At 39.3% G+C, this 137,225-nt stretch overlaps 1 protein-coding gene across 10 annotated transcripts; it reads right to left on the bottom strand.

Annotated features, from left to right (window-relative positions):
- Positions 1 to 18,245: 18,245 nt before the first annotated feature.
- Ppp1r12a (protein phosphatase 1 regulatory subunit 12A) lies at positions 18,246 to 129,353 on the bottom strand. Of its 10 annotated transcripts, none has more exons than XM_085843139.1 (27): positions 128,806 to 129,352; positions 92,960 to 93,090; positions 77,838 to 77,956; positions 68,260 to 68,419; positions 65,107 to 65,251; positions 59,091 to 59,165; positions 58,405 to 58,493; positions 57,840 to 57,997; positions 55,934 to 56,058; positions 49,671 to 49,784; positions 49,091 to 49,306; positions 47,553 to 47,647; positions 46,623 to 46,727; positions 45,641 to 45,808; positions 45,070 to 45,240; positions 38,558 to 38,648; positions 37,315 to 37,515; positions 36,953 to 37,124; positions 35,940 to 36,061; positions 33,837 to 33,902; positions 31,067 to 31,083; positions 29,717 to 29,852; positions 29,057 to 29,161; positions 26,244 to 26,291; positions 24,637 to 24,667; positions 23,871 to 23,921; positions 18,246 to 21,023 (listed from the first exon to the last, which is right to left on the bottom strand). In XM_085843139.1, exons 1-26 carry the CDS (start codon positions 129,040 to 129,042, stop codon positions 23,890 to 23,892), a joined length of 3,129 nt encoding a protein of 1,042 aa, XP_085699265.1. In that variant the 5' UTR covers positions 129,043 to 129,352; the 3' UTR covers positions 18,246 to 21,023; positions 23,871 to 23,889. The 10 variants fall into 10 exon arrangements, with proteins under 10 accessions (XP_085699265.1, XP_029338572.1, XP_085699268.1 ...); XM_029482710.2 differs by lacking the exon at positions 24,637 to 24,667 and adding an exon at positions 22,208 to 22,380 and having other exon boundaries at positions 20,971 to 21,023; positions 128,806 to 129,353; XM_085843141.1 differs by lacking the exon at positions 18,246 to 21,023 and adding an exon at positions 22,302 to 22,380.
- Positions 129,354 to 137,225: the final 7,872 nt, after the last annotated feature.

Below are 137,225 nucleotides of genomic sequence, written 5' to 3'. Positions count from 1 at the left end.
AACAAAATACAGTCACAGAGAGGCATGCAGCAAATGACAGGAGGACAGAGAAAGGGGTCAGGAAAACAAGACACCATTATGGCAAAACAGAAGGTCTGGGGTGATGCTTGAACAGGCTGGACGAGTGTGGCTAAGCAAGAACTGGAAAATTAGTTCAAGGGCCTATATAAACATTTGAACCCAGAGCTGATGACTTGAGTTTGATCTCTGAACCCACACAGGGGATCGAACCAAGAATCTTGAAAGGTGTCCTCGGAATACCACGCCCATGCCGAGCAAGCCTTGCCCCACCCCCATGTGTAAGTAAATCAATGGATAGCTGTGCTTCCAGTTGCTCCTCCCTTATTTTGTTGTTGTTTTGTTTGTTTGTTTTTAAGACAGTCTCTCTCTCTCTCTCTCTCTCTCTCTCTCTCTCTCTCTCTCTCTCTCTCTCTCTCTCTCTCTTTTCCACTATGTCTCACGATGTCATCCTGACAGTTCTGAAGCTCTCTATGTATCCCACGCTGGCTTTCATCTGACAGCAGCCACCTGCTTTTGCCTTCCCAGTGTGGGAGTCAAAGTCAGGCACACAACAACATGCCCGGCTCATGCCTGAACTTTTAAACAATCAGCTAGAGGTGTATTTTTCAGATTGGTGGGTCAAGAGTTACTATAAACACTTAAGGATACAGTTCATGTCCAGTGGGGTGGGATCAGAGACGAGCTCGATGTGTATCATCTGTCACTCACATCAGTAATACTAAACTCTTCATTCAAATCTTCACCAACGGCTTGAAGACCTGCCGGATAGGACAATTGAAACAACCCTCAGGATGCTTTTGTTTTCGTTTTGCTTTTGTGAGACAGTCTCTCTAAATAGCCCTGACTGTTCTGGAACTCACTTTGTAGACCAGGCTGTCCTCGAACTCTGAAATCTGACTGTCTCTGCCTCCTCAGTGCTGAGATTAACGGTGTGCACCAACAAGCCAGGCTAGCCTCAGAATGCTTTTGTTCAACGTTCAAGAGACTAAGAGGGCAGAAAGTGGGTTTGGGAGGAAATACACATGATTTTCTCTTGATTTCTTGAAGCTTCAGTAAGGTGGACACTGTTCATACCCGGCAGTTTTGGGTTTGTTTCACTTAGGAGCTGGGGAGCCAGTCCAGGCCCGGTGCATGCTGGGCAAGCACCGTTCGCTGTAGCTAGCCCGCTTCGTGGAGGATGTCTTGATGCCTTCAGCTTACAAGTTCCATGTCTTCCGCTGTAAAGTGGTGATGATCTCTGGTCATTGAGAGAATTAAACTATATGCTGTGCATAGGGCGTTTACCAATGCCTGCCTGCCTGCCAGAAGGTTCCAAGTCCCTTTTTTCTTGATGATTCAACCTACCAGACATGCTTAGCGAAGCAACCAGCCCGGGCCTCAGACTTCGGTTTCCTAAGTTGCATAGACTTGCTTTAGCAAAAAAAGCCACAAGTGGTTTTTTTTTTTTTTTTTTTTTCTTTCCAAACAGCTTTCATACATAAAATTCCTAATACCCAGAGAATCTATTATTATGCCTAATTATAACAAGTCGATTTTGTGCCAGTCGTACATATTTTTAAAATCTAATAATTACAGGACAGTGAAGCTCATTGTTCCATTTCAACTGGAACTTGCGAATTTTCTTAGTTTGGGGCCAACATCAGAGAATTTTTCCTAAAGAGTAAGGGGCTATTAAATATGTAGTTACAAAAATAACCCTACTATTTTGGGGCTCAACATCAAATGTGAAATGGGGGTTCTAAAGATATTTGTATATCAAGAATACATTCCTGCTACTATTAAAATTGGCAAAGATGGGAGAATACCAGTGGTAGTTACTAATGAGTTTACTCAAGACTCAGTAACCTGGTGTTATGACTGTGCCACATCAGGAAACATAAAATGCATTCATTAGCAAAAACGGGATTCATCAACCGTAGATCACTGGTTCTCAACCTGTGGGTCCTGACCCCATTGGGGTCAACTGACCTTTTCACAGGGGTCACTTATCAGATACCCTGCATACTAAATATTTGCAGTATGAGTCATAACAATAGCAAAAATTACAGCTATAAAGTAGCAATAAAATAAATTTGTGGTTGGGGGTCATCATCCATGAGGAACTGTATTAAAGGGCTACAGAGAACCACTGGTGTAGACTTACATGTCATATGCTTATATATAAGTCATAATATAATATTATACTATTATACTCTTATGTAATAGTATATAATATTATACTCAGTATATAATATTATACTCTTATGTCGACATTTCTTGCTGAAGGATGACCATTTCAACACGTGCTGATGAACTCAATAAAAATAAAAAGCGGCCGGGTGGTGGTGGCGCATGCCTTTAATCCCAGCACTTGGGAGGCAGAGGCAGGCGGATTTCTGAGTTCGAGGCCAGCCTGGTCTACAGAGTGAGTTCCAGGACAACCAGGACTACACAGAGAAACCCTGTCTCGAAAAACCAAAAAAAAAAAAAAAATAAAATAAATAATAATAATAATAAAAAGCTGGTTTAGTGGTAAGCGGTAAGTGCAGGCGTTTTTAAAAACATCGCAATATACAAAGTATAACCTAATTTCTTTAAAAAACATTTAAAATGTGAAGTACTAGCTTTAGACAAAACTAATACCTATGTATGCCTATTAAATGCATAGTGCTGCCATTTAAAATTTATTTCCCTCATTAAACTAAGTCATTAGCAGATTTTTGTGGTTCCCCTCCCCACTTCCCACCCCGAAATTCTTTTTAAAAAATTAAGCCCATCATTTTGGGCACTTTTTGTGTGCTTTCTGTGGGATTATATGACTGTTGATACATATCTAGCATTTCTCTTACGTATTCAATCAGTATTGGGTGTTGTGGTGGCTGGAATAGGAATGCCCTGCTTCCCCAACCCCCAGAAGCTCATGTATTTGAATGCTTAGGGCATGGCACTAGGAGGTGTGGTCTTGTGGGAGTGGGCATGGGCGTCCTGGAGGAAGTGCGTCACTAGGGGTGGGCTTAATGGTTTCAAAAGCTCAAGTTAGTTCAAGTGCTCTCTTCCTGCTGCCTGCCTATTCCGATGTAGAGCTCTCAGCTACCTCTCCAGCACTAGGTCTGTGTGGTGTCTCTTCACAACAACAGAACACTGACTAAGGAAATTTGGGGTTGCCTGTTTCTGATACGTTCACGGCAGCTGATGGATGAGTCAGGAGAAACACTTGGAAGGGTGCCGTGTTCCTCATGTGCAGCATGGTGACTGTGTTCTTCCACCATTCTCTGTCCCCGGCTCAGGGGACAAACCGTACGAGCCCAGGAACTTCCAAAGATCTGGATGTGCACGGGAGAGGATGAGTCTGGAGCTAAACCTCAGTTACAACCACTGGAGTGTGCAAGGGATTTCTGAGGCTGCAAAAATGTAGAGAGTTTTTTTTTTTTAATGTATTTTTATTTTCAACACCATGATACTTGCATACAACAGGCTGTGACCACGTTCACCTCCCTCACGACTCATCTCTCTCGTGCTTGCCCACCTATTCTGCCCTGTTAGCTCTCCATTTACAACAGTGTCCTTCCCTCAGGCTCCCTTCCTCCCACTCCCTTCCCTCCAAGCCCTGTGCACACTGTCATAGTTGTGTGTTCATGTTTGCTGTAACAAACTGTTACATTCAGAATGAAATACCCCAACATGCTCACTTCCATCATTTGGTTCCATAGTCTATTCTACCATGTTCTCCGGACCTCGGAAGGGGGGACACAGATGTCTTGTTTGGGACGATGACTAATCTCAGCACTTGGCCCTCTTAAGTTTTCCTCTTTGACCAATTTGCTCACTGCTCAAAAAAGCTTCTGCTGCAAGACTTTCTTTCTTTCGCCGGGCGGTGGTGGCGCACTCCTTTAATCCCAGCACTTGGGAGTCAGTGGCAGGCGGATTTCTGAGTTCGAGGCCAGCCTGGTCTAGAAAGTGAGTTCCAGGGCTACAGAGGAAACCCTGTCTTGTGTTTCTTTCACACTGTCTCATTAGCAGACAACCTCTCTGGCCTTAAAGGGGACAGCGCACTAAAAGACTCTTGCCTCTGTCTCCCAAATGCTAGGATTACAGGCTTTATCACTGCGCCCAGTTTTACGAAGTGCTTGGGATGGATCCCAAGGTCTTGACTATGTTAGGCAAGCATGCCACGAAGTGAGCTACACCTCTAGTCTCTTGATTTTCTTTTCATATCACCACGGCCAATATGGCATCCACATCTTTGTTGGCATTAGATCCCTTTGTGAGTGAAAGCCTGTGAGTTTAGCTACCAAAAGTAGTGGCTTCCTCACATCAGGAGTGGTGTCTACACATAGAAAGTATCTCAGTTTGGGTTTCTATTGCTGTGAAGAGACACCATGGCCAAGGCACCTCTTATAAAGGAAAAAATTGGGGCTGGCTTACAGTTAAGAGCTTTTATCTATTATCATCATGGTGGGGAACACGGCAGCATGCAGGCAGACATGGTGCTCTAGAGGAGCTGAGCGGTCTCCACTTGGATTTGCAAGCAGCAGAAAGAGAAAGTAAGCCACTGAGCTTCCGAGACCTCAAACCCCATCCCCTGAGATGTACCCCTTCTCCAACAAAGCCACACCTACTCTGACCAGGCCGCACCCATTCCAGCCAGGCCACACCTCCTAATAGTGCCAATCCCTATGAACCTAGGGGGCCATTTTCATTCAAACCACCACAGAAGGTTTCAATTAAGTATGAGGAAAAGAAAGAAAGAGGCAAGGGGCCAGGGGAGGACCGTGAACACGGAGGCCAAGTCTGCGTGACCTGCCCTCATTGCTCAGTGCCTTTCCTTCACTAACAGGGATGTATTAAATCACTTAACCTGAGAGAAAGACCCAGGAAACCAAAAGATACTCATTAAATCAACAAATATCCAGCAACGACCTGTTTTGCCAGCTTCTGGAAAATGCACCCATGACCACCAGGACTGGTGTGTGATCACAGAACTCAGAGCTGAGCAGGGAGAGAAGCACAGGTGAGTTAAGAGAGAAGAGACGGGCTTTATTAGAGGTTGTAATGCTCAGACAGATACCCGAGAGGTGAGTCAGGTATGTACAAGGGGAAAGGGAACAAGGAAACAAAGGGCGAAGGCAAGTAAAGAGAGCAAGGCGGCTTCCGGGGCTGGATCTCTAGATTCTGTCTTCTAGGTGCTTATAAATGAGGTGGCAAGAAGCAATATGGGCATTTGAGGTCCTTTAAAAAAATTATGTAGCTCTGGGGAAAAGATCACCAGTTACCCACGGAGACTGTCAATCTCTTAACAAGGAGAGGAGTGATCAGGAATGTGGCCTGACAGGGCCTGCGTGTCCTCAGGGAGCAGACAGGATGCAGTGAAGCACAGGGGAAAAGGCCAGTTGGGACTTGCAAACTGGTAGCTGCCGCCTTCTAATGAGGTAGACTCTTAAAACAAGGGGAGAGCAAGCGAGAAGGTTTGGTAACCAGTTTACAAAGAGGTCCTTGATAACAAACCTGAAGAATTCAGGCTTTATCTTGAAGATGATTTGGGGACAGTAAAAAAGAAAGTGCCAGGAAAAGAACCTATTTCAAGAGACATGTACAAAGTATTGCACTCCCCCGTGATCATGAAGGTCAAGTAGGAAGAAAACATTTTGGGTGATAAAAAGAAAGCCTGGACGCACCTGGGCAGGGATGTTAGGGCTCACCAAGAAAGATGCCCAGCAAATGCGTTTGGAAGGAACAGAGGCAGAATGTCTTGCATAGGAAGTGAAGACAGTAAACTGCTCAAGAGCAGAGCTTGGGATTTCTTTTTTCTTTCTTTTGGTTTTTCAATACACGATTTCTCTGTGTAGTCCTTGTTGTCCTGGAACTCACTCTGTAGACCAGGCTGGCCTCGAACTCAGAAATCCGCCTGCCTCTGTCTCCCGAGTGTTGGATTAAAGGCGTGCGCCACCACCGCTCAGCGAGCTTGGGATTTCTTGTTTGACTTTACTTCTCTCCAGGCTACGCTCAAAAGATGCTCCAGAGACTTCAAGAGCTTCTGAGCTTCCTGCAGGCTGAGCTTTTCTAAGTCATTAGACGGAAGTATCTGGATGTGGTATATGTATGCATGTGGAGTGTTTCTGTGGGTGTCCAGGGAGACGAAAGGGGAACTCTGGGTATTCTCCTCCTTTGCCTTCCATCCCACGGGTTTTATTGTTGGAGACAGGGCCATTCCACTGAACTAGGAGCTCATGGATTGTCTAGGCTGGTCAGCCACATGGATCCATCCATCCATCTCCATCCCTTTGCTCCTGGGGAGCAGTTGGCTCCCGTCCATGACCAGCCTAGAGGTGGGTGCCGGGGGATCCTAACTCATGTCCTAATTCCTGTTGAGCAAGCGCGTTACCCTCTCCCCCACCCCCCAAACCTTCTCCTTGGTGAGCCTCTCAACTCATTAAACATCTAATTTGTTCATACACAAAGATTGTAGCATTTAGAATTACTCAGAACACAGTACTTCTGAGTGTCCCCTTTGCTTTTCATAAGTAGCTTAGATAAACCAGTCACAATCTGTGTGATGATGATGATGATAATAAATACTGTATCAATAGTAAACTGAATAGAGTGCTTTGCACAGAGGAAACGGTCAGTAAATATTTGTTACACAAAGGACTACAGTTTGCTGGTTCTTTACTGTAATGAAGTAAGCAGACTCTGGGTTTTCTGATTATAACATTCTTCCTATTGTTTCTAATTCTAATGTGCTTTCCTGACCAGTTATGGGAAAAAAGGGAGTGGGAAGACTCTCACCACAGGCATTAAGGAATGTCTCAGGATCTCCAGTGCATCCCATCCAGGCCCCGGGCTACCACACTGGAAAACACTGGAATGTGAAAGTTGCCCATCTTGTGTGTTCCAGGGGTGGGGTGGGGTGGGGTTGAGGATGGGGGGTGGGGAGATATTTTAGAGCTACTGCCTTAAAAAGAAAAAAACCCACTCCCAAATTTCCACCCTACAACTTAACTTTCTCTCTTTTTTTATGCCCCTTTCTGAGTTTCCTCTAAATGTACACAGTAGTGGTATTTGTACACTATAGTACTTTAATGTAATGCCAATTTGGAAATTTAAAGCAAAAGTACAAACAAGACACACTCAGCCCTCTTGGGTAGGTGAGTTTACGACAGAAAGAATTCAGCAATCATCTGAGGCTAATTGCCTTTGTATAGGGCAGGGCTTGTTTCGTTCTAACGCCCCAACACCTCTCCACCCTTCTAATCATCCTGTGCTGAACCAACAGCTGACCGGAAGATGACTCACTCCATCACACAAATGCCTGTACCCTCTACTCTAGGCTAATCCTATCCACCAAAATACAGGGTTACGTTAAAAACCGACAACAAAAACCACAGAGGAAAAATGAAATAAAAAAATTAGTACCGACAAAGCGACTCCTATTCTCCCATGCTTTTTGTCGTTTTCAAGTTAATGGAGAAAACTGTAATTTTGTTTTTAATGGCATATCATGTGATAGTTGATAGATGTGTACATTGTGTAATGTGTCAGGAGACATATCTTCTTCCCAAACATTGACCATTTTCTTGTGGCTGAAGTGTTCCTTACAGTCGTGTAAAGTCTACAGGACCCGCTTGCTTGCCCTTCTGTAACCAAGCACCAGCGTGGATCTTCCTTCCCAAAGAACTCTACTCTTGCTACCTAGGGACCACGATCTTTTTCCTCACTGTTTTCTCTTCTACTTTCCATTTTTCCTTTTAAAAAGATAGGTTTTTTTTTTTTGTTTGTTTTTTCAAGACAGGGTTTCTCTGTATAGCCATGGCTGTCCTGGAACTCACTTTGTAGACCAGGCTGGCCTCAAACTCAGAAATCTGCCTGTCTCTGCCTCCCAAATGCTGGGATTAAAGGCATGCGCCACCACCGCCCAGCTAAAAAGATAGGTTTACACTATAAAAATAATACCAAGGTCTGGGTTACAGTGACAGCAGCTCTGCATTTTATGTGACACTAAACGCCCCCAGCTATAGATTCTGGACAATATAGGAAAGAATAACTGAGCTGGGTGTGCTGGCACACATCTTTAGTTCCAGTATTTATGAGATGGGCAGGAGGATCTCTGAGTTTGAGGCCAGCCTTGTCAACAGAGTGAGTTCCAGGAAAACCAGGACTACACAGAGAATCACTGTCTCAAAAAACTACATGAGAGGTGTGTGTGTGTGTGTGTGTGTGTGGTCTCTTTATATGTCCTGCTGCTTCAAACTTCTGGACCCCATCATTCCTTCTGTCTCAACCCCTCAAATAGCTATGATTATAGGCACAAATATGCCAGTGCAGGTAGCCATGTTAATATGTTTGATGTGTCTTAAACGGGAGAGAAATGGGTGCTGGAGCCCTGCAGATGATCGTGTGGAGCTATGACCAATCTCACCCATTTATTTACACAAGGCAAGACAGTCATCCCCACTTCCTAAGTAGACCAGAGCGGAAGAGACAAGCACACACAGGGGACACACTTAGAGGAAAACGATCTCCAGACCGTGGGCCACAGTTTGTGAGTCTATGAGAAAAACTTTCAGCCTCCTCTATAGTCACATGCCCAGTCTGAGTACGTGAAAGTTCCAGTTGCCGCTAAGTCTCCCTCCGAGTTATCCCACGTTTTCCTTCTTCTGCATCTGCAATACCTCACTGTGGTTTTAGATTATATTTCATTACAATGAGATTGGGCAGGAGTTATATGAGCCTTTGTAATATTTACCAGCCACTGAATTTTGTTTGGTAAGATGTTCCAGCAAATCTTATTTATTTATTTATTTATTTAATGAGTACACTGTAGCTGTCTTCAGACACACCAGCAGAGGGCATCGGATCCCATTACTGATGGTTGTGAGCCACCATGTGGCTGTTGGGAATTGAACTTAGGAACTCTGGAAGAGCAGCCATCTCTCCAGCCCCCAGCAAATTCTTAATATGTCATGACTACACTAATCAGTTATAGCTTTGCCAAGATCTCATCCTAATGATCTCAGTGGGTCATTGTTTTTTTTTTCTCCGTCGAAGAGACGAGCCAATTCAAGCCAAATTAAAGCATAAAGGCAGCTCTTTGGGTGGGTTCACTGGTACAAAGGAACAAAGCCAATAAGGTTGCCATGCAGAGAGAGAGAGAGAGAGAGAGAGAGAGAGAGAGAGAGAGAGAGAGAGAGAGAGAGAGAGAAGGCAGGGAGGGAGGGAAGGAAGGAAGCAAGCATGTGTGTGGGGTGAAGCAGGGTGGGGGTGGGGAGGGGTACAGGGAGAGGGAGGATCAAAATATCCAGATTATAGTGAAGAGCCTCTGGTTGAGAGAAAGCCCAGCCTTTGGCCTAAACTGGAAAGTTCAGCATAGAGGGCAGGGTACGACCTGTAACAGGTAGGGACCGAGGGATCATGGGAGAACCTGGAGGCCAGGTCTGTGTTAGTATGTTAAACAGGCCCCTTAACCTCTTGCCTGGGTCTGAATCCCAGCAAAACCTTCACGTAATGAAGGATCCTCACCTCTCGCGCGCCTCTCTTGTATTTTGACTTTAGAGCAACAAAAGCTGTCTGCTGTATTTTATTTGAAATACTGAGGTTTTACTCTCCTATTTAACCACATAGTTTGTCAGAATTTATTTCTGCTTGTAAAATAATACCGATAAGGGTCAGTAATGTTATTATTTCCCTTAGGTAATCCAGAGCCCCCAATCCTTTTTTTTTTTTTTTCCTCTATCGACTTCTGATGTTATATCCTTGCTTAGGTTCCTGGAAAAGTCTGGGTCCACCTTGGAGTCCTCTATCATTTACATAGTTTTCTAAATGGGGGTGAATTCATAATTTCTTTAAATAATCTTATTTTTAGATGTCTTGGCTGTATGTTTGTATGTGCAGCACATGCATGCAGTGCCTATGGAGACCAGAAGAGGACACTGATCCCCTGGGACTAGAGATGGTGTTGAGCGTCCATGTTGGTGCTGGGAATTGAACCTGCATCCTCTGGAAGAGCAGCCAGTACTCTTAAGCACTGAGCCATCACTCCTGCCTCATAATTGCTCCAAACACTATGATTTTGCAATTGTTAGCGTGAAGTTCTTAGGAGAAGACTTCACAGTATTATTAGATCTTCAAAACTGTTTTGAATAACTAAAACAGTTAAGAATAGTCTTGGCACTCTGCTCATGCATATACATTTTTATCATAGAACTGAAATTCTTTACTATGAGCTATAATATAGTCCCTGAATCTCATATCTATATCTATATCTATCTATCTATCTATCTATCTATCTATCTATCTATCTATCTATCTATCTATCTATATGTGTGTATGTGTGTATATGTACATATACATGTATATACATATATATTTTAAACTTTATTATTATTCTCTATGGGTTCCTCCTCTTCCTGCTACCTAACATTTGAATCTCCTCTTTCCAAGATCTCAATCAGTCTTGGTCTCAAAATCTTTTACACACACACACACACACACAGACACACAAAATCAAACTCCTAATTTAAATTTCCAGTTTGGGACTGGAGAGATGGCTCAGCAGTTAAGAGCACTGACTGCTCTTCCAGAGGTCCAGAATTATTCAATTCCCAGCAACCACATGATGGCTCACAACCATCTGTAGTGGGATCAGATGCCCTCTTCTGGTGTGTCTGAAGACAGTGACAGGGTAGTGTACTCAGATATATGAAATAAATAAATTAAAAAATTAAAAAAAGATCTCCAGTTTGTGTTTGTTTGGAACTCAGCATAAGGGTTTTGGTGTTTAATAAATTCAGCATTAACATGTTCAAAACTTCTTGATTAAACTTGTTAAGTATGTCTTAACAAATATGATGAGCACACTTGAAGGGTTAAATCAGAGAGATTGGGTTTCTTTTTCAACTATTTTCATATTAGCCATTCTTTGCCTGTTCCCTTTCCTGACTATAGCCTCCTCCTTTCGGGAGTTCATCGTTTTATTTGGATTTTCTGCTACTACCAAGCACAGAACTTCAATTCACTCTTGCTCAGAGTAGTGTGTTGACCAAGCTGTACACAGTTCCATGAGATAACAAAACAAAACAAAAACAAGACTCTGGCCTTGGGACTTATTGTGTTAGATACCGTGATAATACAAACTATTTCTTCATACTGGAGACTTTTGTCACTCAGTCAAATGATTTTTTTTTTTTTTTTTTTTTTTTTTTTTTTTTTTTTTTGAGACAGGGTTTCTCTGTATAGCCCTGGCTGTCCTGGAACTCACTTTGTAGACCAGGCTGGCCTCGAACTCAAAAATCTGCCCGCCTCTGCCTCCCGAGTGCTGGGATTAAAGGCGTGCGCCACCACACCCGGCTGATTTTTTTTCATTAACTATATGAAGTGAGGAAGACCACCTGCAATGAGAGAATGAGGTCACTGAACAGAGAAGGGGGTGAAAGGCAGAGGTGACAGTCAGCAGATGGAATTTTGACCAAGGACAGAATGAATCTGAGTGTCCCATCCACCCCTATCCCTGCAGCTTCACCTATAACTAACATGCTCACTTTACCATGTAATCTATATTATCTTTTACTCCACAAGGTTGGTTCCTTCTATAGGAACTCACTGGAGTTAAGGCGTTCTCTTGAGGGGATTAGCTGCACTGTGAGTTAATGAAGAATGCCAGTGAACTTCTCCTACCACATCCCAGAGGCCAAGGTCTAGATCACTATTGTTTTGCAGATGAGGGAACTGAACCACCCTCCGCAGCTGGAGATGCCCTTTGCTCCTTCCTAATCACAGCCATTGACAATTTTTTTTCCCTCCCTAATTCTTAGTTCCATTTCAAAGGATATAGATTTGAACCCTAAGGCCTGCAGGCCTTACATTTTAGCTTGCCATATGATCCTCTGGGAGTCTGGTTGAAGACTGTTAAGCTGTTTTAGTCTCTGGACCTGACAATGTGGATTCCTGACAAATTCCTACATAAAGCCGCTACTGTAGGTCTCTCTGGGGCATTTAGAGAACTAGCAGGTTCATATGCTAATAGGACCTATTTAAATATTTTGCATAAAGATCTACAGTTATGGAAAGTGACAAGAAAGGAAGATAGATCTCTCGGGTAGGGCAGTGACCGAAGGCAGCAGTTCTGAGAATGTCCTCGCTGGAGGCCAGGTATGCAACAATAGAGTTCCTTGTTATCACTTCCCTTTGTCTGGAAGACGTGACCGAAACTGAGAGGCTCCTGGTTCAGCTAACAGGAATGATCAACTTACCTTCCTCCCCAGTTTCTGCCATAAGACAGACCCCCTTAGCCTAGCGCCCAATCAATGGCACCCAATCCCTGGGGACCAGCTCCTGCCATACTGGAGGAATATAGTCATCTCTCTCTTAAGGTCCCAGGTATGAATCTATAAATTAAAAACTGCCTTTCTGTTGTTGTTGGATCTCATTCTTTAAATTTTTGAGGAGACAAAACCCTCAAAGCCACCGATCAGAGTCCTTTTCCTGGCAGTTGAGTTTTCCCAGAAATGTAACCCCATCTTCAACCATGGGCTAAGCTCAGCAATCCTAGTGAATCCCGTCACAAACCATGGCCGAGAAGAGGAATATTCTAGATGCTGATGAGTATCTACAGTGTGCTGTTCCTCAGTGTGATGTTCTTTATACAATTCAGGAAGCTTAATGATGCTTAAACTATTGCCAATGACTGTCAACATTTAATATCTATATTACAAATCTCTTCTGGCGATTAACACTGAGCATCTACACCTTGTAACTGACTTTACTTTGGGACTCTCCATTCCCTTGCGGAAGAGACAAGTGACTTTAAACTATGATCCCCGAAATAGCAGCATCAGCACCACCCAAGAATTTGATGGAAATGCAAAGTCCACATCTGGGTTCCAATTGTCTGGGCAAATTCTGTAGGAGCTCAAGAGAAAGTGCTTCTGCTAGGAGAAGGGCTAAGCTCTTGGGTGAAGATGGTGAGCACACACAAGCACGCGCGCACACACACACACACACACACACCCGACAGTGCTATCATCTTGGTTGGAACTGTGTCATACACACTTGGAAGCACACTGTAATCGTCCAGCTTTTCAGAGCAGGAATAAGACAGGATCTGAACATAGCTGATACAAAAATGCCCACAAGCTGCTAAGAAAATGGGTCAGTGGGTAAGAGCACGTATCACACAAGCAAAACCTGAGTTTGGATCTCCAGTCTCCTTGTAAAAAGCTGAACGTGCCTGTAACCCCAGCACTGTGGGCTAAACAGTGAGTGACGACTGTCTCAAAGCAGTTTAGGGGAGTCACAGAGGAAGACACTCACTTGATGTCCTAGCCCGGCCTCTGTATGTGCACATGCATGCACATATCCACATTCATATGCATGCACTGCACATATAAGTCCACACAAAAAATAAAGCCCATGTAAAGTAGATTAATAAATCAATGAGAAGAACTGCAAGAACTGGATAGCTTCTTTCCTCCCTCTAACAATCAAGTTCTTCAGTCTTTGTAGTAGTGCTGTGTCCAGGGCCTCACACATACCTACTAAGAGGCTTCCATTAGGTTTTCCTAGAAAATTACTCCTGCCAATTGACAACTCGTAACTCAACAATCTTTTTTTTTTTTTTTTTTTTGGTTTTTCGAGACAGGGTTTCTCTGTATAGCCCTGGCTGTCCTGGCACTCACTTTGTAGACCAGGCTGGCCTCGAACTCAGAAATCCGCCTGCCTCTGCCTCCCGAGTGCTGGGATTAAAGGCGTGCGCCACCACGCCCGGCAATGTAACTCAACAATCTTATTAAAAACATCTTTACATTTATATATTAAGAACCTCACTGGGCAGCGGTGGCCCACACTTTTAATCCCAGCACTCGGAAGGAGGAGGCAGGTGGATCTGAGTTCAAGGCCAGCCTGGTCTAGAGTGAACTCAGGTACAGCCAGAGCTACACAGAGAAACCTTGTCTCAAAAAAAGCCAAACCAAACCAAACCAAACCAAGCAAGCAAGCAAGCCAGCAAGCAAGCAAGCAAGCTAGCAAGCAAAGCAAGCAAAGCAAGCAAGCAAGCAAGCAAGCAAGCAAGCAAGCAAGCAAGCAAGCAAGCCAAGCAAGCAAGCAAGCAAGCAAGCAAGCAAGCAAGCAAGCAAGCAAGCAAGCAAGCAAGCAAGCAAGCTCTCCCATCAGCAAATTCACAAATGTATATAGTGAAGGCTTTCTGAGGAAACAGACATGACTGCAGGGCAAGCACAGCCTATTATGTAGTCCATGTCTGGGTGGGAAGCTGCTATCCACTCTTACTGCCTCTCTGAGTCCAATGATCACTCCTCTGAGATCACTCCTCTTAGACTGCAACCCCAACCATCAGCTCATCTTAACGCCTTAGTTTGTGATTTCTCTGCTGGAAATGGCTTTTCTCCCTGAAACCAGAACAGTTTAATTTGAATTAAATCCCTTGCAGTTTTAATTCTAGTCATATTCTCGGCAAGGCTCTTCTCTACTTTCCCCATCAATTACAAAACCTCTTATTGGGCCGTTTACTTCCGAAGTTAACCATACTTCTAAAAACCCATGTGCTTCCCAATCTTCCTGTTTCCCATTTAGTCTTGGATGTATCCTCATCACTCAGGCGAGTGCTTGGCTTGTAAGTAGTAACAAGAAATTATTGAATGGCTGAAACAAAGTCTGCAGGACGCACTTATTTTTATTTATGCTTTGCAGTTTGGGTGACAGAATCTGGGGTGTTGTACGTGCTAGGCCGGCATTCTACTATTGAGTTATACTCCCAGCCGGCAGTTTTAATTGAACAGCTTGTTACATATACATTTAACATCATTTTTTCAAACTCTAGATGCCACTGCAGAGGGTGTAGCTCAGGGACAAAGCATTTAGTGCATGGGAAGTCCTTGATTGGCTCACGAATACACAGACATCCACACAGGCCAGCCAAGATTTTTTTCTCCCACAAAACATACATAACTGAATTATTTACCTTCACTATTTCCTTAGAACATTTTGTCACCACCCTGTGTGTTTGTGCTTCTGGATTTTCTTCCACCATGGGATCAGGGGTCAAACTAAGCCACTTCCTTTTTAAAAAATCTAATCAAGGCACTGTGCTAAATATTGAGATTCAAGTCCTAGAAAAAATAATGAAACCACCTTAAAAAGAGTCAAGGGTATGGAACATAGAAAACTACTACTGGGGCTCATACAAAACCTCACTGGTCAGGTTGGTGTCCTTGGAATCCTTTGGGTCAGATGTGGTAACATGGTTACAGGGACTCTCTCCACTTCTCTGCAATGGTGCTCAAGGAAGTTCTCTGAAACCCGCCTCTTGCCATCTTTCTCTTACCAGTCTCAGAACAAAACAGATATTCATGGTGTATTATCTCAAAATTCCCTCCCAATGTATTCCAGTCAGAAAGAGTTGTATCAAACCTCCTAATACTACAAGATATCTAACACTGACGTTTCTCAAGGGAAGCTAGGATCTGCATGTAGAGATGACTCAATTCTAAAATCCATTATGTCAAAGGTTTGCAAGCCAGCTCCTTTAAGTCTTGTGTTTTATAGCTTTTAAAGTTTAGTTCAAATTTGACCTGCTTAAACTGCTTTAATTTTAGAAATTATAAACACAGGGCTAAAGTTGTAAAAACTTTTAAGTACATGTGTATTCATGTGTGTGCAATGCCTGTGTGTGGTCAGATGACCACCTTAAGTGTCACCCCCCAAAATGTCAAGTGCCTTCTTTGAGGCCTGAAGCTAACCGATTAGGCTAGATGGGCGGGCCAGTAAGCCCCAGGGCTCTCCCTTTTCCCTGTCTTCCCCTCTCAAGCTCTGAGCTACCAAGTGGCACCATATTTGGCCTTTTACGTGGGTTCTTAAGATAGAACTCAGGTGTTCCTGCCTGTGAGGCACTTTACCCTCTGAACATCTCGCTGGTCCACATTCTAACCACTGAGGGACATTAAAGCACTAACCTGGACTATAGAGTTATCACAGTAGTTCTTTTCATTGCTGGACAGGGTAGTAATACACTTAAAATTAGGTTAATACACATCCTTCCAGGCGCACTATAACTAAGCTAGAGCCCAAGTACAACACATTTATTAAAAACTATGGGCTAGGTACAATCTGATCAGGAAAGATCTGATCATAGTCCAAGAACCATGACAAAGTAGGCCAAAGGTCCTGATGTTGTCTAACACAGCCTCAGGGAGGCTGGTTTTGAGTCCTACTATGTGTATGTGTGTCTCCCATGAGCTTATAGAAATGCCATTTTTCTTTTTATATATTTGGCATTCTACACACATGGTCACTGACAAGAAAACATACCTCGACTATCAAAATTGCCCCTCTTCCCATGGAATAACGTCAGCTTCAACTGACAGCTGGAAAAAAATTCTCTTGGAAGACTATGAAAACAAAAAGAATCTTGCCGGGCATGGTGGCACATGCCTTTAATCCCAGCACTCGGGAGGCAGTGGCAGGCGGATTTTGAGTTTGAGGTCAGCCTGGTCTACAGAGTGAGTTCCAGGACAGCCAGGGCTACACAGAGAAACCCTGTCTCGAAAAACAAAACAAAACAAAACAAAAAAACCCAAAACAAAAACAAAAAACCCCCCAAAAAATCAAGAATCCTTTTTTTTTTCCCCCGACACAGGAATATGAAATCTTTTACAAGCATTATTTACTTTTGGCCACAGTCAGAATCCGCATCAAGGAATCAACTAGCTGTTTGAGTACTGCACACATAAATCCACCACTCAAATGCTATAGGTTATCACATTACAGAAATAAAATTTAGCCCTTCTGGACTTTGGGTTCACACACACACACACACACACACACATACACACACACACAGTTTTAGTACTCTGTAATCTGGTTATCTTGCAGGCACAAAATAGCAATGTAACATGTATTATTTACTCGAGAAAAGACACTGTCATTTACATGGAAATTAGGCAGAGATGCTTTCCAAAACCAAACAATAGATTTAGTATGGTGATACTGGAAGAAAATAAGTAATATGTCATTCTAATCCTAGTATTTCTGCACAGTATTACTTATATGTATGTTATCCCTGCTGCACATCTGTATTCAGGAAACATATAGCAGAAGACAGAGTCACAGAAAACTATCAGCCATCTTTCACCTTTGTAATAAGTTTTCTATGGGAAGACAGGACTGGTGGACAGTTAATACCTGCTCCAAGCATTTGCTTTGTGTGCTACATATACGGTCAAAGAAAGTCCACAGAGCTATGTGGCCTTTAGGAAAGATGGACCTTCACAACCAAACACAAGGAGGAGCCAGGGAGACTCCACAGAGGGGAGGGAGGGCTGTGGGAACCAGATTGGTCATGGACACCATGATAACGCAGCCCACAGAATCAACTAAGCAGGGCTCCTAAGGACTCAGAGAGACCAAAATGAAAAACACAAGATCCTGTATGGGTCTGAGCTAGGTCCTCTGCATATATGTGACGGTTGTGTGGCTTGGTATTCTGTGATATTTCCAATGTGGAAATCTTTCCTCTTACTGGGCTGCTTCACCAAGCCTTGATGAGGATATGTACCTAGTCTTACTGTCAGGCCTGCGCAGTGGATATCCCTGGGAGGTCTACTCCTTTTTTCTTTTTGGAAGGGAAACAGAAGAGGAGCTGACCTTGGGGAGAAGGGAAGAGGGAGAGACTGGGAGAAATGGAGAGAGGGGAAACTGACTGTCAGTTTATGTCAGTTTCAATTTATGAGAAAAGAATAAAAGTTAAAATGAAAGCAAAGCAAAGCAAAGCAAAGCGAAGAATCTGGCTTTCTGCACATTTTCTCTTGTAGCAGCTTCAGTGCATGCAGGCATCAGAAGCCTGGCTGTTTCAGGTTAAGCCAAGAAGACTAAATGGCAATTCAATGTATTTTCTCTCTTGCTTATTTGAGACAGGGCCTCCTGTCGTCTAGCCTGGCTTCAGGCCTGCTGTGTAGCTAAGAAAAACCTTGAACACTCAATGGACCTTCCAGCCTCTACTGTTCAGCTGTTTAGCTTGTGCTTCCAGGCCCGGCAGTGGAAATAGTTTTAGGTAAAGGAAGCCTAGTGATGAGCAACCCCCACATCCCTCTTCACGGGCATCTTCTCTGAGATGCATCTGCAGATTCTCTCTTCCCTTTCCTTGGCTTTCAAGACAGTCGTATCTGAAATGTTTTTCTTCATTTTAAAAACAAGAGCAACCCAGACAATGCTGTGAACAAAAATACACAAAGTACTGGAAATCCAGAGAAAAGAACATGGTTTACTTTAGGTACCTGCCCAAAGGCCCACATAAGAAGTTAAAAGTGCAACTCAGCCACCTAGAGCTGTGCTGGTGGACTGAACCCTCGGCAAACCTAAGATGGAAAATAATGGTACTGGAAAGGATTTAAAATTTCAGTGGAATGGTATCTTTGTGTATGTTCTTATGCCTGAGTCTACAGCTAAGGAAAAAACCAGAAGTTTAGTTTTTAAACACTGCAAATGTTTATGGAAATGGAATCTCATGCTACAAAGCAACTATCTTGAATCTTAATTACCATTATTTTTATCCACTTGGCATAAAAAAACTAGCTCTCAGATTCTGCATACAGACAGCTTTATGTAAAATACATAAACATTTGTCCAAATTGGTACACAGATTGCATAAATATGGCAGTTAAGTTCGCATTTACAGATGAGCATGTACATTGCTGTGCAAATTATCACAATATTACAATTTCAAAAATTATTCAAACTGTTATCCATGTAAAGCATTTAGTGAAAAAATACCCATGCAGAATTTAAATATCTCAGAACAAGATTTAAACTGTTTTCATTAAAAGTTCACACATTTAAAATAGTTTTATTCATTTTATTTGTATATGTCAAAATACATTTTTATTTCCAAAATAGTGGGTTTTGCAACTAGTTTCATGCAGAAACAAGGTCTGCTCAGTACTACCGATAAAGTCAATATAGCACAGTAGCTGTTCAATTTTAGATACAAAGAATAAATAACCTAAATACAAAACACTAAAATATTAGAAACATGTATTTACTCATTCTTCACAGGCATCCAACTTCACAAATACAAACCACAGCATGCCTAACTGTTGTGCACCCAGAACACGTTGCAGTCACTCAAACTGATCAATTAGCCGCATATTTTACCTCCTCATTAGACCGTGAAATACTCTGTTTTCAGACCCACCATTCATACAGTTCAAATATAACCAAAAATAAATCCTCACACCTATCCTTGTACCTTTAAAAGAATCCTGAGCTTGGTAGTAAGAGTATAACCTTATATCTTCACAAAACCAATCAAGAGAGAGGACTTAAATTCTACTTACCAAAACACCCTTTCCCATCCCCAGAGTAATCTAAAATAGGCAGTAGAACACAATGACCTTTTAAAATGGAGGGGTACAAATTCACATTTAATATAGTACACAATACACTCAATAATACAGTCAGCTACTATACGCTTTAAATGTACAATTTATTCAAATGGCTGAACTGTTCAATGGTTAAGGAGACAGTTATGTGCCAGGAAGATGTAATATATATATTTTTTTTGCATGGTTTGATGAAAATATAAAAGTTATTTGTCCAAATAAAAGCCACTTTCATTATGGACTTCATTTTGCTTAGTTTTTTCCTTAAAAAAAGGCCACTGAAATGTATAAAAACGGTCTGAACATGGTGGTGGGATCAGAGTTGATGTCCCCTCACATGGCAATAACAGTGCACTTAACACCACTCACAGATTTAAGTCTGCAAAGGATCTCCTAGCACTACTGTGGCTAGCACAACAGTTTCAGACGGCACTCAGATAAATATAGGCGTGTGAAATGTGAAGCGATTCTCTTATGCAACTTTGTAATCAGGTCTGACTACTACCGAATGGAAAAAAAAAAAAAAAGCAAAGCAGTTTACAGTAGAAAAGCTTGGAAGGGGAGGTCCCATAAAACGCAGGATCTTTCAGGTCCTCCTGCCCCACTGTGAGCGAGCTCTGCTCTAAAGACCTTTATGGAGTAGCCCACTGTGCACTGCAGACATCTGAATTAAGAAAATAGTCAAGCATGCCATGTGGTGGTCTAAAAATCAAAACAATACACTTATTTATATATACAGCGTCACTCAGTACCTGCTAAAATGAATGTGAAGAGTACAGCATCTAGCATCTTATACTACAATAAAAAACAAAAAGTGACAGATGAGGGCAGAAGATAGGACTGGAAAGATCAAATTTCAATGGACGTTAAAGCACTCATGTAAGAAATAAATGCGTATTGCACAAACAGTGACAGCAAGTGCCCCACCGCAATTCAATTCCAGGTGGGAGACAACACGTCAGCCTAACACGTGACAAGACGCTCAGAAGAGCCAAGTTTTCTGTAAATGAGAAGGCTGTGAACATAAAGAGACTCTGACACATGAAGAGTTAGAAGGAAAAAAAAAAATACAAACCCAAACTCAGATGGAAAGCAAACAATTTAAATATCGAGAAACTAGAAACTGTGGCACATCAAAAAGAAAAAAGAAAAAAAACCAAACAACAAAAAACCTGTTGACTAACTGTCTTCTGTGAGAGCTGGAAGTTTTTGTTGACACAAAAGTATTTATGTACAACTAAGGCTTACGGGTTAAATATCTGAGGCATATCTGGCCTTGAACACTTTCTTTATTTGCTGGAGCTGTAAACAAGTTTTCTCAGTCATTGAAAAAAAATCTTCTCAGCAGCTGCTTTAACATGAAACAATGGTCTTGACAACCAACGGGGTGGGCAGAAAAATTAAACGAAACAAAACTCCTAGATAAAAGGGCGTTTGGCAGGATGTCGGAAAATGACAGTCTCCGAGAGTTCTTTCCTCCGGCGTCCAGTGACTGCCACTGTGGTCCACTGGGGAGCGTGCAAGTCCTGCTGCTTTGCTTCTCTGCCTCCTGTCCTACTTGGAAAGTTTGCTTATAACTCTGATCAAGGCCCCATTTTCATCCTTTAGCCTCTGGTTGTCTGCCTTTAAGTCTGGTAACATCTATGAGGAGACAAACAATACAAGGGAAGAGTTCCATTTCAGTACAAAGGGCAAAGCGAGCTTCTGCACAAATGTCACAAAGTCACCACAAAACACATGACCAAGCTTTGTCAGTTAATGTGTTTCTAATGCCTAAAACATATACCAGAAGGAGAGAACACTGCTTATAAGCTAATTAGTTTGATAAATGATGGGATGAAAGTTTATCTCTCAAAATTATTCACTTGAATTCACTAGACTACTGGATTTTATGACTCACAAGCATGTTGTATTAGAGCAGCCGTGAAATGAGGCCTGTTGTTAGGACAGAATCATATTGTGAGTTACTTCCCTAGCTCTTGTCAACACCTAAGCCAGATAACACTACCACTAAACAAAAACCCCAGGTTAACTACAAAAGCCAGAGGACTCCTTCTGAATTTAATAACATTTCTTAAAGAACTCATCTACAGGACCCAAGTCTGATGGCCTAATAGTGTCTGATCAAAGAAAGGCAAGCATTAAATGGAAATCATCAACGTATATAGAGTAGTATATATTTAAAAAAACCAATTCAATATTCTCTTGCTGACAGACAAATTGAAGGCGAGGGTGATGTTAGAAACTACATTAACTTTCTACTGAGGGCAACTGAAACGATGCACTTTGGCAGATTGACTAGGAAATGAAATAGTTTTTATTTTGGATATTAAGATTTTTTTTTTTTTTTTTTTTTTTTTGTAGAGTGACCCCCACAGAGAGCCACACATAGTTCTTCCTGAGCTCAGTGTCCAGGGGTAATCCAGAGCCTTGAGGCTGCCAGTGGGACTCTAACGGACAGTGAAGACAGGATGAACTGAGCACAAATGACACTATTTTCAAAGGCAGACATAGTTGGCCCAATCTTCAGGTTAATTTGGATGTTACTTTGTATTTCATAAAAGACAATAAATACTAGATAGATCTAAATTATGTTTGAAGCGAAGGAAACCTGAGTGGGCTTTACAAAAGGTCAGAGAAGTCTTCACTCCTAACCCAGTCCCTAATTTTACTGTGGGTTATCAGTTGCGATATACAATTAGTGATAATTTTAATGTTCTGAGAAGCCATGCATAGTTAAACAGTTATGTATGTGATAGTTCTAGACACATGTATTAATTTGTAGTTGTGAGCTTTTACGAAAACACGCTTACTAACAGACACACCCGCCTGGTCTACCAAGGAGCAATGATGAGACTATGAATTACAGGCTCACAGGCTGCAGATGCCTACAGAACCCTGAGCGCTTGGCTACCACTCTGGTCAAGGCCCTATTCTCAGCCAGCAGCCTCTCATTTAGCTCCCTCAGAGGCTCAATTTGGTTTATTTGGTGCAGGCTCTGCAGGAATCAGAACATAAAGAAATAAGAATAAAAAATAAGGAAATACTCAAAGGTACAATAAGAACAGATAGAATCATAGGAAATGAACTAAAAAAATGAAAATTTAAAGGAATACTCCAACACATTTAGAACAGTAAATAATTTACTGCTAAAATTCCACATCAAGCTAGGCAATATATATCAAAATACAAGAGACTTGCTTCTACTTTTCAAAGCTAATTAAAAATAATGGTCTAATTACAAACTAATTCAGTGAAATGTTTAAAATTTGAAATTCTAATTTTATAAGCATAATTCTGAGGTGCTGATAAGGGTATCATTATCTTATACTATTAATTATGTGACATGTTATATATGTACACACACACACACACACACACACAGACACACACACAAAGTGATAACAGTTAATCAATTAACCACACCTTTTTATCCCTCTGCACTGTTCAACATTAAAAAAAAAAAAACCCAAAACTCACAACCAGAGGTGAGAGTTTGATTCTCCTGTCTGTCACTCTCAGATCATTATTTTACTTTAACCCCGAAGACCGAATGACCCTCTAGGGCTGGCTGGTCCTCTACAACTGAGTTATATTCCCAGCCTCAGTATCTTTTTTTAAAGGTTTCTTTTTAAAGGAAATTTTTATCTTTTCTTGTCCCCCTCTATGGTTTACCCTCAAAGAAATATTGAACTACAAAAGGAAATGTGCAGCGCTAATCAACCTTACATCCTGTAACTATTTAAGTTTTTTATACCTGGATATTAGAAGCATCATACAAATTGGTTAGTAATTCCAAACCCATGGTCACAGGATGAAGTGACTCCCACCTTTAATCTCAGTACTTGGGAGGCAGACAAAGGAGGATCTCTGTGAGTTCAAGGCCAGCAAGATCTATATAGTGAGGCACTGCCTTTAAAAACCAAACTAAACCAAACCAAACCCAACCCAAGCAAACCCACTGTCATCACACAGATGGCGCTGGCTAGTTTCAGGAGATGAGATGACATAACAGACATGAATGTTAAGGGAGTTTGTAGAGAAAAAAGCAGAAAGAAGGTGGGGGATGATCATAACCAGAATGAATTATATACAGGTATAAAATTGTGAAAAAATTAATATAAATTACACGATTACACTGGCAAAATTACATCTTGCACTGGCAAGATGGCTCAGGGGGTAAAGGGTTTGCTTCACACCGGATGGCCTGAGTTCAATGCCCAGGACCTATATGGTGGAAGGGGAAGACCGACTCCTTCCTCTGACTCAACACTCACACATAGCGTGCACATCCATACGCATATAAACATAACACATAAACAAATAAGTGGGAAATGTAACAAAAGTGTTTTAAGTTTTAACTCCTCTTGTAGATTATTAAGAGCTGGGCTTAGGAAGAGAAACCTGACCTAGAGAATTCACAAGTGACCGTCAGAATGGAGACCATGACCAGGAGGCTAGCAGCGCTTCACAGCACGGCTTACTTACTTTGAGCTCTTCTTCCATTTCAGATATTCTTCTTTCTAGAGCTCTTCGTTCCTAGAGCAATGAAGAGACCAGTAATTACTCAATTATACTCACACTGTCTTGTGTACTGTGACATGGTGACACTTGAGCATTAAACATAAAATCAAGAGCAGTGAATAAGAGATGTGATGCTGGTGCTGTGTAGGAGCTTTCCAGAACTGGGGAATGAGCTGCAGATCTTTGAAATTACTTCCCACAGGCTTTCATTAACGCTCTGTCTTTCTAGTAGGGTGTTATACAACATATTCAAATGCTTGTCTTTCTAGTTCAGATAAACTTAGGGATAGAGTAAGCCAATATCAAGGCTGAAGACTATATAGAAAAGAACACACACACACAAAGATGCACTTACACTACAGTGTCAGGAGCAGAGGAGCAAGAAGCAACCGTGCCTAAACTATGTGCGCTTTACACTTACAAACGATCTCAGAGAAACTCATCTCCTCTGCTCACAATGTTTACTGTGAGTTAGTTATTCAGTTTACTCTACAGCTATACAGATTTAGTCATAGAGGTTGATACAGTGTGCAGCATTAATGCGGTGAATATAGGACAGCAACTACAACATTTATTTTAAATTCATTTCAAAGAGTGGCAGGCAAAGCCAACACACAATGTATTATTGCAGTGTCCTGTTTTATTTTCCCTTATATGAGAAGCATTGGTAAAGTGTTAAGCGGAAGCAAGCAGCAGTCATGGATGAACTGTAAAACTGGTCAGGTCATACCGCCCAGAAGATAATGACTCTTGCCGGTCACCTTTCAGATACAAACCATTTACATTTAGTTTAACAACACTGAAACTATCTCAATGACATTCTTTCCCAGATTAACAATTAATGTTAATATTTAGTAATGTCGTACACTTATTATAAATGTCAATGTGTTTAGAGCACGTGTTACTTTATTAAAGACCTTCTAGCTAAGAACATAACAGTGACAAATTCACATAAACCACTGTCCTTCTCAAAACACCAGCAAAATAGCTTTATATTTGATCCTTACAACTTTGTAAAATATGTGTGTGTATATACAAAACCCATAAATATTTATATATATATATCTTGTCTGGACTGATAAGCAATACTCCAACAAACCTCAATTTTACTAGGTATATTTAAGGTTTTAAATCAATTATAGGGTAACACTGGAACACTCTTTCCAATTGCCTAGCCTACTAGCTCAAGGAAACTGCTAATAGTTAAAGGAAAAACCATACATGTAAACCGCTTAGCATCGAATCTGCCTTACATGTGGAGGACATCAAATACATGTTGGCCACTTCTAACATTAATCTGCATGCTAATTAAACTGTAACCACCAAGGCCTTCTAAACAGGAGTACATGAGCTACTCTGTAATTTATCTGCATTTGACAAGCAGAAACAAGGTCAGGTGAGAAGAGCAGAATAAAAATGTGTGTGTATCCCAACGACAGGCACTAAATTAGCAATTTCGTATACTCGACAATATCACTGATGCGTTTACTTCTTTCTTGTGCTTAAATTTGTATAATAATCATTGACTTTGTAAAAAATACTCTTTAAAAAGTGTTGTTTTATTCTATTTCACAATATTTTCTACATTAACTATTTATACAGGTAGAAGAACTGATCTTAGTCACTCTATATGTTTTAGGGATAAAATTCATTGTTACATATAAGTAGATATACAGCAATACAAACAATATCCAATAATATTAAATTTAATAAAATACATGATTCTGAACTTTTAGCAACTACTAGCTACATCAATCTTTAAAAAGGCGTCTAAATACTATTTATAAACTTTGTTAAAATTATAATAAAAGGCGAACTACTGTACAGAACAATTCAATAAATACCACAGACGTTGAATGTAGTATATTTTATTTTATTCTGTACCATTTTAGTATTTTTTTTTGTGTGAAAAGTCAAGCTGGTAATTAAATAAAAATGTTGGGGAAGGACAATGCTTCCCCATCAACTGCTTCTGCTACTTATTCTTTGACTTACAGAATGCACATCACGGTTCCTGTGATACACCTTGTTCTTCTACACCTGTAAGCCTAGCTGCCACTCACATGTGCTGCATTATATAGGTTCCTTTCAACATCTGGATCACGTTTCAGACTATTGCTACGGTCATGTCTGGACTCCGAGCAATGATAACAACGGAGAGAAGTACAAGTGCAGATCACAACCAACCAAAATATTGTAGAACAAAGAAAGGGATATAAGGATTTCCTCTATCAGCATTTCCTCTTGTTTGGAATACCCAACTACCATCCTCAGAAACAAAACCAAATCTACTGCCGCTCATCCAAACACTACTAATTCAGGAAGATGGGCACTTACCCTTTTTTCCATCTCCAATTGTGACCTGTCTGCATATCGTTCTTGTCTCTGTAATAAAGAAATTAAGAAAACAGATGAACATGTAATAAAGATGAGGGATACAATGTAACTCTCCACTGAGATGTTGTAAAAAAAAATAACAGTTTTCAGGTGGCATAATACATATTCAGGTGGTATAATAGGCAAATTTAATTAAGAAATAAAAATTTAAAAAGGGTATGTGCTGAAATGATAAAAGTGACGTTTACGATCAGATGGTCATTTTACAGAGTGTGAGGAGGAGCACCTTCAAGGGCATGACAAGTATCCCAGCCTTCCCGCGCAGGCTTCCCGCCTTCCTAATCCATCAGGAGCAGCACATCTGAATGACCAGACTCCAGCCCCCAGTAAGGGCGGCTGATTAGCAGGCTGGATGACAATGCCTCAGCCGGTCACTCCGAGATTTGCCTCTCTGACTCCAGAATCAGAAATCTGTATGTATCCACGACTGCAGAGCACCACCTTTCTTTTCTTTCAGAGGCAGACTTGAACACACTTTGCACTACTGAGCTACATCTTCAATACCTGCAAGCACCCCCCCTACCCCCCCAGCTCTCAGGCATTTTCTATCAGCTCGGGACCTAAACTATGCAGAAGACTGTGTCCAGCTAGTTATTTTACCAAGCAGGTCCAGACGGCATGAAAACTATTATCGATTTTCCTCTTCTACAGAGTTTGAGTAAGAAATAGGATTAATCAGAATTAAACTGACCAGAAAAATTAAGATGACAAAAGGCCACACAGAAAAGGAGGAACAGAGAGAGGTAAGCAAGGTCAGCAGTGAAAACCCAGCTCAGTGGATTCACCATGCAACAGAGAGAGCGTCATCAGTCCAGGTAAACAGGGGTGGTAACTTTACTGAGAAAACAGGACCAAATCCCTAGAATTAAAACAATGTGTGCCTGCTATATGCTCAAAGGCCTGGTACTTATGCAGCCTGAATGAAGGGCATTTGAGTTATTTCAGCACCATACTATGAAGCGTGCTACTGCTTTCTGTCTTCCTTTCTGTTTATCTTCACAATAAACCGTCTCAAAAGACTGCAGGTTTTAAATGACTCTGGAATTTAGCACAGCATCTGTTGTGTGCAGACAACTGCTTTTTTTTTTTTTTTTTCGAGACACGGTTTCTCTGTGTAGACCTGGCTGTCCTGGAATTCACTCTGTAGACCAGGCTGGCCTCAAACTCAGAAATCCGCCTGCCTCTGCCTCCCGAGTGCTGGGACTAAAGGCGTGTGCCACCACCGCCTGGCTAGACAATTGTTTTTTAAGACAGCAGTTGTTAGAAACAAGGGGGGAAAGACACCGCAACAAGAGTTCAATATAGAAAATGAACTTTACGAAATAAAAACTGGGTAAAAAAGAAGCTTGCAGTATAATTCAGAGATGAATAGACAATTTTAGATGAATTCTTTCAAGTTGGAATCTAATAACTGCTTTACAAGTTTGTTTTCTTAAGAATTAAAGCAGTCCTTAGAGCCTTTAACATACAGACTTCTACAAAAGTCTTCAAGAAATAAAATATGTAGCCCCGTGTTATTCTTTGGTAAATGTTTTGTTTTCTTGTCTCTTTAAAGTGATGAGGAAAGGAGGAAGAGGTAAACGATCACGTCTCAGATGCAGTGCTCATGGGAAAAGACCTGGGAAATAAGTCCACGTTTCTAGGCTCAAAAATCTGAGCTTTGTCATCTCCAAGCTGCTCCACAGAAAGAAGTCAGAAAAGAGTAGACATTCTCAGGCATGACTACATAGAAGAGCTTTCTAATGGGAGAGAGGGGGGAGAAGAGAGAGGGTGAGGGAGAAGGAGACACACAGAAAGAAGGGTGGGACTGAGCTCCTTCAGAGGTCAGAAGAGGCTATCATCTGGTATTCACAGATGGGCATGAGCTGAACTGTGTGTGAGACACTTCAGGATTAGGAACTGAATTTGGATTCCTAGATTAGCAGGAAATTTCCTTAACTGACGAGCTCAGATCACCTTTACTTGAACAACGGGAACTCTTTATAGCACACATTCTTTACAATTCTGAAAAAAGCTGTACATATATGGGTGTTTTCTGCACACGAACGTCTGTGCCCAAAGCTCCTGTGGGATCAGAAGAGCACATCAGATCTCATGGACTGGAGTCAGAGACCACTGTGAACCACCATGTAGATTAGTATTTCTGAGTGTTCCAAATGCTGTGACCCTCTGATATATAACAGTTCCCCATGTGGTGACCCCCAAACATAAAATTACTTTTGTTGTTACTTCACAACTGTAATTTGCTACTGTTATGAATTGAAATGTAAATATCTATGTTTTCTAATGGCTGTAGGTGACCCCTGTGAAAGGGTTATTTGAAGCCCCTCCAAAGTGGTTGCAACCCACAGGTTGAGAACCTCTAACATAGCTATTGGAACCCAAACCTGAGTCCTCTGGAAGAGTAGCCAGTGCTTTTACCTACTGAGCCATCTCTTCAGCCTCACATACTAATTATTATGAAGAAATATGGGAGGTTGCAGATGTATGCAGCTCTGACAGAGAACACTTAAGTGTCTTTAGGGTTCGATTTTCTGCATCACAAAAAACTTTTGAATTCTTTCTATATGACATTACTTCTGTATTTTTATATTCCAGAAATCAGCTAACTGTTAATTATGTTGATTCCCTTTTATTCCTAAATAAAGCATTATAAATAACAAATATATTCAGAACTAATATTACACATAAATTAGATGTAAAGCTTTTAGGTATATTAAGTCACCCTGTTATCTGGAGAAAAAGGTACAAACCTGGGTAGCCTTTTCTAACTGCAACTTTAGATCCGTTAGTTCCATATTTGTATCATGTAGCTGTGCTTTTAGCTTTTCATTTTCAGCTAAAATTTGTTCATAAAGCTAGAAAAATTAATGAAGAACAGATTACTTTTGTTGTTATACTAAAGAGACCTCAATGACTACAATATTAAAATAGAAAATTAATGTAGATGTTTACTATAAAGAATATACTGACAACATATTATAATTATTTAAATATATACAAATTGCTTAGAAGTAACTTGCAAGTTTGAGGCCAATAAATAGGAAGACTGTGTCTAAACAACAATAAATAGGAAGACTGTGTCTAAACAACAAACAAAACATCAAATGAAAAAAAATAATGAAACAAAGGAAGTGTGTACATAGACTCATACTTCGTCCTTCTGAATGGCCCTTTTCAGCTCATTCCAGCAAGACAGACACAACAAATATAAAGCCATGGGTATTTTTTTTTTCCTCTCTCTAAGACATGGCTATTTATATGTTACCTACTATTAGCTGTTAGAAACTAATAAAAAATAAGTTATTTCAAAATATTGATTTCTTTATAAGTAAGTTTTTCAGACTACTGTTAAAATATAAATAGCATACACAAACACAATGTACAAAACACAAACTAAATAACCCACACACCTTTTTGAAGTCAGTTGAGTCATCCTTTTCTAGCCTGCTACTGTAAGGTTTTCTGTCTTCTAAGTAACTGTATGAAGCAGAGCGACCCAGCAAGGAATCATACCGATCACTTGATGATGTGGAACTGCTGTCATACCTTCAAAAGTTGAGTTGAAAACAGAGACTTCATTATAGTCTTCCACAAATTATGTTAGTACACATTGATTATGTATCCATATCCTTGATATTCCCAGGTGATAAGTAATAGTCTCTGTAAGCTATTATCAATTTGTGATATATAATAAATGGGAAGTTATTCTTGCTTTCAATAAATAAAAGTCAAACCTTTTCATATTATGCTAAATTATTTAAAGTTTTAAATGACATTTTCATATTTTATCATGCTATAACAATTTATACCATGATTCACTATGGTCTAACTGGCAACACCTTTCCTTTTTTGGTGGTATATAGTAATGTTTAAAATTAGTGACATCTTAGATTTGATGAAATAATCAATGAATTTTCTAAGTGTTAATAATGGGTTTATCTTAAAAAGGAAGTGTGCTATCAGAACTGTGAATTCCTTTGTTGTTTGGCTCAGATACCTTTTCTGATAAGTGCTACTGCTTTATATTTCAGTTCAAAGAATCATCAGTACATAAAACTTATTCTCGGTCTCTCAAGGCCTTTGGTCACCAGCTGTGGGCAAGGGAAATGGGTCAAGATTATAATCAAGGCTAGAGTGACTGTGAGCTAGATGATGTGAAAATACCTTCACTTAGCCATTTCCTTTTAAGGAGAGGATGTTGAGTACTTAATTCAATATATTTCTGGCCAGGTGTGGGTTTTTATCAGTTTCTGATGTTAATAGTGAGATGGTTAATGTTGAAATAAGAAAAATGGAAAAGCCTAAGAAAAAGGAACACTGATTTGGGAACATTCTTTCTTCACAGTAACTTATTATAATGACCAATGAATTAAAAGTGATACCCCTTAACACAGAAAACTAATAACAGTGATTAGGTCATCATACTTAATTTTTAAAAAATTGTGTATTTTCAAAAATTGCTCTTTTGTGTGTGTGTGTGTGCACATGCCACAACTGCATACATGCACAGGCAGAAGACAACTTGAGAGAGTTGGTCCCCCTTTCCACCGTGTGGAATTGATTCAGCTCGTTAGGCTTGGTAGCAAGCACTTCAGCTGCTGAGCCATCTTGCCAGCCTAGGCCATCTATGATTTTTCAGATTTATACTGCCCATTTAATGCTATAAATCTACAAAATCAATAAGCATCCAGCAACATATTCTTTTATCAACAGTAAAAATGAGAGAAAAAAAAAAAAACAGGAAAAAAGATTAAACATACCTGGAAACAGAATCCGTCTAGAAAGTAAAAAACAAAACCAAAAAAGCATATTAAACTTTATTTTTTCATTAAACTGTTAACTGAGATTTATATGAACACCTAAGGAAGGTAACAATGATGTTCACACTATTAAACTCACTCATTATGCATGCTTTCTTTTAGTATGCTCACTTTTAGGGAAACTTTAGAACACAGACTCACTTTATATTTTTGCATGTTTAAAACAATACAATCACATTTGGAAACATTTCTGTAGAGTGTACTTACTGTTTAAACAGGAAACTAAAAGGACTAAGAACTATGCATTGCTTATAATCAGGAGAAGGTGACATCAGTACACGTTTACTTTGTGACACTTTGAGGCAAGCACTTGATTCATTCTTATTTTTAAAGACATTACTATGAGGCAGTCAAATGGCTATGTTCTCTATAGAATAGTATATATACACTATTTGACATTCTAAACACCTAGCTTTATATTAAATATGACTATTTTCAGCACGTATCACTGAAGTTCCTATCTTCCTATCAAGAAATGATTGCTAAGATAAATAATTGGGATTGTACTTTTTTTTTTGTCATGTCAACTTGACACAAGCTGGATCATCAGAGAGGAAGGAGCCTCATCAGGTGAGGAGATGCCTCCATGAGATCCAGCTGTAAGGCATTTCCTCAATTATTCATCAAGGAGGGAGGGTACAGTCCACTGTGGGTGGTGTCATCCCTGGGCTGGTAGTTCTGCGTCCTATAAGAAAGTAGACTGGGCAAGCCTGGGGGAGCAAGCTAGGAAGCAGCATCCCTCCATGACCTCTGTATCAGCTCCTTCTCTGCTTCAGCATCTGTCCTTCCTGACTTCCTTCAATCATGAACAGTGTTGTGCAACTGTAACCCTTTCCTCCCCAACTAGCTTTTTGGTCATGGTGTTTCACTGAAGCAACAGGAATCCTAACTAAGAAAGAGATGAATGTAGGGTTTTTTTTTTTTGGGGGGGGGGGGTTAGCTTCCTCCCTTTATCACTTAATGTATAATTTTCCATAAAATAACCATTCAGAATTGGTTTGTTAAAACTCTTGAGTTTCAATATTTGTAATTTCTACAAGTTCTAAAATTACTATGTTCCCCCAGAAATGTTTAATTTTTTCAGACTAAAAATGGTTTACTAAAGTCGGTTCAAATTTCCTTTGCAAAATTAATCTTGCCCTTGCTTTCAGTACTTATATTTTTATTTTATTGACTTAACTCTTCAGTTTCTAAAAAAATTTAACATCTTTAAAAAAACCTTAAAATGTAAAGATATTAAATTCTATAAAATGCAGACAACTAACGGATGCGCGTGCCACATTCATTACGAGTTTTGCTGACTGAGACTAGCAATCAGGAACCACTCGAATTCTAGGTCTTTAAGAATCATGGTGTTACCATTAATTATTTTTTAAGCTAAATTGTAACTTCCAAACTCCATAAAATTTTAAATTATTTAAATGATGTAGAATACTAGTATTACGTATGTTCGCAATGCCGTGAGATTCAGCACACACACAACCACCTCTCCCCCTGCTCCACCCGCCCTGGAGAGCACCAGCTGAGTTTCTATTTCTCGAGTTGGACTTCGTTAGACTGCGCAACCACAATTATATTTTTCTCTGTCTTGCTTACTTCATGTAGCATGACCTTAGTCCCTATTTAAACTTTCTCCAAAATAAAAATATCCTTTCTACCTTTTTGAGAAATCAGTTGACATAAATAGCTACAGTGTGTAATCTTCTGTGCCTCCCGTCCACTCCCCCAGTCCCTAGACAATAACCGGTAATGATTCTGTACATCAAATTGCCAGGAAAATCATAGGAACCTTTGCATATGCATTGACTTTCTCTATTTTCAATGTTTTATTTTTACAAGCAATGTTGCAATGTATTTTCTATAAAGTTATCTTTATATATTTCATTTACAACCTTGGGAATAAATATCTAGAAGTGGAAATAATAAGCTTAAAAACCTCAACATTTTTTTCTTTAAAAAAGATGTATGCGGGCTGGTGAGAGGGCTCAGTGGGTAAGAGCACCCGACTGCTCTTCCGAAGGTCCAGAGTTCAAATCCCAGCAACCACATGGTGGCTCACAACCATCCGTAACGAGATCTGGTGCCCTCTTCTGGAGTGTCTGAAGACAGCTACAGTGTACTTACATATAATAAATAAATAAATCTTAAAAAAAAAAAAAAGATGTATGCATATATTATATAATAGTACTCTGTTGCTGTCTCCAAACACACCAGAAGAGGGCAGGAGAGCCCATGGTTGTGAGCTCCCATGTGGTTGCTGGGATTTGAACTCAGGACCTCTGGAAGAGCAGCAGTCTTAACCTCTGATATGTATTTTTAAATTAAAATTTGATACCAATGCTGCTGCTTTATGTGTGTGTGGTAGTGGTGGGGCTCTCTTCTCCCACCCTTTGGGTTTTATGGATCAAGGTCAGGCCATCAGGCCACCGTGGCAAGTGAGTCCCTCTGTTCCACTTCTCTCCTCAGTACTAACTTTCTCAATGTGCTGGCTGTCTACTTGCTTGCCTAAGGAGCAAAACAACCTTCTGGGTCAAAATAAGTATACTTGGGTCTAGAAGCAATGTCCATTCAGTCACCTGGGCCAGGCAAAGAGCTGCTAGTTTACACTGCTTCATACTCTCAAGAGCCTAAGGCAATGCTCGCTCGCACGCACACACACACACACACACACACACACACACACACACACACACGCACGCCAGCTGCTCACCTGCGTCTCTCTTTTGCTTGAGCCGTCCTCAGTGTCTGACTGCCGCTCTTGCTCATTTTCATCACTCTAAAGCACATTGTCAGATTGTGTTACAAAAACAAACACTCGAAAAACAACAACAACAAAAAGCAAAACAGACACACTGAAAGTTTTTTTTTTTTTAACTTTTGGAATTGAAAATGATTCTGTAAAAAATTATACCATGAAGCTTTTAGGTGTGTTCAAACCTTTCTATATTAAAACCTTTAAATCTATTTTAAATCAGAAGCTTAATTTTTTAAAAAGATTTATTTATTTATTTTATGTATGTGGGTACACTACAGCTGTACAGATGGTTGTGAGCCATCATGTGGTTGCTTGGAATTGAACGCAGGACCTCTGCTCGCTCCTGTCCAAAGATTTATTTTATACGTAAGTTCACTGTAGCTGTTTTCATACACACCAGAACAGGGCATCAGATCTCATTACAGATGGTTGTGAACCACCATGTGGTTTCTGGGATTTGAACTCGGGACCTTTGGAAGAGCAGTCTTAACCGCTGAGCCATCTCTCCAGCCCAAATTAGAAGTTTTAAAGGAAACAAACCAATTTGCTTTTTTCCCTGTTGGCTCCTTACCATTCATTCTCACTTAGGCATCATTATCTCCCAGCTTTCAAAACTTTGTTGTTTTAAAAATTTTTTAATCTACTTTTAAGAGTTTCTGCCTGTACTTTGGAAGCTGCAAGTTACACTTTTGATATAAGGTTACTTTAGGATAAATGTGTATAATTTCCTAAACCTTTATTTCTGGTTTTATGATTCTAAAAGCAAAAACAAAAAATCAAAACCAGCCACATACATCCTTGATTATTGTCCTAGTGTAGTGTTATAGCTCCCCAGCCACAAAGGTAGACTTTGTTAAGTGCAAGAGCAGCCTATGGAGATGTGCGGGTTAGTTCAACTGGGTGACCTTCAGTGGAGGAATGTATACAGTTTACAGAGGAACATTTTTTATAGCATTTAAAAGAAATGTACTGCTAGATATAACAGCATAGGTGTACTTCAAAAACATAATACAGTTGTATACTCAAATGCCCTTAAGTTTGAAAATAAGAATGATGAAAACTGAGAGAAAATATGACTTTGTACTGCCATTTTTATGCTGTCATGAAACTACACTTACTAATTATGTTTCTAGATAAACTTCATTTTTGGATTGAGACTCTACATCTATTAATAACAAAGCATTTATTTGCCTAGAATGTATAATGTAATCCTTGGCAAATAAGTTACTAAAAATTAGAAAAACTACCAAGAGGCTACATTTAAAACTATAAAAATAAAGCCGGGCGTGGTGGCGCACGCCTTTAATCCCAGCACTCGGGAGGCAGAGGCAGGCGGATTTCTGAGTTCGAGGCCAGCCTGGTCTACAAAGTGAGTTCCAGGACAGCCAGGGCTACACAGAGAAACCCTGTCTCGAAAAACCAAAAAAAAAAAAAAAAAAAAAACAAAAAACTATAAAAATAATTTTGTTCCCTTAAAACTGTTATATAAAAGATAAATATTTTCACATTAACAGTGCCACCCCACATTATTCCATTTGCTAATAAATAGCAATATTAGGGTTATAATCTGAGATCTAGAAAAAGAAATTTATTTACTTGTGGTACTGGGAATTAAGCCTACAACTTTGCACCTGCTGGGCAAGTGAGGCCAATAACCCTAGGTTGAAAATTTTTCTTTTCACAGGACTACTGTAATCTTGCATTGTTTGAAAAAAAAAAAAAAAACCAGGTTCTTTTATGTACACTTATAATATAAAAATAAGATTAAATGTACAACATGGAAAGCATCTTTCTTTGAAGGGTCTATTAGCATTTTAAAATAATGTGTATACCATAACCAATAGCCATTATAATTATTCCAAAATTGGAATAGAATTTCTGATTCAGGGAGTAAATACACACATACACACCACACACACAAAATCTAGCTACTTGGTGACTATGTTTATAAAGCATTAAAAACTCAATAGACTGCTGATTTAAACCACCTCCTCTCAGCAATGTAGGGAACTATGAGCAAGTACTTCTGGGAGGGTAGGGTTTCTAAGAGGGCCTCACATCTTGTGTCCAGAAGGAGACTCCAGTAGATCGTCGTTTTTCTCTGGGTCGCCGTCGTTCTCTGATGGATTTAGGCTGTGACTTATCTTCCCCTTCTTTCTCCTCTTCTTTTTTCTCACCCTCTATTTATGGATTACACAAACAGCATGATTGCAATTTATCCTGAAAATGTTTTTACAAGCATCTGTCAAAACAGCTCTAGAGCCGGCTAGATGGTTCAGTGGGTAAACAGAATGCTGCCAGGCCGGGGACCACACAGCAGAAGGACAGATAAGGCATCTTCCGACCTCTGCAGGTGTGTCATCGCACTTACACACACACATATACCCCCGCCTAGCATGTACAAAATAAATAGTGCTCTAATTTTGTTAGCCTCTTTTGTAAAGCTTAGATTTCTTTAATTAAAATAATGTTTGCCCCCATCAGTACTCCTAAATGTATATTTGGTATAAACTTGCATTTTAATCTCCCATTATGACAAACACACGTTTAATGATCATGAGAACAAATTATCTCTACATTCTTGCTGTCCAAAATAAACCATCCGTAGAGACATATTTGTTGTGTAGAAAATGGCTGATGGGCAGGCAGGCTCGTCATTATTGTGTGTTAACAAGTTACTCGCAGCACTCCCGTGCTAGAGGAGAAAGCACACGGAAGCACACAATGGGACATGTGGCATTAGCCCTGTTGCAGCCTGCAGCCTCCACCATGTCTTCTAGCACTTCACTTCTATCCTAAGGGCAGATGCTTTCTTCTGAAAAGTTATCTTTCATTAAATGCAAATCAATATAAACATGTTAGTCTTAAGATGTCCGTTTCTTATCTGTATATGGCCTCTGCACTACAGGATTATTAGGACTTTGAATGTGCTAGCAATGCAGACAGGTACAGAACACTAATGACTGCACACTGTTTCTGCTCAGTACATCAGCTTACGATGGACTTCAGCTGCACTACTAATTAGGGAGACCGGCTCCCAGGATTACTGGAAAGAAAAGGTGGTTTCTTACCTCTCTCGTTTTCTTTGGCTAATCCCCGGGAGTAGGCAGAGGTAATACCTACAAGACTGTTTGGCCTGTTGAGCTGACTTGAGGCATAGAGTGTGCTTCCTAGAGTAGAGAGTGAGGAGGACGACGGAGCACTTGAACTTGAAGTTGACACAGGTCTGTAACGTGTGTAAGTCTGGGAAGCATCAAAACCCATTTGAAATATTAAAGACACATAAAACACAAACTGATTGCAAAAGAACAATATCGTTCTCATCATGCCAAAGCTGTCAGACTCCAGCCTACGCCTCTCATGCACGTCACAGTGCTTACGAGGCCATACATCTCAGCACTGTGAGAACGCTAAGAGCCAAGCAGACCATTACCTCATCGTATGTTCTTGAATACTTTTGTTTATATTCATCTTCTCTAGATGCTTCTGATTCCTTCTTTTCTTCTTGTTTCTCTTTATCTTGCTTTTCCTTTTCTTCTTTTTCTTTCTCTTCATTTTCTTGTTCTCTGGTTCTCGTAGAACGACTTCTTCCTATTGTTTTTTCAGCTTCCTGAAGATCAGTCAGTGTTACCCCCTGCACTCAAAAAAGGCATACATTGTGATACCTATTAGTGGTCATTTAAAAAGAACACTTTACAAGTTGATCCATCAAATATGAATGTTATTTTCACATAGCGACTCACATTCATTTTATGAAATCACAATAACGATAGGAATTGGGGAAGTTATAATTGTAGGTAAGAATCTGGATTCAAAACCTAAGAAAACAGTAAGAGGTGGAAAACCTCAATACATGTATCTAATTTAGAAGAGGGAGAGTCAATCTAGAGAATTTATATAATATACTATATGCATTCATTCTCGCATGTTAACTTGAGGTCTGACACAATCTTCAGTGTTCAGGTTGGACTCCTCAGAACAGGCTGGATGGGAAGTAGCTTAGGACCCAGCAACCACACCATTTTACAGGCCAAGTCCAAACAGCTGAGCCCGTGCTACCGAGCTCTGAGGAGGAGGAAAGGCAGCCATTCATAATCACAATGACCAGTAGGAAGCGAGACAGTCACTAGCCAGAGAGACACTCTTCACTCTTCTTACACCCCCATCTGCTGTTTTCTATACTGAGCACTAGGCCTCTTCTCCATCATCACTACACATTCATAAGACTTTAATAATCACAAGGTACCATATGGCTGGGTGGCAGCGGCACATATCTTTAATCCCGGCACTTGGGAGGCAGAGGCAGGGGGATCTTTGAGTTTGAGGCCAGTCTGGTCTACAGAGTGAGAGTGAGTTCCAGTAGAGCCAGAGCTACACAGAAACCTTGTCTAGAAAACCAAAAAAAAAAAAAAAAGGGAAACCTTATAATACATGCTAACACTTATGAATATGTTCTGTGCCAAAAACCAAATTAGGAATAGGGGATTAAAAAAACAACATTCAAAGAGACAAAGGATACTGATTAGCTGTAATGTGATACCTAAAGTCTATACACAAAAGCTGTAAGAGGATTACTACATCATCCTTATCTCTTCTGATTTTTCCCCCAGAGTGAAAATGAAAAACCCACTTATTAAGTATGTATATGCTCTCTATATTGTACACATTAGATATACCTGTGTTGACCGTCTAGACTGTCTTGCTTGTCTAGATCTTGCTTTTCTTTGGGATTCAGACTCTTCGTCCCTAACAGGAGTGAGGTATGACCTACAGTAATAAATAAAAAATTGTTAGTTGGAGAGTCAATATTTATGAGTAGAAATACTTATCAATGTTTGTGATTAAAACAAACAAGCACAGTGTTTAATGGGTTAAAAAAGAATCTTCAGAAAATGTTTGTACCTGGCTTTGAAACTCACTAATGCAATTATGACCATTTTCATTCAATTTTTATTTTATGTATACAGGTGAATTATCTATATGTACGTCTATACTACTTGCCTGCCTGATGCTCACATGACCATTGGGTCCCTCTGGGAGGGCTATGAACCACCATGTGGGTGTTGGGAACTGCAATTGGGCCTGCAAGAAGAATAAGTGCTCCCAACCACTGAGTAAGCTTTTCATCTCATTTCTTTCTGAACAGGAACCAGTTATACTTAGTATAGCATGCTGATTTCTCCCTTTCTATATTTAATGGTCTTAATTTTAAAGAAGCAATGAGAGGACTGAAGATTATGTTTTACTCCATTAAAAGAGATAAGAGATATAAGCACTTCACTGGCACAGAACCAATTCACAGGAACAGAGAGGATGACTCCAACCTCTAAGAATCACCTCATTCCACGTTACTTCTCTAGTGGCCCACAAGTCCACTACTAGCGCTGCCCACTTAACGAGCCAAGTTCTGTTATTTTTTATTATATAAAAAAGGAAAGGAGGGCTGGACATGTGGTGGCCCATGTTCTTAATCCCAGCTCCTGCGAGGCAGAAGGAAGCATTTCTCTGTGTGTTTGAGACCAGCCTGGTCTACAGGGCTATGCAGAGAGAGCCTGTTTCAAACAACCGAACCAAACCAAACCAAACCAAAAAACAAACAAACAAAAACTGGGAGTGAAGGTTTTATCTTTTCTATCTATAACTAAAATATTTTTATGTACATCTTCCTTCACAAACCTGACTCCAAATCCCTTACGATATCCATTTTGGCCTGTTTTGCTTTGCTGTAGCAGTGTTAAATGACTTGTCTCCGCCATGCTCTCCAAGGCCAGTTTTCTTTACTTGAATGCTCCTCTTTAGAGAGGCTCTGTCAGCTGTCCTGCTCACGTCAGCTTGTGTTAGTCACTGTTCTTTAACAAGCTCTGCAGTCAGCTGTGAGTTTTATGCTGTTTGTCTCTCTTCTACGAGCCCTTTAAACTCAGAGAATCTAGTAGTGCAGATTCACACTCCCTCTGCAGTGGGTTTCCCCTTAAATCCTTTAGAGGGCCTCAATTCCTTTCAAACATTGGGAATGTATTGATTACTGTCCATATTTCTGATTGTTTCTGAAGTCTGCTAAGACTAGAATATATGATTAATTGTTCTTAGCATCTGTTTTCTCAGATAAGTACTGGCAGATGACAAATTTCTTTCTTACAGGGGCTTTCAGTCTCGGCAGTTAGGGAACTTAGTTTGAACTAGGGTTAGGGTGAGAAGACTGCTTTCTTGTTGCTTCTGTGATTACAGCAACTGAGAGCAAGTCAATCAGGACAGGTCAAGTATGGTCACTTTTTTGGGACAGTGAGCAAATTTATAGAAGGGCAAAATTGTACCACAGCAATTAATTTGACTTAAGCTGTTTTTATGGTCTTTGTGCAAGCTTGTTTTATGTCATCCTGACACAAGTTTGAGTCATTTGGAGAAAGCCTGGTTTCAAGAAATACTGGGCATCTTCATCTGGCTGAGTATCACATCTTGATCAGAAAGATGTAACTGTTTCTTGTTTTATGTCCTCTTAGCCGCCATATTCTTGGTAGCTTTTTACCATGATGTTGTTAAAACTCTGTCATAGCAGCACATGTCTATCTGCAGGATAGCCCTTCTTTAACTCAAGTATTTAAAAAAAATATATCTTTTAGTTTCTATTTTTTAGCTTATGTTCATTGGTGTTTTGTCTATATGTATGTCTGTGTGAGGGTGTCAAAAAGCCCTGGAACTGGAGTTACAGACAAGTGTGAACTGTCACGTGGGTGCTAGGAATTGAATCTGGGTCTTCTGGAAGAACAGCCAGTGCGCTTAACAGCTGAGCCATTTCTCCAGCCCCTACAGAATACTTTCTTACCAAATCTCACCAAAAGACTAGTTTAGACCTAAATTCACAAACTCACCTTTTATTGCATAAGCCTGGATTATTTTTTAATTTCACTTCCAAATTTCCATGAATGTTAATTTCTCATAACTGTTTGTTAAGGAGATAAACTACCAGCTGAATGACTTGTAAAATCTGTGCACTTTAATTTTATATGCAATATCTGTTTCCAATTAGTATAAAACCATGGCCTTTTAATCAATTCAATGTTTTTGTTTTAATTAAAGATTTTTCTAATGATTTATTCTACAAAGTTTTATTTATTAATTGAAACAGATTTACTTATAATGGTATTTTAATTCATCAACCATACTCTATATTTAAAAAACTGAGTAACAGCCTTCTTATTTCACACTTAGCTTTTTTTCTTTCAGAGAAAATATATTTCTGTTTTGTTTTCTTTTAATAGAATTTTTCTATGTAGTCCAGACTGGCTTGGAAATCACTATTTAAGTCCAGACTGGCCTTAATCTTGTGGCTTTTCTGTCTCAGCCTCCTGGGTGCTGGAGGAATATAAAAAGACAATGGAAGAGAATAACTATATAAAGCAATGGTTCCATGCAAAGACAGTATTATTTGTAAGGGGCTCCTGTGCATTTCAAATGATGGTAAATAACAAGCCCTTTCTCTGAAACCATCTGCTATTATAGTCTACCATCTGACGGTAGTTTTTCTCTACCGTTAAACAAACATTTATCAGAGGGCTGAAAGATGACTTATGGATTAGAAAACTTGGTGTGTAAGCATGAGGGCCAGGGTTCAAATCCTTGGCTCCCACATAAAAGCTGGACGTGGCTACACATGCTTACAACTCCAGCATTAAGAGTTGAGAGAGGCAGATCTTGGAAGACAGTGTGTTCACAGAAAAACTGTTAAGAAAGCATGCAGAAAGGTGTATGTGCACAAGTATGCATGCATCTACAAACACCACAGATATACTACACCCCACCCACCCACAAATAAATTAATAAAAAATTAAGGCCTTGGAATTTTTAACTAAAAAGAAAGGAGGAATTTGATACAATCCTGATCAACTAAGGCAACTGAACAGTGTGCTACATAACTTCATTAGATCTTAATAGTAGAAAAAAAGAAATTTTTTCAGTCACAATTTATTATCTTTTTTTCCCCTAGCACTGATTACCAACCTTAGGACTGCACACCTGCCAGCAAGTATTCCTTCTATCACTAAGCCAAACTCCTAACCCTGCTCACTATATATTTTTGCCACTGTGTATATATTTTAAGACAAATAAATAATATATATTTCAGATTCTCTGGTAGAATTTAATGAAAAGATAACCAGAAAAAGCAAACAATTTATAAAAATTTCCAGCTAACTATTTCATGTGGAAGAAAGTCCAGCCACTAAAATTACTTTAGGTATTACTGAAACAGGACAGACTCTCTAGAAATATGAAACAGAAACAAGGTAAAAAGACACAACCATGGAAGGCCTTCAGTAGACTCACTTCCAAGCCAGCCTTCAGTAGGAAGGTGTCTCAGAAATATAATACCTAGGAGTTTACAGCAAAGAGAGGTTCAGGGTACAAGGCTAATATGAGACTGCTATTATGTCCTGTAATTTCTGTGAGAGTGGCCAGATGCACCTTCCCCAGCCCACAGCTGGGCAAGGCCCCACCCTGGGAATGGGATTTAAGCACAGGCAAGAGTAAAGAAAGTGGAGAAATCAGCAGCTCTGCGTCCAGGAGACGACAGCACAGCAGACACACACAGTGAGGGAACTGTTATGTCTGCTGACTCTTACAAACCCCTGCGAGAATGGCACAGGAAATACAGGACTTAAGCCAGTGGTCAACACGGTGTTAATCATCTGTGCACCTCTCCAGACCTCTCCCGCTGATGCAGATGATGTCGGTGGGTCTTTGTCTGTCACCATACAGACGGTGACAGCCAAGGGGTAACTACTGCCAACACCCAGAGACAGATAAGAAATCTAGGAAGAGATTGAAGGCAGACAGGACAGCCAGGCAGCAGAAAACGTGGGAACTAGACGAAGGGTCTGAAAACCAAATGAAAAAACCTGGAAAGCCAGAGTGTAGTAGGCTCTGTAAATTTTCTATGAAGGAACCTGGCTTTACTTCCATGTCTTTAACTGCTGATTCCACCCTAGTAACGATGGTGGTACACTAAGATGACCCTTTTAAAGCTCTTTCTGAAAGGCAGAACTGAGTTCCAGGACAGCCAGGGCTATACAGAGAAACCCTGTCTTGAAAAACAACAACAACAACAACAACAACAACAACAACAACAACAAAAAGAAAGGCAGAACTGTGATAGTGTTTAAGTAATAAAGACGGTTTTCAGTTTTAACAGAAAAAAAAGATAAACATTTTGTTTCTTATGCCACTAAAATAATCTTTGTTGCATGTAATAAAGATTATTTATTTACTTATTCATTTTTAAGGATTTATTTATTTATTATATGTATGTACACTGTAGCTGTCTTCAGACACCCCAGAAGAGGGAGTCAGATCTTTTTACTGTTGGTTGTGAGCCACCATGTGATCACTGGGATTTGAACTCAGGATCTTCTGAAGAGCAGTCGGTGCTCTTAACCACTGAGCTATCTCTCCAGCCCAAAGATTATTTTTTAATCTTTAATATCCTCCACTAAAATTAAGACTAATTTTTAAAAGCCATACCCTCCTCAATTATCTTCTTAAATGCAATCAATAAACCTGACGTAAGAATCAGTTTGAGTACTACAGCTGTCACGGAATACACAAGGCACTGGTTTTGAGCCTAGCTCTGACGGGGGAGGAAAGACGGGAGGAGAGAATCATATTTGATTCTAAAATAATTGCTGATTCTGAGGGGATATTCATTACATGCTGTCACTGAGACTTTTGTTTAAATTAAAAGCATGGAATAACAGAGTCTGGGCCTTTCTTTCCAAATGCTGATTTATAAGTAATTAAGATACAAGTGTCTCGGGCCGGGCGTGGTGGCGCACACCTTTAATCCCAGCACTCGGGAGGCAGAGGCAGGCAGATTTCTGAGTTCGAGGCCAGCCTGGTCTACAAAGTGAGTTTCAGGACAGCCAGGGCTATACAGAGAAACCCTGTCTTGAAAAACAAAAACAAAACTAAACAAAAAAGATAAAAGTGTCTCCAGTGTAACTCAATGGTAGACAGAAGCTCCTTGTTTGACCCCGAGTGAAGAAAAAGAGGAAGGAAGCAAAAGGAAGGACGAAAGGAGCTGGAGGGGGAAAGAACTGGGAAGACAGGGGAAGACAAAAGAGTGAACCTGGGACCGATACCTGAAGCAATGGCTTTACCACTAAGCTACACGGCTAAACCCATAAATCTTATAATGAAAATTAAACACAAAACTGTTTAAAATACATCTATTTCCTCTGTAACAAGAACAATTAATCTTGGTATGTTGTAATAATTTTCTCCCAAGTCTTCACAACACATGTGCTCTCTCTCTCTCTCTCTCTCTCTCTCTCTCTCTCTCTCTCTCTCTCTCACACACACACACACACACACACACACACACACACACTTTCAAATAACACTAAGATACTAACATCAAGGAAGGCAGTTGTCTGGCTTTGCCTTTGATTGACCCAGACATCAATTCTTTCAGAGATGACTAAAACGCCTAATTGCTAATAACTGCTAGCTGTGCCCATTTCCCTAGGCTGGAGTCAATACATAACATTTCATTTATTAGCCTATTAAGATGATTGGTCATTGTGGTGGTTTGAATGAGAATGCCTCTTAGGGTCACATATTTTAACACTCAGTTCCCAGTTGGGAGAGCTGCGTGAGGGGGCTTTGCAAGTCTGCCCTTGTTGGAGGAAGTATGCCATTGGTGATGGGCTCTGAGATATTAAAGACCCTGCCATTCCTAGCTCTTCCTCCTTCTTGTACTGCAGTTCAAGATGTGAGGAGCTCTCAGAATCCCTGTCTAGCCACAGCTGCCTGCCGCCTTTACCCAGACATTTATGGACTCTAACGCTATGAAGCTATAAGCAAAATCCCCTTATTCTTTTGTTAAAAAAGAATTATTTATTTTTTTTTGTATGTGAGCACACTGTATAGATGGTTGTGAGCCACCATGTGGTTGCTGGGAATTGAACTCAGGACCTCTGGAAGGTCCTGAGTTAACTGCTGAGCCAGCCATCTCTCTGGCCCACCCCCTTCTTCTATAAAACGCCTTGGTCATAGTATTTTAGCACAGAAACAGAAAAGTAATTACTAATACATATCACATTTCCAAGAATAACAAACAAACAAGCAAAGAACACAAAATACCAGAAACTGGCTAAGCATATCAGCAGAAACTAGTACTGAGAGGACCTGTACACACCTGCGTCTCTCCCTGACCTCGGAAACAGTGCCAGCAGTAGTTGTAGTCAGGGTGGTGGTGGAAGGAGCTGCAGCATTTACAACAGTTGGAGCCACAGGCATGGTCACTGCGGAGGGAGCACTGTCCTTTTCTCTCTCAGCACTATCCTCAGCCCACAAACGATTTGAGGTACTATAGCATCACAAGCAGCAACACAAAAAGAGAAAAGGAAAACAGCTAAACAACGAAAGCCATTTCTACAAGCTGAAAACAGGTGACCACAGGGATGGATTTTTTAAAAACACAAGATTAGTAATCAAACAGCTCATGCAGAGCTGCCAAAGAAATAAATTTTTATTTTAAGCAATATGATTTAAGACCTTAATATTTTTTCCCCAGACATGCATAATTGCTTGGTTTTTTTTTTTTTTGTTTTGTTTTTTTGATTTTTGGTTTTTTTTGGAACCAATTTTTAAAAACAATTTTGACACGGTAAATAAAAAAATCCAGAGCCCACATTTGTCTACACAACGATGCATGCACGCACATAAGCACACAGTAGACCTGAACACAGACTGTCTCTGTGACTCACCTGCTCTGTGTGCCTGCGGAGGAAGAACCCGGGGCAGTCTTTGCAGCAGTGCTTGTGCTGGGAGGGAGGCTTCTCTGAAGCCCCGCTGCAGAGGTGACTGTTGGTGTTGATGTGGTGCTTGGGACACTACAACTAATCAAATCGTCTTGTCTTCTACCAAAGGAGCAACTAAAGGAAAGAGGCACTTCTATGTAGGCTGTGCTGTATGTGGACGCTGCATTCACTCTCTCACTATCACACAGCTGCACACAGTAGAAAACAAACTCTGCTCCTCATCACACCACCAGCTCCAGCACCAAGAGTTGGACCTACAGTTGCTAGAGTATAGATTAATTTTACTGATTTGATGGTGTAGAATTTTATGCCTCCTCGTCCCAAAGCCTTCAATAACAGTCAACACTGAACATTTTCAGAATACGCTAGACCAAAAATGGTCATGCCAGGCTGGTTCTAAGAAAAATGTAGAGTGGATTCATTCAAGGGAAATAAGGCATATGGCCACTCCGAAGAAAAGTTTTTTGCAATGGGTTAACTCCTCAGGAGCGACCCGTGGTCTCTGTGTATGTGTTCATCTCTTACTCTTGCTTTCCACACAGAAGTAGAAGTGTCCTAGTCTCCACTATATCAGCATCAAGATTCTATGCCTTCATAGCTGAGTTGCAGTCCAAACAAATGTTCCAGATCATAGACAATAGGTAAATCAATTATGACAATATCCCATTTCAGACAATTTAGTCAATCATAAGAAGTTCCATTAAAAGTGCTAAAAGACATTTCATAATATTCCAAGTTTAATTAAACATCTATGCAGAGGATAAGTTAGAGTAAATCCACACCATCTTTATATTTACTGTGTCTCTAAATTAAATTTAGCACACAAAAAAGATGTAATATTTTAAAAAGATTTGCATAACTGATATTAAATCAGCGGCTATTTTTATAAGGCCATAGAGAAAGAAGCCACGTATAAAGTCCATCATACCTTCTATGGTAAGTGGATCCTTCATTGATCGAACTATTCTTTTTAAGATCATCTTCCCATTTTCTTCTTGTGTAAGAACTACTTGTTCGCAAACTTGAAGACTCTCTGTGGAGACAACAGCCTTCAGATTCTGGTAGGTAATTTCAGAAGAAGGTTATGAAAGGTGAAAAAGGGTAGATGTATTAAGGAAAACCCCATAGGGAACTTCAGGAGAGTTACCAAAAAGTGGGAGGAATTTTAGTTCTAGGAGTCAGTATATAACCCTAAATAAAAGCATTTAGAAGCATATTATTTATAAGACAAAATACTGTGATTTACAGCATAAGACAGATATGTAGGCATATAGATATATTATAAAATGACAAAAATATGTTGAGAACCTATACAATATATAAAATGTTAGCTGAAAAAAATGAAGATACATAATTAGACACTAAAGCATGACTACAAATAAAAAGTTCTTTAACACTTAAGAGTAAAAAATAAGAAATTAATTAAAACAAAACAAAACAAAACCAAAAATACCCCAAAACCCTGATAGTGATCATGCAGTGTTTCCCTTTTCCTTCCACCCTCCCCTCCCCTCCCTTCTCCCCGCCTCTCGTTTTTTTTTTTTTTTCTTCAAGAGAGGGTTTCTCTGTGTGGCCCTGGCTGTTGGAGAACCCTGAGAGATGCCCCTGCTCCTGTCTCCTGAGTGTACGTGTCTGAACCCATCTGTGTGTCCTCTGCTTTTGCTTTCCTTGCCACTCAGGAACATACTAAGCCTGCATGCTCTTGTCCCGCAGGACTGTACACCTGGTGTTCTGCTGGTACCGGACAGCCCTCTCTCTTCCTGAAAGCCCGCCCCCATGCTTACAGTCCTCACATCTAACACCAATGCTAACACTGCAGACTCTGCGGGGATGCACACAGCTGCCACACTGCACTCACCTGTTCTCCTTCTCTTCAATGTCAGACGTACTGGCTAGTCGTCTCGGGATTGTAGGGGTGACATATGCAAGTCTCGTTCCTTTGTTATCTTTCTCCTGACAACAGGAAAGTCATGAATGACAAAAGGTGCGATGAAAACATGAAGAGGTTTTAAATGACGTCCACGTCTGTGACTGTGCAGTCCTTTCCTAGTTTAGATCCTGAACTTCAGTACTCATACAAATCAGTGAGGTCCTCCAAAGCAATGAACAACAGCTCAGCTCCGCCAGCTCCCTTTCCTGCCCCCTAGGCTAAAGTTAGAAAATCACCTACTTCAGGAAAGGAAGAAAAATCCTTTATTAATGACTTTTTCTAAGGTTTGTATAAAGCTAATGTAGTAAGTTAAAATCCATTTATTTCTGTTGAAGACATAAAGTTCAAATACAGTTCAACAAGGAGCCACTTACAACTCTGACAATCCATGCTCTCAAATATTAAGGTATTCTAAACAGACATTATCGAAATTGTATTACTGCGACATGTGGCTGAGAGTATGTAGTGTTAGTGAAGTGACACTTCCACACTGCCAATATACTTGGCAATAAAGCTATAAGAAAGCAAAGCATTAAAGTGAGTGGGAAAGAAACCTCATAGTAGAATGTCTAATACAAGGTAACATTCAAGAGAAAGAAAACTGTATTGAAAAAACTTAAGTAGTCCAGTCATATGCAATTCAGTAAGAGAGCAATTTTGGTTGTACCTGTTGGTGCATTATAAACTCTCTCTTTCAAAATATAGTTAAATATAGTTAAAACTCATTAAGACATACTTGTATAAGATAAAAAAGGTAGCCTGGCAATTGCAAATAATAATTGAATTTAACTTGATCATGCTTACATGCTAAAAAAAAAATTGCGTTCCTTAACTCCGGGAAACTTACTCAATAATAAATAAAATAAACCTATTCATTCCCTAGAACATTCTACTCAAAAATCACGATTTGGAGGGCTGGAGAGATGGCTCGGTGGTTAAAAACATTCGATGCTCTTGCAGAGGAACTGGATTTGGTTCTTAGCACCCACACAGTGGGCCTACAACCATCTGTCACTCCAGTCCCAGGAAATGCAACATCTTCTGACTTCTGTGAGTGCCAGGCACTCATGCGGTGCACTTCCATACACACAGGCAAAACACTCATGCGGTGCACTTCCATACACACAGGCAAACACTCATGCGGTGCACTTCCATACACACAGGCAAACACTCATGCGGTGCACTTCCATACACACAGGCAAAACACTCATGCGGTGCACTTCCATACACACAGGCAAAACACTCATGCGGTGCACTTCCATACATACATGTATCAAATATATCAATCTAAACAAATATCAACAAGTTTTAAAAGCTTAGCATCTCCTCAAATTTCTTGTTTTATGCAAGCATAACTGCTCTTCCAGGCACTCACAAGACAGGAAGGACCATTCTACATTCTCGAGTCGGTGAGTTAAGCGGATACCCAAGAGCTAATGGTGCTTCCTAGGACATCTCTCTATTACCTTTTCTTTATTATCCAAAGAGGATGAGAGTCTCGGACTTGAAGCTGATCGTATCACCCCTGCAGTGTCTTTCTCCTTCTGGGCTTCTTTAGATGCAGTGATTTCAGCCAGGGCACCATAACTGCCAGTCTTTCTAAGTCCTAACCTCCAGGATGCAGGAGACTCATCTTTTCTTTCTTCTTCTTTGGGAGAAATTTTTGTAGTCGATGTTGGAAACTGGTTTTTATTTCATAAAAGACAAAAACAAGTTACTAAAACCAATTATTCCTTAATTTAGAAATAATTATTTACCGATAATGTCTAAAATTTTAAGTGATAGTTTCGGGAGAAAACACATTTACTAAGGTTAATGTCGTAAGGCAAAAATCTAAACCTTAGAGAGTAAATAGATAGCCTTTCTAGAGGTTAGCTTTATAAACACACACTACACACTTCATATCACACAGAAATGATGATGCAGATACAGAGAACAATGAGCACACTGTAAGGACTTGACCCATGCATCTTTGTAACCCACACTCATGAAGCTTGTTATGTCGTAACCCAGAAACTTGCACTCTTGCACATAGAAGTGCCTCACCATGGATTTTTCACCCTTACTGGGCACCAGTACAATGCCAGTTTTGCGCAAGCCCTGCCTCCATGATGCAGGATCTACTGACTCCACGGGCATGAGAGAAGCAATGAGATCAAACTAAAGCCAATTAAAATAAGAAGGGCAAGAGATACAGATTGAAAGTATGAAGACAGAAAAGGGAGGTGAAAAGAAAAAAAAAAAAATCAACCACACTTTTTTCCTATATTTCAACTTTATAATAAACGAACATTCAGTAAGAGTGTGATGGCCCTAGTTTCCTCAAGAGGTAATTGGGAAGAATCTAATAAAGAAAATTCTTACCCAGTTAATGGCACACAGAGCAGTATAGCACATGAGTGAAAAATTACTACATATGGACTTTGTTTTCAGTGATTTACACACCGTAGGTGAAAATTTAATTTTCTAAGTAAACTTAATTTAGTAGTATTTTAAAATATTTTAACTTTAAATTTACTGTTTATTCTTCCTAATAAATATTAATCTGTAATTTTAGTTACAACATATTTTATGCATAATTATTCTACTTCTCAGGGTTTTCACCAATATATTGGTTATCATGCTTAAAATATACTAGTTATTATCATTAAATAATTTACTTTATCAACTTCACCTTTTCCTTTTTTTTTTTTTTTTTTTTGGTTTTTCGAGACAGGGTTTCTCTGTATAGCCCTGGCTGTCCTGGAACTCACTTTGTAGACCAGGCTGGCCTCGAACTCAGAAATCCTCCTGCCTCTGTCTCCCGAGTGCTGGGATTAAAGGCGTGCGCCACCACGCCCGGCCAACTTCACCTTTTCAGTTCAAGAATTTTAATGCTCAATGCACAGAGAGGAGACTATATCAACTAAATATAACAAGGTATTGTTAATTAAAAAGAAAATACTTTTGCATGCATGGTCAAAATCTGCTCAAACTGTAGGTTAGCAGACCTTTAGTGATAGTACCATGATGCTAGGGACCACTTTTTTACAATATTTCCGGTAGCTTGTAATCATTTCCATCAAGAGTCTACTTAGTTCACATGACCCCAAATGCATCTGGAATTATTTCAGGATGTCAAACAAAGTAACAAGAATTCTACATAAGGTATACTGTAATCTTACTGGAGTAGCTAGTACACGTCCCAGTGCACAATCCTGTCTCTGCCTCTCTACTGCTGGATCATCAGAGTGTGTGCTATTATGTCTGACCACAAGTAGCTATCTATGCATTTTGGCAACACGCATGCACACCATGGCTACACTCTGGGCTTTGTAAAACATTGATCATATGTGAATGAGCATGCTTATGCTCTAATAGAAGTTTATTTAGGGGCAATGAAATCTGAATGTGTCAGAAAGTAGCATATTATGTATTTTCCCAAGTATTTAAAGATGTTAAAAACATTCTCTGCTTGTTTGCTATTTAAAAATAGGCATATTTTGTGAATTCCTGCTCCAACTGCATCTCCTGCAAACTGAAAGGTTTTTCCACTGTGACTAAGCAAACAGACAGCAGATACCATTTACGTGTATAACATAGGCCAGCATGTAAGAGATGCCTGCTCCTGTCTATCTCTAAGCTAAATTCTCATAACTCTGTATGAGTTATCTCAATATAACAACACTACAAGCACAAAAAAGAAATGCTACTATTGCTCTTTTAGACTTGACTCAACCAGAGCAGTAATATCAATTTTAAAAATGACATCACTATATTTTAGCAGCTGATTAACTCACATTTTTGATAACCTCCCATTTTATACATCAAGGATTTAGATCCAAGACCTGGTCCAGATATGTAAAAGTACCTTTCATTTGATTGGTACATGGAGAAATGTACTGAATACTTAACTGTAATCCTCTACTTGCACATTTTCTTCTTTTGCTTTTATAACAGGACACCATATCATCACTTTCTTAGTCTTCAGACCACGTCTGGTGTTTTTTTTTTTTTTTTTTCTGGCTAACAACCTGCCTTCGCCTACTCTTTCAATTCAACTACTCCAAGAGTCTACTCCCAGGTAGATGGGCTACCTTTGTTTTTCTGCCAAGGATTGAAATTAGTTTTCTCTTTCAAGCTAAATATTAAATTTATTAAACTTATTCTAAAATTTCCTACTCTCTACTCTAACCCAACCCTTAAATTACTAGCCTTAAAGTCAATCAGTCTGTCTATCTATCTATCTATCTATCTATCTATCTATCTATCTATCTATCTATGCACTGAGTCATCTTGCTAGCCCTAGACTTTTATTTTATTTACCTATAGATCAGACTACTTACAATTGCATTTGGACCTTAAACTTAACATGTATCAATCACATACTTTGCCTTATAAACTTTATCAGTTCTCTATTACTAGTAGTAGTGCTAATGTTGTTTCTTCAATGTCCCGTGTGTTTAAAAATTTGCAGTCATACTAATGTTCTTTTGACATTCTCTTTTATTGATAAGTCTGGGACCGTGTCTCTCAATGTCCTTCTGTGTTTTTAAAGCTCAAGGCTGTATCTCTTATCTCTATTCGTATACCTATCGTTGTGGGCAGTATTTCGTCAGGATCTCATCCCCATCACCCGTACTCACACAGGAACCGCCAGAGCAGCCTTACATAGAGAATGAACTCTCGCAGCACTGTTCGCACATTTACTGGGATTTCTTACAAGGAATAATTTATAAATTATTACTCTAGAAATGAAGGCATTCCATCATTTACCCCCATTTTCTGATTTATTCTATATATATGTGCCATGACACTAAACTTCCTCTCCCTAGTAGATACCATGCCTGCATACTCACTGTTTCTCTTGTCAAGTTATGCAAACTTGGTAGCAAGGTGCTGGCTAGTCACCCCTTAATTGATTTCAAATGCTCTCGTTTCATGACTTAAAACCGAATGTAATTTCCTCACCTTTACATATGTAGCTTTCTACATATGGTGGATGGTATATAACCCACAGCCTAAATCAGTCTTCATATAACTACTGTTTTGCTCAGCAAACTAAGTAGTCAGTGAGCCAGAATAACCGATTCTGAGAAAATTCTGAATTTTTACTAGCTAGGAGACAAATATAATTCACACTTACTTGAAACTGTGAGTTGTTGGAATCCTAACAATACTTACTTTAACTAGAGAAAGTCCCAATTTATTGTTAACTAACGATTTAAGGTCTAAAATCAAGCTGAATTTTTGTTGTTGTTTACCTTCAGAGTGTGTGTGTGTGTGTGTGTGTGTGTGTGTGTGTGTGTGTGTGTGTGTGAGAGAGAGAGAGAGAGAGAGAGAGAGAGAGAGAAATACTGAGCATCATGCACACTGGGAAGAGCTCTGTTACTAGGCTACAGTCCTAGACCAAGCTGATGGTTTCCATCCTAAGATGCCCACAGATTATCAGCTGGGCATTACTCACAGGCTTTTTCTCTTTTAGTTTGGGTTTATAACTTAAGGCAAGCAAACTGAACACATCTATCTTTAGCTAAATTAACCTTGTATACTAAAAGAATAGAAGTGACATGCAATGCTGTGTTATGTGCGTCCATCTGGGATCTAGTCCTTGGAGTGAGTGCACCCAAATTAATAGTCTGGGCTCTGACACACAAGGCTGGACAGCCTAAGATAACTGTGTTAGTATTAAAAACTGAGTACTGATATAAAACCTAAATTAGAACTCTGCTGAAAAATCTTTAAGATGTACTTGTAAACTCACTCATAAGTAAATCTGAATTTGCTAAATCTCTCTTCATGTTTATAGAAAAAACACTAAGTGCTAAATTAAAAGTGTTACGAAGTCTAAATATTGATATGTATACATATACATATATATATATATATACATATACACGTAAGCATATCATACTGTAAGACTGTTCTATCAGCAAAAATAATTCAGATTTTGAGTACCTAATGTCTTTAGTTTTGACATAATTGGTTATAAAATCTTAAGAATTTGAATTCAAAGAATGATCTTCAAAGAAGTCACATGATGGTTGAAATCTGAGAACAGAGATTTTCTAAATATATAAATTATAGAAGTAGATGTGTATGTTTAGTTCAGTTTAATTACAGACTCATGACTAAGATTTGGATTAAGCTTTTTTCTTTACAGGAGTAATATTATTATTCCATCCAGGTAATACAGATGCAAATTACTCTCAGCTAGTGACTAAATATCAGCTGAGAAGTGATCTAAGTCTAAGGCTATGCTTGAGAAGAAGATAACAGAACACAAGAAGTCTACTGCCAAATTTTTTCATCTTTATGAAAGGGATTGCTGAGTCAAATTACCAAAGAGAGAGCTGGTTTCTTGCCCAGACATTAGCAAGGGCTTATGAGAACTTGAAATAAACCTAGGATCTTAATAGACAATAAATCAAAAGCTAAATGAAAGAGACACAAATTTAGTATTCTCGGAAAGAGTACATGACAGTTTTAGAAGTAAAATAGAATATAAATATAGATCAGATAAACTTTCCTAGTAGTGGTTATAACGTGACAACAGTCTTCAAAACGCTGCAACACTGTGAGAGCATTTCCTATCAAGCATATGTGATTACAGTCATGAGAATAAGAGGTCTAGAAGAGTGAAGAAGGTAACTCAGGTCAGAAGCTTTCTGATGTCCAAACTATGCACCAGTGACATCCATGGATTTCTAGCATTGAAAATTTCTATTTTTCCTCCTTAGGTCGGTCTCTCTCTCTCTCTCTCTCTCTCTCTCTCTCTCTCTCTCTCTCTCTCTCATTCTTTAAACTTTTCTTTTAATAGTCCAGACTTTTATTCCTCTGACTGTTCCACATCCCACCCCACCCCACTCCTAGTGTTTTCTTAGGTTGAGCTTTATTTTTTTGCTAGTGTAGGGGATTGAATGCAGGGTTTCATGACTTCTGGACAAATACTCTATTACTGAGTTATAGCTCCATACCTCAGAGTTTTAGGAGAGAGTTATACTGACTCTACAGGTTTAAAAAATCTCCTATAGTTACAATTAAAAAATTAAAACCACATTTTAACCAACTTGCATATGACAATACTGCGTAGAAACACAGTGGGGATTAAAGCTGGGCATGGTGGCTCACTCCTTTAATCCCAACACTTGGGAGGCAGAGGCAGGGGGATTTCCGAGTTCGAGGCCAGCCTGGTCTACAAAGTGAGTTCCAGGACAGCCAGAAAAAAAGTCCAATCTCAAATCCCTTCGATCTAAACACTGCTAGATGTGCAACAGAGATACAACCACCAGCACCACGTCGGATACTATTTGAAGCACAATCTGGAAGACCTGCGCACACACATATATATTAATTAGCACAGATTAAATTACTATTCTGTAGATTATACAGTATGCACTATATCAAAGTTAACTCTCCTAAGCACCACTGCTTTACCACGGAAGGAGGGATAACGCATTTGTACCTAGGAGATACACATGGACACAGTCAGGAGGTTTAATGGCGACCGCAATACAGCTTTACATGTTCTGGAGAAAAACAATACCTGTATATTCAGAGAGGCACAAGTGAGCTCACTAAAGGTAAGTCAGGCCACAGAGGAGAAACCTTTGTGAAGAGACTGGAAGGTTAAGAAAAGCAAAGCAAAAAGCTCTTCATCACTGCGCTTGAGAGAGAGCAGCGCAGCACTGGGATTCCCTTCAAGCCTGCTGTGCTCTATCCCTCAACCAAATTGTACAATAGTAACTCTATCTTTGTTCTGTTTGGTAGGAAAGACAATTAATTTGCCCAAAGTGAGAACAACTAACCCAGGGAGAGGGCTGGCATTCTAACACGATTTTACTGGTCTGATAGAGGCATGTCAGGCACCTTGTATGAGATGGGGGGAAAAAATCTAGATTCTTGTTTTCCCTTGACTTGTAGGCCTCCACTGACTTTCTATGCTGTACTTTCTGGGGTGAGAAATTATCAGTATACACTTCTAGTTAAAAGAGACAAAGAATATAAAACTTAAATTTCTCAAAATAAAAGCCTAATGGAAATAAAAACTACCACAACCACCAATTTAAATATTATAAAGCTTTTTTGATTTCCTGCCATACTTTAATAACTAACACTTATTAACTATTCATTATAATATCAACTTACTATCAATTGTAAAAGGCAAAAAAAGTCACTATACCATGGCTCAGAGGAAATTACAAATTAAGAGCAGAAAAATATGGTATGTTTTGATAACAACTATAAACATTGAGAACTATTTTATTCAGGGAGTACAAATGGCACTTAAGCAAAGCACACGTATGTTTAACACTAGAATGTCGGCTTACCTTTTTAACAGGTGATGTAGGGGTCCCCTGGTTGGAAGACAGAGTAGGTGTTGTAACAGCTGCAGGGGCTGCCTGAGTGCTGGAAGTATGAGCATTGCTTACAGAAGCCATGGGCTTTGTCTTATCTATTCAAAACAAAACCAAAGTTATCAGGTGAGATCCTACAGGATTTTGGCTTCTGTGGCTCTTATTACTTTTTGTAAATAGATTTTTTTTAAAATAATTATTTGTTTGAGTATATGTTCACATATGTAGAGGCCCAAAGCCAAAACCATGGAAATTTCTCAGCAAATCTGAAGCCTACCAACTCTAGTTCCTCTAGCTAGCTAGTTTGCCCCAGGAATCTGCCTCTGTCTCCTGAAGACTGGTATCCTAAGTACCCACCATGTCTGCCTGGCTTTTCTCCTATGGGCCGTGGAGCTCTAAATCCTTTTGTTGTTGTTGTTTGGTTTTTTGTTTTTTGGTTTTTTTTTCGAGACAGGGTTTCTCTGTGTAGCCCTGGCTGTCCTGGAACTCACTCTGTAGACCAGGCTGGCCTCGAACTCGGAAACCCGCCTGCCTCTGCCTCCCGCGTGCTGGGATCTGCTGAGTTATCTCTCCAGCCCAAGCAGTAGGTTTTAAAAGAGTTTTTAGAAATCTGCCTATGTATGCTAAACTTTTAATAACCTTAAAAACAAAACAAAACCCAAAACCCATTTGAGAATAAAAGGTACAGATAGAACCTAACTTCTATAAACTAGAGGATGAAAATTTAACTCACATTTCAACTTTGAATGCTTAGCAATATTAATAAAAACCCTACAATAGCTATGAATTTTCTAAGTACTGAGTAAGTAACTATTACTGAAGACCATTATTTCAAGAAACCTAAAAAATACTTTTGACAACAATTAACTTACGGTCATGTCAATATGGCTAAGTGTTCCAGAGAATATGACTTTCTTGCTTCTAAGAAACTTAAAGTTAAATATGAACAATTTCATCTTTCTAGAAATAACCTACTCAACTAATAGGGTTGTCATTAAAAAAAAAAACAAACCCCACTGTCCGTCTATTTCCAGCACTATTGTAGGCACCGAGGAACTCAATCACTGAAGGGAAGTATCAACTATCTTAACTGCATTGAGTGTCCTTCTAGGACACACGATGAACTCACATGCAACCATCCAGCTTGGTAAGTAACTATATCAATTCTAGGACTCCTGTCCCACAGTACAGGTGCTACATAGTACTTGAGTACACCGAAGGAGTATACACAAACTGAACGTCTACTTTAAACCCTCATAATTGCCTCTTTGGAAGGAAGGAAAGGAAAGCTAAGATACATGTTAAAGAAAACTGTATACAATATCTTCATATTTTATTAAAAGAAAAATTTGAAGTATGGTTGAGCTTCAAGAACTATTACATCTGAAGTCTTAGAATATGAGTTTTTATTGTTTTATATACTTTGCAGTATCTTCAACTGTCTTAAAACAAACAAATTACTCCATAGCCTCTCAGGAAAGGCTTGTCTCAGCAGCCCTCTCCTCCTCTCCTTGACCATCTTAGGGAAAATGTGGGAAGTTTACAGAGCCAGCCTTCTAGGCTAGTGAATCACAGTAATCAGAAGATGTGGTCTTGAGCTGAGGGGAAACCCGGAAACTATCTGCACCATCCTATAGGAGTCCCAGAACATTCTGAAAAGCCTCTGCACCTTCTTCAAGTCTAAACACACCATGGCAAGAAGCAGAGGAGCCCCAGTCTCCTGACAAGTCCTCAGCAACAAATTTACAGGTTACCGATAGAGACGCAACAGGTATTATGAAGCAAACCTACACCAAAGCTTAAACCCGAAGTCTATTCTTATCTTATTCCCAACTACAAGCTCAGTACAATTACAATCAATGCACCCTTCCTATCTCACCCGTTTCTGCCTCTGATTCTGAATCGTCCTCCTCGTCCTCCTCGCTGGAACAGCTCGACTCGTCCTTCTTGCCTTCTTCCTCCTCATCAGCCTTCTCTTGCTCCAGAGACTCGATGCGAGATGCATTTTTCTCTGTCTCAATAATCAACGTTTCCTTGCTGCGATTTCAAACATGAAAGGTTCAAAAGCATTAACCCGTTCATAACAGTGAGGAAACCTGCTTATAATTTACTCACTTTTTTCTTCTTTATTTAATTAGATATTTTCTTTATTTACATTTCAAATGTTATCCCCTTTCCTAGTTTCCCCTCGGAAAACCCCCCTATCCCCTCCCCCCTTCCCCTGCTCTCCAACTCACCCACTCCCATTCCCAGTCCTGGCCTTTCCTACTTTACTCATTTTTTTAAAATATTTTTATTAGGTATTTTCCTCAATTAAATTTCCAATGCTATCCCAAAAGTCCCCCATAACTCCCCCCCGCTCCCCTACCCACCCATTCCCACTTTTTGGCCCTGGCGTTCCCCTGTACTGGGGCATATAAAGTTTGCGTGTCCACTTTACTCACTTTTTAAAAGCCTTCTGTGGTTGATTGTTTTCCATATTTGCTGTGGACTCGATCAGTGGAGATTTCTTATCCCGCTTCTCACTATGGAGCTTTATCCACAATTATGTAAAGAAACAGGAAGGGTGGCATGAAGTAGCAAAGTACAAAGTACAAGGAGAACAGAGTTTTAAAAAGTGGCATTATAAAAAGATCTAAATTTTGGCTGCAAAGGAAAAGCTTGAAAAACACTTGGCAATTTGTAAACAACACCACAACCCAGTAATTCTAACCAACCAATAAAAAGAGAAGGTTAACTCGTCTAACTTCAGTTCACAAAGAAGTCAGGGCCCACTGTCTACATAAGGTGGGTGTTGCCAGGAACTTATGTAGAATCAGTTTCCTAGTTATGAAGTTCCTTATATGTTTGGGCCTGCTATTATAAACTCAGCTTACTATAACACCACTAAGCATGTTGTCTTAGGAAATTAGAAAAACATGTTATAAATACTCAGATTTTTAGAAAGCAAGACAGAGAAATAGGCAATCAATATTATGAGCGACCACCAGCAGCAGCCCACATTCAAGCCCACTGTCATTTCATTTGATTATGAAGGTAAGAAGTAAGAAACATCAGAACACCGCAAATGCTTGAAATTCAAAGCTATAGAGAATTCATTAATATAAGTATTCTTAGCAGTTAAACATACCAGAGTTTGTTTTTTTTGCAACTCTTCTAGATATCCCAAAATGTCTTCATCTGCTACATCAAAGGCTGTTTGGCCCTAGACAGGAAATGAGAAGTAGCAACAGTAAAAAGTCAATATACCATAAAATGACATCAACAATTCTTACTAATTACACAGCTATCTAGGTAAGTGTGCGTACACTCACACAGTGCTGTTTGTGTAGGTATATATGCATGTGTATGAGTGTGCTCTATCTAACAGACCTGGTCTCTCGTAGGCCTGGAACTCACCAAGTAAGCTAGGCTAGGCCAGTGAACCCAACAGATCCACTTGCCTCTGCGCCCCAGCTCTGGAAATAAAAGCACAGGCTGCCACACTCAGCTTTTATATGAGTTCAGGGAATTAAACTTGGATCATAAGACTAGCAAGGCAAGCACTTCACTGACTTAAGGTATCTCTCCAGCCCCGAGAATCATGTTTGATGGAAGTTAAAAATGATAGACTATACAGGACTCCAAGGACACATGAGAAACGCATGTGAGAATACCTTCCATATACTTTAGGACCAGAATGAGTGCATTGTTTTGAGAATATTAACAGCTGCAACTCCCTTGCTACAATTTAGAAGTAAAATTTCACCATCCTCAAAAGAATAAGCAGATCCTTCTTGTACCATCTTCCCATTCCTCCTAACCCACCTTGTATCTATCTGTATGTTGATCACTTTACATGGATCAAACTGAACAACTCTCTGCTAGATACTCTTTGGGATAGGCTTCTTTTACCTCACATGCTGTGAGATTAATCTCTGTCATGACATGTGTGACTACTTCACTCCCTTTTACTGGAAAACACAATTCCCTGACTCTGCTCATTTTGCTAATGTAAATCATTTGCTTTGGCTTTCCGCCTAACATAAGCACTGCTGCCGAGTAAGAGCAGGATGCTCCTGCAGAGTGGTGACTGCCTAGAGCTCCAGTTCTAAGGGATCTGCTGCCTACACCCAAGCGCACCTGCACTCAACTGCACACACAAATTACAATAATAAAGGCAAATGAAGCCCCATCATGAACAAAACAATTCTGTTTGTGGGCTACTCCCACGTTCAAAGTGGAATAATGTGGTAACTCTAGGATTTGAGACCTTTTAACTTGATTATCTTCTAAAACTTGACTAAAGATGTATGGATACATGAAGGTGTACATGCAGTGTGTGTGTGCATATGCAGCAACCTCAATGCTCAGTTTCAAAATTACTTCAAAGGAACATTTGTCAGTCTACTTTTATTCCCTGTGGTAATAAAATTCCCCATTTCTGCCTTAAAAGCTAAGAATTAAATTGAGTTAAAAAAATCCTGTTATAAAACAACTGATCCAAATTTTAACATAGTATGTACTTTCAATTTTGTATTCCTTGTACAATTCAAAAATTTTAGAAACTCTTCTAACTTAATGCAACTTGTATCTAAAATCATGTTATTACAGACTCAAGATCATGCTCTTAGGGTCAAATAACTCAATTACTCCTTAAAATTTACCAACTCGTACAAATAAAATACCACCCTGAACTTTTGGATTGTAATTACATTTTTGAAGCAAAATAAGAAAGGGTTCTTTTAATAACCAAGGAATTTCTCTTTTAATAGTTAGAAACGGGGTTCCCTTACTAACCTTTCTTTTCATTTTCTCCCTTCATTAATGACTCTACTTTGCAAACAGCAGCTGATAGAGAATGAAAACTCAAGTAAAATGTGGCCCATACACAGAGAAAAATTTCCCATGTAAACTGCACACCTCTACCACCCAGCCACAGGTACCAATCACATAACCACGACTGTCACGCAATCTGTAAGACACTAAGATGTGGAAGGAGACCCTGAACACTGTAACTATCCCCACGGGCCTCTGGCTTCACTACTGGGATGCAAGCACAGGAAAGCAGCTCAGTCATGTAGAGCAGCTGGAAACAACCAAGGACTCGGTGATGAGAGACCGAAAAGTAGGAGCTCGTGTCAAAGCAAAGGAACAGAACAAGCTGCTTGAACATCAGTTCAGTCTACCTACAAATTAGCAAAGCCACAGATCTAGCAAGAACATGGCTTAATTCACCCTCTCTGCAGTTTTTTCTCACCCGTTTTAAATGAATTGCTTTTGCAGACCTAATTCTTCTTTTAGTCTTTGGTGGAAGTACTAGTGAAGTCAGCTGGTACAAAACTGATGATGATTCCCAGTGTTCAGATGGACAGCCTGAGTGTCTAGCTGATAGAGAACGGGGAATATGATCTAGGTCTGTACTGCTGGAGCCTTTAATTTGAGTTCATAGCAAGAAACAATGAGGTCAGGCAGGGTCACAATGGAAAACAAACACCACTGCTCATTAGTGGCAGGAACACTTAAACCTGCACAGCATCAAGCTAATAACATATTCTAATCATTGTGCATTAACAGAAATTCCAATAAGAAAAGTATTATCCTTGATATTAAAGAAGAGATAATAGGTACATTCTTGTAAAGAATTATTTTAATAAGCCAACAAAGCAAAATAAAAGCTTTTATATTTAAAATCAATGTTAAGAGCTAAAATGATAATTTATAGTTTGCCAACAAGTTAAAAAGTTGAGAAAAAATTTCTATTTACTTTTAGAAGATCAACTTCCATGCAGGAGTTTTTATTGATTTTATAGAATTTATACATTTCTATATTAATATTATTTCCACATATCATATATTATATATATTTTTTTTAAAAATCAATGTGTATGGTTTGAACATGTGTAGGCATGTTGGCATGTGTGGAGCCCTAACCTATGTTTCTGACTGTTAGTTAATTCACAGAAATACTCATAGCGCTTTAAGAACATTTACTTTGTTTTCAAAGGATTGGTTAAAAGAGTACTAACAAATGGGACATGTCGAGATGACTCAGAGGTTAAGACCACTGACTGCTCTGATGGGAAACAAGCTCAAATTTCAGAACTCTCATGGTGACTCAACTAGCTACAGCTCCAGTTCCAGAAACTCCAAGTACTTCTTCGGGCCTCCTTGGACTCTGTGCATACATATGTACAGACAAACATGCAGCAGAGCACCCATGCATAGAAAATAAAGGGAATTCTTTAAAAGGCACTAACTAAAGAATGAAATAACATGATAAATTCATATAGTAGGCTTACACAATTGGCTCAAAATGAGTTTTTCTACCTAAATATAAGATATGCCAAGTATGGGGGTTCACCTCTATAATTCTGGCAGTAGAAAGTCTATGGTAGAAGAGAGGTCAGCCTAGACACATAGTGCGTGGAAGATAGTCTTGAGCTATTAGAGAAAACATTTTCTCAAAAAGAAAAAGGTTCTGGAATTGGTGTCACATGCCTTTAGTCCCAGGATTTGGGAAGCAGAGACAGGCAGATCTCCATGAGTTCAAGGCCAGCCTGGTTTACACATTGAGTTCTAGGACAGCCACGTAGAAACCCTATTTAAAGTAGAGGAGGGGGAGACAAACAGATACACCATGACATACTATTTTTTTTTTAATTAGGTATTTTCTTAATTTACATTTCCAGTGCTATCTCAAAAGTCCCCCGTACCACCCCCCCCACCCACTCCCACTTCTTGGCCCTGGCGTTCCCCTGTACTGAGGCATATAAAGTTTGCATGACCAATGGGCCTCTCTCTCCAGTGATGGCCGACTAGGCCATCTTTTGATACATATGCAGCTAGAGACAAGAGCTCCGGGGTACTGGTTAGTTCATATTGTTGTTCCACCTATAGGGTTGCAGATCCCTTTAGCTCCTTGGGTACTTTCTCTAGATTCTCCATTGGGGGCCCTGTGATCCATCCAATAGCTGACTGTGAGCATCCACTTCTGTGTTTGCTATTTTTAAGTCCAATCAGTAAAAATAAAGCAGAATGATTAGCAAGATGGCCCAGGAGTTAATAGTACTGTTGCGGGGGCTGGAGAGATGGCTCAGCGGTTAAGAGCACCGACTGCTCTTGCGAAGGTCCTGAGTTCAAATCCCAGCAACCGCATGGTGGCTCACAACCATCTGTAATGGAATCTGATGCCCTCTTCTGTGTGTCTGAAGAACAGCTACAGTGTACTCACATACATAAAATAAATAACTCTTAAAAAAAAAAAAAAGTAAGTACTGTTGCCTTGCAGAGGCCCTGACTTCTGTTCCCAGCATCCACACGGTGGCTCACAACCATCTCTAACTCCAGTCCAGAAGATCTGACATTTTCTGACCTGTGCAGGCACCAGGCACGTGTGTGGTGTACATGTATACATATATGCAGGCAAAAAATTTATATATATAAAATAAAATGAAAATCTAATAAGAAAAAATTAAGCCAAAAGAAAAAACAGAGAAGACAGTTAACTCACAAAGGAAAGTTATGTAAATATTGAATTCTTTAATAAAAACTTTAAAACTATGATTAAATACAGTACAAAACATTTAGAGTTCTATCTTATGTCTATTATAATGTTTTTAATGTCTTACCTTTTTAAAATAAATTATTTTAGATAAGAGTTTGGATATTTTATAAGAGAAATATTGGTACAGATAAAAATAAACACTGTAGAGAAACAGAAAACTAAAGAAAACCCCTTACAGGGAGGTTTTAAGAAAATCATTCAGTTTCTCGGCGCACATTCCTAAATGTACATACACAATCTCTGGGGAACTGGTGAGAGGGGAACATTAAATAATAGATCCGGAGAGGGTGGGACAAGATAGAACACGTGACACAGTGATCTCAAAGTCATGTATAGAGAGCCATTAACCACATACAAGTTTATGCTGATTAAAGAAACTGCTCTAATACTAATAAGAAAACTCAATGTTATGAAATAAAATGATTTTATTTTCTTGTATCCCAATGCATAATTATGAGTTATACCTAAGAAGAAAATAAATATAGGCCAAAGGCAAAATTAAATTATTTTTCTCCTACAGATTATGTACTAAATATGTCTAAGGAGACCATCAATCCAGCCAGGGAAAGAAAGTATGTTCATAATCAGAAGTTATATATTCTTTTTGGAAAACTATTTCAACCCATTAAAACAAAACAAACAAACAAACAAACAAACAAACAAACAAAAATCAAAAAAGCTCCTACCCCTCCCTTCTAGTGTTCTTTGAAAGTCACTAATAATACTAAATAAACCAATTATCAACACTAGCAATGTGAGTGAATAGGTAGCCTGTTAGGATACTGGAGGAAAGCTGAAATGCAGGCCAGAGTTCAGATGGTAACAGACAGAACACATACTTTAAGCTTTCAATTGTGAGTATGTGAAACCTGTTTACCAATATGGAGTAGGAGAGTAACTAGCATTCCTGGTAAAAGGATATTGTTAGAAAGGGAAAAGTGATCCAAAAAATTTGGTAACTTAATTCTATAGAAATATGATGTATAGCACAGCATGTATTTCTTCCCTCATTTCCTTTATCCAATTATGGATCATAAAGTAAATAATTTACTCATTGAATTTTCTTATAAACGCTGAACCTCAATAATCTCGTCTCACTATCCACTGTCACTTGATCACTGTGTCTGTGTGCAGGCTCTAAGAGTATCTATCTATCATCAGCCAGGTGGGGTCCTGAAAGCCTGTCATTTCAGTACTTGGAAGCTGGAAGCAAGAGAATCAATACAAACCTTAGCTACATATGGAAGGTAAGGTCAGCTTTGTATGAGACCCTGCCTCAAAACCAACCAACCAACCAACCAACAAGTCCAAGCCCTAAAGACTATCAGAAACACCCTGGTACACTGTTCTAGCTTCTACAGACGGCAGCAAGCATTTAGACACACATACTTTCTTAACTTATGTATATCTAAAAATATAGTAGGTATGCAAGAACTCAAATGCTTTGCTCTGTTTTCTCCAGAACAGAACCATAAACAACTCATATGGAAGATAAAACAGCTTAAAAGTTAGTAAGTGAGTTAATGACGGACAGTAGATAGAGATCCCATGATTTATCATCTCTCACGGGCCGCGTTGAAAGTACGTTTAAAAGGCCTACCACTTTGTTGACCGTCTCCATATCACACAGATTGTCCACTAAAATCCGACATGCTTCTTCTTTACCCCAATGAGCTGCAGCATGAAGAGGTGTCCAGCCATCATAATCTTTAATATTAACATCATAGCCTGCCTGTATTAAAAGTCTAAAGAAATTACAGTGAATTAGATAATCATTAAAATCTCGAAATTAACAAACATCATCAGAAGCTTTCTACCATGCAATTTAACCACAATTTGCAGTTTAATTCTTTTGAGACTTCCAATTCCTCCGCCTCTTAATGAATTAACTCGGGCAAGTGGTAAGTAATCTACAGAAGACACTCTTGAGTCATTGCCACAAAAAGGAGGTTTTAATTAATTCCTAATGATCCTAACTTATAGTTTGATATGACACTGATTAATTTTTGTTAGTATCACTTGCAAGTAAAAATTTTCATGGAAAAGCCCAGTTTTAAGCTTAAGCACAATGGATCAATGTATATATAAAGCTTATTTACTGCAAGAGCTATCTTTAGGTGTCCAGATAATATATCATCTCAGGCCAGATGTGGCCTAGAAGTACAGCAGAATCCAAGAGGCGTATTTTGTAAGACTTGGTGACTTTGCACTGGAGGAAATGGTTTATGGAAGCTTGTGAACCTTCATGATCTGCTATCAAAAATTTCAAAAGAAACAGATAATCTGACGGTTAGAAACAAACAAAGCAAGACACGTCTTTCAAGGGCATCGAGTCATATATTTTGCAGCAGTAGAAAGCAGATATCCACATCACTAACAAGCTATAAAATAGGAATAAATTTTAATACAATGCAAAGTTACATAAATCAGCATGCCCTTCTATCTGCATACTGGCACCAACCTTTGTTTCACTCAAAAATTATGTTCTCATAATGAACCTATAAATTGCACATAGCACAGCCCACACACAGGCAAACGATGCTTTACATCAGAAATCTGGAACACTTTTACCTGACTGTCCAAGATGGTGAACTTGAGAAGGTCTTCTTACCTACAGGAGGTGGTAGTGACAGCTAATATATAGTCAGCTCTATGTGTTTACTGTTAAGAAGTGAAGGTTGTGTGTGAATGCTCATATCTGTAATCACTGCACTTATGTGGCAGAGGCAGGATGACTGCTGCCAGCCTGGGTTACAGAGTCAGACTCGGTATAACAAGCCAAACCATGAGGCATAGAAATCAGCCTACTTATTAATAATATCTAGTCACAGCAGTTATTTACAAACCCAGCCTAGTAACAGAGCCATCCTAAGAACTTGCTTTAATAAAAACTATTCTCTAGCATAACTACAGTACTATTGAATCCGTACATTCAGGCTCTGTCTAACTACATGTATTTGGTTGGTTTTGAGACTGTCTTTCTATATCTGACAAGCCAATGATGACCCTGCCTTCAGTTCTGTAGTGGAGGGAATGCAGGGATGTACCACTATGCCAGCTACTTTTATACACAGGATATTGGTACAAAAATAATCTTTATAATAATCCTATACGCTGCTTATACTATTGCCTGGTACCCATCTACAGACTAGTATTTAAAAGCAATGATCTAAAGAACAGGCTAACAAATGTAAACCCAGAGATTTATATTAAAGCAGATCTCCACTATTGTATGCATGATCTGAGATTTTATTAATAGAGCAGAAATAGCACTAGACTATTAGATACTAAAAACATATCCTTATTAGGGACTATGAACTTTAATAATATTAATCTCCTGAGCAACACATACTTGGGAGGATATGTAGAGGGAAGACTTAAGCAGGAGTATACATCTTCTTCAACAAACACATTCTTTACATGTTCTATGAGGACACTTAGGAAAAAAGAAAGAAAACAAACCCAAATGAAAGAAAGAAGAAAGAAAGGACAAGAAGAACACCTCCACTCAAGGAGCATCTACGATGGAAAGAGAGTGAGAAGCTGCAGTCCTGCAGGCAGGTCTATGGAGTTACAACGCTGAAGAGGAGGAAAGGGCACCAAGGTCAGCTGGAAGGAGCCGTGTAGGGGAGGCAGGGAGGGGAAGCGCAAGACTCCACTCTACGCAGTTTATTTGTCCAAGTACCAAACACATGCGAACACAAACACATACTGAGACCCACAGAATACAGGAGGACCTTTTCCCAGGATGAACGTCAATAATTAGCTTTACTTTACCACCTTAACGATACTAGAGATTTTGATAATTCCATGAGATGTTTCATTACAAATCTAATTTTTAAAAATGATACTTATTCTTCACTTGATTGTTATTTCATAATAATCCTAACACTCTTTCTAAAATATAAAAGAAAATTTCTCACGTATGTTTTAATTGCTACAGAGTCTTCCAGGGAAATTGTGTACCATGATTTATTAAGTCATTCTCCTCTTATTACAAACTATGTAGCATACACCTTTATTCTTATGTGTGTAAGAATATCTGTAAGAAAATTACTAGAAGTAGATCTGCTGAGGTAAGGAATAATGGTTATTTGGTTGGTAAGTCACTGTAGTCATATCACTTGTTAATGGAGTTGGGAAAATATGGAAAAGTTTTAGACTAGAAAAAAATAGGTAGGGATAAGAAGACTAATTAAAGCACTTTACCACTAAGAGAGACCTGCATTACTGAAGGTGAAATTAAAATGGCCAGGCAATCTGGGAAGGGTTCCTTAGTTATTTCTATTGAGAGGAAGGCCCATATATAGGCACAAGCGTGCCCATGTGCACACTAACATAAAGGAACTCTGTTGCAAAGAAATTAGCTGATCACTGTACAGTGTCATATAGTCACAGATGTTTATGGATTAAAATTTAATATCATAGTATTAGCAATTTGATTTCTAGTGTTTTTATAATAAAAAAGCAAACGATTTACGTATTGTTTTTATTCTCAATATGGGAGCTGCCAATGACTTGAATAATTATCAGTTAGGTAACATATAATGGTTTGTTGACACTTAAGTCCAGCTTATGAGAAAACTGTAACTAAAACATACAACAGAAATATTCAAAATTTGAGAAAGAACTTTAGAAGCCAAATCAATTCTATTCAAGATCGTCTTCCAAATAGTATCTGCACATATTTTAAGAAAAGGAGTAACAAAATTAAGAAAAATGAAGTATAGAAACTGTAAAAAGTAGGACGTACTTTAACACTTCTGTATAGCCTTTGGCGGCCGCCACGTGGAGTGCTGTGCCCCCGGACTTTGCATGCCGGACGTCACTGATGTGGCCGCTGTTTAACCACTGCCTCGCGTCTCTTAGCATTACGCGCTCCTCCTCTTTCCGAGCCGCTTCTATATCAACACCTTTGGGGGAAAAGCCATATAAACATTATTTTCGTTTTCCTTACTAGAGAATATTCTTCCCAGTTCTACACAGTGAAATAAGATTACCAAAAAATTAATGTTAAAAAAAACCCTAACAAACCATGATTTTAAAAAAAAATAGTTGCTGATTATTTGTTTAATAAAGGAATGTGAAATACAACAGATATTTCATTAGCCTTCTCAGTCAATTATTTAGCATTTGATCCACAATATTATTTTAGTTATGGCTTAGTTTTTTCTTTTTTTGGTTTTTCGAGACAGGGTTTCTCTGTATAGCCCTGGCTGTCCTGGAACTCACTTTGTAGACCAGGCTGTCCTTGAACTCAGAAATCTGCCTGCCTCTACCTCTGGAGTGCATGGCTTGTTTTTTGATACAGGGTCTCACTGTGTAGCCTCTAACAGTCTGTACCTAGCTTTGTAAACCACACTGGCCTTGAATCAAGAGTTATCTTAAATGCTGAGATTAAATGCATGATACCACATCAAGTGTGGTTATGCCTTCTAATTGCTCTAAGCACTTATCAAGGTGCAGCATCCTATGGTCAAAAAAAAAAAGGTTTTGAAGAATTATATATAAATAATTCTCAAACATATATATTTTATCAAATCACACACACACACACACACACACACACACACACACACACACACACATTCTCGCTTGCTCGCGTGAATGCATCGGGCCCTAAACTGCTTTCTCTTTCTCTCTAGACACCTTTTCTTTTTTAGTATAGCATTTTCTTCATACAATCAGTACTGTCTAAGTCACAGAGAAATTCTTTCATTTCAAAGTATTATAAGTACTGTCCTTGGCTAAGGTGATAAAAGCAGGAAAAATACAAAAATGAATAGAATTTTCTCTTTACAATTTTCAAAGAGCTCTATACTTTGAGGGGGAAATTAAATTATTAAAGATAATGGTGAAACTCCTAAATGATCTTATGTTTTCTTAAAGTTTTAATTAATGGTTATTTAATATATGACAGATATTACAATGTATTTATAAGCTATTGTATTCCAGAAGACTGAGCTTATAAAAAGTAGATATATTTCCTTATTTGGTACCTCTACCATCTGGTAGGATATAGGAAATAAGCTTAAACTTGGTAAGCTCAGATAAGCTTAAACAAGCTTGGTAAGAAAATAGTTTCTGAGTGAGTGAATAAATAAATGAGTAAAATATAACAAGCCTTTCATCCCCTTAGCCAGGATCTTTCTCACAGTCCTTATTATGTGCCCACTGTACGGATGTGATCTTGCCATCCACCTCCCCACCCTCCCTCCTTCCCAATCGGATAGGTATTAAGTGCCTATTATGATAGGTCAGGTGCTTTACGAGGAGTGGAAGCTGCTTTTCTAAGGCAGAAAATGTTCTGTCTGTGAAGAAAACTACAACAGGGCAAAGGTGACTGAGATTAATGAGGAGGAGCTGTTTTATTAGCTGGTAAGAAATAGTCTCTAATAAATGACATTAAAGCAAGAAGTAAATCAAGGGATGCCACACCACTCTTTGGAAAAAAGGGAAGAAAGTACTCGGCCTCTGGGGTGGCAATCTACTCAGGAGGCTCTGTTCAGATGGAAGCCAAACTTTCTATAATGAAGACAGTGAGCTGCATGACCCAGTCTATGTTAATTTACAAGTTCACTTAAGCTGAACCGGGGAGGTATGAAATGGCTGGAGGCTACTACTCCAACCAGGAGAGGGTATTTAACTAGGGGGGGAGGAGGAGGAAGAGGAAGAGGAGGAGGAGGAGGGAGAGGAGGAGGAAAGGCAGTGAAGGGTTCATTCTGGTTGCCTCATGGCACAGCAACAGAATCTGCTTTTAGTTTGAACACAGATTTGAATTCAGATACAGAAGAAAAAGATGTCACACATACACAAAATAATAAAATATATTTAAGAAAGAAATTATTTTAATTGGTGCTAGGGCCAAATAAAATAGTGTAGGTTTTACTTTTAAACTAGTGATAGGTTAGTATCATGGCCGTGGGGGAGATTTATTTTGAAAGACCTGGTTCTATTTTAGTCATTTTGTAAGTTAATTTTATATGCACAAGTGTCCTTCTTAATAGAAACCCAGTTAGAGATACAGAAAACCATGAAAAGAAATAATGTAGTGCAACACTGTGCCATGTGCACCTCAAGCTCAGTGGGGAAAGCAGACCAACTGCCCGGAACTAACTTGCTGCTTGCTGCCTGTCTTACATTTCCAGAGTGTCACTGTTTATCCAGCTCCTTGGCAGTCACTGTCCCTTTACTGCACGCCCAGTCTCCATTCATTAGTTAACAGACGCGGAGGTGCCATCTCCTAGACTGTCGTCTGACAGTTCTATCACTAGCTCCCTTTACACTGTACTTTGATCGTTAACTCATTCCTTCCTTCTGTTTCAACACCTCACTACTGCCAAACTGAAATAGCCCAAATCTGATGATTTCCTCTTAAACTGTATCAGTGTGTGACTATCTCCTATGAGACACAGGTACATGTCTGTTAGGTAGCAGATGAAAGCCTTAGGTCTAGACTTGTATTTTTACTTCATGTCTAGTCTCCCTCCTTTACCTCAGTCGGCGTGAACAATCTGGCCTCCAACTAGGTTCCCAGGTGTACCGTGCTCCCTCTAAGCGATTATCTCCTGCACAAATCAGATCCTTATTTCGCTTGCCTAGGAAATGACCACTTCCCAGGATATACCTCTTTTTAGAATCTCTTCTTTTACTAAGTCAAAGCATTCAGATTCATTTAGTGTTCTGAATGAACTCTATGGCTCTATGGCTATCTTTACAAATCGTAACTCCCTTGTTCCTCAGCAATTTCCTCAGAATTGAGAATCCAGGAGGCTGAGGAGATACAATGTCACCAGCAGAAACTTGCATGATTCTCAAGATTCCTGTCCAGTTTTACAGGGGCAAACAGCTGCTGAGGGAAGAGACTGAAAAGTTGTGAGACGCAAGTCCAGGGGGCACACTGCCCCCAAAATCCAGCTTTCTTAATTGTCACCCTTGTTAGGACGGGCTTCTCAGTGACAAAGTGCCCTTGAGTCATTCCTGCTCCTGTTAGCAACCCCTCAGCCATGCTCCTGTTAGCCAGGCCAATAGAAGCTCACTGGCTCACCTGGCTGGCCGGCCACTGTGCAGTTCTTACTTTGCTCTGACAGGGGCTTCCGTTCTGTAGTGAGTAGATATGTGTGTGCTGCATCTCCCTGTGAATCAATTTTTCACTCAACATCCCTTCTGCCTCCAAATCTTGCCAAAACAATCCAAGTTTAAGGTCTGCTGTGGAGGGAACCTTATGCAATATCTTAAGGAAAGACAGGAAAAAAAAAAAAAAACCCTTCCTATGTTTTTATGTATGCGGGTGCTGTGCCTGATTGTCTGTACGTGTACCACCTGTGTGGTAGGTGGCGATGGAAGTCAGAAGAGGGTGATGGAGCCTAAGAACTGGGGTTCCAGATAGTTGGGAGCCACCTCGTGAATACTGGGAACTGAATGCAGGCCTCCGGAAGAACATCCAGTGTTCTTCTTAACCACTGAGCAGTCTGTCCAGATCTCGCTTCCCTTATTCTTAAAAAAATACTTTAAATGTAACTTATGTTTAGGTCATCAACATTTAAACCAAATCTATGAATAAGCCATGCAACTTATGTTAGGAGACCTGTTTGCAAATTTCAGAGCTTTGACAAGCTGACTAGTGATGCTGGGAAAGCCACACTTTCTTTGGCTATCAGTTCAAAAGAATAAGGACTAGAAATGAACCCAGACTGAACTGGGATTCACTAGCTGTAGGGGAAAGCAATGTATGCTATACTTCGGATTCACGACATGAGGTAACCACAGCACCTAACTCACAGGGTTATTCTGAAAGCCACTCGCCAGGTTTTAGACCAGGAATAAACACAAAGGAGTTGGCAAAAGCAACGGCTCTAAAACCCTGATTCTGCTTTTCTTTTATTGCCTTAGCAGTTAAGAGAAACAAAATCTTATCTATGTAACTGGTCCTTCTTCCCTCATCTGTCCAAGTAGAAGATAAATTTAATAGGATATATTAAAGTGATTAGACTAACAGCGGTCACAGCAAGCTAAAGGTAGTGAAGTTACACAAGAATGCAATCAAGTCTCTCAAGCAGAATAAGATAGCTAACATTAAAAAACTGATCTTTGCTGGGTGGTGGTGGTGCACATATTTAATCCCAGTAGTTTGGAGGCACTCTAAATTTGAAGACAGTCAGGACTACACAGAGAAACCCTGTCTCGAAACAAACCAGACCCAACCAACCAACCAACCAACCAACCAACCAACGAACAAAACAACTGACCAAACCAACAAAACAAACCAATCCGATCTGTAAACTTCACTGAAAAAAGAACAAAATCACAGGAAATATGAAGCAGAAATTCTTTTAGCCTGTGTTTAATCATTACTAGTTTTGAGGACAATTTACTTGAGCACTATTATTTACTATTCAAATACAGTAGATTAAGATGGCACAAGGCCTACACTCTGGAGGGTGAGACAGGATCGTACGTATAAGAATGTAACGCCAGACTGGGCTACATACCAAGTGAGATACAGGCCAGCATGAGCTATATAACAAGATCCCATCTTATAGCAATAAGAAGTTCAAGAACTACCTAACAACTTGAGGTGGGACCAGGGAGAGGTTCAGCTGTTAAAGTGGTACTCGGTAATCCTAGGCTGGAAGGGCGGAGACAAATGAGTCCCTCGTTCTTCACAGCCAATCAGCCTAGCTAACCTTTTTGGCCAGCTCAGGTCAACCAAAGACCCTGCCTTAAAAATGACTGACAGTACTGGCAGTAAGTAAGTAAAAAGAATAAAATAAAATTAAAAGAAAGAAATGATTGACAGTGCCTGAGGTGTTACACGTGAGGATATGCATGCGCGTACGTACCCCCCACACATTTAATATCTTTAAGCTTTGTGTATAAGAATTCTGATACCAAGGTAATTTGTGCAAGTTACGGTGGTGTGCATCTATGATGTCATTGCTCAAGAGTCCGAGGGAGAAGAATGCTGAATTTTAGGTCAGCTTGGGATACAGGGCAAGAGACTAGCGGCATGAAGAGAGAATTCAAGAAAGTTTATCTGATAGAGGTATGTTTAAGGTGTTTTATTAGACATTATTAAAACCTAAGATTCCACTATAATTTTGTTTCTTTAGAATCGTTATTTTATATAAACATAGTATTACCATTGTAAGAATAAAATGTGCACCAAAAATTACTTTCTTGGATATATTCTAAATAAAACACAGTATGTCACCATGGCAGAATGTAAACTGTGCACACACATGTGCATGCACATGTACCCATGGAAGCAGCTGCAGTTACCGTAGCTCAGAGATGCCTGGGGTGGGTTAGGGAACAGACTCTGGTTCTCCAGATGAGGACTTTAACCTGCTGAGTCACCTATAGCACCATCAGTTCTGCCTGCACCTTGGCCAGCAACTAAGCTTGAGTTCCCCATCTGTACAATGGGGTTAGCAGGAACTATAAACAAACATCCCAGAGCAGGTGAGGATGAAATGAGAGCATGTGCAGAACGTTCTGCAGCCAACTTCTGCACCAGCAGGGGCTCATGGCTCTGCATGGCCATTGTTAGCTTCGCTGTTCCTTTCCTTTGCCATCTCAGGACTTGTTCCCAGAATTCCTCATACATCTTCCAGCTCTAGAGCCAACCCTGACATCTCTCAGTACCATCAGGGTACCACACACCTTTACCTACATGTCCTGGAGCGTACTACAAACCTAGTGGATGCCAAAGGAAACTGATAATAGTCCCAGCATCAGTTCCACTGCCGAGCCCACTAGCAGTGTCAGTAGTGTTACCAGTTGTCTGTAGTAACTGCTAACAAATGTTAAACAAACACCAACATGAAAAAACTTACTTTATTTAAAGAATTATCACTGTTTGGCTGAAAATAACAGTTTTCCATCTAAATTCTCCTCATGGCAAAATGGACAATGAGGTCATTTTTGCTTGGCTGCATACTGTAGCCCACACATATAATCCCAGTACTCACGAGTCAGAGGAAGGGCTGTGAGCTGAGGCCATTTGGGCTACAAAGTGAGGCCTTCTCTCAAAAAAGCAAAACCAAACCAGAAAGGTTATTTATTACACATCTCTTCATTCAAATTCCTCAGCTTGAGAAAACCGCATGATGGAAATACTCATGCAGAGCACAGACACCTACAGCCTTTCTGTGTGCTCCAGCTTTTGTTTTTGTTTTTTTTTGTTTTTTCAATTTTTTAATCTTTTTTTTTTTAATTTTATTTTTTTGTTTTTTGAGACAGGGTTTTTCCGTGTAGCCCTGGCTGTCCTGGAACTCACTCTGTAGACCAGGCTGTCCTCAAACTCAGAAATCCACCTGCCTCTGCCTCCCAAGTGCAGGGATTAAAGGCATGCACCACCACTGCCTGGCTATTTTTTATTAGATATTTTCTTTACTTACATTTCAAATGTTATCCCCTTTCCTAGTTTCCCCTCCGAAAATCCCCTATCCCCTTCCCTGCTCCCTAACCCATCCACTCCCACTTCTGGCCCTGGCATTCCCCTGTACTGGGACATAAAACCTTCACCAGACCAAGGGCTTCTCCTCCCACTGATGAACAACTAGGCCATCCTCTGCTATATATGCAGCGGAGCCAGAAGTCTCTCCATGTGTTTTCTTTGCTTGGTGGTTTAGTCCCAGGAGCTCTGAGGGTACTGGTTAGTTCATATTGTTGTTCCTCATATGGGGCTGCAAACCCCTTCAGCTCCTTGGGCACTTTCTCTACCTCTTTCATTGGGGACCCAACTTGTAATAAGGACACATGCTCCATTATGTTCAGAGCTGCCTTATTTATAATATCCAGAAGCTGGAAAGAACCCAGATGTTCCTCAACAGAGGAATGGATACAGAAAATGTGGTACTTTTACACAATGGAGTACTACGCAGCTATTAAAAACAATGAATTTATGAAATTCCTAGACAAATGGATGGACCTGGAGGGCATCATCCAGAGTGAGGTAACCCAGTCACAAAAGAACACACATGATATGCACTCACTGATAAGTGGATATTAGCTCAGAAGCTCAGAATACCCAAGATACAATTTGCAAAACACATGACACTCAAGAAGGAAGACCAAAGTGAGAATACTTCAATCCTTCTTAGAAGGAAAACAAAATACCCATGGAGGGAGTTACAGAGACAAAGTTTGGAGCAAAGATGGAAGGAAAGACCATCCAGAGATTGCCCCACCTGAGAATCCATCCCATAAACAACCACTAAACCCAGACACTATGGCAGATGCCAACAAGAGCCTGCTGACTGGAGCCTTATATAGCTGTCTCCTGAGGGGCTTTGCCAGTGCCTGGCAAATACAGAAGTGGATACTCATAATCATCCATTGGACAGAGCACAAGGTCAAGTTTTATAACTAGTTTTCTAATGCATGTTATTTCTTTTGGGCTCTGATTCTACTCCCGGTCTTTAAATTATTTCCTTAGACATGAAATAAGCCTAACATGCTCTTCAACAGATAAACAGAGAATGAAAATGTGGGGTGTATGTGTTTATGTATATATATATATATCCATATATATATATATGGATATATATATATGGATTTTATTTAGCTCTACTGAGGAGTAAAATTAAGAAAATTACAGGAAAATAGGCAGATTTGGAAATTATATTAAGCTTTGAGATATCTCAGATTCAGAAGGGCAAATACTACATGGTGTCTCTCCTATGTGGATCGTAGCCTAAGTTTTACATGTGTACAAGCGTGGTATGTACAGGTATGGGTCATGACATTCCAGGAGGGAGAAAGGCATTTATGGAAGGAGTCTGGGGAAGGTAATGGAATAAAAGACGAGAAGGTGGGAAGTGCAGGAGATGTAAGTGTGTGGGGACTCAAGACAACGTGTATGGGACTGCCTATAGAAGGCATGCTATGAAAGCACTGCTTTGTACTTTACTTCAGGTATATTCCTCAGTTTTAATGGCTGTCCCTTATTTTCAATAATCCAGTAGTCACACAATTTCTCTTATTCTAAGGACCAAGAAGATTCCATTTCCAGAGACTTACCTAGTTTCTATTCCTTTATAATCTTTATCTTCTACTTCCTGATGAAGCATACTTCAGCATAAGCCAACTCTTTAAAACATCCCATATCTTTTCTCAATTATTTAACTTTAGTATAACAGTTTTGATAAAACCTGAATGAGCATTGCCTAAATGTGGAAACCATACAAAGTAATTTTATAAATACATTATTTTAAATTTAAAAAATGTAAATGTTTTATTGTGGCAAAACACACATAGCAAAAGTTCTCTCTTGAACATGGGTCTGTCTTTTGTTTTGCAGTGGTGAGAACAGAGCCTGGAATGTTTGATATACTAAGTGAATACTCTATCCCTGACTGCACTTCCGTTCTCTTTTTGGACTAAAATTATTATTTTTAAATTCAAGCACACCTGACACAAGGCAGACATTTTGTGTAGGACTGAGATAGTTTTAACAGATACACGTTTATGGAGGCATAATCACAGTCAAGCTAAAGGACAATGCTGCTACAGACATGGGGACACACACATTTACCTTTAGGGACTTTCTTTTGTTTTTGGACCTATTTCCAGAAGCAGAATTACAGTATTATATATGTGTTTTAAACCTTCCATCACGAGACACATCATTTTGTATACAGTTCAGTATTCTTAGAAAATCCAGTGGTGTAACTGTTACTAGAATCAAGTCTATAGATAATCCTCATGACACCTGAGGCAGCTCTGTACCCATGAGCAACCATTCCCTTCAACAGAGATACCTCTAACTGTGTATCTCCCTTGTACCTCTCTCCAAACTCACATATTCAACTACCTGAATGTCAAACAGGTGTGCTAAATTAGCATGCTAGTCTGCTGCAGCTTTGAACGTATCAGGCTCCTCCCCACCCTGTGCTCCTTGCTTCCTCCACCAAGAATGCTCTCTTGCCAGATCCTGGCTCATTCTCTACCTGCTATCATATCTCAGGGCAACCCTCCTATATTAGTAGGTGTTTACAGCCATCTTGTTCATATGTACAAGACAACACATCTATCTGGTATGTATTCTGACCTTTTACCTGCTACTCCACTCTAAAGCTATTCTATATATTACTATGGCCCATGTTTTATGATATACACTCATTTTAAAAAGATTATAATAAAGATGGAGAGAGGAATTACTTTTTTTTCAAGTAGAATCTTATACATACAGTTGTTAAAACAACTCTAAAATTTATTTAATTATGACTGTCATGCAATGGCAACAAATACCTTTCCCAGAAATGTCATGGATGATATTCTGAAATAGTTCTGCACGCATTCCCTTTATATTGCTTTTTTTATTACCTTGCCGATTAACCTCATTTTGAAGTAGCTCTTCCATCGCCTCCTCCTCTGCAATATCTAAAGGTGTGTCTCCTTCACTGTTGACAGCTCCTACATGTGCTCCTTGACCAATCAAAAACCTGCAAAATGAAAAGGCTGGTTACAGTAGTATGTCTGAAGTGAAACATGCATCCAATGAATAAAGTTCTTATGTCATGACAGCAACGGCGACAAAAATAAATATACACATTTTTAAATGTATAAAATTATCACAGAAATTTAAAATTTCTACTTCTTAAATTTAGTACACACTTGCTTTACTAATAAAGTGTCAAGTTTTAATATTAGAAAGCCTTCCCAGCACAGACCCATTGGAGTGCTCACCATCACCTCCGCTGAGACTTCCACTTTCCCATTTGTTCTGCTTTTCTAACTGAGCTTCATGCTCCTGTCATCAGTCATATGGGGGGTGGGTTTTATTTTGTTGGGCATTTTCCCTTGAGAGAGTCTTACTATATGACTGACCTTGAACCATGAATCTAGCTTCACCTACCCAGTTACTACAATTCGAAGTATATTCAACTATGATGAAGAAGAGGTTTGATATTTATTAATAAGCAATAATAATTACTGTTAGTAAATAATAATCTGGAGTAGAACTCAGTAAGCTCATAAAAAGTCAGTTGATGCAGACTAATTAAGGGACGTGAAGAAAAGAGGATCACTGCAAGTTCAAGGCCAGCTTGGGCTAAGATGAGACACTGTATTAAAATAATGAAAAAGAACAGAGTTGGCTAGTCAAGAGCTGGTACTGCTCTCATAGAGGACTAGAGTTTGGTTCCTAGCTCCGATTTTAGGAATCTCAAAACCATGTAACTAGGGAGCTCCAAGAGAGCTAATGCTCTCTTCTGGGCTTAAAGGGTACCAGAGCTTAGTATCTACCCCTGTGAAAGAAAAGATTAAAATAAAATAAATACTGATGGCTGGCGAGATGGCTCAAGGCTAAGAACACTATCTGTTCTCCAGAGCAGCCAGGCTTGCTCAATCCCAAGCACCCATCTCCATAGGAACTCTAGTTCTAGGGGAATCAGTGACCTCTTCTGGCCTCCACTCATGTAGTACAAAGATATAAAACAAAGAAAATACCCATATAAATATTTTTTTAGTCTTAAAAAAGAAAAATATATATGTAAGGCTAATTACTATTTTGAAATTTACAGCTGTCACCAAGATAAGCACTACAATGGCACCTAACATGTTAGAACAAACAAACATAACTAGGATAAATCTTGGTTTTCCATTATTTTGGTAAATGGATTCTAATATTTACAACTGTATATTTTATGCAACAAAAACTTATTTTATAGAAAACACAGGAGTCCTTAAACTTGCCAAAGGAATCTAGATGTAAAAAGATTATTATTTTCCTTGTATCAAATGCATACTTCCTAGAATTCTTTATCATTTCCACTCATGTCACCATCCAACTTAAAATTCTGAACAGCTCAACTAGCAAGGATGAATGTCCTCCAATGCTTTACACCCTTGCCTTCTTACACAACCTCATTCTTCTTGCAGCAGACTTTTGCTTTTTTCATATATAAATAGCCCTTTTTTCTGTTTTCAACTAATTTAACTTATTGTTTCTCACTACATATAAATAAATACTCACTAAGTTTTTTTGATAATGTGCTAGGGCCATGAGCATACTAGGTTAGTGTCCTATTTACTCAGGTGCAGTGCCAGGAGCCTTAAAAAAAATACAAGTGTACGTTGGGAGAGGGGAAAACCAGTCGTCTTATACCTTCCACTACTATCATGTTCCTTACCATCCTCCCCTAGATATAACCACTGTCAACAATATGCAAAAATCTTTCAGTACTTTTGTTATGTATCTATGTGTATGAAAACATCTATACACAGCTACTTCTGTAAAACAAAATTAATGAAACTATTCTAAGTGTAAGATCGTGTCTCCACTTAATACTACCCTTTTAATGAACATGCTCTTGAATGGGCACTTGATATTACCATCTTCCCACTATTGCCAACATGGAGATACAATCCCTTGTCTTTGTTTTGATATTTATTCCTAATTATAAAGGAGGCTGAAAGTTGGCATTTGTATTGACCCTTCTGTGAAATGCTCTATTTACATATTTTCCTTGTATTTTTAAGGTCATCAATAATTTTAAAATTATACTATTCTGATATATGTCAGCAATAACAATAAAGATACACTTTCAGAGAGATTTCATTGTAACAAGAGTTAAACTAAGTACACATAGAAATGTAAAACTAAGTGTAATCTCGGAAGCTAAGGCAAGAAGATGGTCAATTCTGGCTAGTCTGGGCTACAGAGCAAAACCTTGTCGTAAAGAAATAAGCAATGTCAACAAACCGTGAAGCTGTGTTAAGTCTTAGGATGATGTGGTATTTAAAGAATAAGTTGAATATTCCTTATCCAAAATGATTGGAATTAGAAGTGGTTTTGAATTACATACTTTGAGAACATTTGCATTATATCTAAGAAGGTATTATGACAATGGACATAAGGCTAAACACAAAATTCATCACTGATTCACAAATCCCGTAGGCAATACTTTAGCATGGCTATACTCAGAGACTTGGACCTGAATGCAAGGTCAGGTAGTGAACTCTGTATCTAGAGAAATGGGGACCAAAGACATTTTCTTAGAGTAACTGAAAAGACCAATCATCCTCTTAAACCTTTTTTTTTTTTTTTTTTTTTGGTTTTTTGAGACAGGGTTCTCTGTATAGCCCTGGCTGTCCTTGAACTCAGAAATCCACCTGCCTCTGCCTCCCAAGTGCTGGGATTAAAGGCGTGCACCACCACTGCCTGGCCCTCTTAAACCTTTATCACACGTATACACATTAACAGCCATAGAAAGAAGAGAAGACTATGTACATGTGGTTAACAGGAACTATGCCTAAGAGGGACATGTAGGAAGGATCCATATTGGTTGCTTTGAGTATTGATGAGGAAAGTTTTTTGTTATACAGGCTTTCTGATATTTATCTTTTAACATGACAGTCAGTGTACCTGATATTTTTAAAGTAAATATATCCCAAACTTTTTAAATGGAAATTCTATAAAGAGATTATATTTGAATTGAGGTACTTTTTTTTTAGTTCCATATCTTTAAAGAATGTAACTGAAAACTAAGAAAGTGTTTTCTTAAATATTGAAAAAAGATGAGTCTAAAGCAAAAAATACGAAGGTAGAGTGAGAAACTGTGTTTTGTTTCAAGATAGCAAGAAACTCAACTTGCTAGGCAAATTTCAATCAAACAAATAAGAATATGTATGTTAAAAATGCTACTGTTGGAGTGTTAGAAGTCACTCAAAGGACATAAAGACTAAAAATAAAGTGGTATAACTGAAGTGTTTGAAGAGTGAGCTTTATGAAACAAAAATTCCCATCAAAACCAAACAGTCAAAGCACACAAACATGCTGGAAGAAAACTAATGAAACTAGTGAAAGTCAAGTTCCACAGCTGCCAGAATCAGTAGGCCCAAGGCTAAGTAAAAAGTCTAGGGTAGGAGGTATATATTCACGCATTCAACACGCTCGCTAAAACTATACAGGATTCTAGACTAGAGCTATCATTTACAACTATAAATACTTACAATGAGCATTAATTTTGATGTCTGATTCAAAAGTTGGCTGGGCAGAGGAAAGTGCTACTCTTTATGTTTTACAGAGTTTGAGTTTGGTTCTCAACTCTAATACCTGTTTGACATTCATTAGTCTCTCTCTCTAAGTCTCTGGTTAGTTTCAGGGTTAGCTATAGTGATCCCAACTCTGTATCCTAAGACAGACTTTTGTAGATATTATCAATGCTGAATCCTAGCAGAGCTAAAGTGAGCCAATGTACAAGATCAAGCTAAGCTGTAACACTCTTCCATACAGAGAACAACAGTGAAAAGTCCTTTCAGATAAAAATAAACCTACGTTTAAAATGTACTGTTTCAATGAGCAAAGAAGACACTGAGTTACTTACAAGGATGACATATAAGACTTGATGAAACCCAGTATGTATATTATAAAACTCTATTCCAACTGCTACTGTACCTCTCATTGGGACCTCAAAGGAGATCAACAAAATCAACTTTCTAAACCTAAATAAACTTAACCTTATTTCCCCCAATTATAAAGGCAAGAGGGAGGCACAATCTTGTTTTGGCTTTAAGTGCAAACTTGAAAAGCCAGACTATCTTGACTCAAACACTAGCTGTCACTTCCTACATGTGACTTCTCTCTGACTTGTTTTCCTTACTTATTAAGTAAATTTTATTAATACAAGGATATTATTATTCATCAGAATCTAAACTTCATAGCTCAGGAAAATAATATAGATTAAGTTACATATTCACAAACTTGAGGCAACATTCTATGACCAAACTCAATAGTATTTATATTCTATAAAAAGCAAATGTACAATTATGTGGAATGAGGAAAGGCTACCCCATTTGTGGCCATGTTATATTATATCCAAGGTCTATACCAAAGTTGTGATTTTTATTTTCCTTGGAATTTCAGGGGTTTGGGACTGTGAACGAGGCAACTATAGGACAGTGAGAATGCATTTTCATGTGATGATAAAGCCAACAGAAATTATGTTAAAGCGTTGAGAATAGGGAAACGGCTGGCACACAGTCAACACTGGGCAAATGTTGGCCATTACTATCATCACGACAACCACGTCTGAGTTTCCTTTCTACTTTCCTATCAGGGGCCAGTGAGTCATCCTTATCACTTCCAATCTCACTGGCCTGCCCTAGTTAATTGTTCCTCCTCCCTAGTCTGTTCAAGACAGTATCCCTAACAAATTGGACTAAATATGTACCCTACTGAAGGACAAATTCATACAGCATAGAAATCTCTGCATGCTGTACCTGATACTTTCCATAATCTCGTGTCGTTAAGAAAGCATAAGTCCAAACATCAACCAGCCCTTACATCGATACAATCAAGACCAGCATATACACGGTAATCTCCCCCAACCGACAGTGGACCATAAGATACAATACATTTATAAAACCACATGTCCTTCCACACCAAATAGATAATTTATAAAAATCTACTCATCCTGTAGTGAAGATCAAACCTTTTCTTTGCATGTTTCTAATATGGTGCTTTTCTTAAACAAAACAAAACAACAATAACAAAAAACAAAACCAAAACAACCCCCACAAAAACCCTCAAAACCGCACACCTGTAATGCTTTAGCTATGCATTCAAGGCAGATATTTCAAATTACCAAGCAAAGCAATCACTACACATAATCTAGTTTTGTCTTTTTTTAAATTCACATCTCCTAGTTGTTTCACCAGCATCTCCTTAAGATGCAGTAGGACTTGCCTTTGGGTCTTTCCCAAGTATTCAACTTAGTTACTATAGCATAATTTCATTTCATGCATGTTTCACCTATCTGGGACTGTCCCAACTAAATTACATAATACAAACAGGCTTTAACTGGCTAAGAATATATAACTAACTTTTGATAAGTTGGCAATCCACCTGAGCACGGGGTTTGCCCTGGAGTGTGGTTGATATACAAGTGACAGTTTATGGGAGAAAACTGAATTTTTCCCTTTGCCAGCTGGAATCAACTGCATGGCTTCTTGGTTAGGGGTGGGACCCCATGTTCACTTCCCCTCAGGGCTATGACTCCATCTGGATTAAACCTATGTAGGATTTGAATGTCTCTCATGCCCTGAGGTAGTTGGATGATATACAAAAACTTTAATGTCATTTTTATTGACTTTTTCCCTTTAGCATTTCTTATTAGTGTTTTGCTTATTTATTTTTGCTTTTGTGTGAATTTTTGTGTTTGCTGAGAGAGAGAGAACATAAAGATGAAATTATGCAGTTGGTTTTGTAGGAAGCTGGGAAGGTCCTAGGAGTAAGGGGAGAAAAGCATGATTAAAATATATTGCATAATTTTTAAAACTAAAACTAAAAAGTTTAAATATAGCATTATTTTTTAGACAGAAGAAATAAGCAGACCAAAAAAGTACAATGCCTACCTGGTCTAAAGGCTCAACAAGGAGACCATAATAGATACAAAAGAGCCTAGAGAAGGGGCCAAAGATGGAGCCAGAAAGTTGTGAGTGATGAATGGCAGACAGATACTCTTATAGGTCACTATCTTTCTACCCTGACTGAACACAGAATGAATGCACTAAAGGCTCTGAATAAGAGGGTGGTATTCCCTGCATACATGTAGCTGATGTGCAGCTTGGTCTTCATGTGGGTCCCAAACAACTGGTGCAGAGGCTATCCCAAAAGCTGTTTCCTATATGTGGAATATGTTCTTCTAGCTGGGCTGCCTAGTCTGGCCTCAGTGGGGAGGAAGCACCTAGCCTCGGGAGGGGGATATGCAGGGGCCTCACCTGCACTGAGGAAAAGGGGAGAGGGATGCAAACTGATTGCAGGAGGGGCACAGTGAGCGAGCGGGGTGTGAAGTGAATAAGTAATGTTCCCCAGCTAGAGCTATTGTGTAGCATCCTGCCTGCTACACTGAGCAAAAGAGATGAAAGAAAGATACAGCTTGGCAGGAACTGTACTACCTAGGAGACAGCAACAGTGCTCCGGACTAGAGAAACAGGAAGAGGTAAAAGTAGTTAGACAGTGGACATACTTTGGTGGTGAGGCTACAAAAATCCTTAAGATTTTCATAGATGTTATGGATAAAAGTTCTAAAGTCCTAAAGAACCAAGCCATAACTGAACCACCACAAACATCTAAAAGTCATAGCCAAGCCTTTAGTGATCAAGTGAGAAAGGAGCTTCTTCTATAATATAGGGTAAACTGTTCATACTAGAAACTTAGGGCTACTCAAGAGAAAAGCATTTCTTAAGCATTTACAGCGGAAGCTTTAAAAAGGAATATAGTAATGAAACTAGACAACTAAAACATTAAATCACAAAGTATTTTTAAATAAACACAGAAATCCCTATATTTTCACGAGTTAAAAAAAGGCAAGTGTCAAGGCTAAGGGTAAAATTATCTAACTAACTGATATTCACCGGCTAGTTAAGTGGGACAGATACAACTGCGACATACACGGCCGTATACACCAACAGAACAAGCTACTCTATATCTAAATATGAGCAACTTCTACAATTTTTTTTTTTTGCTATAAATTAGAAAACTTTTTATTTCAAACTGGTTAGAAAGTTGAGTATCAGAAATCTGGCTTTTTTCCCCGGGATTCTTGGCTACTTCCATAAATTCCTGCTCAAGTAAAAGGCATTTGATGATATAGTTTGCTGTAGTATTCTGCAGTGCAAAACACCTTGAACGATCTTCTACAACTTTTAACTGTCACTTTTTAAGTAGAGAGTGGAGGAGAATTTGTGACATTCTGTCACTTATGCATAAAGGGAGGATTACTTATTTTCACGGATAGAAGAGGATATCAAGAAAAAAAATTATAAATGGATATCCATAGTGTATAGGAGGAAATTATGTGGTAGGATACTCATTGATATTAGAACTCGGTACTTTATTTAAATAATAAAATTAAAACGAAAAATAATGTAAAAGTACCCTATCTACTTGACAGTACCACCATGAGCAAAGGAGTACTTCAGCTGGAAAAGGGGTGCATGGACACAGGCTGAGGGTGGAAACTCCAGGCTATGTAGCAAGTACTAAGCCAGCCTAGGTGATATAATAAAATTTATCTCAAAAACAAAACAAAGTCATTCAATGAATTCACAATTAGAATACCATAAAGACAGAAAGACAATACCCAAAAGAGACACTGTTACTAGTGGTGGACACTCAGTCTAATGTATGTGTAATACATGACAAAGCTCATTAGGAATGATGTGTTATTTTGATCCCACAATGCCTGGCAATGAAGAAAGGGCTAAAGATGAACACATCTACTGATTATGAACTGAGAAACTACCAATCCAGTAGTAATGTATACTCTCAGAACACATTACAAAACAACAGGGCTTCTTCAAGAATTGTGGTATAATTTGCTAACCAATTAAGGGCAACTGACAAGAGGCCGCCATCAGCACATCAAATATGTTCAAATGTGTGAACTTCAAAAGTTGCTTAACTTGAAAAAACACTTAGTCCTTCTGAAGGGTTCTCATGGGACCACTCATTATGTTTAAAAAATCAATATAGGTTCTTCTCAGCTCCTGTCAATTATAAATAAGGCTGCTATGAACATAGTGGAGCATGTGTCCTTATTATAAGTTGGAGCATCTTCTGGGTATATGCCCAGGAGTGGTACAGCTGGGTCCTTACGTAGTAATGTGCCCAATTAACTGAGAAACCGCCAAACTGATTTCCCAGAGTGGTTGTACCAGCTTGCAATCCCACCAGCAATGGAGGAGTGTTCCCCTTTCTCCATATCCTCGCCAGCATCTGCTGTCACCTGAGTTCTTGGTTTTAGCCATTCTGACTGGTGTGAGGTGGAATCTCAGGGTTGTTTTGATTTGCATTTCCCTGATGACTAAGGATGCTGAACATTTCTTTAGGTGCTTCTAGGCCATCCGATACTCCTCAGTTGAGAATTCTTTATTTGTTTGTTTGTTTGTTTATTTTTTCTAGACAGGGTTTCTCTGTATAGCCCAGGCTGTCCTGGAACTCACTCTGTAGACCAGTCTGGCCTCAAACTCAGAAATCCGCCTGCCTCTGCCTCCCGAGTGCTGGGATTAAAGGCGTGCACCTTCTTTGCTTAGCTCTGTACCCCATTTTTAATAGGGTTATTTGGTTCTCTGGAGTCTAACTTCTAATATCCAGTATCCAGTATATATCGGACAGAGGTGTCAGATGTAGGAATGGTAAAGATCTTTTGCCAATCTGTTGGTTGTCCTTTTGTCCTCTTGACAATCTCCTTTGCAAAATTATGAGGTCCCATTTGTTGTTTCTTGATCTTAGAGCATAAGCCATTGGCATTCTATTCAGGAATATTTCTCCTGTGCCCATATGTTCGAGGCTCTTCCCCACTTTCTCCTCTATTAGTTTCAGTGTATTTGGTTTTATGTGGAGGTCCTTGATCCACTTGGACTTGAGTTTGTACAAGGAGATAGGAATGGGTTGATTTGCATTTTTCTATATCCTGACCACCAGTTGAACCAGCACTATTTGTTAAAAATGCTGTCCTTCAACAGAGGAATGGATACAGAAACTGTGGTACATTTACACAATGGAGTACTACTCAGCTATTAAAAACGATGAATTCATGAAATTCGTAGGTAAAGGGATAGAACTAGATAATATAATCCTGAGTGAGGTAACCCAATTGCAAAAGAACACTCATGGTATACGCTCACTGATAAGTGGATATTAGCTCAAAAGCTCCAAATATCCAGGATACAATTCACAGACCACATGAAGCTCAAGAAGAAGGAAGACCAAAGTGTGGGTGACTTGGTTGGTCCTTAATAGAACAAAATACTCACAGGAACAAATATGGAGATCAAGTGTTGAGCAGAGACTGAAGGAAAGGTTACCCAGAGGCTGTCCCACCTGGGGATTCACCCATATTCAGTTACCAAACCCAGACACTATTTTGGATGCTAAGAAGTGCATGCTGAAAGGATCCTGATATGGCTGTCTCCCGAGAGGTCCTGCCAGAGCCTTACATATACAGAGGTGGATATTCGCAGCCAAATATTGGACTGAGCACCAGCACTCTATTGGGTCCCCAATAGAGGAGTTAGAAAAAGGACTGAAGGAGTTGGAGGGGTTTGCAGCCCTACAGGAAGAACAACAATATTAACTAACCAGACTCCCCAGAGCTCCCAGGGACTAAGCCATGCACAAAGGAGTACCCATGGCTCCAGCTGCATATGTAGCAGAGGATGACCTTGTCATACATCAATTGGAGGAGAGGTTCTTGGTCCTATGAAGGCTTGATGCCCCAGTGTAGGGAAATCGAGGGCGGGGAGGTGGGAGTGGGTGGGTGGGTGGATGGAGGAACACCCTCATAGAAGCAGGGGAAGGAGGATGTGATAGGGTGTGTCCAGGAGAGAGGGGAACCGGGAAAGGGGCTAACATTTGAAATGTAAGTAAAGAAAATATCCAATAAAAAAATCAATATGGGAGCATAGTAAGCCACAGAGAGGAAATAAATGAGGCCTAAGTAGAAAACATCAAGATGACACAGTTCTAAAATTAAAGAGATACCCAATACTCCACCAGAAGGCTCTTAGATTTGATAAAAACTATCAGCAAGATAGCAAAATATAAAAGTCAACATAAAAGACCAACAGCATTACTATACTTCAATAGCAAATATTTAAGAAAGCAAAAAATACTTCTTCATAACTGCCTCCAAAAAATAACCCCAAGCAAACAAACAAAAACTCTAACTGTAATATACTAGACCTATTGAAGGCAGTGAGAGGATTCCACAACAGCAACTGTAAAACAGTCAGACACACAAACTCTAACCATAATTCACCAAACCTACCGAAGGCAGTGAAAGGATACTACAACAGAAATTGTAAAACAGTCAGGAAGAAAACAGACAGACATCAGAAGATGGAGAGATCTACCATGCTCATAAACTAGAAACATGTCGTGCTGCCTAGCCTTATGTTAACTTGACACAAACTAGAGTTACCTGAAAGGAGGAAGCTTCAATTGAGAAAATGCCTCCCTAAGATCCAGACATAAGGCATTTTCTCAATTAGTGACTGATGAAGGGAGACCCATCTATTGTGGGTGGTGCTATCCTTGGGCTGATGGTCCTAGGTTCTGTAAGAAATCAGGCTGAGCAAGCCAGTAAACAACATCTCTTCATGGCATCTGCACCAGCTCCTACCTACAGGTTTCTACCCTGCTTGACTTCCTGCCCGCCCTGGTGTTCACCTTTGGTGGTGAACAGCAATATGGAAGTGTAAGTTGAGTAAACCCTTTCCTCCACAGCTTGCTTTTTGGTCATGGTGTTTTGTTGCAGCCATAGAATCCCTAAGACAAGTGTATTATTATAGAAAAGGACATACTACCAAAACAACCTATAGATAATACACAACTCATCAAAATTCCAGGGTTATTCTTTATAATTGTAACAATAATACTGTTAAGATACATATACAAGCAAAAATGCTTGATCATCAAAGCAATGCTGAGCAAAAACAAAATGCTGGAGTAATGTATTAGCATACCCTACTGCAATTATATTACAGAGTATACCAGCACAAAACAGACAGAGAGGTCAGTAGAATAGAAGAGTCAAGCCAAATGTAACCACCCGATTTTGAATAATACTCCAAAAACATAAACATTGAAAACAACCTCTTCAACAAACAGTGGCCATGGTGAAATTGTATAGCCACACATATAACAGAATGAAATTGCATCCCGATTTCTTACCCTGTGTAAAGATCAAATGCACAGAGATCAAAGATCTGACCAAGTAAAAGAGAAAACACTTAAGAAATAGGAATAGGCTCAGATTTTCTGAATAGGACCCTAATCTCTCATAAAATAATACCAACAACTGACAAATGGAATTCCATCAAACTACAAAAGCATGTGTGTAGCAAAGGAAATCATCAAGCGACAGCCTATGTAACAGGAGAAAAAAGTTGTTAGCTTTCATTGTTGACATAATTAATATCTAGACCACAAGGATTAAAAAAGAACTATACAAGAATCAAACAATCAGTACATGGGTTAGTGAAAACAGAAGACAGTTCCTAGAAGATGAAGTATAAATGGCCGGGAAACATTGAAAATGTTCATTTTCACTAGCCATCAGAGAAATGCAAATCACAATCACAGTGAGAGTCTATCTCATCCCAGTGATGGTGGCAGTCATTAAGAAAACAGTAACAGCAAATCACGGTGAGGATGTGACAAAAGAGAACCCTGATATGCTGCTGTTCAGAATGTAAACTAGCATAGCCACTAAGCTCTCAAAATGGATCTAGCACATACCCCTGCTATACCAAAAACTACAAGTCACCTGTGTTGGCTGGTTTTATGTTAACTTGACACAAGTTAGGGTATCTAGAAAGAGGAAACTTCAATTGAGAAAATGCTTTCATTAGACTGGCCTGCCTGAAGGCATCCCAGTGGAGCATTTTCTTAATTAGCAGATGATGGGGAGGGTGCAGCCTATTGTGGGTAGCACCACCCCAGGCAGGTGGTCCTGGATTGTGTAGGAAAGCAGACTGCACAAGCTAAGAGTGAGCAGTACTCCTGAACTGCCCCTGTTTCAGTTCCTATCTCCAGGTTCCTGCCTTTAGTTTCCTAAATGACGAACTGTGACCCAAGACTTGTAAGCTGAAAAAGCCCTTGCTTTTGGTCAACTTAGTGTTTTATCACAACAACAGAACCCTAACTAATACACCAATGTATCAATATGATACTGACACATCGATGTTTATTGTAGTACTGTTTACAGTAGCCAATTTAAATAGTCCACGTTATGGACTCCACCTAGGTGTCACTCAACAGAGGAATAGACAAAGAATGTAATTAATACATACAATGGATTCTTCTTTAGCCATAAAGAAGTGACTCCTGTAAAATATGAGGAAGGTAATTTTTATTCTTAACCCTTTTTAAACTAAGCTCTTAAGATGTGGCTGTATAAGTCATAATGCTGGAACTATGGTAATCTTTTACATGTAACTAAAAACATACCAAATGACTCAGCAGGTTTATGACTCAACCAAATCTATGCAAGGAAATTATATAGAACTATTATTGCTTTTTCAGTCTCAAAAGCTGTATTTTAAAAAGCACAAGAACTGGCATTTGAAGAAAGAGGTTGAGTTTCATTTTACCAGAGGAAACAAAAAGATAACTATCAAAAGATACTACACGCCACGGATTTCTTATGTGCCATAATGTACTGTGTGTAACAGGTCACCCTAGTTAAGCCTCGCAACAGTCTTATTAATTCCATCTTATAGAAGAGAAAGCTGAAACTAGAAGAATGAGCGTGTCCAAATGACAATTCGCAGCAATTGGCGAGGAAGCACTTGTGATCCATATCAGCTGACTAAACACCTAAGTACCCAGCCTTTACATGATTTTTGAAGAAAAATTAACAGCATGCCAGGCATGGTGGCGCATGCCTTTAATTCCAGCACTTAGGAAGCAGAGGCAGGCAGACCTCCGTGAGTTCAAGGCCAGCCTGGTCTATAAGAGCGAGTCCAGGCCAGCCAGAGCATTGTTACCATAGAGAAACCCTGTCTCAAAACAAACAAACAAACAAACGTACGTTATTGGATCTTTCTATGAGCTGATCTAAGTAGCAGAGGGACTTAGTAGATGTACTAAGCACAAAAAAGTAAGGACATAAAAGCCCTTAAGAAGCAGTACTGTAACTTTGGACAGGCAGTATTTGCAACAGCAGACAACTTCTCGGGTGGCACTGACTGAGGAGATAGTTCAATGTAGTGCCTGACTCATAATTCTGACCCCAAACTCACGTTTACAAAGGCAAGTTAGGGGATAGAGAGCACTGGGATAGAGTTGGGTCATCCTCGTCACCCTGTGGCCAACCACGACCTCTACTCACCAACTTCCAGACCAGTGAGATGCCTCAAAACCATGGTGGAAAGCATCTGATAAACACCACAAGTTGTTCTCCGTCCTCCACATATATATACACACATGCAAACACCGCCTCCCCCCCCCAACCCCCCCCCCCCCCGGGGCCTCCTCAGTTTATAGATTAAAACAAACTGAAGCCTCTAATAGATGCAGAGCAGTTAGTGGCAAACACAGCACAAAGTTGAAGTCATATAGATCTTCTAGGCCTAGCTATTACACTGTATCATATCCATGGAGAAAACAGAAAGTATAGGGAGATAACACAATGAAGGTTTACTAAAAGTTATTTACAATAGCCCCCTCTTTTTTCTTTTTTAAAGATTTATTTATTATATGTAAGTACACTGTAGCTGTCTTGAGTCACCCCAGAAGAGGGCACAGATCTCATTACGCATGGTTGTGAGTCACCATGTGGTTGCTGGGATTTGAACTCAGGACCTCCAGTCAGTGCTCTTACCCGCTGAGCCATCTCTCCAGCCCATTAACTGCTGAGCCTTAACTGAAGCTTCTTGTTCTGTAGTTCCAAAGCTGCTGTCAAACGTGGTGTACAAACAGTAACTGGGCTTTTCCTTTTTTCCTTTTTTATATAACTTTTATGAAAGCATATTATAAAATGTTCTACTATCACAATTCGTGTTCATTTTATTATGCTTATGTTATACTAACTAGTATTTGATAATCTGATATAAGAAATAGATTGCACAATAGCATACATAGTAATAAAAACTAATTTAATGAAACTACATTCAATGTGTCTATATTCCCCCATTAAATGTTTGTACTCATACATAAAATGCAGTTGGGAATACAGTCATTCTCAATAAATATTCTCTAATATATACTTCCAGAAAATGCTCTTAAGAAAACCAATTGGAGAATTATGTATAACTCTCTCTATAGTCCCTAGAGCAACACAACTCAGTTAAGAACTATTTCTTTCCTCTGATATTTCATGATTATATAGGTGTGCACAGACTGTTAAATACTAATCCTGCATAGTTCAACAAGACTATAGCCATCTCAAAAGAAAATATGGAGAATGTATACATTACTGATTTTTTTTTTTTTTTTTTTTTGTTTTTTTTTGGTTTTTCGAGACAGGGTTTCTCTTTATAGCTCTGGCTGTCCTGGAGCTCACTTTGTAGACCAGGCTGGCCTCGAACTCAGAAATCCACCTGCCTCTGCCTCCCGAGTGCTGGGATTAAAGGCGTGCGCCACCACGCCCGGCTACATTACTGATTTTAACACAAAATTCAAAAGGCCACAGCAGTGAGCAATTCAATATCTGTGTAAGAATTACTTGTTTGCTTTTCTGGGAAGAATTTTCAAGAATTAAGGTAATATGATTAATCATTAACAACGATTGGGTTTTGTTTTGTGACAGTGTTTCTCTGTGTAGTCTTGGCTGTTCTGGAACTCCCTCTGTAGACCAGAACTCAGAGATTCATCTGCCTCTGCCTCCTGAGTGCTGGGATTATGGCTTGTGCCACCAGTGCCTGGCCATTAAATACGAGTTTTATAGAATCTATTTTTAATATTAGCATAAAACTGAAACACAGAACTTGCTTACTCTGCAATATCGAGATATCCACAGGAAGCAGCTGCATGGAGTGGTATCCAGCCTTCATTGTCAGGTTGATTGATATTTGCTCCATTTTCTACCAGAAACTTCACCATATCAACATTGTCATCAATGCAAGCCTGAAAAGAAATTAGAAAGCATGACTAGAAAAAATTTGAATAAATAATCTGATTGTCATCAATAGAATAAAATTCTTGTTTATGTATCTTTAAATATATTCTATATAAAGTAATCTGTAGCAATCATGATTGTGCAGCCATCAAACAAGACAATGATACTGTATTTTAAGAGTCCCTCCTTAAATACATGTAGTAGTAGTACTGCAGGTGACTAATCTTTATGTGAACCCAACCAGGAAAACTACTATCATTCACTAAAATGGCACAGAACAACACAACCAAGCCACACACGCTGGCACACACCTGTTGACCTAGCATTGGGAAGATTAAGGTAAGTGGGTGCCAACAAGGCTGAGGCCAGCCTTATCTACACAGTGAATTCAACACCTGGCTCAACCACAACAAAAAGGCAAATATACTTAACAAGCAACATAGCTAAGCAGTTGTATTAATATCGTTGCTACAGCAGTGATTTCCAAAAAGTGGCCTATTAGAAAATTAGGGAAGGGGGTAGGGATCCAAGATCCTTTTAGGAAATTAACAAAAATATCTTCAAAATAGTATCAATATATTACTCTTCCTTGTACTTTATTGACAATTACATTTGGAAATGCATAAGTGATAGTGATAAAAACAGATGTGCCATAGGCACCAGCCAAGGCAGTGGTGAATAAAACAAGTTACCTCTAGTAACAGGCATCACACTGACCAGTAAGGATTCGTGGTATATTTTTGAAGCTGCTCTTAATAATAACTGTCCTTAATAAGGCAGTAAAAAATGTAAATTATATAGAATCTCAACTCCTGAATACATGTTTATCTAATATTCTATGGAGTAAAATAAGAAGTACAGATTAAAGTCCTTTTCCAGACAGGACAGGTATCTGGAGAAGAAGAATTTATACCAATGATAACTCGCTACTTTTTAATGAGTATTAATTACTTTACCAAAATGATGAGCTACAGTGAGTATATGGTGAGTTTGATTTCTAGCAATCCACTTTTTTGAAAATTAACATAATCAGTCTTTCACTTCATGAATACCAATTAATATCAATTAATTAATATCAATTAGCCATACAAGTACCACCCCACCCAGGCACACCCTAGGCTCCAGCCTACAAGGATAATGGAGTACCATTAATAGTGTCAGAGATTGGTTCTTGCCCATGGAATGGGTCCCAACCTGGGCCAGTCATTGGTTGGCCATTCCCTCCACCTCTGTTCCATCTCTGTTCTGTACATCTTGCAGGAAGGGCACATCCTGGGACAAAGGTTTTGTGGGTGGGTTGCTGTCCCCATCCTTCCACTGGGAGTCCTGCCTTGCCATAGACAGTGGTCACTTCAGGCATTAATCCAATAGAATAGAAAATGGGGAATAGACTTAAACTCACTGGTACAAGAGACAACTTTCTGAACAGAATAGCTTGAGCACTAAGATCAACAATTAATAAATGGGACCTCATGAAACTGAAAAGCTTCTGTAAGGCAAGGACACTGGCAACAGGACAAAATAACAGCCTACACATTGGGAAAAACTCCTCACCAACCCTATATCTGATATATTTTGGAGATATCTATCTATCTATCTATCTATCTATCTATCTATCTATCTATCTATCTATCATCTATCTATCTATCTATCTATCTACCTATCTAAACTATAACTATAACTCAAGAAGTTAGACAATCCAATTAAGAAATGGCATACAGACCTAGACAGAGAATTCTCAACAGAGGAATCTCTAAAGGTCAAGAAGCACGTAAGATGGTGGGAGTGCAAACTTGTACAACCACTTTGGAAATCAATTTGGTAGTTTCTCAGAAAATTGACACTAGTTCTACCTGAAGACCCAGCTATACCACTCCTGGGCATATACCCAAAAGATGCTCTACCATCCCACAAAGACAATTGTTCAACTATGTTCATAGCAGCTTTATCCATAATAACCAGAAACCGGAAACAACCCAGATAGATGTCCCTCAACGGAAGAATGGAAACAACTATTATAGTTTTGTTTGACACTTTAAATCCTCATTTCTAACATATGAGTCTGCAAATATTAGTACAATCTCCCTGACTCTTCAAAGTGTCTTAAGAGTAAGGAAGGAAGTCTGGAGAGGGGCTGGAGATGGCTCAGAGGTTGAGAGTTTTCCTGCTGTTCTCACTGAGAAGCCAGATTCAGTTTTAGTACCCACATACTGAGGCTCACCATCATCTGAAACTTCCAGCCTCTGAAGGCACCAGGTCCACACACGGTACACACATATACACATATAGGCAGACACTTGTACAAGTAAAGATTTAAGAGTAAGTCCCTTAAACACTTAAGACTTTTTAGCAGCATGAGATGACCTGTACTTATAGTCTTGACACTGGAGAACAGAAAGATAAGAGGATCACGAATAAAGCCAACCAGTACTACAAAGGGAGATTCTAGCCAGTTCTTCACCAGTGTCTGCTCATACTTAGGAAAAGAAACAATTTTCTGGGATTGAAAATAGAACAGCAGAATGACTGAAATGGGAAAAGAAAAAAAAAAAAAAAGACCTGAAACCGATAAAACACAAAGTGCTTCTTTTCTATGCTGTTTGTAAGTAAACTTTATTATTGCTGACATCAGAATAATTTCATAGTTGCCTTGTGCTCAAAATGACCAACAAAAGCATATATATCCCTATAATTCACTATGAATATTTTTCCCACTGCGTTTTGAGCAGAATCATGGGGTTTCAGTGTCCCTAATGCTGGTATCTAACATTTTATCTCTTGAGATTTTATCTGCTGATGCAGACAGTGGAGAGCATCATTACACAACATTACATATTCCCAGGTTCCTGGCTTGGGTACGCACCACCTCTAATAGGCGGTAACTGTAACGGTGCTCCTATATCACAACCACTAAGTTAAGTGTCATTTTGTTGTGCTACTTATGTAAAATGACAGATCAGTTAAATATGATGCACTTAGCAGAAATTTGGAGAACTTTTTAGTTCATCAATCCAAGTTGATACTCGAGGACCATGAATGAGTCTCTGTAACTAACATACTAAGTCCAAGTTTGCAACCAGTTTGGGGATGACTGATAATTAGATATAATGAGCTAGTCCTATATGGGAGAACTTCACAAATATGTGGCACTTCAAAAGTGAGTCTTTCCTTAAATGTCCATTTTTGATTAAGTAATTATGTGTGCATGCATGCATTCATACATGTGTGTATCTGTACGACTCTCTGTGTATATACCTGCAGAGGCCAGAAAATAGCATCAGATGCCCTGGAGCTGGGATTATAAGCTGTGAGAGCTGCCTAATAAGGGTGATGGAAAACTCTAGTTCCATGCAAGAGCAGCAGGCATCCCTAACTGTTCAGCAATCTCTCCAGCTCCTAAGCAATTACAACAAATCAGTTTCAAGGATTTTCTAGTGGGGGATGGGAATCGACTACAAGGCCTTACACATGCTAGGGTTAGGGTTAGGCACTGAGCTCCAAGTACCAGCAAATGTCTGCTTTTTAATAGGACCTTTTCTGGTCTCCATTTAAAAGTAACAAATTCCTGCCCTACCATTTTACTCCATTTTACGCCGGCTGCACCAGCATGTGAGCCTGAGCTTGCGTCCTTACTCATGTGAGAAGCCACCACACAGGACCTGGATCACACTACCGAGCAAGTGGAGGCGGGAAGATCCCAGGGGCTGAGAACAATGAGCAGCTCACCGAGATCTTGTCTTACAAGGAAGGAGAGCAACAGAGAAGACAGATGGCACTGGACCTCAACCTCTGATTTCAACACACACCTACACCCATCCATCCACAATCGTATGGGGCACTGGTATCGTAATACTTCAAGTCAAAGGATGAGGCTGACATTAACATAGCACTAAAATTCTCAATCATGTTAAAATTCATATATACCCACGACTCCCTTCTCTGTTTTATATATAATAATATATAATACTTCATGTAGGGGTCCAAAGTGCTCAGAATATATTCTGAACACAAGAGACCATACATATTTTGTAGCAGTTATTATTAATTTAAACTTGTGGAGGTTTTTGTTTTTGTTTTGTTTTGTTTTATGGGCACTGGTTAAAGGTAGCAAAATTATAAATTTGAGGGTCACAGCTATGTAAAATATAGGACACAGCTATTAAAATAAAGTGATAGAAAACTTTATCATGCTAGGAAGTACTTTACAGAATGCTATTTGAAAAGAACTAATGACCCATGTTGACTTACTGGAGATATTCTAAACATAATATTCATTTTCCTAAAAAATCTTCACTTTTTCAACCTTTGTTAATTTCCATTCTGATTATCACCAATACCAAATATGAATCCACTTAACAAATGTTTATAATACAAACACAATTATGGTTTTACAAATAAATCAATCAAATAAGAAATGACTCTTTATAAAAGGATACACTATACTCCTTCAGTGACAATGGCTCAATTTAACAGTGCCAAGAAGCAGAAGGAAAATATAGAGCTTTATAGCAGGCATGTCACACACAATCCCATCAGCATCTCAGATGATCACCAGAAGCAGTATAAAGACACAAGGCTCTCTATATCCCTACCTCTCTTCACCCTTTCATTCTAGGTATATGCAGCAGCAGCAAATAACAAGGGTACAACTAAATTAAGAAAATTTAAGTTACTTCAAAAAAGACAAAAGAAAAGAAAAAAGAAAAAGGAGCAGGTCTCACTTTGTAGCCTGGTTGGTCTGAAACTTCCTATGTGGACCAAGCAGGCCTGACTAAACTCAGGGGCCCACATACCTTAAATGCTGGAATTAAAGGCTTATGTTGAAACCTTGAACAAAAAAAAAACAATAAAAAACAAAACAAAAACTATAAAGATTAATGAAAATTAAGACTACAGGGCAAGAAAAGTCACTCATGGGGATGAAAATTAAGAGTTTCAAGGTGCAGATTAAAGGGGAATATGATAATTTTATTAATCCTATCTGGATACCTAATTCTGAATCTATGAGCTCAGATATCTGGACACCTATCTAGTTTGCAAACTTTTAGGTTTGGCAATAAAAATGAGCTAAAAATAACAGATAGGAAATTACCTAAACTGAGGTAATTATTTAAAATAATGGAATAATTTAAAATTTAAAATAATGAAATAAATGATTTAGTCTTAATTAAAATAAATGAACAAACAATTAAAATAATGGAACTTGAAGTAACTGAAGAATAAAAGCAATCAAAAAACCATAGGCAGAGGAGAGACTAAACTACAATCAGCATATTCAACTTACAATAAAGACATCTGTCGTGCTTTATTCAGTTAGTAAAGCAAAGTATTTTTAAAATAAACATAAAGAACTTGTAAATGAATACCTATCACACACTAAAATTAACCTGAACTAAAATCTAAATGTCTCAATAAACTTCTCTATAACTAGAATAGCCATTTGGGACAGAATCTCATTTTCCTACAGGAGAGACCATACAGCTGAGTTTAAAGTAAAACTAACTGGGTAACATCCTTGTATGTAACAAACAATTATCTGAGGCAGATACGGCAAAGGTACAGTGAACACCTTCTTATAAATATTTTTCGGGGGAAAAAGATTTATTTTCAAAGTTTCTCCATTTAATGAAGGCTACTTAAAAAAAAAAAACTACCACACAGGAAATATCTATTCTACAATAAATGAAGTGCTGACATTTTAAAACGTGTATGTTTAACTCAATACAATATAAAAAGTAGCAGCATAAATATATAAAGTAATTAAGGCTAAAAATCTGTTTATTCTTTTATTCTATTCATAAGTTAAAATGTTTTAACAAGAAGTAATGCTAAAAGCATTATCACAAACTTGTATTATATCTGCACTTCAAATTCAGGGTGTAAATTGTTCACTGAGCATTTAAAAACTACACATAAGAAACTGCCAAGGCATTCTCATAAAAATATTGTTGCTAGAAGAACCAAGAGCTAACACATGCAGCACATTAAGAGACACATGACTTGCAGACTTAAAATATTTTACTAAATTTGGTCAGTTATTGAGCCATACAAGGTAAGAAACAGAATGAATCAAATATATTTCCAAAATCTTAATAGACACGGCGTGTAAGTTTTTACTGACTGCACACCCAGTGAGTGTAATTACCAACAGTGAGTGGCTATGGAGACATCACCACCCTTTTAATTCCAGAGCCAGGCAGTGCAACGAACTCACGTACCTGTGATTTCTGCTCTCACTGTCTTACATGTGTGCATGGGAAAAGTTGGAAAGTTTGAAAGCAGAGTTACATGAAGAGGCTACAGAAAAAGCTCAAAGCTCTAAAGACAAATTTTGTATTGAACCTGTTTAACTTTGATAATCACTAAATTGTATTGCTAAAATAGGTCAAAACCAATGTGTTTAGCAACCACATAGTTTAATGAGGTAAAAATCACAATTACAAAAACAACAGTATTTGAAATAAACTCTAATACTGTTAAATTCCTTTTCACTATATACTAAGATATTAAATCCTCCTGTTAAATTTTTCATTTTTTATATTTTTTAATTCAATAAAAACATTTCCATCTTTAAATTATAAAATGATATTAAAGAGTGGAAAACTGTCAAATTTCTTTTAGTACCACTAAAAGAATGATTTCTAAGGGGATGGGGAAGTTTTAAGTGGTACATTAAGAGCACCTTAGAGATTCCAAGCCTCCTTCAAACAGACTCCTATAAGCTTAGTCATGCAAATTATGAGGGAAAAAGCAAAGCAACTGGAAAATAGTAGTTGCATATGAACGTAATTATAGCAATTTAGCATTAAAATTTAATTACCAGCAATAATTAAAATGTGTATGCCTAATCATTAGTACCAGTTAGTGGCATGTAAAAGGACAATGTGAAAACAAAAACTCTGTAAGAGTCTTATAAAGAACAAAGCCCTACTGATAGAAACAGTAGTCTGGGGGTATGCTAGGAACCAGTCCACACACCCGTGTGACACACAGCCTGGTTCAAGAGGAACTGAAATGTCACTGTCCAAGTCACGGTTTCACTCCATTTTAAAGTGCAGTGAGACATTTCAAAAGAGGAACTGTGAGTTAGCCAACAAGGTCTCCAAGCAGTGTTCTTACGTCAGTACTACGCACCGTGGTCTTCCACCAAGGATTGACAAATGAGCCAGCATGGGAATCTAGAGAGGCCATCGCTCCATCTAACTATGAAAGCAAGGGAGCTCTGCACTGCTGAAAGCTTAAGGTTCCTTAGCTTCCCTCTGTCCAGCCCTTTAGGAGGTGCATGGAGTAAAAACCCTGCCCTTTAAATGCCAGACAGCCACCATACAATGATCAGGACAGTAAGTCCCAAACAGCCACCAGAATGATGAAGTCAAAAGAAACCCCTTGTTCAGAAAAGGGAAAGTTCAGCTTACATCCCCTAGAAACCACAGGAGTGCCTGTCAAAGACAAGACACTATATGTTAGTGGAAGGAACCAGAGACGGCAAATACAGACTATTTAAAAAAACAAACTGATAAGAACGCTTTACAAAGCAAAACCTAAGCTTCTATGAAAAAAGTAATCTAGGCACTGCTCAAACATTCACTCAGTACTATCTGAATAAGAATACCTCAACACTGGAAGCAACAAATATCCAAAGATTAAAACATGTTCAAATCCAACCTAGTTTTCTTCCCTTTATTGATAAAGATGTAGAAAGCTGGAGTTGAAGCTAAATTTTCAGATAGGTAAACTTTCATTTCATTTCGAGAATTAGCAAGGAAACACCATTTCTTCAGAAACTTAAAATTCTTAGAACTATGAAATGAATCAAATTTCAGAATTATTCTCTCACTAATAAATTTTCTAATTTTGCACTCTGTACAAGTCAAAGCATGCATTTTGTAGAGCTGAAGACTAGCACTAGAGGGCACATTCTCCTTGTTTTCCTTACTACTTAGAGGACGGTCCAAAAGTACATAATAAACACAAGAAGTGAATCACACTAAAACACTAACCTCCTTAATAAGTAGGCACTAAAGACCTAGTGTGTAAATATGTACATAAAATTATGTTCAGTACTATCGGAAAATCTGAAACATGTTGTTTTACTATAGCTTCATACATTCACAAAACCTACTATGCAATTTATGAGAAATAACAGACACGTCAGAATGTGATTAGAGCTGCGTTAAAGCAAACTGATGGTACAGAACAGATCTTACCCCGGGTCTCAGTACTACTGGACTGTGCAGAAGGCAGGAAGCAACCACAAGTAGCCATTTCTTTGATGAAACTGATTTTAGTATTCACGATTACAAATTCAGCTACAAGAATTCACTAAGTCAACTTACCAATGAGAAAACAACATTAGTTTCAGGGGAGGAAATAAAAGTGTCTACCATTTTATTCTCAAGCAATCAAAAGAAAAATAAAACAGACTATAGAAAAATATGCAGTCTAGTGACACAAGTCCTATCAAGGCCAAGGTGGAACTACAGAGTGTGTTTAGACCAGAGTGAGCAAGCTTTAAAAGCCTGTCTCAGAAAGAGAACCGAGAATACAACTCAGTGGTAGAATGAACACTCGGCCTAGCATTCATTAAGCCCTGGTTCCAATTCTTGACACAGCCAGAATTATGCATTGAGATTCAATTCTAGGCATAGATTTGACAAATGAACGTAAGTCTGAATACATACCAAATGATTAACTAACAAGCATCTTTAAATCACTGAACTGTTTTTCAAAAATGTCTTCTGTTTACTGAGAACATGAAAGTTCTTATAGCTTTCAAAACAAGTAAATCATAGATCTTTAATCTAATAGCTTCTAAATGTTCTTCAATGTTCAGCAAACCATAGGAAGCACGGTTTCCCCCCAATTCAACAGTTATCAAGTGTCCACTGTGGCCACACAGTGTTGCCTGCTAGGAATCCAATGGTGAAGAACACAGGCTAGATTTCTGAACTCAGGAAGAAACAAATGCAAAATAAAAAGAGCTACTGTAAATTATATGGACTAAAATATTAACCTAGATTTAGGGGCACACGGTGAGGGTGAAACAAAATCTTTCACAATGGTCCCAGCATTTCCACCTTAAGGAATTCTTAAATCTATAAAAGAAAATCCTCACTGGATTTATAAACCTGTGGTAACTGATTGAGAGGAACAGATGACAAGGCATAAACAGCATATTTAAAACATACTTAGTCAAGATTGTATCACAGTCTAGAAAAGACTGAACATCTTCAAAATAGAAACAAGTAAGAACAGGGGCTGGAGGGATGACTCAGTGGTTAAGAGCACTGACTGCTATTCCAGAGGACCCAAGTTTGATATCAGAACTTACATGGCAGCTCGCAACTGGCTGCCATTAGAGTTCTAGGACCCCTTTGGGCACTAGACAATACATGGTGTACAGACATATGTGTATCCCACAATAATCATACATATAAAAACCACAACAAAAGGAATCAGAAGCATTATCTTAAAGAAAAGGAAATAAATAGACCAAGTGTAGTGTTCTATGCAAACAAAGAAAATGGAAACAAAACTAAATCAAGCCTTTAAGGAGGCTAAGTGCTTCCTAGTGGCAGAGTTGATGCCACTCTTTATTGAACCTTCCTTCCAAATAAACACCAACCTTTCTACAGCACTTCTGAATATACTAGAAACTGTTCTAAGTACTTCTCAGGATATAAGTAATTTATCCCCATAGCAACCCAATATTTAAGAACTATTATCATTATGATCATGTAAGAGCTGATAACTAGCAACTCACAAGTCTGGTTCTACTACCTGTGTCTCTAACCAATAGGATATACAACTGACTAAACAGTTGTTGCAGCACAAGGCACAATAATACCCCTGAACAGTGTGGTCTATGAAAACTTCAAATGAATATGCCCTACCTTGACAGGGCAGTTCACTCTAGAAACATATTTTGTTCATGCTCACAAATGTGCAAAACAGGCATCCACAAAATTACCCATGAAAACCTGGTAAGTTTCAATACCTTTAAATAGTTAATTTACAGACTGTCATAGCTTGTGTCATCTTGATAAAGACCTAAACAAACCTGGGAAGAGAATCTCAGTTGAGGAATTACTGCCATTCAAATGCTCTGTAGGTATTTTCTTGGGTGCTAATTGAGGTGGGAGGGCATTATAGACCATTCCTAGGTGTAGGATGTACCAAAGAAAAAAAAGTAGCTGAGCAAGACAGTAAGTAGCATTCCTCCAAGAACTTTAGATCAGTTCACGTCTCCTGGTTCCTGCCTTGGATTCCCCTTCAACCACGGACTTGCTCTGTAAGGCAAATAAACCTGTTCCTCCAAGTTGCTTTTGGTCATAGCGTTTCTCACAACTGACTGAGCATCAAACTAGAACATATCTGTCATCAATGAAGAACTAATTTATGGAGTAATTTAAAATAAATTCAGACATATTACCAAGTGAAAATCATAAGTATAAACATGAGTAAAGTTTATAACCAGTGTTAAAAATAAAACCAAAATACTATATGTCTATATCTATCTCTCTCTAGATAAAACATGTAAGTTATGTCTGAAAGAATACCAATATGACACAGTAGGATATGGCTAGACCAACTGCAGACCACACAAAGTGGTGGGAACTGTCACAAGAAGGAAGGCTTTAGGGTAATATATACGAGAGGGCTAATGACTTCCACCCTGTTTCTGTTTTCTTCAGCAACTTCAAGGTGAAGAAAACAAGTGAGCTACAATGATTCGTCATACAGAGAACTATGATGAAAAGCTTGTGTAGTGGCACATACCCTAGGTCCCACAGCTTGGGAGATGCATGAGAGAGACACCACTGGCTACACAATGAGTCTCAGGTCAACCTGGGCTATATAAGACTGTCTCAAAAATTCAAAAGATGAACTGGAAAACTATATACCCTATGTTTTTGCTGATTTATTTCCCTTGAATTATTTGCTTAGCATTTAGTACAATTCTATTCTAAGCCTAACTATATCTGAGAGTTCTTGAGTCTGAAGTCCAAGACCAAGGCCTGGCCAGATTCAGTAACTGGTGAGGACCTGATGTCTGCCTAATACATGACATTTTTCTAGCTGTATCTTCATATTCTGGGAGGACAAATGAACCCCTTTAGAACTCTTTATTGTTAAAATTTATCCTGTTACAATGTTTATTTAGTATATCTTCTTACTATTATAGGAAATTCGTTTGGTAATAAAGAACTTGGCATGGCTGGGAACATAGCCTGTTATCCTATCATTTGGGAGATGGAAGCAGAAAGATCAGGCACTCAAAGTCATCCCTAGTTACATGTCAAGTCTAAAACCAGCCTGGGCCTGCTACAATGAGGAAAGAAAAGTTATAAAGAAAATAACACCTAAGATTTAATTATTTCTTTATTCTTTATTGTCTTTGGCAAAATAAATGCGTTTTTGTTTAAAACAGAATGTGTGGTATACATACTTTTTAATTAAAACATACCAAAATGTTTCTGTAGAAAGATAATGTTTCCTGATAGCAATTATAGATAATATTTAATGGTAACTACTGTTGCATTTTAGTATCAATCACAGAATTTGGATCAATGCTGAAAAATGGTTACAACACATAAGAACACTTACAAATGAATTCCAAAACCTCATTTTTCAGAAACTTATCTGTATCACTATAATGTAAATGTAAATGTAAACGACTACTGACAACTCTGAGTCTCTGAATCAGAGAATAATGAATTAAAATTTTATAATGTCATAAAAAATTTCAACGTGAGGGGAAAAAAACCTTTGCATACAAATTTTACATACCACTGACTACACAGAAGTTATTTTATCTAACTACAAATTCAATGATTACATAAATTCAAATATAGTTTGCCTAGTTGGGGAGAATTCTCCCACTAAAAGTTTTAACACATGTACAGGTTTCTTTGTTAGAAAGCAAGCATTATAAAACTTTGCTAAAATAACTAAAGTTCTTAGACAAAACAAAGCTAGCGCTGGAAACACAACAGAAAGACGTTCTTAGGTTCTGCTAAGGTTTGACTGTCGCTGGAGTATTTCCTCAAGAGTTCATGTGAGAGCCTGGTCCTCAGTGCTGCAGCGCCTTTTAACAAGGTGTGATGACTGGAGGAGCTCCTGAGAGAGATTAAGGTAATTCTCTCTCTAACTGGAGGTTCAAGAGAGAAACAAGTTCAACTACAAAGAAGGAAGGGAAAAAAAGAAAGAACTGCTACCAAGAATTCCAATCTTTTCGGTCCTTCCTCAGAATGAACTAGTTAGAACGTGCCAGCATCTCTGGAGGAAGACAAAGGACGCACACACTCTTGGACTTCACTGGTTAATGGTTAAGACACTAGTACACCCTTTAAATTGCTCAGTTAGACCTCAGCATTTGTCTTTAACGTCTTCTACCCCTGGGACTGAATGACTGTTTTCTGTAACATGAACACCCTGTCCTAAAACACTACCAACAGTGATTTACTCACTTGTATCTGCTTTCTCTACCCTTCCCCCCTTGTCGTCCTCTACCATACTATGAACACTCAAAATCAAGGGCCCTTCCTTAGTTGTCACTATACTGATAATGACAACTAGTTGTCTCTGGAGTATATTGGACTTTAATCAGACACTGAATAGGAGGAGCCTGCAGGATGATGTTGCAGCTCTACCAGTAGCTGTGTAAGCTGGCAATCTTTGCTACTTTGCACCATGATCATGGAAATTCTATTTGTGTGTGTCATAGACTTGCTATGTCTATTTGTGTGTGTCATAGACTTGCCATAGACTGGGCTAATTTATAGTCTTTAGTTTAACTGAGAGAGAATAGCTTCCCTTTTCCTAAATGGAACTGTGAACTAATCCTAAGAATTTCACAATATTAATTTGCCTTAATGGTATAGCTGAGTGATACTGAGAGCCACTCAGAGAACTTAGTCATGCTCGCCATCTTTTCATGTGTCCTCTACTCAGAATGCAGCAGCATCAATCACTACAGAAAGACTCCCAGGCAGCAACTTCATTTTTCAGCATCGTCAATACTGTACCATCAACAATTTCTACATTTCCTAGGTATGAGACACACAGATACAATATACCCTCTTTTACAACGTGACAAGAGAACCTAAACTGCTTTGCGGTTTTATTTTTTAAATCAAATGATATAACCAATGCCATGGACCATTTGTTAATGTTAGTGTTCTAGCATAAAAATACTCCCACAAAAGGAATTCCTTCCCCCAGAAAGACGGCTTCTAACACAGCACATGAGGTTCTGAGTAACTCGGCTACTGTGGTGATAAAGGAGCCAAGAAGAGAACACTGAAGACAAAGTAAAAGCCAGCCTGCGTGTTTTTTTTTTTTTTTTTTTTTTTTTTTCTTTTTGGAGTGGTGCCTTGCATTTTACTGAAAGTCTGAAAGCTGAGTCTTGACCATATAAGGTTCTGGGATTCCCAAGGAAGAAAAAGCAGGGGGTTAAAGGCAAACTTGAAAGTCTTAAAATACACGAACATAGGTACCGAATTACCACAAGAGCGAATTACCACAAGACAGCCCGGATTTTTTATTACGGATCCCAGCAATGTTACTGAAAACAAGCAAACAAACAAAACAAGCTCACAATGAATATATAAAGCCGAGTACGGACAGATTAGGTTCAGTTTCCTCTGTTTACCTAGCATTGACCTTCCATTCTAGTTTATAGCTCTTAATTTACCAAACATTTTTTTTTAAAAAAATGGAGCCTTAAGTAACAGTTCATAGGTATGGGTGAGGTCCTTGTGCCTAAACAATGTGAAAATTCTTTTTCAGTTCTATAGTAATCTTTCCCACCCCCTTTTTATAATATAAAATTTTTTAAAATATAAAATTTTATATTTAAGATCATAAAATTTCCAACCGTGGAAGAAAAGTTATTAGAGGAATTACAGCCTATAAAATCTAAAGGAGATAACCAAGGAATATAAAAACGGACTTCTGGAACAAAAGAAAAAAACAGCCAAAACTAATAAACGTCGTCACCCTTCCTTTCTTTACAAGAACGGGACTTAGAAACCCACATGAAGCTATCTTTCCAGCTGATATCAGAAGCCCTATGGGAGAAGTACTCACACAATCAACACCTTCCCACTATTCCCTCTCCCCCTCTACAGCCCAGACTAAGCATCCTCCTGCCTCAGCCACACGTGAGCTAGGATCACAGGCATGTACACCCTTCGCGGTAACTGCATTATTTATAACTGCATTATTAATTTATAACTTACTTACAAATCTACAGGTAACTTACCTTTCACGTACACGAGGACAAACAGAAGGGATGTAAAAGAAGGCCATTTTACAAGTTAGTTATGTATACAGTTCAACAACGCTAGCTCTAATACACAAGAAAGTATCAGATGCAGCTCTTCACGCTGACATAAAAGCATAAGCATGTGCAGGTGAGCTGAGCGCTTCTCTTTCTTTAATGTTGCTTCTAATAAGGCATGTTTTCCCCAGAAAAGTTCTTTAAAATACCAAAATCAGCTTGCTCCTTTTTTTCCTCTTTTTACTTTACCACACTGCTCTATCGTGTGTAACTTTTCAATAATTATTGGCCATCAACCATTTCCTTAGGCACTATATGACAGACTTACAAAGACAAATTGTAAATGATGTTATAAACAGGAAGGAGGGAAAGCCATCTTTAATATGGCAACTGCCACATTTCTTAGCAGGAGCTTAGAAAACTGGCAACAGCTTAAGCAGTAATGGGGCATCTAGGAAATACAATTTAAAGCTTAAAAAATAAAATAGCAAAGGTTAAAAAACAGAACTCCTTAAAGGGGGGAGAAAATAGCAGTATGTCAGGTACTGAACACTTAATATTGTCAAATGACCATGAGTTGAAAAAATAGCAAATTACTAGAAAGAAGTAAGTAAATATATAGGAGAAGGCAAGAGGGAAGTTATAATTCACTTTATAAACCATGCTAAAGAACCCCAAATTTAGTCTCCACAACAGATTTTTTTCAATTATGAATAAAATAGGGATCTCTGAAAAAAACCTCTTTAAAATTGGCTGAAATTATATTATTTAAATAATGCTAACATAAATTTAGTACACGTGCTTTAAGCAAAATACAAATGAAAATTAACCTTGTTATCACTTTACCTGTAAAGGGGTCAGCTGGTGGTATCATTCTAAGAACCAACCCTCCTCACTACAAACATGACATTTTTAACTAAAGCCACCCTTGGCCTTCTTTGTCTATCACAGTAAATCTATTCTTCAATATTCCCTAACAAAAGCAAATGCACAGATCTTAAATGGTCATTTATTTGCCCACCTGACCAACTGTGTTCATATATTTTCCTTCCCCAAACCTCAATTAGTAAAACAAACACTTCGAAGTGGAAATTAAGAGAAAAAGATGTCTGAAGAATGCTTCTGAATGTTTATGTTTATGAGTAGGTGGTAGGTGATGGCTTCCTCTGCATTCCACTGGCACCAGGCACACAAAACACGCACAGAAAATAAGAAGAATAAATCCCTAAAATAAGCCTAATGTCTTGTTGTCTTGGGTAAATATAAAAACTTGAATTCTGCATAGTGTATGTACATTGACTCTCATAAGAAACTCCCTGACATTTTCCCAAAGTCACTGTACCAATTTACAACTTCATCTGCAGAGCTCTTCCTGCCCTCCACTCACCAATGTCTGACAGAGGGTGGTCATGTTCACCTTTCTGACTAGGTTATACTCTTCCAGTGGACACAGCAGGTGGGCACTGTGTGTGGTACACCTCTCAGGCCTCTCTGTGTGCTGTTGCTTACGTACAGACCACATTAGCCATTCCCTCCACCATTTACAGCAGAGAGTTTTGTAAATCAAGCAAACTGTCAGTTGAACTGAAATATTTAGTAAAATGTTTTTACTCTTTCTGAGTAAGCTGGGGGTAGGGTTTCCCGTAAGAAATATCTATGAACTAAGGCTACAGATGATAAAGGTTTAGCAACTACCTTGTAATTTTATCTTATTCTTTTTTGATCCCTTTCCCCATTCTGATTTTTCACAATGGTGCCATGTCATATCTATCTATCTATCTATCTATATTATAAAAGCATAAGGAAAACAGAATATATGTGTACACAAGAATGTCCAGGATTTTTGTCTGTTTTGGTTATTGATGACTCTAACTGCTTACTACAATTTGAGTAAACATACACAATTTCAAAAATGCACTGTCAACAGATGGCAGTGTACTTAAATCCTGAATAATAGTCTTACAAAGTTTTCAAAGGCCCAAGCATAATGTTCACAAATCTCTCATAGATAAGAGAATTAGGTCCCTGCCCATGATTCAGAAATGGTTTTCAGAAGGAATCTGCATAACCTCTCATGATTCACCTTAGGGACATGGCTTCTGGGTGAGTATATTTTGAATTTTAACAGAATGTGAGTATTTCTAAATAATGAGCAAGGCCATACCAAATAGGCTTAAATATCATAGATATTATATGCCACAGTACAGGGCTGCCTGCCTACCAAAACTTCGTAGTCTCTCTACTCATCTGGCTATCGATCTGCACATCTGTACACATGAACAGCCAGGCTAAGAAGGGATACAGATGTATGACTGTTACCTACAAAAAAGTCCCTGCCAGAAATATATACAAAAGAAAATTAAAAGTCTTTTGGTAAAATTACTCCCAACTGGGGACTGGAGAGTTTACTCATTCTTATCCAGCAAATGTGTTCAATTCCCAGCACCAACATGGAGTCTCACAAAGATCTCTGTCTCCAGTTCCAGAGGACCTGAGGCTTCTTCTGACCTCCACAAGTACCAAACATGCACATGGTACACATACATATACACATAGGAAAAACACTCACATGTATGTATGTATGCATGTATGCTATATAAAATAAGATATTTTTACACATATGTAAAAAATTTGAGATCCAGTTTTAAAAAGTTTAAAAAATTACCTTGATCATTAACATCAGGCCATATCCTTTCCTTAATTTTAGAAGAATTTTTTTCAACAGTAACATAACTAAAAAATAATATTGAACTTTAGAGCTACCTTCAAAGTTGGGGGCAGGAGGGGGATTTAGATGTCCAGAGGCTTTTAGCCAACAGTAACATCAAATCAGGTGCTGGAGAGATGGCTCAGTGGAAAAGAACGTTTGTTCCCTTCCAGAGGACCTGAGTTCAGTCCCCATACTCATGTCAGGTGGGCTCATACCTGACTGGAACTCTAGCCACAGTGTATCCAACATCCTTGTGTGGCATCCACAGGCTTATCTGATGTGCTGTGCGTTCGCGTGTGTGTGTGTGTGTCTCCATGTGTGTGTCTCCATGTGTGTGTCTGTGTGTTGTGTGCATGTGCACACACGGAATTAAAACAAAAATTAAATCATATATTGTTTTGTTTGGAGAAGATAAAAAAAGGCATTGATAAATAAAGCACTTGCCTGAGAGCATAAGCACACCTCCTCCATGATATATTCCTACTAAGGATGCACTTCACCTCATTTTATTACTGTATATAAAAGTATTTATTCTTTAAGATACTGGAAGACTAATATAACTTAGAGTTGTATGGCTTGATACAACTTTCACAGCATTTTTAATGGAGTGAACTTAAAAAGAAACTAGACTACTACTGGCTACAGTAAATTTCTGAAAGAACAGGATATTTTTTCATAAAAACATGTCCAAAGGGCTGGAGAAATGCTCACTGGCTAAGAGCACCAGCTGCTCTTCCAGAAGACTGGGTTTGGTTCCCAGCACCCACATGGCAGCTCACAAGCGTCTGTGACTCCAGTTCTTCTAGCATCTGCAGGTACCAGATACTCACGTGCTGCACAGACATACATATAAGCAAAATGCTCATAAATATAAACTAAAGATAAAACAATCTGAATAGCTTTTACAATAGTTACAATACTAACGCATGATTGGTTTTTCCAATAAAAGGCTCCCTCTAAACAATATCTCTTCAGAGTGATTAAAAAAATTGCCTTTCCTGAAAATTCACTTCTATTTCCAGCAAGTAACAGCTAAAGCTACATAATTAATTATTTCCTATCTTTGAAGAGCATATTACTTGTACTGCTATAAGCATCTTTAATCACTACCTTACCTAGTTTAGGCTTTAGTTCCACTTTATTCCAAAATAGGAAAAGAACAGTTAATAATAGAAAAAAACATGAATTTTTAATTTTTTTTATTTTTTGCTGCAACTCAGAACTGCTTTTCTTGCTGGATTTTGTTTTTATCTCCCTGTCATCCTCAGTCACGTAAAATGTAGATGTTCTAAACTTGGAGTCAGATTATCCAAAAAAACAAACAAGCTTTTAGTAATGGAAAACCTGACAGTCCATGAGAGCAAACAGAAGAGCAGGTATATAAGCCCATGCATTGGAAACCAAGTCAGACAGGAGCTCTTGCTAAAACTCACATACTTCATGATATACGCATCGAAAAATATTTTTCACAGGCCCATAGAGTGCCAGCATTAAGGAAATGAGAGCAAGGGCTAATGTTATAAAAATTAACTGTGAACCAAGAAGATCCCTATTTCCTACCCAGTGCCACCTAATGTCCTAAGTAAGACGTTCTAGAGCAGCAGAGGCAAAGCTGGGCCTTCTGAGTCCTCTGGTTCCTTCAGCAGTCTCTTTAACTAGCTGGCTTTTTCAGTTTCAAGAAATAACGGGCCAACTAGATTCTCTTGGGCCTATCAACTGTCCTATAATTAAGCCCTGGAGATTCCAGAGGCACGAAAGTGATAGATCTGGTTCAAACAGTTGAAAGTAACTCCAGAAAAGTGTTAAACACTATGTCCAAGTTCACCTCTGAGCTCTGCAACACAGCACTCACAACTGTACCTCACTTTGTCCACCACAATAATGAAACAATCCTTACACAAGCCTAAAAGAAGCTGTTACACATTGAACACAGATGCAGCTATTCATTTCCACATTCAAGAATCTAAGAACCTGCTATAATCAAAAACTTGACAACCTGAACTAAGACCATTTTCAATGCCATATTCGTGCCAATACAAGAAGGTAAGAATATCTTTTTAAACTATTAAATGTATTTATCATGGGTGCTGTTAAGAAGAAAACTTCATAGGATAGGAAAAGGGCCTATATGAGTTGTCTATGAAGACTGTGCTCAGAGCTCACTAGTGATCCAGTTTAGTTAAGCAATGAGTTCTGGGTTTAAGGAAAGAGTACCTCAAAAAATAAGATGGAATTAAGTAAAGGCAAAGCCAATGTTAGCCTATCTCTGCACATGTTTGCTTCTCATGTCTGTCAATGATTTCAACCTACATTTGGCAACTTGGAAATGTAGTTTTACAACATACCATCATCTTTCATCTTCTTGTTTAAACCTCACTTCTGCAGGCTTTTAGGTGTTCTTGAGCTGTGTTGATTAAAATGCTAGCTAACACAGGGTCAAGAGTGAAAACCACAGAGTCTGCATTGACACAGAACTATCAAAATCTAACATAGTGGCAGCGAGCTATCCAGGTGCTAGCTACCATCTATCTGGTCCTGGCTGAAGTCTGTGACAGACCTATGGCATGTTAACAACAAAGGCAATATGAACTTAGCCAAGTCCTTCTAGTATGAAATCATACTTAGTTGGCAATATTTCTCTCCTTTGAACTTACAAACCTTGTCAAAAAAGGAAGAGGACAGACCAGTGGTTTGGCTCAGTGGATCAAGTCGCTTACACCGAAGCTGAAACTTACACTCTGGGAACTCACAAAATGGAAAAAGAGAACCAACAAGTTGTCCTCTAATATCCAAAAATACACTATGCGAGTGCACACCACACACACCACACATACACACACACACACACACACAGTCTTTTTGAAAAGGTCAACAAACTTGTTGAAAAGAAACTCAATAGCGCATCTAGGAACTCGTACAATTTCCTCCAGAATGATCTGGGACACAATGGATACTTGAGTTTTACCAGTCTTCTACAAGAAATGTACACACTGGACATGCAAATGTCATACTATTGCCTTCTTCCTATTCTTCTTCTCATTTATAACTTTTAAAAATTACCTGGCAATTTTATAATACATGTATTGAAGTTTGCCATTTTTACCCTTTATTGCCCTCTGTCAGTCCCTCCTCTTGCTGAAACCCTTCTTCTCCGGAGACCTTCACCCTATTTTTCTATCTTTCTTTAGTGCAACCCCTTGGGTTTAATTAGTGGTTACTCGCATGAGCATAAGTGGGGCTTATCTCTTAAAGCACAGGCAATCACCAGAAAGAGAATGGCAATCCTTCGCCCCATCAACCACTAACCACTCAGTTAACTTGGAGAGGGGGTGGGCCTCATATACCTCTTCTAATTTGTAAGTGTCAACATTATTCTTCAACAGTCTGGGTGTGTGGTGTACACAGGTTGGTAGAGAATGTCTTCTTCAATAGTTAATAGCTCTCTGCCTTATTTTTGAGACCCCCATTGTTTCTGGGAACCTGGCTGACTAGTAACTCCAGGGCTTCCCTTGTCTCTACCTCCCATGCTGGGGCTGCAGACACTCACTGCCACACTGAGCCTTTTACTGCTTCTTCTGTAGGCTCTAAGGATGGGAACTCAGGACCTGAACTCAACAAGCATTTTCTTTTAGCAGATTCAAAAATGTTTTCCAACAATTCACATTATGCTGAGCTTTAATGTCACTTATAGTTTTTAGAGACCTGTGGCTATTTTCCTAATCAATTCTTAAAATGGATATTCATTACCAAATTCTTATATTTACAGTTTGCAAAGCAAAAGCATTCACTGTATAAAAACTGCTTTACGGACTTTTTCTTTTGTCTACATCTCTTCCGCTAGTATTGTCCAAAATGCTACCATCAAATGATATCTTTTAAATCCAGTATCCTCTGAAAATTATCTGCCTTTTTAGTAATCAACTTGTCTTTGAACTTTCTGAGTTCATCATCCAATAGCAACAAAATATACATTAATTCCATCTTTAAAAAAAAAAAAAAAAAGAGGCAGGGGATTTCTGAGACTAGATTTCTGTAGACTAGGCCAGCCTAGTCTACAAAGTGAGTTCCAGGAGAGCCAGGGCTATACAGAGAAACCTTGTTTCAAAAAAACAAAACAAAACAACAACAACAACAAAAAAAAAAACCCTTCAAAGCTCACCCATCTTGCCTATCAAACTGCCAATCCTATCCTCATGAAACAGAAGGGTGAAAAATATAATACAGAAATAAGCATGTACCCTTTAACACCAACCCCTTAACAAACTTGCAAACTGATAGTCACCAACTGTGTCCAAGTATCTATATTTAACCCTTAAAATATTACCAGAAGTAGCCATTTAGGTATTTCCCCTTGTCTGAACAGAATTTTAATACTTTGCTTGTAAAACTCTCAGAGATGACATAATTGTAAAAATGTCTACTTTAGTCAGTGTTAACAGCTAAAATAATATCCACATTTGGTCCTACACAAATGCTTTGCCTCCACATGGTATAATACAACACATTACTACTACTACTATTATTAAATCTTTTTTTTACAGTCCAGTTTTTATTCCCTTCCCAGTCCACCCTCTAACTGTTCCTCATCCCATACCTCCTCTCCCGTCTCCAAGAAGATGTCTCCACCCCACCAAACCTCCACACTCCCTGGGGCCTCAAGTCTTTTGTGGGTTTGATGTGTCTTCTCTTACTGAGAAGAGACCAGGCAGTCCTCTGCTGTATATGCATAACAGTTTTTTAAGTAGTCTTTTTATACTTAAGTATTTTGAGAAAGGATACTTTACAAATCATCAGTTCATTTCACACATGAGACAGACACAGACACAGACACACACACACACACACAGACCTACCTCCCAAAGATTAAACATCAAGATAAGTGGAAAAGAGAAAACATTATATTAGAATTCAATGCATGGCAACTACTTCCTGGTTCACGTAGTGTGGTCACTCCAACCACTCACTACTCTTCCACACTCTTGTCTGTCACTCCTCACATCCCTCAGAACACCTGCCCCCGACACCTCCCAGCAATCATAAAATATCCCAAAACTGAAATGTACAAGAAAACTTGAGGGGAGAGGAGAGCAGACAGAGAATTTATTTTAGGCATATGAATTCTTGTGTTTTTTTCTATAACTTCATACACTGTTTTATTTGGTCATCAAATTTTAGCTCACAGAACAGACTAGTTCAACTCCCTGCTCGCCATCCAAATTTAACATATCATTAGTGCTGCTCATCCCTACTAGCACAAAAGCCACACATCCTCTGAACACTTTCCAGAGTCAATGCTCCATCAGTCATTCTTGCACAGTGCTCTGTTAGCTAAGCAGTAACAGGGCATGGAGCCTTCCTTTACAAAGCAAGCCACATGGGAATGCACGGCACACAAGTCTTTGCTTCCACTCTTTCACATTATTCTGCTGCTTTCGTACTCACCAATTCCTTGTCTTAACTATATCTTTAGCTAATCTGTTTTCTAACCCAACTGCTACTAAGCTTGCCAGCAAGTCAGTTCTTGCAGACTACTCTGCTTTGAATTGTATCCCCCTGTCTCTGGCTTATCCTTTTCTCAGTGCACTGTCTACACTGCAGCAAAGGCGATTTTTTTAAATGAAAAAAAAAATGTGATTGTCTCATTTATACAGTAAAAAATAAAAGTCTTTCAACACTTCTGCTCAGCACCAGGCTTCTCTTTAAATGCTATTCTCTGAGGTAGTCTCCCAAGCATCTCTCTCTCTCATCCACCCCTGACTCTCTCATCCAAGTCCCTGACTCTAGTGTGGGCTTGTCAGTGTGTGGAAATGCTTCCACAAGACTGTAGAACTACCACTTCAGGTCACTAGACATAACGGAGAGACTTAAGACTGCCTGTATGTTTGCCTATACACTCTAGCAGACAGCAGGCTATAAAGGCAACATTGACCATCTTGCTTGCTATAAAAGCTACACTGAATAATGCCAAGGTTACCATAAGGTTTGGGACGGCCAATGTTCCAATTTCTAGTAGTAAATAAACAATTTCTGCTCTAAAAATCTAAGTTTACTTGGATATAATGCATATAACATATATATCTGTCTCCTGGGGACACTTAACATAATGAAATCTTACAGTATGTGGTCTCTCATGACTGGTTTCTTTCATTCAGCAGTTTTAGATATTTATTTAGTATTTACCAGTATCCTATTCACTTTATTGCTGAAGAATAGGCTTCTGATTGTAGTAACAAAATAAACCCCTTTATCCATTTACTAGCTGATAAAGATTTGTATTATATGTTTTGGCTATTGTGAGTACCACTGCTCTAAATACTGACAGGTAGGGTTTTATGTGGACATGCTTGCAATCAAAAGATATATATGTAGTGCAGAACCGTAGGCCATATGCAGAAATGAGATTGTTTCAAGAGTTGGGCTGCTGAGATGGCTCAGTGGGAACCCATGCAAGCCTGATGACTTGAGTCTGATTCCCTCATACCACAGTAGGCAAGAGCTGACTGACTCCCCACTACTGTCCTTCACACCGGCTCCAGTCTTTGCACACATTCTTTCTCTCTCACACACACAAATTAAAAATTTAATAATTAAAAAGTGGCTACATGGCTTACATTCCTGCCAACAGTGTAGCAGGGTTCCAACTTACATTATCTAGGCAGCATGTCCTTTCTTTATTACAGCCATCCTAAAGGCTGTGAAATGGGTATCTCCCTGTGGTTTTGACTTGCATTTTCCTGAAGCCTAAGCAACTTCTACTTGGCTGAACAGATAAGAGTACTATTGGAATCTGTTTTATTTAAAAAAAAGAAAAAAGAAATGTATCTCTGAGCACTTACTAGTGTCTGGAACTGTGCTAGCAGGTTTTATGTCAACTTAACATGAGCTGGTGGCATTTGGGAAGAAGTCTTAACTGAGGAAATGCCTCTAGAGGACTGGTCAATAGGCAAGTCTGTAGTACATTTTCTTAATCAATGGTAAGTGTGGGAGGGCCCAAAGCATTGTGGGTGGTGTCACCTCTGGGCACGTGGTCCTGGGTGCTGTAAGAAAGCTGACTGAGCAAGTCAGAAGCAGCAGTTATTTCTCCGTGGTTTCTGTTTCAGTTACTGCTTCCAGGTTCCTGCCCTGGCTGTCACTGATGATTAAAAAAAAAAAGAAGAAAGAAAGAAAGAAAGAAAGAAAGAAAGAAAGAAAGAAAGAAAGAAAGAAAAAAAGGACAGATTTTCAGAACATAGTTGGAACTACAGCAATGAATGAAACAAGAAAAATAGACAAAATAGTCTTAGAAACACTCATCCCTAATTAGAAAAGTGGATCAGAAAGAAAATGAACAAGAACCCTGAGAACAAACCAGAGGAAACAGGTTCAAAAGTGGTTAAGATATAAATTAATAAATTATTTATCATTCAAATAGGTGTTTGTTTTTTTTTAATTTTGGGCTAAGTCCTTTTTTGAAAAAAAAAAAAATCTAACCCTGTATGTTTTCAGTTATTATCATTTGTTAACAAATGCCAATCAAAGGCACACTGGACACTGGATAAGAGATTAGTAAAGTGTCAAATACAAGATGATTGAAATATTTGTTGCATGGAGTTACCTTCTAATTTAAATGGATAACAGCATTATACCAATGCAGATCATGTTAACATTTTTAACAACATGTATTTCAAATTAAATCTTTTTAAAAATGATGTACCTCTTTTTAAGTGAATTAATTATCAGTTCCACATGTGGGCCTGGGACCCGCAGAAGTCAGAAGAGGGCACTGACCTCTGGGACTGGATTTACAGACAGCTGTGCACTGCCATGTAGGTCCAGAGAACTGCACCCTAATGCTCTGGAAGAGTAGCCATCTCCTCAGTCCCCTAGAATTAAATCTATGGAAAGAGGTGACTCAGGCATGTGGCTGTGGGTAAAGGCACTTGCCATGCAAATGTGAGGTTTGAGTCAGAGTCCTCAGAACCCAGATAAAAGCCAGATATGTAACATGAACCTCTGAAATACCAATGCTCCTAAGAGGATCTGGCAGGCAGAGACAAGAGAATCCCTGGAACCTCACCGGCCAGGTTAGCTTGGCACGTCAGTAGAAAAACAAGAGTTGACACCTCAAACAAAGTGGAAGGCAAGCACGGACACCCAGAGCTGTTTTATGACTTCTACACCTACATTTGGATACACACACACCAAAAAGAAAAAAGAAAAGTGGGCAAGAAACAATTCTTTTCTTCTGTCTCTTCCAACCACTTTTCTGAGTGAACCCCATGAATTGTACACATTCACAGAGTAATAAAACAATAACATAATTTTCCTATGGGTGACGTATGGAGGATGACCTCACCCATGGTTTTACAGATGTGTCAGCAGCAGTCTGGTCAAGGTCAGCTTTCCACAGTCCATACGCTAGAAGCTTTACTGAAAAGTGTCCTCTATAAACAAGTACAAAAGCAACATAGCATTTTGAGCAAAACATAAAACTTTGATAACATCTTTTTTGGAAGCAATTCAATGAATATAAGAGCTAAGATGAACAAAGTATAGTATTTTCTTTCATACCATACCATGAAAAGTGGAAATGATATTAAACGTTCATCAATTTAGAAAAATAAATTCAGATTCATATAGCTAATAAAGGTAAACTGTGTAGTAACACTGATTAACAAAGATGTGCAATTTTTAAAATTGGTTATATACCAAAAAACTAAGGATGATCACATTTGTAGATAATCACATACTCATGTGAGTTTACTAGACTGAATGTTTAGCACTAAACATCTATTTTTCTTCTATGCTGTTTTAATTACCTATAGCTTCTCATGTCTAAGATAAATGCAGTGAGCTTAGACATTTTAATGTGAAGAATGATGGCTGAAAAGATTGTTGTAATAGGCTTTTTTAAAGGAAAAGACAGAAGCTACATTTTTGTTTAGACTTCCCAGTGTACTTTGGAAGGATACAGAAACATGTCATCTGTTTAAAAATGTTAAGAAAATACAGCATCCAAATCTGGGTACACAAGCATCAAAACTCTGTTTAGGAACAAAAACATATATACACAAATATTCAAACTGTCAGGTGCAATAGTGACTTGTTGCATGGAAAACCTAGGACACAGATAAGAGAGTATAGTAGATTCATTATACATTCTGAAACAATCTACATCCAGTGGGGGGAAAATGTGCTAAGAGTTAAATAAACTCTGAGGGTCTCTTTATGATCCTGTTCTAATTTAAAATAAGCTTTGTAGTCTGCACCTCAAGACAGAACGCATGCCTGGCTTCACTAACAGGTCCAGGAATCCATGGATGGATATCAGGTCACAGGCTGCAGGGAAGAACCCAATATTATTATCCTGCTAAATGGAAATAGAATTAAACAACTCCTTAAGTTGTTATCTCTTCAACTCTTTGTTTTGCAATGATGGCAATCAATCTAGAAACCCACTAGTCAAGTGCAGGGATAAGAGGCTATGGTAGGACATCTGTATCAGACTTCCTCCTCCCAAGGCTCAGAAGAGAGAAAGCAGTGCTTTCATGACCTGATAGGACGGTTGCCCACAAGAACTCACGGAAGCTAGAGAGGGGTCACCAGGTCCCACTTGTAGCTAAGAGCTGGCGACAACTGATAGCTGCTTGAGGAGAAAGGATCAGGTTGTTTGTTTGTTGTTAGGGATGAGGCCCCATACCTGCATGCATACTGGCAGCACTAAGTGGGCTTGGTGGATTTAAAAAACAAAATACATGAACTTGGGAGGGATAGCAGGATGAGAGAAGCAGGGAGGAGGGTGGGGGGTGCATTTGATGAAAACACCTTATGTGCATGTATAAAATTCTCAAGCAATAGCAATTTTTAAATAAGTTTTGTAGAAAATATGTAGTTACTGATACCATTATTATCACAATCTAATTCAGCAGATACAACTTCAAATGATCAACATTTTACAATGTAACTTTCGTGACTATGCTTCACTACAGAGGATATGCATAAAAATGTTCTAGAACTGATGCTCCATGAGTTCCATAAATGTTTCTAAGCACAGATACTTCCCTGTAAAACAATTTTGAAGGATATATGAGTGTGCATATGTAATTTCAACATAAAAGTGACTTGTAAATGTGTATGTATACATGTGTATTAGTTTGTGAAGAAATACTTTCCTACATGGCTACCAAACTTTAAGAAGGCATAAATTCACACCTCATCAAATTCAATCTCCTTTTATTATCAAATACTGCAGAAAGTTAACAGTTTGTGCAATCTTAAATTCTTTTAGGAGACCGTGTTAAACCAAAGAGCAATCAGGTCAATATGAAGTAATAGTCAAGCTAAAGCTTTCTATTAGGTAAGACTCTGTCCACGGACTCTCGCTTTCTCAAGCACATAACACATGTAAATAGATTAAAAAGGTGACAGCTGAGAGAGAAATGCTTTCACTGCTTTGCATGGTTTCTAGTGAATGTCATTTCAGAAATGCCTATACGACACATGACAACGTGGAATGTCTCCACCCATGAAAGAACATTTGAGTCAGGCAGGCACTGAGGGCAGTAATACAGAAGCGAAGCCTGCCTTTTTTATGGCTAGCCAGCTCAACAATGAAAAGATAAGCACCCAAAATACTAGTGAGGTCAGAAAATTCTGGCATACGAGGATCCATAATGAAAACATTCAGAAAAGACTCTGTAATTAGAACCACTATAATGTATATATTACTTTTATTGCTATGCTACCAAGAAATCCTTTCCTAAATGAATACAAAAGATTTGTTAAAAGATACTCATTTTTAAAATAGATTACATAAACTTGACAAAATTCTACTTGTATTAGTAATCAGTGATATATTCCACTCTTAAAGTAAATACAGATATTGCACTGTAATAATGGATACCTAAACATAAGTTGTTGGTATATGCTTTTCTGATACTTTTTTTTAGACAAGAGCTCACACTGTAGCTCCAACTGTAATGGAACTCACTATGTAGACCAGGCTGGCCCTCAAACTCACAGAGCTGGGCCTGCCTCTGCTTCCTAAGTGCTGGGATTAAAGGTGTATGTCACTATACCTTGCCTCTGATACATTTTTAATGCTGTAAATCTTGATATAGTTGTCAACACAACTTACCAGTTCATTTTCTATGAACTCTACTGTTAAAATTACAATATTCAGTCTTTTTTTTTTTTAAATTAAGACACTGCACCTACTGAAATAAAATTCAGACAAAGAAAAATTAAGAGAAAGGGCAGTGTTATGGGATCTGCTCATCCTTAGCTGCAACTGTACCTTCACCAAAGCACAAAAAGCACCTGTCGTCATTCTTGATAATTTTATAGACTGGCATGGGAATCTCAACTGCCCTTTATTTTGATGCTACCTCCTTCTGTTGTTAAAATCGTCCATTACTTTATGAAATGCTACCAGATGATCAAACTACTTGTTTTAAATGTGCTGATGGAGCAAAACAAAAATACAGATTTTGTTCTTTTAGTGACTGAGATAAATATATTCATATAAATAGGAGAATCAATTATGAGCCATAAGTAAATCACATTTTACATTTTTATCAAAATGAAAAAAATCCTTTCATCTTTTTCAAATTAAGACAAGAATTGTAACTCAGTTACACTTTGTAACTCGTGGAAGGAAAATACAGCTTGATATTCTTATTAATAAGAGGCTCCCAACTAGAGTCAAGAATGATCAACAACTTACAAGCTCATTTTACCAGCTCAGAAAACACTTTAGATAACATTATTAGTATTTTGATTGCTCTGATTACAAATATCAATGATCACTGTACACAAAACAAATTGAATTACTTATGCTGCACAGTGCTGACAAGTTGAGATTATTTGTTCTTCTGAACCAAGACCTCACTATGTAGTCCTGAAACTCAAAGATCCACCTGCCTCTGCCTCTGCCTCCTAGAGGGCTAAGGTTAGAGATAGGCCTGTGTCCATGCCCAGCTGAGATCGTCTTCTTTAACATTTCAAACATGAGCTTCCTATAGTTTATAGCCAAGCACCAAATGTGCACTTAGGTATAAAAATCACTATAGGGCTGGTGAGATGGCTCAGTGGATAAGAGCACCCGACTGCTCTTCCAAAGGTCCGGAGTTCAAATCCCAGCAACCACATGGTGGCTCACAACCATCCGTAATGAGATCTGACTCCCTCTTCTGGAGTGTCTGAAGACAGCTACAGTGTACTTACATATAATCAATAAATAAATCTTTAAAAAAAAAATCACTGTAAATAAATACATAGCAAATGTAGTGATATAAACTGTCCCTAGTAGAAAAATGAAAGCTAAATTTTATATTCTGGAAAAAAAAAAGGAGTATTTTTGTGGTAGTTTCCTTTGTAAATAAACCAAAACAAAACAAAATCAAGTATGCTTTATTTAATGGTCAGAAAAAAATCTTAGCACTTCGTAAAATTTAGGATAATTTTGAATTCTAGAATAATTTAAACATATTACTATTGGATTTTAATTATCATAAAAAGATCTCAAGTATTAGTTAAAACAAAAATAGATTAAGAAAAAAATCTGTTCGTGCTTTTTCATTTAGCTGATTTACAGGGAAAATCCTCAAATAGTAATCATCAATACAATCACCGAAATATTTAAAATTGCTTTTCTTCTTCAGGCTTAAGTTAGGGTACCAGGCACAGTGGCATGCCCTTACTCGCAGCATCCAGGAGGCAGAAACAGGAGAATCTCTGAGTTTGAGGCCAGCCTTATCTACATGGTGAGCTCCAGGGCAGCTAGGACTACATAAAAGGCTGTGGGCTTGGGACCGAAGCTAAAGCTTGGGCTCTGCATGCAGACTGCTTTATAACTGCCATTCACTGTAATTCACTGTGATTATGGAAAGCGATACTTTCAGAAGAAAGGTATAAGAAAAGATGGCTATGTTTAAACAGACTCCAAAGCAACGAAGCAGCACCTTTAGGACGTGCCAGGAAATAGCGCTCTACAGTAGGAATAAGATGTCCTTATGCCTAATAAAGGTTTCTAAAAGCTGTTCCTTCAGAACCCTTTAGATCTTGAAACATGTTTTCTCTTACTGACCAGAGCATGGGAAACACAGAAAGAGAAGGATGGCCCACGTTTCCTGTGGGCGACCCAGTGCTGCTTCTACCTGGCTCTGAGAAAACGCTCAGTCACAGCTTGCAATCACACTGAAGCTAAAGCTCATGAAAGACAGTCTTGGTTATGACACTTCAAAGTCAGACCACAGAAGTGCTGCCAGGAAGCACGGGGCCAGCAAGTGCAGGGAAGCCGATCTATCTAAGCATTGCAGTGCAGGCGCTCTGCAGAGCAGCACACCCCATATATGGCTACACTACCCATTTACTGTGAAGGAAGGGACCAGTGTGGCCTTGGAGATTTGTCTAATAAATTTAAAAATGGATTCTGGGTGATTTCAATAAAAAGTTCTATGAGCCATTAGCATGAAGTATCACAGCTTTTCTAAAGGAAAGGTATACAGAAAAACAATTTCATGTACATTTTTAACACTAAGTTTAATACTTTTATAACTAATCTAATAGGTACTCCTAAAACTGTAACATCTAATGACAAAAATAAAAGAGGTAAAAGTTAAAAACTGAAAATGCATTCAGTTTAAAACAGACTGCTCATATATAGCACTTGAATTATTCTGCAACAAGGAACTCGAAATCAACAGCTTTTGATGTCTCTAATGCTTTGCTTCTTAAGGAAAAACTACAGTACACTATTCCTACATTTTACAAAGAGGCTTTCAAAGGGTCCCTTACAAGTTTATGCCACTTGTATTTAAGAGCACAATGATTTAATATTAAGCTTATCTGCAAGTCTGTCTAGTTGGAAACGGGGTGGGGGGTATTACTGTAAAATTACAAAAGAACACTGACCATTTAACCTTGGATTTCACTACAGAATCTACCTCAGGTTCTTATGAAGTTGTTAACTGAATGCATTTTCTACCACTTAACCAAAACTAGAAGTTGATTTAGGACTTTTAAATAATACTTTACCAATTAAAAGAAATGTACTTAACATCTACTTCCAAGTTTTTCATTTGTTTCATAAAAAGACAGGTTCTATAATATTGGACCAGTATTCTAAATATCTGGACGTGCAGGCTTCAAATATGTATACAAATAACCATGAAACTTATTTATAAAAAGGAAATAAAACAATTCAATAAAAATATTAGTGAGTCAGGATCCCCTGGAAACATAAATATATGGAAGGAGGGTCCTAATTCTTCTAGTTTGGGAAAGTGAGCTTCTAGACACTATTAGAAGTGTTTTTAAACAACGCCAGCCAGAGCATGAGTACACGCAGTACTGAGAACCCAGAGGAGCGCATGAGTCTCTGCTACTTCAGCTATACAGGTTCAAAGTGGTTGGCAGTTGGATGGAACCTTACAGGAAACTGAGCTGGTAAAGAAAGTAAGGGTATTTTAGTGGAGGGAAAGAAACAACTGAAAGCATAGACATAGAAAAGTAAAGATCTAGATCCAACGTCACCAATTCCACAGCTATGAAGCATAAGCTAATGACGGGGAGTTTTAAACCTACACTGAGGAGAGGCACAACACAGGAGTGCTAAGATTTTTCTAAAATCCATATGCATCCCAGACCGAAACATACATGCATGCATACGTGCACATAGAAAGATGGAAAGACAAATTGTTAGTATAATGCCAGGATAAAAATATAACTGCTTGGAACAGGTTGATAATCAAAGCAGCAAAGAAAAGAAGTAATACAAAGGTAGTCCTGAAGAAAAGCCAGGCGACTGAGTGGACATCCATTCACAGGGATAGCGAGTGAAGGAACTGAAATCTTAACTTCATCGTAACATCGACAACATTATTAACAGAATAGAGGGTCAATGAAAAGACAGTGCTCAGCATCTCTACTGAGTTTGAGTTGGAACTTTAGGGTGAAATTCATGATGGTTTAAAACTAAAGCTGAATATTACAATTACATAGAAAAGATCCTATTCATTCTCAAGACAAGAAAAACAGTTAATAGATGGTAAAAAAGATTATGAAACTCAGTTACAATTACAAAAAAATTTCTGAACAGTAAAGATTCCTTAAAGAAATGTTTTGTGAAAACAAAGAAGCTGTTAACCTATAGCCACAGGGACTACATCTGCACATACATGACTACTTAAAGATATATACTTTTAGCTAAAGATTACATTATATCACTATAATACATTTTAAATTAGTAAGTTGGTTGCTGTAGAAGAATGGGAACTGAAAATTGACTTGAAAACCATTGGCACAGAGGAAAAAGTTAAAGCTGTAAGGTTAAAATAAAAAAGCTAAACTCCAACATGCCACTCTTGCATTTTAGGCATGCCAGTAAGGACCAGCCAAAGGCATTCTATCCATAACCCTATAAATCTTGACAGTGTTTACAAAGCATGCTAAAATGCAGGCATAACCACATGCTATGAGTAAAAGTCTACAGGTGAGTAACTGCCAACTAGCAAAACTGAAACTGTCCTCCAGACCTTAGGTTTAGAAAAGTCAGAGAGCGGTGCGGTATCCTACACTTGGAAGACCTTAGGTTTAGAAAAGTCAGAGAGCGGTGCGGTATCCTACACTTGGAAGACCTTAGGTTTAGAAAAGTCAGAGAGCGGTGCGGTATCCTACACCTGGAAGAAGAGGAAGAGTAGTCTGGAGACCAAGACCCACGTTTGCTTTCTTTCTCTCCGTTTGCATGGATGGCATTTCTATGTGGGAGGGATGAAGAGCAGAAGCTGGGAAGTAGTTTCACAGCTTCCAGTGAGCGCTCATTCAACCAACCAACAACCCTTTAAGTACAGTAAGGACCAAAGCTTTTGTCCTGTGAACCAGAGGCTATTCTACCTCAACAAAAGGTGAGTGAATATGTAAACAGACTAAAGAAAAATTAGACTGGCAAAATACTTTCGATATTTTATGATCTTTTGCCAGTATTAAAATATTTAAGGACCAGTCACCAAATCAGTCTTTTTACTGTCAGCTAAAGAAGACAAATGCTGATTGTCACTGGAGAGACTTCTGAAAAGCTTAAGATCCCATGAAGAGGAGGACAGGGGTTCCATTTCTCACATCTCACTAACTGGTGTGTCCCTAATTTGCTCAAAGTGAAGTCCTTGTCTTCACAGTCATAATGGAAAACAAGTATGAGAAAATGAGAGCAATACAGAAAACACAAACATTTCAATGCTGCCTTTGTTTGTTTGTTTTGTTTTTTTTTTTCCTGAGACGGGGTTTCTCTGTACAGACCTGGCTACTGGTACTCACTCTGTAGATCTGGCTGGCCTCTGTCTCCTAAGTGCTGGGATTAAAGGCATGCGCAATCACTGCCCGGCTCAATGCTGCTTTTTAAAAATCAGTTACTTAACATACATTGGTATTTTGCCTTCATGTATGTTTTTGAGGGTATTGGATCCTCTGCAACTGGAGTTACAAGACAGTTGTGAGCTGCCATGTGGGTACTGAGAAGTAAACGCAGGACCTCTGCAAGGGCAGCCACTGCTCTTGACCACTAAGCCATCTCTCCAGCCCCACAATGCTTCATCTTTTAAGGACTTTGGCTTCATTGATTTAAGGAACATGCTCCACACCAATTGCAAATAAAAAGGTTTTATTTACAAAAACCTTTTTGTATACAAATGGCATAAACTTAGAAACATCTCCTGTCAACTCAAGGAAAATATGCAGTCATAGAGACTATACCTACATTCACTAAACCACTGAATTCAGTTAATCAAGAAGATATCATTAAGTCTGGCTTCTTTAAATAAGTAAAAACTGATAAACACAAGCCTCTAAAAGCCAATTTCTTGTCTTTTCAACTATCTAAACTAGTACTGCAGCATTAAAAAAAACATTAGACATTGTCTTCTTCCTCTTAAGCCAGTATAATTCTCCACAGGGAAGAAACTTTACACTTCTACTTAGTTTTAGAAAACATACTGATATAAACCACTATCCAATTATTCTGACATATAGTTAAGTGTGTCTCAGAATCAATTTCTCACTTAAACTTGCCAAGGACATGTGAAAAAAATACTTGAAGATTATTTTTTAATGTTATATGATAAAAATTTTTAATGCTGAAGGTGATTTCCTCCTCAAAACCATGTTTCCAGATCTAGATTTATAATGTGCCTTAAGCTGTAAGCAAATGAACTTTGCATTACATTAGAGAACCACCCTATATTTTCCCTCGGTGCCATTCTAAATTCCAGATCTGTCGTGCAGATTGTCAGGCACTTCAGCCCTTCCAGTCAGCTTTGTAAACAAAGGCTACGCCAAGCTTGATATGTGAATTTGATTAAATAAAACTTTAAATGGTCATCACTTATTAAAGCAGGAAGCAATAAAAGGAAAATGCCTCCATACCATGTCTTTTTAAAAGGTATAAAGTTAACAGGCACAAAATAATAAAGTTTAGGTACAAAGTGCGAAGCCTTAGGTTTCAACCTCTGTTTTTAACCACACTATTATTCAAAATAGAGCTATGCTCTCCCACACAACCAAGAGGAGTCTGAGGGGAGTGGGAAAAGTCTTTTTCACTGTAAATTTCCTAGTAATTCCCAAGTTTCTTAATATGAAAATAGAAAGAATCTGTCATGGCACCTATTACCAGCACTTAAAACTTGCTTTTCAAGCAGAACTCTAAGGGTTCTGTTGCTTTTGGCTTGTTAAAGGCAAAGCAACATTATCTCTGGATTGCCAATAGTTTCTCCTTATTTGGCTAACATTGAGAGATCCCAATCGGACTACTATAAAACTTTAACATGCACAAAGCATCCATTTTGAGAAAAGATTGTGATTAGCTTTGGTTTTTTTTTTTTCCTCTCCCCCTCCTCCCCCCCACCACCAAAAGAAATTAAAAAAAAAAATAACAATAAAGTTTGGCAACTGTCTCTGAGGAGTGCAGTGTTTATTCTCATCTTTCCTAGCCCCGGTGTACACTCCAGGAGCCAGGACTCAGGGATCTGTGACTGCGACCAACTTCGAGTACAGGAACCCATAGACTCCAGTTACGAGGTGGGCAAGCCAACTCGGGAAGGCTTCCCTTAACAGATACACTACCAATCCCCTCTCTTTCAGCCACTCCGGATTAGCTAATTACACCCCGTTTTCCCCTCCCCAGTGACCAAGAGTAATAAAAGAGAAAACAGGAAATCGTTCGCTCAGGGCACCCGGCTTTAAGGGCTCGGGATCACTAATATCATCATCCTCATTTGTAATCAAGTCCTAAAAAAGTACACCAACACCATTGCCCACCTCCGGGCCAGTGGGCTCCATCTGCCCCAAGAGTCCCTGTTAGTGGATTTTTTCAACAACCCTCCCCTCCCCACGGTCTATCACTGACACCGGGCCTCCGCACAACCCATTACTCTCCGGCTCGGCTTGACCCAGACTACCAGACATAGACACATGTCCACAAATGGCCCTGGGGGCCCCCCCAAGAGGACCACAGTCCATTCTGCCCCGCGCCCAGGAAGATCAGCCGGCTCCCCCCCTCCCAAACTGCACAGACTGCGGGCGAGCGGCTCTGGAGGGGGGCCCGGAGCCCCGCGCCCCAGCCAGCCTCCAGCGACGGAGCCGCCCCCTCACCCGCAAGCAGGGAGTCTCCCGCCACTCCCCGGCCTCAGCCCCGGCCCCGGGCACGAGCACCCACAGCGGGCCCCGGGGTCCGGGTGAGGGGACGCCGGGCACACAGACCTGGTGCAGGGCGGTGAGTCCGTCCACATTGGCGTAATTGATGTCGGCGCCGCGGTGCAGCAGCTTGAGGACCTCGTCCGTGTCGCCGCTGGAGCAGGCGGCGAGGAAGACGGCGCCATCGTCGAACTTCACCTTGGTCTTCTGGCGCTTCACCACGGGCGGCTCGAGGTCCGTCTCGGAGCCGATCCAGCGCTTCAGCTGCTCGTTCCGCTTCTGCTTCGCGTCCGCCATCTTCATCCCCTCTCCTGCCGCCGGCTCCTCTTATCGCGAGCTGGGGCGGGGGGGAAGGGGGCGGCGGCGGCGGCGGCGAAGGAGGCGAGGGGACGCCGCCGGGGGGAGTATGCGACCGCGTCGGCGACAGAGAGAGAGAAAGAGAGAGCAGGGCCGGAGCGGAGCGGAGCCGCGAGCCGGGGAGGAGACGCTCGACACTTCCAGTATCCCACAGAGCACTGGGGCGAGCCCGGCCGAGCGGGCCTCTCTTCCTACCACAGACGCCCTCCCGCCCCCGGCACGGCCGCCCGCCCGTCAGTCCGTCAGCCGCGGCCGGGCTGAGCGTAACTTCGCGAGATCGCGGCCGGGGAGGCGCCCTGCGGCCCAGTGCGCATGCGCGCTCCCGCCTCGGCCTGGGCCTCGGCTTCGGCCCGGCCCAGGAAGAGCTCGGGGGCCGAGCGCTGGCGGGGGCGCTACCGGAGGGAAGCGGGTGTGGCTCTGGCTGCCGGGGGCTGGGCCGCTCCTGGAAGGGAGGAGGCCGGGAAGGAAGGTTGTCCCGTCCCGCGGGACCGAGAGCTCTGGAGGCAGCCGGGTCGGGCGGCGAGGTGGGACCGGGCTGACCTGCCTGCCTCCTCCGGGGCTCGGCGGGCCGCGCGAGGCGTCTGCCCGGGGCGGAGGGTTTTCCTATTGGCTGCGTGATTTGAATGGCGAGGACACGGGTCGTGCATTAGGTGCTTGTGGGGGTTGCTCTTCCCGAGGAACTTGGGGGGAAACCCGGGCGATCCTGATGAGAGCGTTTTAAAAGTGGGGTCGGAGTCGTCTCCACGGCCCCGGTGGCAGTGACCCCTGATCGCCTACTGGCAGGGGATGGTGACCTGCGGTTAATTGCGGTGGCTTCCTGCTAACACCCACTGCAGAAATATCTTTCCTCTTAGGCTTGCTCAGTATTGTTGTTTTGTTTTCCCTTGTCTTTAAGCCTGTTTTGATTTCTTCTTCCTTCATCGCTTTTCGGCCTGGGTGGCACTGCCCATGAGGGCTAGTTCAGCCTTGTTAACTGCTCCTGACCTTTTAAGGGATTTACGGTTTCAGCTCCATTGCTTTCTATGGAGTAAAGACCCGGCTGCGTCTAGAATTCAAAAGGAATGTGGATGAAGGCAGTTACTTCGACTGATATTTACCCAGTACATGTCTAAAAAGTCGTGACTTCCTAGGCTCTGAAAATACAGTAAATACGATTTATTTCAGCCCATTTCTTAAATTCTTGTGCTGCAAAGGACATTATCATAAGGAGATTTTACTTTTGCCTTTTCTAAACACTCTCCCGTCCCGTACACTTTAGATCTATAATGTCATAAAACCCTACCACTGGCCCTTTTTGGGAATCCTGTAGACTGTGAGCCTCCCACCCCCAAAGAAAATAGTTGCCTTGCCCCTAACCGCCTCCCAGTGCTGGGGATACAGCAGTGAAAAGTTATTTTCTTACTCTTCAGCATGTTGTCTTTCTGGTAGATTAGAATAACTGAGTAAAATCTGCTGGGGGAACCACCTTATAGAACTGAATATTCTGAATTTCAATGTTAGGAATAGTAATAAAATCCAAGCTAAGATAAAACTACTTCCTTGAAACACAAAACGAGTGTGCCACACATGAAATACATCTATATCTTCATAAAATGTGTTGAGGATCATACCATTAGACCTCTGCACAACAATGAGAACAGTGGTGTTTGGTACTGAATTTTCTTCTTTCTATCTCTCCCCCTCCCTCCCTCCCTCTCTTTCTTTTCCAGATACGGTTTCTCCATGTAGACCTGGCTGTCCTGGAACCCACTTTGTAGACTTCGAACTCAGAAATTCGCCTACCTCTGCCTCCTGAGAACTGGGATTAAATCTGTGTGCCACCACCATGGAGCAGGGTCATGAACTTTCTTAACGTGAAACTATAAAATCCCTATGCACAGAATATGGCCCTCCCAATAAAAGAAAATAATTGAGTATATCCTTATCAGCTCTCCTATCTACCTAGAGAAAACCGACTTTTCCTTGTTTTCCAAGAACATTCTGGTCTATTTATTTGCGCTTAAAAGTGCTCTTGAAATACACATTCATTGGAATCTCACATTTTCATTTGGGTAAGAGGACTGCAGTGGGAGATATGCCATTTCTAACCCAAGCACTTCTTTCAGGACATAAAAATAATACAAAAACAAGACAATAGTTCATTAATAAAACATAGTTAATTCCAATTCCCAAAAGCTATCAATTAAAAAAAAAATAGAAACCTCAAACCTTGGGCTGTTAGCTTGTCCAGACTTCATTTGAATTTAGCTTTTTATTCTCCATAACTGTTAAGGTCAGACAGCTCTTCCTGTTGCCACCTGTACCAGCTCTGTCTTTTTAGAATAATATCTATATCTATATCTATATATATATAATGAAAGAGCTATAGTTCATTCAGAAATAAGCACAACACTTTATTAGAACATATAGAAAGCCACCATTTTATATTATGTTAATTACTGAGTGGTCTAAGCCGAAGTTGAAGAAATACAAATATGTCCATTTCCTAATGACTTGTATGTAAGTTAGAGTGCGGGGATTTTAGTTCCTTTAAGGCAGATGGACTCTTAAGGTGGAAGCACGTGTGTTTTAGAACCTGAATAAATGTTTACAGTGGGCTAGTATAAAGTATTTAGTCCCAGTGAAAGAATTGGCCAGAGTCAACAGTGAACCATCTGAGCTTGCTTTGGACTCATCTGTAGCTCTGGGTCATGGCATCTCAAATCTTGCCTCTGAACAAGGTCAGTCTCTCGCCTCAGCCAGAGAGGCCTTGTACTCCTCTAGGATGATTAGCTGTCTTCTAACTTTCCAGGTCAAGGTTTTCTTCAAGACAGGGTTTCTCTGTATGCCCCTGGCTGTCCTGGAACTCACTGTGTAGACCAAGCAGGCCTCGAACTCAGAAATCCACCTGCCTCCGCCTCCCAAGTGCTGGGATTAAAGGCGTGCGCCACCACTGCCCGGCCTCAGTGTTTATGCCACATCAGGCTTTATCCCAAAGGCCTAACCTTAGCACACTACACGTAGTCACTTCCATTTCCATGAACCGACTACACCCGTTCCCCCACACCTGTAAGCACCAGGAGGATCAGAATGCAGGTACACTCCTGAGAAGACAGTGACGCGCCGCCCGCCGGCACCGGTGACTTCCAGCCTGTCTTTCGGCCAGGATTAGAAAGCAGGTAGCCCTTGAGATCAGTAATTAATGGTCTCACGGTGCACTTACCACTTCTTTCCAAAGTCAAGAGCCAGAAGTACTACTGATGCTTCATTTAATCTTCTTAGAACTTACATAGAATTATTTTAAAGGAAACATGCTGCTCTGGTAAGTAGAAAACATTTCCTGCAGTCATAAATGAAAGAAGACCATGAAAAACTGTATTAATCTAATGAGGTCACCTGTCAAGAATTTGAGCTCCAACAGTCAACACTTCCTCTTAATTTATAAATAAAAAAAAATTATTAAGGGTTGGATATGCTAGCATAAAGCTAAGATTTGTGTAATTAGAGTAATTAGAAAGACTAAAGGATCTTGATGAGAGTAGCTTTATTCTTGTGAATTCAGTTACTTAATGGTGCATCTAGCTAAAATTACTTCCTACACCACGTATCTGTCTGCCCAGTACCTTGAAAAACTGGCTTCAACTACCATTTATAACAGTGATGATTAGAGAAGGTTATAGAAAGGACTTCATAGCATGCATCCCTGCCCAATTCAGAGTATTGAGGCAGCCACTGGAAGAAAAAGTTATCTAAAAATACTTATGTGCTCTGGGAGAAAAGCTAACACATTTCACAACTAACAGTTGGTTTTGAGACAGGATTTCACTGTGTAGCTCTGTCTATCTTGGGACTCACTCTGTAGACCAGTCTGGCCTCTAATCCACTGAGTTCTACCTGCCTGTGCCTCCCAAGTGCTAGGATGAAGGTTGTGACCCTCTATGCCTGGCTTGAGCTATTCTTCTAACTAAATCCCAGGAAAAGCTTCTAAATTTCCCAGGGTAAGATCAAAACCGTGCAATGATAGCAAACACAGCATCTACTTTAAGGAGACTTACTAGTCTCAGTTTTGGTAGGTGTGATTAACACTACTACTTTCTGTCTTTCAAGATTAAGGATACAGCATGGAGGAAAAGGGAAAGGTTCAGGGTTTTGTTTTCTTGTGTTTGCTCCCTTCTCTTACTCAAACAGAGCAACTCTACTTCCTTGCCTCTGGGCACTTTTGTGGGGAGAATGCAGAAGTGGCTTTCAAAACTATTTCCTTCTTAGCTTGATGTGGCCATCTCCAAATTTCCATTTAATAACAAGTTGGGGCCATTAATCTGGTTGCAATTAGCATATGACATGGTTAGAAACCTATTGAAAATACATTTGTGTGCTATTAGATTTCAATCAAAATAACATTTTCTAAATTTGTTTTCCTTGCCTTACAAAATATTATGGGTTGTTATTTTTAGTTAGGACGGAGAAGAAGAAGAAAAAAAAAACAAGCAGAGGGATTTTATCTAAGCCATCTTTGGTGGTTGTCATGGTGGGGGCAAGTTTTCATGGAGAATAAAATTTCTTGTGTAGACCAGTTAAAATGAGAGAGAAGTCTGTGGGTCTCTTGAACTGTAAAGATTCGGTTTATACCTGGAGGTACCTCCTGATCGTTACAGGTCAAAACAGATTGCTCTCTTCAGAGAGACTGGGATGTAAAAGCCTGAGACTCCCAGACATTCTAGTGCTATATATATATATATATATATATATATATATATATATTCGGCCAGGATTAGAAAGCAGGTAGCCCTTGAAATCTATCTATCTATCTATCTATCTATCTATCTATCTATCTATCTATCTATCTATCTATCTATATATAGAGAGAGAGAGCAAAAGTTTGGTGGATTAGGGTCAGCCCATTGTAATTGACCCATTGTCTTTAATTCTAGGTTCCTGAATTCAGGAATGAATAAAATAAAGTACTCTGCCACCCATACGCTTACATTTGAGGAGTCCAAAGCAATGTCCCATGCACTACAGAGCCACCAGTAAGAAGCTAACACTGCAGAAGAGAACAATAGAAAATGAACCACTTTACAGACAGCCACCGACTGGAGCAGTTTTCATTTTATTGTGGCCACAGGCTGAGAAGCAATTCGGAGGATACAGGAGTAGCTCTACAGGAAGGCTTTGGGAAGGTAATGCTAAGGAACTAATCATTGGAGTAGAGATCGGCTAAGCACAAACATGATGGTAGATGTGAGGGGAGGAGGCATGGCTCACGCATAGAAGCATTAAAAGAGCAGTCAGTGTCAGCATCCACAGCAATGAAAGTCATCCAGGATCCAAAGCAGAGTAGCCTGGTGTGTGTGTGTGTGTGTGTGTGTGTGTGTAGACAGCCCTGGGTAAAATATAGAGAAAACATTTATTTATGGAACTCTTTTCTTTCATGTTAAGCATGTTTACAGTGACTCATGCTTGCTATTAGTAAAATTAATCATTGGCATAAGCTGAGAATATGATATTTGTTAATAAGGCTTAAAGTATGACCCCTCTTATTCTAAAAGAAAACTCTCAAAGACTGAAAAGTCATCAATTATTCTTGTATACTTGAATGGGTGTTGCTTTTTTCTGTTTGGAAGTCTGGCATGGTAACTGACATTCCCACAGAAAGCTAATGGATGATAGCTGTGTCTCCTCCCCCCTTCCTCCTCCTCCTCTTCCTCCTCTCCCTCCTCCTCCTCCTTCTCCTCCTCCTCCCCCTCGTCCTCTTCTTTGCTCTTTTCTCCATTCTGATAAAATCTTAGAACATTAGAAATGTCCTGTTGGATTGTCTCATTTGTACTACAGCCAAATGCTTTGCCTGGACTCAGTGACTCAAAGGTTCTTGCAAACTTACAGGGTACATTTATTCCTCTCATCCCATCATAATTTAAAGATAATGAATAACTGAGAACTCGGAACACCCTGCTAAGGCATGATGGTGACTTATGATTAGAAATTATTTGCTCATAACTATTTGAGGACTCTGGACTGTCACGTAAGCTGGGAGACATGGCAAAGTATGCCTGTAATTCTAGCACTTGGGGGGCTGAGGCAGGAAGACCATAAATTCTAGGGCAGCATGGATTGTACCTAGGAAGAGTACCTATCACAAAATCACAGCAAAAAATAGTACTATTGTAGGCTGAAGGTGTAGCTGAGCAGTATAACACTTGCTTAGACTGTCAGGATCTGGGCTTAATCTCCCATCAGTTAAAAAAAAAAAAGAACAATAAAACCTGTATCTTATGACACGGGTTGGGGGGAGAGTTGGGGATACATAGAAATTAACTTCTAATACACATGCACACCCATGCACACACTACACATACACACTGCAACGCATAGTAGACATCTGCTTTTTGTTTCTCTAAATCCCACCTGTCTGGCACCACTTCTCCTTTCTATTAATAGCGTATATGTCCGCTTGCACAGAATCCAGTGATGCTCCTCGGGTTTCTTTGGCCAGCGTGCACATGAGCTAAAAGGGGTTCTCATTGCAAATACATGTAAAACATGTCGTCAGAGGTAAGGACTTAACAGTACACAAAATTTAAACTCATAGTTTCCCTGTGCCAGGAGCGCAGGATACATCATCAGCATCCTCTGCTCTGCATCAGAGGAGGCTGAAATCAGGATGCTGAGAATGCCAGTGCATTCTCTCTGGAGCTTTGGTCCAAGCCCACTGACTGTTGGTATTCTGTTTCCTGTAGAACTGCAGCCCTATTTTCTTGCTGGCTGTCAGCCACAAGCTGTTCCCAAGGCCTTGTTGTATGGCCTTCTCCATCAGACAGCTAACAGAATGACGTTTATCCTCCCAGACAATGCTTCGGGAAGGATCCAGTCTCAGTTTTTAAGAGCCTTTCCTCGTGAATTCACGTCCGTTTGAGAGGAGCTCCCTTCCCCTTTTAGTACACTGAAACTTTATCCATTGGCGGCAGTAGAGGTGCTATGCACGACCTCGTGCATTCTAGACAGTCGTGATAACACAGTTCCCTCCTCGACCCAGTCACGCCCGAGCCACTTTGAAGTGTCTTGTTGAGCTGCAGCGCAGCGAGCTCAGTAACGTTTGGTGCATCCATTGCCAGCGTCTGGTCACAGACATCGCTCACCTTGCCATGTGGGAACTCAGTACACGGAATAGAATGCTATTCCCCTCCCTCCAGTACTAAGCAACCATAACTCTCTGTCTCTGAGATTGACTACTGAGTACCTGATAAATAGAATCGCATAGTAGCTGCCCTTTTTGAGCAGTTTATTTCCCTTAGCCTAATGTCTCCAATTGTCTCCATATTATAGGATGTGCCAGAATTTCCTCCTGCCTATGGATATGGGTATGCGTATGGGTATGGGTATGCGTATGGGTATGGGTATGCGTATGGGTATGGGTATGGAGGGACCATGTTTGACTTTATTCTTTTACCCACTAATAATTGTTAGATTGCTTCTACATTTAAGCCACTGTTATAAATACTTGTGAGTATAAATATCTATTTGAGTCTCTGATCTCACTTCTTTGGTATATAATACACACAGGAGTGGGATTTCTGGATCATATGACTATTCCAGCTTTAATTTGTAAAAGGTCACCATACTATTTTCTGCTCAAAACCATTTTACACTCCCACCATTCAAAATATTTTACTTTTTTTTTTTTTTTTTTTTTTTTTTTTTTTTTTTTTTTTTTTTTAGTTCTCAAGATAGGAGCCAGGGCTTCATGCGTGCTTGACAAGTTCTGTACCGCTGAGTACATCCTCGGTCCAAGAAAACATTTTTTAATAACTAAGAATCAGCAGGTTTGGAACATTAATTGTATCAACCAAAATTCTTTCTTTTTTGTTGTGAACCCTTTACATTCACAGTCCCTCCTATGGTCAGGTGGAGAGGATTATGTGTGGTATATACACCAGAAATAAGAACTTTAGGCATCAACTTTGAATTCTATTTACTGTACTTTTATAGGCAAAAGTATTTATGTAAAGGATAATGACTGGCTTCCGAGTTAGTGGGAACGCTGCTAACTAGCCAACCATACTCAGGAGAAAATGTGGGGAGGATAATATCACACAGATCGCCTCGTGTGAAAACTCAGAGTGGCATTGCTGGTATCACTGTCGGTGCTGCCC

Source organism: Mus caroli, unplaced genomic scaffold (assembly GCF_978045245.1).
Source record: "Mus caroli unplaced genomic scaffold, Mus_caroli_1 scaffold_9, whole genome shotgun sequence".
NCBI classification, from domain to species: domain Eukaryota; kingdom Metazoa; phylum Chordata; class Mammalia; order Rodentia; family Muridae; genus Mus; species Mus caroli.
Note: the sequence above shows the minus strand (reverse complement) of the source record. Positions and strands in the feature narration are given on the sequence as shown.

Bases quoted from the DNA above. Each gene is read 5' to 3' on its own strand.
- Ppp1r12a (XM_029482710.2), bottom strand. From the start codon at position 129,042: ATGAAGATGGCGGACGCGAAGCAGAAGCGGAACGAGCAGCTGAAGCGC. The intron at 93,091-128,805 runs GTCTGTGTGCCC...ATTTCTTTTCAG, and splicing joins GACTCACCGCCCTGCACCAG to GCTTGCATTGATGACAATGT. The intron at 36,062-36,952 runs GTAAGAAACCAC...ATCCATAAATAG, and splicing joins AGCCAAAGAAAACGAGAGAG to AGGGTGAGAAAAAAGAAGAG.